Genomic DNA, 139,903 nt, shown 5'->3' with positions numbered 1-139,903 from the left:
CAGAAGTTCACCTTTGTGATTCCTGAAGACCAGCCCAGGCCACGGGAGGACAGTCACTTTGCTTTTATAAACAGCCCACACCCATACCAATTGCAAGCTGTGCCAAGATAAGTGTGCACCGCTTCACTCAGAAACCACCACTAACACCGTCAGAAATGTTGCAGGGCTGTGCCAGGATCTAGTTATCCCAAGTCTGTGCAGATGTCCCCAACTGTGTAAAGAAAGGATGTGGCCCAGTATCCTTAGCTGAGCTTAATTTCAATTTCAGTCCTGAATTCCTGCGTATTGAAACACAAAGAGTACCCAAGGTAAGAGATATCGTGTTGGTTCTAAGAGCAAAAAAAGTTTGGAAAATACTGTAAACTGCTGCTGGACACCTCCCTTCCCCACTGGCCACTCTCTGCCTCTAGTGCTCTGCCTCTGCGTGCCATCCAGGTGCCCAGGAGGACTCTGGCTTGATTCCTGCAAAAACAAGGCCCGCAATGTCAAGTGATTTGGCATGTGCTGTTGGTGGGCAGGATGAGAGCTTCAACACTTACAAAGTCACATTGCCCTGCAGGACTACACATGGCTTCAGACTAGTGCTCCTGATCGTGCAGTAAACATAGACTCCATGCACTACTTCATGTATACTGTGTACTGCAGTAAATTGCATACATACTGCATTACCTTCATTTACAACCCAAAAGAAAGCAAAATGCCTGCCAACTAGGACTCCAGCAGGAGGAAGTACCAAGGAGTACCTAAATTATCAATATGACCTTTCAGCTCCAGAAGCAGGTAGTTTCTAAAAGACAAAAATTCCCACAAATGGATTTCAAGATGATTTCTGGTGCCTCCATTACTATCTCCTATCCAGTTAGCTCGCCAAAACTGCTTTTTCATCATTACTCAAAGTCAGGGAAGGTTTCAAACTCATAGAGTTATATCGCTTGAATGAGCAAGCTGCAGGTGTCACAGGCGGTTTGCTTTTTCTTCCTGCAACATTGCTGACCAGTTGTTTTGCAACATGTTAATCTTGTTCGTGCTGGCAGAAACTTTGGCACGAATGCATAATTGCAACATAAAAGCCTCTGAAACGGTGCACGCATGCTTCCATTTCTCTTTCTCATACTAATTTTGGGACCTACGAATCCCCATTACGTATGTGATTACCTACACTGCTGTTAAGCTTTCAGCTTCAGCGGAACTGCACACTGATGGTTTTCACCTACAAGACAATCTGACAAAATAAATGATCTGGAAGGGCTGTCCTGCCCTGTGGCTGTCTGACCGTCCTGCCCTGTACCCACCTCGCGTACTCACGTGCCATTCCTCTCCTCGTCGCCAGCACCCGCAGTTCCTTCCAGTCCTTTCAGTGCTACCTTTCAGGTCCCTTCAGCACCACTGAACTGAAGGTGGCCGTTTCCATAAAGCAGCCAGCGCGCAGCCATGCTTTGGAGGAGTGTTCAGAGACCTAAACTGAAGGGCCCCAGCAGCCTCGTGTCTGCATATGGGTATATAATGGGCCGTTCGAACGACGCAATCGCCGAACAGCCGAGGTTGCATCTTCCGCACACATCGGGGCACCGAGTCCAACCCCCGGCCGCATCCGGCACGGAAGCCGATCAGATGGTGCCGCTGAGCGCTGCCCAAGTCCGAGTGGGACGAACGGGCCGCGACGCCGCCGCGCTTCTCCGAAGGCCGCAGCCCTGTCTAGGAGAGCCGTCCCGCCCTGCCCCCGCCCCGCGGCCCGCCGGTCCCCGCCGTCTCCTCACGCCCGCCGGGTTCAACCGCCAGGAGGAGCTGACGGCCGCCGCCCGGCGAAGCTGGGCCCCGCCCACTCACTATTCCTCCTCCCGCACTCCCGGCGCCCATTGGTCGCCTCTGCACCAGTCAGGCCGGGCACGCTGGAGAGACAGCGCGGCGGGCCAATAGGAATGCGAGCGCTTTGTCAGGGGCGGTGGGGGCGGGCGTGCCGCGAGCCGCGGTGCGGAACGGGGCGGCCGCGGCAGGATGGCGGTGGCGGGCAGAGGGGCTGCGGCCGTGAAGCCCATCTTCAGCCGGGACCTGGGCGAGGCCAAGCGGCGCGTGAGGGAGCTGTACCGCGCCTGGTACCGCGAGGTGCCCAACGCGGGTGAGGGCCCGGCGCCGGCCGCGCGTGCGCAGGAGGGGCCGCGAGCTCAAGGTCGTAACGGCCGCCTCGCAGCCCTTGGGGGCTGAGCGGCGCTCCGGGAGCGGGGGGCTGCGGCTGTCGGTGGAAAGAGGAAGCCATGCGGACGGTCTCAGGCGCTGTGCTGTTTCCGCAGTGCACCTGTACCAGCTGGACATCACGGTGAAGCAGGGCCGCAACAAGGTGCGGGAGATGTTCATGAAGAACGCCCATGTGACGGACCCGCGGGTGATTGACATGCTGGTTATTAAGGTACAACCGAGTTATTCCTGCCTGGGAGGGGAGGCGGGCTTTGGGTTTTGTTTGGCACTTCCCCTGGCTCAGTAACACACTCACTGTGTCCGAGGGATGCAGCCTGTTGGGTTCAAAATGTTGGTCGTGCACCAAGTGTAAGGCTCTGAAAGAGGCCTCCGTGGCAATAACGGATCTTTGCTGTTGTAATGCATGGAAATCCTTTCAGCCAAGAACTGCTGTGCCCATCTGCTGGATTTCCTGCATTTTGAGACAGCTACCCTATCTTGAAATGGTTAAAAACAAAGTCTGTATAGTCCTGGATGATACAGTGGGTGAAACTTAAAGGCACTCAAAAAGCACATAATTTTCAGGGCTGTAGGGACCTCTGGAGATCGTCAAGTCCATGCCCCTGCTAAAGCAGGTTCCTACAGTAGGTCACACCGGAAAGCACAGAGGCAGATTTTGAATCTCTCTGAGGAATCTCCACAATCTCTCTGGGCAGCTTGTTCTAATGCTCTGTCATTTTCACAGTAAAGAAGTTCTTCCTCATGTCCATATGGAACTTCCATTGCTCCAGTTTGTGCCTGTTGCCCTTGTCCTGCCCATACCACCAAAAACAGCAGGGCATCATCCTCATTAGCAGAACGTTATTTACTCAGTTTTACTCAGTGCGCTTCGCTATGTTCTGTAGTGCTGAATAATGAGAATTGAGCTACACCTGAGAGTCGGTCTGAAGTTCTTCTGTCTCTACACAGGGGAAAATGGATCTCCAAGAAACCATAAATGTATGGAAGCAGCGGACACACGTCATGAGGTATTTTCATGAGACGGAAACCCCACGACCTAAAGACTTTCTGTCCAAATTCTATGAAGGCCACGATCCATGAAACAGATTCTGTGTCTTCCTGTCTTGTATTACAAATAAAGTTCTACATGATACAAAAAAATCTGTACAGACAGATTGTATACCAGCCTACGAGACTATTCAATAAATCTGAATCTGGTATTTATGCAAGCTGCTGTAACATCCATGGAAAGTTGACTCCTGGCTTATAGGAGTGTGTATTTTCAGGGAGTGGAGCTTGTCCTGGAGTATCTGAATAACCACAGCAGCCCAGTTGTGGAGCTCAGCCTGCAGTCCTGTGCGGAGGCAGCAGCTCCTTGGAAGACAGCAGACAAGAGTAGGCCTTCAGAGAGCCATTGTAACTGCCAAATATTGTGCTTGAGACCTGCTCCTATTCATGCTATGCTTTCGTTGACCTTGTGTTTGACACTGTTCTCCGTTTACTTCCTAGCAGAGAATGTCTTGAAATCCAATAGGCCAGAAAAGCCCTCTGTACCCTAAAAAGATCAGCAGCTTCCATTTCCCCACTGTAAAATTTAGTTACACAGGGCTGAAGAGACAGAGCCAGGAACGGGCAGGAAAGACAGCAGGAAAATGCAGCAATGAGGAGTTTGGCAATATAGAAAACAGGCATGACTGACTCCCAAGATCACATGAACTGAGTCTGGAGAGCACAGCTCTGATATTGAGTGACTCAAGATCCTGCCAGCTGTCTTCAGCCACAGCTGTTGGGGTTACTTAGATAACAGGCCCCTCTCTTTCTGTCGCTAAGCTAGAGAGTTAAAAACAAATAAAAAAACTGCCAAATTACAAGTGCTGAGTTTAAAAATGAAATCACTTGTCTTTGAACTTTCAAGGTATTTGAAAAAAACAGCTGGTGTGCAACCTGTCTGATGTGACTGAAGGTACTAGCAACAGAGAAGCCTTTAAGTCTTGTGTGATGATTTAATAGCAGTAGTAAATGCTTAAGAAAATAAGGCGGGGTTGAACTTTACAGACAGTTAAGAAAACGTATTAGGACTGAGAGAGAAGTAGTGAATTATCTTGGCCTTACAAGGTACTTGGAGCCTCAGTTTCACCTTACATACATTAAATGCTATAAAACACATTAGCTTAGTTTGCCTCTCATGTTCTTCACCTTTTATGTTACCAAAGCTATTCAGAACTGTAACTGCACTGACAATGCTGTACTGAATTCAGTAATGCAGTTTATCAGACATACCTGCATAGTGCTTTGTTGCATGTTGTTTCAACAGCGGTGCTTTTGTCAGTATGCACTCTGATCTTTTAACAGGGCTGTGCTTTGGGGCTCCTGCTTTCCTTAGGATTTCTGTTATAAACCGTAAACTAGTGCTGAATTACAGAAAGGACTCCAAAGAGAAAATAAATATGAAGAGAGACTACTCACTGGAACAGACTTGTGGAGGTAGAAAGGGTAAGACAGAAGTTCTAGGTCATAGCCAATAACCTAAAAAAACACACACAAAAAAATCCCTCAAATGTCTTGTTCTTTAATATATTGCTAATACAAGGAATCCCACGCAGTTCTTTATGAGGTTGGAGTGTGTATGTGCAAGGATGCAGAGCTTATGAAGCACTTATTTCAACCCTGATCTATAGATTTTTCTTATACATACAAGTGCAGGACATTCACTGGCAAAGGGGATGTAATGCCCCCCCCGTCCCCTTGAAGAAGGACAAAACATAGTGCAGATGCTGGCACTGTGTCTGTCTGTCAATGGTTTCCTCCCTTCTGTTCTTCCAATTACAGTTCTGCAAACAGAGTAAAAAGACATTACTCTTCAGATATATGCCATAGCAATCTGCAGCCATATTCCTTCCCACAGACTAGGCAAGGTGGCAATTTGCAAAAAACAAGTTTCTAACGAGCGACTGAGATCTCTGCAAACTTGTTTTTAGCTGCACACTGCACACATGACTATAAAACAACACTGTTGGATATAAAGAAATAACACCCAAAGTAAAATCTTACACAAAAGGACAAACCAGATGGAATCACATCAGATGAAGGAAAGTACATACATCCAGCCTACTTGCATACAGAAGAACCAAAAAGCTCACAGCCAGAGGCAGCTGTACATGTCCTCAGCTTCAACCACAGCTGCTGCCTGCACTCCCTACAGGGCTGTGTCCCAGCACCATGGCAAACAGAAGCACCAGTAGTGGCACCCCCGGAGATGGTCGTCCCATTCCCGTACCCTTTAGTCATCGTCGTCGTCATCCTCTGGGACGAAGATGTCGTGTTCTTCCAGCAGGGCTGCGAAGTTCTTACTGATCTGCGTCCCGACATACAGGAACGGGATCACAACGCTGAACACTCTCAGGAGGCCAAAGGGCGTCTACAAGGATCCAACCGAGAAATGATGGATTTTTTTCAGCCAGCGTCACCGTGGATTGACTTTTGCACCTCTATGGGAGCTTCGGGCCAGGCTAAGCCGCGGGAAGGAAGGCCCAGCAGGGGACAGCGGCGTTTCACCCCACAGCGAAGGACCCAGCAGCAATGAGTACCACCACTTCATCGCCCCGAAACCGGCCGGCGCGGAGGGTCCGGGACGCCGCTCCCGGCCCCACCCCGCCCGCAGTCGCGCCGCTCATTGGCCTAACGCCCGCCACTCAATCCCTCTGCCCCCCGCCCACAACGGGAACTCCCGCCCTGATTGGCCACCGCTGGACCTACGACGCCCCCGCCGCTCTCGCCCGCTCGCTCACCTTAACCGGCTTAGGCAAAATGGCTCCGCTGCGGGTGACCGTGGCGTTCCGGGACGGCACCAGAGATGCGGCCGGAGCCTGGCGCAGCCCTCCGCCCCGCGCCCGTCCCGCGCCCGCCACCAGGAGCCGCCCGCCCACCGCTGCCATCGTCCCTCGCTGTCAGGGCCGGGCCGGGTGTCGACGCTCTCGCGAGAGTCGAACGGAGGGTGGGAGGCGGTGCCGCGCATGCGTGGCTGCGGCTTTCCCACTCAGCCCCCCCCCCCCCCCCCCCCCCGTTTTGACGGAACGCCTTATTGCGCCTGTGGGAGTTTTGGTGGTGACGCGGAATTACGAATACCAAACTGTTTATTCAGTTAGATAGCATAAAATACAAACGGTAACTGAAATGTATAATAACACACACAAGTTCTGCATGTAAAAAAAGGCTCGCGCAAACCCGCCCCTTAGAAAGAAGAACACGGTCTGTAGTTAGCATAGAAGCACCTCCACAGAGGGCTGCTTGGGCGAACCGCCTGTAGTGTTTCCTGTGCTCCGCAGGGACCCCGGCACCCATCAGCACGGGGTTTCTCTCAGGTTCCTGGGCTGAGCCAGCCCCTTTATGAACACAGTGACTGTGGTACCACCAGGTGTTTGGCCATCCCAAACCACAGTGCCATCAGTTGGCTGCTGGTGGCCACTGGGAGACCGGGTCAGCCTTACCTCTGGGGCTTGACTTCAGAGCAAAGAGAAAGCATCACAGTGGCTGTTCTATGAAGCATACATGTGCACACAGTGATACGTTGTGGGCCTGAGCTGAAATCCTGTCCCCAAAAAGCTGCAAGGATTCCATCCATGTTTTGTTTGACAGGTTGGGCTCCCTTACTGGCAAAGCTGTCCTGGAATCACAGCCTCGCTCCCGCTTTTGGCCTTCAAATTACTTTAAATTAAACCATCTAGATTCAAGCATTTTTTTCCCATCACTTTTGCAATATTACTTTAGGGAAAACCCTCCAAAATCCCTTCAGGACTGTAAGAAGAGCAGCCTTGCAGCTTTAAAACACTCTGTCTCCCATTGCTAAGGATCCTTCTGGCCACACATTTTCTATTAAAAAAAATAATAATAAAACAATAATAATAACAATAACAATAAGAAAAGGTGGGAAGTTCTTATTAGCCCCCAAAGAGGCGTCCCTGCTCTGCAATGGGGCTGAGAGGTAGCCCTGACCGAGTGCACCCGAAATCCCACAGCACTTTTGAGGAGCACTACCAAAGGTGTCAGGCTGCACACAGATATTTGGCATGATTCTGCCGTTTTCTTCTCAGTGCTGCAGAATAAAACACAGCGTTACTCCAAATGCAGTCAGACAGGAAGGAAAACCCATCTCCTCATTTGCAGGATTTAGGATTTAGCTGGAATATTTGCTAAAGCAAAGCCAGGTGGTGTGGATATTGTCTGGTTTAAACAGGGCAGATTAGGCATTAAATATAAGCTCCTTAGCAGTGTTACTGGTGCAATCCTGGCTCATTAAAACAAACTAAGCTTCTTTAAAAAGTGAAACTGCCTGCATATGAATAGTGCTGTTTCAGGTCCAGTTCTGACTGAACTGGCTTTGTTAATCTATTTTCTCCATCAAGTCTCTCCTCATTCTTGAGTCTCATGTAGGCACTCCCAGTACATTTTATTTTGGGAGGTAAATCTTTGCCATCAAACTGTCTTATGTGAGTCTGAGACATCAGGAAGATTCTTTCTGTATTGCATTAAAAAAGAAGAAAGAGGCAATCTACATCTGACCCAGCCCTGAAAACCCACAATGGGGAGGTGGCACCATTCCTGATGTTGCTGTTGGGAATCACGATGACTCCTGATGGGACACAGACCCACTCCTGGCCCTCCTGCTCCTGTTTTCTCATTACTGTTTTCTCTTAAAAAGCAAACAACAAAATCCTCCCAACCTTTAATTTCTCTGCTATGGAAAAATGCAGACGTAAACTAGAGATTATTGGATTGCACCATTTGTATGTAGAGGTTACATTCCCACTGCCCAATGTCAGACTTGATTTAAGGTCTGATGCTAACACACCATGGCTAGGCAGAAGATTGTCATCCAAAACTACTAGAGGGATTTTCAAAGGCACCAAAAGTTAATGGAAGCCATTTGATTTCTGCCTCTGACAACCTCTAGAGGTTATAGCAGAGTGTAAGGCTGAGCACATTCAGGTCCAGAAAGGTAAATGTCATGTCATGCTATGGCACAGCCTGCTGTTTCCCTAGCATCACTCCTTAACAGAACAGGGCAATAAAAACAAGCTTAATGCTGTTATAGAAGAGGAGAAAAAAAGGCAGTTTTGTGCGTTTTTCTGCTTTGAAAAGCAGCCCTTGCCAAGAAGATAAGGAAAGATATTTATAAACAACCACTACAGAGGATTCTAATCCTTGGGCTGCTGCACTCAGCACTGCATAATGTACCGTTGGCCTTTGGTTAAGGGTTCTGACCTAGCAGGTAAGTGTATGGGATGTGCTCCTGCAGTCAGCCCCATGATTCTGACAGAGAGTAGGAGGGAAGCCCCAGCAGGACAAGATCTGGCTTTGGTAGGAGATTATATGGCTTTTAGAGCAAGGCAAGTACAAACACTGCTGGCACATGGGGCTGGGAAGCCACAGTAACTCACTCCTTTACCTCTGGTGTTCTTAGGGCCAGCCGCTTCTCAGGAGCGTACTGATATCCTTCCTCTACTCCAACTGTGTGGCTCAGCCCAGCTTCCCCACAGTGCCTCAAACACACCATCGTGATCACATCAAAAAAGACCTCACACGAGCGCTGCTCTGCACTGTCTCCTGCATCTGACTAGCTGCCAGAGCCCTATATGGCACTTTCTGTGGTCTGTGCAGAGGCTGATAAATTCACCCCATGAAGGCAGGCAGCCTTTAGCATTCCCCTTTTTCAACAGGGAAAACTTGAGCCAGAGGAATGCACAGGCTTGGCTACAGCTAGTTAGTCAAAGTATCGAGGAGCTTGAGATCCTTGCCACCATTCAGATCAAAGCCCAGCTTTCCTTCTGCCCTCCCCATAAGCCTTGCTTATGGACGCTCCTGGGGAGAGACAGCAGGGATGAGGCATTAGGGCAGCTGAAAGTTAAAAAAATGATGATGTTTGCAAACACAGCTGTGCTGTGGCTCAGTACACTGCCCTGTTCCCCACCCTGCTGGGGAGGCTGCTCATGGAGCTCTGCAGAGCTCTGGCACCCAACCAGAAGCCCCAGGAAGAGCAGCCTGTGCCAGCAGCATGGTCAGATCAAATGGGCACTCGTCATGATGAGCCATGGCTCCTGGGCCAGCCAAAGCCATGGCATCTTTGTCCTCCTAAAGCTCATGTGCAGCTAACCAGGCATAAAGCTGTAGGCACCCTGAGGCCAGCAGCCCATTGGAGGCATTTCACAAGAGTCAATCTTTTCTGCAGCCAAAGAGCAAAAGCAGAAGGGCTTCAGCGCAACATCACAGACAATAATAAATGCTGACCTGTGCAAACTTCCACACTGAGAAACAAAACCAAACTGGATGATGAAACGCCCAGAGCATCCACCATGTAAGGACAGCAGGGCACTGAGCCTGGCCATATCCATGGAAAGAGGATGAGGCCCGTTGGTACGCTGAGTCCTAGGGAGCACAAATGCCCTCCTGCATGGAAGCAGCCGGTGAGGGAAGGGGCAAACAGCGTGCCTCGCTCTGCTCTGGCTCTGTGTCCCATGTCATGGGTGTCCCCTCTTCTGCCTCTCCTGCCACTCCTGCCTCAGTGCCGCGATCTCCTGCCCATACCAGTGGTGCAGCTTGGCAAAGCAGGTCGTCTCTGGTGACACCGGGCTCTCCTGCAAGGTGGGCACCGAGGATCCTGCGGCTGAGCGTCGGCGTGGAGGCAGGGGTGGGGGCTTTGTGTGCCCCCCATCGCGGTCAGGGCTGCTGCCCCACGTGGAGTACCCGTTCTCCAGGGCATGCTGTTTCTCCTGGACAGGCGGCAGGGCGGGGTTGGAGAGGTGACGCCTCCTGCCTGAGGAGGACCTCTGTGGTGACTTGCGGCATGCAGCCAAGCTGGTGCAGGCCTCCTCCAGCTGCTTCTCCAGCTCCCGCACCACCAGCCGCATGTAGTCGAAGCTGGCCCGTGAGAGCGCTTTCACCCAGGCCTCCATGGCGGCTTGCCCATCGGCCACCAGCACGTAGGCCTTGGCACCAGCGTCATCAAAGCGGATGGCAAAGGCAAATTCCTCGGCAGCCTCGCAGAGCTCCACGGTGCAGCCCTCCAGCACCACCAGCCCCACAGGCTCCCGGCTCTCCCGCTCCTCAAAGTAGAAGAGGAGGTTGCCCTTGAGGACAAACCATCGGCGCTGGTAGGAGGTGCCATGGTGACCATGGTGGTGGTGCCGCTCCACACGCTTGCGCAGGAAGCCGGCGTGGTCAGTGGGCGAGTCACAGGTGGCGTAGTGGGCCACGCTCCGCTCATTCAGCTTCATGGCCACAGAGAACGGTTAGCTCAGTGCTGTGTGTTGTCCATCCAACAAGTACAGCAGCTGCGGGGATAATCTCCAGGCCCACCACCACAGCACTGCCTCCTCCAGAGATGCTGCTTTGTTTCCTCCTCTGCCAGTGACCTACTTTGCAGGGTTTTTATGGAGCACATTGAAGAAACAGCAAGCACTCATCTTGCTTTCTCTTCTGTTGTAGGATGTGGGAAGAAGGCATTTTCAGATGCTCTGGGATCTCTGTTTCAGCATCCTCTCCGCATCTAGGCTCAGGACTGTGCAGCCCCACCAGCCATCCCACAGCACTGCTGTCACCCAGCACTGCAGCCAGCACTGCCCTAAGTAATGTGGCTCAGTGGGTCAGACTGTGACCCCGTGACGTCTTCCTTGGGCCAGCTGCTTTCTTGATGAGTGCCTCTGGAGCTCCACTACACAGAGCTCCATACCTGTTACAAGAAAAGGCAGGGGAGAGTCATCAAACACCAGAACAAGAGCAAGGAGCTGCACAAGGACTGTAAGAGCAAAGAGCTGCATGGCTCCCACTGCTAAATATTTGCAAAGCCCAGGACACTTGTATGGGCTCCAATGCCAAGCCCAGTTCCAGCTCAGGACCTCGCACTGCCTGCAGACGCAGCTGAGTGCTGGTTTTCTCCTGCGACACGATCACAATCAGCCTCACTCTACTTGAACTCTACTTGGCTCCTGTGGGTTCGCTTTGGTTTTAGTTGAAAAAAAGAAAGCGCTTTCACCAAGCATGGCCTGCACGGCAGCTGTGGGCGACTCGGCGAGCAAAGCTCAGCTCATCATACGGGCGTGCAGCTGCGGAACGCTCCACGGCAGCAGCCCCTCCTCGCACAACGCCCCCCAACCCTCAGACCATTTCCCGGACCCCTCCCCTCCCTCTGTGCCCGCTGCAGGGCTGAGGACACGGGGACACAGCCCCGGCCCGGCTCACCTCCGGCCCTTCCTCCGCGGCGGCGCTCCCGGCGCCGGGCAGCGGGGCGGGTGCCGGGCGGCCCCGCTGCGCTCGGGGGCCGGGCCGGGTCGAGCGGGAGGCGGAGCGGGCGGTCAGGTGATGCGGTGTCATGTGAGCGGGCCGGGCGGGGGAAGGCTGTCGACGTGCCCCGGCGGAGGCTGCGGCGGGGATGGGGGTCCCGGCGGTTGTGGCGGTCCTGGCTGTGCTGTTGGCGCTGCCCGCCCGCGGGCTGGAGAATGGGCTGGCGCGCACCCCGCCTATGGGCTGGCTGGCCTGGGAGCGGTTCCGCTGCAACGTGAACTGCCGGGAGGAGCCTCGCCAGTGCATCAGGTAATAGGGAGTGCCGTACCGGGGGTTTGGATACCCCACTGCTGCTGGTGGTCCCCAAAGGTGAAGGCTGCAGACGGGCTGTGCGGGGTTGTCCATGTGCTGTTTCCCCAAGGAACGAGCCTGCAGCCATTCTGCACGGCTGAAGTTACTGTGCAGTGACTGCCAGAGCCCTGGCCGGCCCCTAAGGTACCACGGTGGCAGAGTTTCCACCGGTCGTGTCTCCTGTCCTGCAGTGAGATGCTCTTCATGGAGATGGCGGACCGGCTAGCAGAGGATGGCTGGCGGGAGCTGGGCTACAAGTACATCAACATTGATGACTGCTGGGCCGCCAAGCAGCGTGATGCTGAGGGGCGGCTGGTGCCTGACCCCGAGAGGTTCCCCCGGGGCATTAAGGCCTTGGCTGACTATGTGAGTGACCTCCACATCTGTGCCTCTCTGGAACAGAAAGAGCTTGGTCCCTGAAAGGCACCTGGGATCCCCTCGTCCCCATCTCTCCTTACAGGTCCATGCCCGAGGCTTGAAGCTGGGCATTTACGGTGACCTGGGCACACTCACCTGCGGGGGATACCCGGGCACTACACTGGACCATATTGGGCAGGATGCAAGGACCTTTGCTGAGTGGGGCGTGGACATGCTGAAGCTGGATGGGTGCTACTCATCAGGGAAGGAGCAGGCACAGGGTAACAGCTGTGTTGTTGGCTGGTGGTTGTCCACTCACTGCTTGGCTCAGAGTGGCTGCCCATCTACTGGACACTTGGCTTCATTTCCTCCCTCACATCTCTTCTTCTGGTCATCCATCTCCTTCACCAGTTTCCTTCTCTCCCAAAGGCTACCCAGAAATGGCAAGGGCCTTGAACGCCACTGGCCGCCCCATCATCTACTCCTGCAGCTGGCCAGCCTACCAGGGAGGGCTGCCTCCCAAGGTGAGTGCTGTCCCACTTTTTGTTGTCCGGCCTGTGTGCTACATCCCTCTTACTGCTCCACTTCTGGTGGGACATGGCCTCCTGCCAGGCTTCCTTGGCCATTCAGGGTTCCTGACACAGCTGGCTGATGGAAGTGTGGAGAAGGCCATGAGACATGCTCAGCTTGTGTGCCGTTGATCTTGACAGCCTGTTCTGCTAAGACTGGTCCTTTCTGGCTTAAATGCTTGAAATGACACTTCTGGTCCTCCCCAGTGGGTGTTTCTCTTTGTAACACTTTTTGAGAGCTGAGTGCATTGGCACTTTATTCATTTTATCCCTTTGCACTTTCTGAATCAATCCCAAGCTGCTCATGTTCCCTTCTTGCAGCTGATCTTATAGACTCATAGCCTCTGTGGTTGTTTTGACAGATGTTCTGTTATACTGGGATGAGTCCATTTGTACTGGGATATGACTCTGTCTTCCTTAATCACATGATGTTGCCTTTCCCCAGATCCTTCTGGCTTGCAAACACCCTCTTGACGCTGCACCTCCCAGCAAGTTCTACTGCCCCTTCTCCCTGCCTCCACCTAAGGTGTCCAGTGCCCCCACGCACAGCCTCCATCTTGTCTGATTCCGTGCTCCCCTCTAGGTGAACTACACCCTCTTGGGGGAGATCTGCAACCTGTGGCGGAACTACGATGACATCCAGGACTCATGGGACAGTGTTCTTTCCATTGTGGACTGGTTCTTCACAAACCAGGATGTGTTGCAGCTGGCGGCTGGCCCTGGCCACTGGAATGACCCAGACATGGTATGGCAATGCACCCGTCACCCCCTGACTATGCCTGTCCTATAGCCACAGGTGTCATTGTCCTTCATCTGCTCAGCCTGAGCGGAAGGGAGTTTTGAATCGAAGGGCATCATCAGGTGCTTTTGTGTGGGCCAATTCCTTAGTGCCTAGCAGAGATGGATGTCCTGGCTGTAGGGAAGCAGTAATACTTGTGAAGCTTGCCATGCTTGCTCCTACCGTACAGGCTGCAGCATCAGCAGGCAGGACACGCGGACATGCTTTTCACCTTTTTCACAGCCTTTGCCTTCTTTCCCCTGCAGCTCATCATTGGAAACTTCGGTCTCAGCTACGAGCAGTCACGCTCCCAAATGGCCTTGTGGACTATCATGGCAGCTCCGCTCCTCATGTCCACTGACCTGCGCACTATCTCGCCAAGTGCCAAGGAGATCTTGCAGAACCGCCTGATGATCCAGATAAACCAGGACCCCCTGGGAATCCAGGGGCGCAGGATCATCAAGGTTAGGGGAAAGACGTACATGTTTGGGAGAACATAGGCAGAAGAACATGAGGAGTGATGTGGGCATTAGGCTCTGTCTCACCTGTCTGTCCTCACCATAGGAGAAATTCCACATTGAGGTGTTCCTGCGCCCGCTGTCTCAGGCCGCCAGTGCCCTAGTCTTCTTCAGCCGGAGGACAGACATGCCCTTCCGCTACACCACCAGTCTGGCCAAGCTTGGCTTCCCCGAGGGAGCTGTGTATGAGGTGAGCCCTGAGGGCACCCTGTGCCTGCACCCCTCTTTCCAGCTTCCCACTGCTGGCACCACTGCATTTTGGGTGGGTTGTGCCAGGGGAGGTTCAGGTTGGATATGAAAAACAACTTATCCAAAAGAGCGGTGCTGTGCTGGAACAGACTGCCCAGAGAGGCGATGGAGTCACCATTCCTGGAGGCATTCAGGAAATGTGTATGTGGCACTGAGAGACGTGGCTAGTGGGTGGGCACGGTGTGACGGGTTGGTGGTTGGGTCTCAGCAGTCTTTTCCAAACTTAATGATACTAAGACCTGACTATGGAAGGACCTCAAGGTGAAGGTCTGTGCCTGCTGTCTCTTCCAGGTGCAAGATGTGTACAGTGGAAAGATCATTGGTGGTCTGAAGACAGGAGACAACTTCACAGTGATCATCAACCCCTCAGGGGTAGCGATGTGGTACCTGTGTCCCAAAGCGCGGCTCATCCAGCAGCAGGCCCCAGGGGGGGCCTTCCGCCTGCCCCTTCTGTGAGGCCCACGGCCACTGGGAGCCCCAGGACACATCTCACTGCTGCTCAAGTGCCTTATTCTGGTATGGCTGGGGGAAGACATGCAGTTTGCTCCTCTGGCACCACCTGATGATTTCTACTCATTCCATGTGTTCTTGTTACTCCCTCCTGAGGGCATGCAAAGCACTCTGAGGTCCTCCTGTGGAAGAGGAGTGCCCCCAGTGACCATCCTTCAGGACCAGATGTGGTCGCCTTTTTTCCCTTGCTTGGCTTAGGACAAAGGGCTGTCCACAGGGCTGCACCCCTCTTCCCAGGCACCATCCCCAGACCTGGAGCTCCTGGGGCCAGGTTGTCTGCCTGGCAGCAGGATCAGCAGGCAATACCACTACAGCATAGTCTGCACGCTATGAAAAAGAAACCTAAACAAACGTGTGCCAGCACTGTACTGAACTCGCTCTGATTACAGCAGAGCAAAACGTGAGTTGTCCATGCACAATCCCAGTAGCCTCACTATGGTGTTAGCATGAAAAATTGCAGAGCCATAGTGCATCATGCACAAGTGGTGTCTGGAAGATACTGTTTGTATCTTCATTGTAGATGCTTGTTTTTGGTGGCCTTAAGCTGGGAGATGCTTGTGGGTGCTGGCCAAGTTGCATCTCGGTCTTGTGAGGCTGAACCCTCCAGCATTTCTCAGGGAAAGGCTCCTCCTTTGAAAGGCAGCCTGCGCAAATAGAAGGGGCTCAGAAGGATCCACAGAGGAGGGTCTCAGGTGGGCTGTGGCCTCCCTTGAGCACCCCAGGAGGGGTGCAACACTCACCCAAATCACCCCACCAAGGATAGGGCAACCCAGAGAGATCCACACAAGGTTTAACCTCAAAGCAGGAAATCACCATATTTTAAAATTAGTGAGAAATGGAACTTCCCCATTCTATTCAGATGACAAATGAGGGCTAGAAGCCCACTCCCCTTCTTAGAGGACCATGTGGCCAATTCCTGCCCCTTGCAGAGCCTTTGTGGTGCGGCAGCAAGATGCTGAATGCGATGCTTTGCAGTGCTAGAAAGAAATAACGTGTCCATTTCATGTTTGTGTGCAAGCTGGCTTTGTTTTGGTGGTTTTGACAATTTAACTGAAATAAAAGGGAAGCAGGGTGCTGGTTGTTTCAGATTTAATCAATTAATGTGGGATTTTAGGGTCAGTTCCTCAAAACACAAACTACACTGGGAAAAAAAAAAAAAAGTAACGGCTTCCTGTTGGACTGGCTTGCAGTGAGCAGAAGGGGGCTTCCTAGTAGTTAGATTGTGCTCAGTAAAGCACTGGCTTCCCTTGGCACAAGGGGAAACTCAGATGTCACAGTCCACAACCAGCTGCCATTTTCCTATTTATCCTGTACCAGAGAAAACAATAGCAGTGTGGTGCCTGCCCTAGGACACAATTAGTGTACCAGTTCTGGAGATCTGTTCCGGACAAGAACAATGCCACAAATCAGCCTTGCCCCCTCCAAAGATGAGCTGAAGCCAATACTTCTGCCCCACCAGATTATTTGGCTCCAGCGTGGCTGTGCAGGAGGAAAACTGGCTCACAACCTGAGAACAGCCACAGTGGTCCCTATTTGTTGCAGCTTCCTGGGCACCAGGCAGGATCTATGACAGTCAACACAATGCACACACACACCCCGGTGAACAGGCAAGTATCAATGCTTCTGTATTAAAGTGCAATTCAAAAGTTACAAACTTTTTAAAATACAGAGTCATCTGAACACCTCTAACTCAAACATCAGAGGTGTTTCTAAATAAGGAAATTTACCTTCCTCCCCACGCAGGGCTGCTTTAAGAATTCAACAATTTAAGTCACGCAAGCCTGACTTACAAGAAGGTCCTGACACGCACAGGTTAAAAGGAAAAAGAGACCTTCCCCTTCACTGTGAAGGTAGGAAGGCTGTGAAAAGAAGTACAGTTATCCCATATATAAAGGATCACACGGGTCTCCACCAGACTAGAGGGGCTTTTGTCAGAGCAGGCTTTATGGCACTGTGTCCTAAAGAGGAAGGAAGGCTGGGGCTGAGCAGCCACAGCATCTGCAAGAGACCCAAGCTTTAGTAACACCACGCCTGAGTACTGCAGCTCCGAGCAATCAAATTCCACTTCCACAGCACCTACCCTTGCTGCTCAGGTATAGGCATGCATGTCCTGGCTGCTGTGGCCTAAGGAAAAGACAAAAGCCACTTTTTCCTCATCACACTAGCATGGTGGCACAAGCTTCCTCAGCAGAGGGAGCCAGCACTGTGGGATCTCCTGACAAGGCCAGTGTCGAGTTATCTTCATAACATAACACATTTTGCTTGGAGGCAGCAGGTTCCTGCTCAGCTTGACTCCACTATGCAAGAATAACTGTGACACAGGATCATTGCACAGATACAGACTTGCTTCCAGGAAGGTGAAAAGAAAACCCATTCACATGCCTGTAGAGCTCGACTTAGCGCTCTGCAGCACACTCCTGCTGATCTACTCAAGGTCTACAAAGGCAGGCTGATTGTATGGAGGTCACTGCTTGCTTTCAGTTAAATTTCTCAGAGCATTTTTGCCAGCAGCATCAGATGACCAAGCATCTACAGCTGCACCTCACAGCAGAAAACAAGGAGACATCAGGGAATGCAGGCCCTCCACCAGGGAGGGCAGCACCTGAGCACTTCCCTATTTTGTAAGGTTACAGTTAAATAGGAAAGGACACAGAAATACTAGCAGACGATCTGCTGCAACCAAAGCAGGCATGCCTGTGCCCAGAAACTCCCCTGGCTACCCAGGAGTGCAGTAGGATTGACCCCTCTAGAGCTAGTGCTGAGCTGGGGTCCATCACCAGCTCACAGCCCCAAATGCTTCAGCGCTTCTCAGGACGCATTTCCCAAGCGTGTCACCCCATGACTGTTAGTTCAGGACAGGAAAAGAAATGTGCTTCCAGCACGACACAGGATTTCCAGAGTCCCATCGTATGCTGAGCTGTGCCACAGTTTAAGGAAATTTAACACCTTTTCAGTTTATGCAAGGAAACTTCATGGCTTTCTATATTTTCTTCTTTGATGGTGCTTCAGAAGAGAAGTTCAGCACTGCAAGTAGTTTTACTCGAAGATGCCACAGCTTTTGTATTTGACTCATAGATTAGTGATGTGATCTACTGGTTTAAGAAGTCCATCTCTCTCCTCAAGCCAAAGGCAGAGCAAAAGGTTAGTGCTTCAACCCCATGAGATAAAGCAAAGCAGCAGGAAAGTGCTATTGTTCTGCCTTGTATTGCCAGTCACTTAACGCTTAAGGAGGGCAGATGCTCAGCTGCCCAGCACTACACACATTGTACATACACAGAGAAACATAGAGATACGCTAACCCAATGGGTAGTGACAGCCAAATTGTCTTCTGGGAGAGAGAGTGTGGGAGGCTGGCTGCAATTTCCGTCTGTTAGTTGTTTTTCTTATCTTCAGGAGGTGCATAAGGAGGTGGCTGATCCTGGAAAGAGACAGAGTAGTCAACAATCCTGCCTGCTTCATGAAGAGCTCTTCTCAGAGATTCTCAGGCTTGACTTACAAGAAGTTACTGCCAGAGCTGAGTGCTGTTTTTTAAGCTATCATGCACTGCATCATCCCTCTCCAGCATCAGTTAATGCTCCAGCATACATGCTACCTCCCATATTATTTCCATTGAACATCCCCTTGAAAATAGATAACAAAAGCTCTGTTTTAAATCTGTATCTTCACTACCAGGGCTTTGTCTCTGCTGCTGCTTTCACTCTGACCCAGCCCACACCAAATGTAGCTACAGCCTGCTTACCAGCTGCCACTCACTGAACCATGACAGACCTCTCCCAGGCAGCCCAGAAAAAAAGCACAAGTGAGAAAACACAAAGGCTGTTGTCCTTATATGATCCGTTCTTCTTTAACTCTTCCCACTTCCAAACATTACAGAAACAGAAAGCTCTACTCACTGTGTACATGCAACTATTTTATGCACATAAGAATGAGACAAGTACTAAGCTGCCTCTGCTGGATGAATCTTAACGTCCTCCTTTCTTGATCAAAGATTTAACAAACTTTCTTCATGGCACTGTCATCCATGCCTCCTCCCAGGAAAGTGAACATTTTCTGTGCTTTTTCAAAATTAAGGCACTCTAAACTTCACTAGGAAAGCAAACTTTTGCCTCTCTACGCAATGGAAGAGCAGACACACACAGACCAGAGGCACAGTACTTACCATGGGCATGTAGACATTGTGTGGGTTAGCAGGGTTGTAATACGCACTGGAAGCGGCTTCCATGGCCTTACTGTTCCCTAGAAAGGAAAGAGAAGGAGCAAACATAAGGCAGGCCTGTTTCTTACGCAGCCACCCCACCCTCCAGCCCAGCCACAGCTTTTCTGAGGAGTCAAGAAATGTCCCAAGAGACAGAAGCTATCACAGCAAGTTTGTCTTGAATTCACAGAACTTCAGGAAGTCTGAAAGCCAGCTAAAGATGACCACAAGCTGTATAACACAGAGCTGAGTGCCTTGCAAGACCCATTATCTCAAATAACACATCAAGATAACAGCTCCTGCAACAGCAGCAGCTGGGTGCCCCCAGTGTCACCCGCTGCCCCAACCCCTGAGCAGCCTTTTGTATCAAATCTGCTTACCTGGCATACCTGAGTCCACCCAGGGTGTGGAAGCTGGTGGGGCTGAGGGTCCTGCAGGAGATGGTCCAGAGTAGGGGGGAGGAGGAGGTAACACATTGCTGGAATTCATGTTGGGGAGCGGTGGGTAAATACCTGAAAAGCGATGACACCAGACTGATACTTTGGACTACGGTGACAAAAGAGAGGGACAGCAAGTTCCCAGGCCCAGTTCTGGGCAAGAGGGAAGATCAGTGAGGAAAGCTCAGTGAGGATGCAGGCAGCTGCAATTTTACATCTTGCTAACACCTGCCACATCAGCAGGCAACAATTCTGTCAAGAAGCAGTACAGTCTACATACAGCATTCCCACCTCCTGTTCAGCTGCAACTAGAGAGACACACAGTTGTAACCAAGACCATGACAGACTTTGCAAGGATAAGGACCCTTGATGGAGACAAAACTACAATAAACCTCACCACAGCATCAACATTTTTTACAACTAATACTCAACAAACCCCACCACACATCATCACACCACTTCCATACCTGGATTCTGGGCATATGGATACCCCATGGGCTGGGGAGCAGGTCCATATGCATTCATTGGAGGTGGTGCATAAGGATAAGGACCGTTTGGAGGTGGTGGAGGAGGAGCATAGCCCCCCGGTGCAGGTGCATATCCTCCTGGAGCAGGTGCATAGCCACCTGGAGCAGGTGCATAGCCACCTGGAGCAGGTGGGACAGGGGAATACCCTCCAGGTACAGGTGTGTATCCATAGCCAGGGGGCTGGAGAGGAGCTCCACTGGAAGCTAAAGAGCACATATTTATTAAGTCAGACGTGTTTTTGCTGTAACTGACTGCATGGAATAAAAAGAAAATAGTCCCATTCACGTAGACCAATCATCTCAATTCTAGAGATGCTCACTACGCAGTCGCAGCAAAGAACTGTGCTGAAAAAGGACTATAGTTGCTTTGCTGTAAATTCACATGGTGCTAAAGGAAGCCAGTTGCAAACAAGCAATCAAGTAATAACCCAAATACATGGCTCTAACTAGAATAAACTATTGTTTTAAATAAGTACCAATAGTTTTAAAATTTCCTTATCAGAATAGATTTTATATCTCTTTCCTTTCAGAAGTTTTAAACATAAATTTTTTTTAGTTTTTTCTTTCTGCAAAAAAATTCCTCCATCTCACTTCACTATTAGAGAACTATTAGAGTTGAGGGAAAGTACGGGGATCAGTTTTTCCATCCTCATGTTTCAATTCCCCCCCCCTCCAGGAGATATCAGGCTCCATAGAAAAAGTAAGCCACCTCAGAAGCCAAACTCCAGCATGTTCTGATTGCATAAAGCATTAAGTCAAAATAAAGAAAAAGGATTTGAAAGAAAAACGAAAGCCCCTTGTAAAAAACCAACAAACAAAATAAAACACCAACAAACAAAAAAACATTGATGTGGAAGATGTACAGTGTAAATTCTCTCTCCCTCTCCACACACTTCAGGAATGTGAAAAAGAGCACCTCCTCCTAACCAGCTCAGCCAGCCATAGGAGAACTACAGGCTCCGAAGATCTCTTACCACTAGAGGCAGCTTTGAACATCAGCTGTCCAAACTCAATGGCTCCTCCACTGTTGAAAGTCAGTTTAAATGTTCCCTGCCCTTCCCAGCCACCTAGGAGAGAGAATTAAAATTGAAACAGATTATTGACCACCTCAGTAGCAGTCAAGACAGCAAAACAGTTAACGTTCAACTTATTTTTATTCTTTCTCATTTTAGAAATATTTTAAAACCACTGTTTTAAAGATTTCAGCCTGAGAAAGTGGGCTTATGACAATCCAGACAACCCAGTCACAAAGCATTGTTAGGAACAGGAATCAACAGCATAGGCCAGTGCCATCAAAATACACATAAACTAATTCCAAGAAAAACAGAAAAATTTTGAACCAGAAGACTTGGTTTGAATCCCTGCCTTGCCTCCTGCAGTCCCCCATGTCTGATCATGACTGTGACTTTAAGTCTCAACACAGTTACGTCACCAGATAGGAAAGAAAGCTAAATCAGTGACACACAGCAGCATTCTAGATGCATGCAAACGCATCCAAGCTCTAAAGTGCCTGCTGGCCTCCAGAAAACACCAGTGGGTACTATTTAAACCAGCATCAATGTCTAGTGATATGGCCAACTGTCCACTCTTCCATGCCAAATACAGGAGAAAATGAGAACAGGAAGAAACCAAGTAAGCATGGCGTCCACTGCAAGACAGAAGTGACAAGATTAAAAAGCCACCCTGCAAAAAGTGAGCTACTAGCTTTGGGGGACAGAAAGCAACAGTGAGGTTAAAGATGAATAGATACTAGTTACATTAGCATAGACGTGTGAACTGTGCTGCTGTAGCTACACCATCCATCTGTCCTGTGCACAAAGCACATCCAGCAGAAAAGGACTGAGAAGAATTCAGTCTATGAAGCACAGACACGCACCTCCTGCCTCAGCCTGAATCTGTCCTTTGATGTAATTAGCAGAGAAAACAGGCTGCTCAATAGAGCACCCTTTCACCAAATAGAATGGCATCATAAAAGACAGCATGGGATCCTTGCCCTTTGACACGAAGATCATCTGCAAGACAGGAAGGAACACTCTGGAATTAGTTAATCAGGTTATGGAGTTCTAGTTGCAGCAGCATCCAAAAACAAGATAATGTAACCCCTACTACCAGAACATATTGTGTTGTTTCACAGCAGTCATGCAATGGGACGCCAAACAGATCCGAGGGCGTGACTCACTCACATGAACACTACAGGTTCCAAAACAGCATACTGTTTAGGACACGCACAGACATTTCATTTTAAAGGATAATTTATGAGAGTTTTCCAGTGAAGTAATTACCTATTAACATGTTACATTAAATCACAACACGGTGACTGGGACAGACAAAAACTCAGACTGCCCTATTTCCACCAGGCTTTCTCCTACCTAGGATTTACTGTGGTTCCTCCCATAACAAAAATCACTTCTCCTGCCTCCAGCTATGATTGTTGTCCAAAGCCTATGAGACCCCTAGAGAAAAGGGAAGCCCCATTGGCATCAGACTTACCCTGTATGGTGTGAGATACAGCATTCCTTTCTTGGTGCCTTTGAAGGCTTCAGGCTTGCCAGTCACGTCACTGAAGGAGAGCTCCACATCTTTACAATGCTTGAGAATGCTAGGAGGAAATCAGACTAGTTGGAGACAACCTCAGCTCTAATGCACAGACATCCATCACACAAATCCTAAACATTATCCCAACACACTCAATTCTAACACAGGGTCTGGAGTTTTTCTTTTGGATGCACAAGGTTAACTCGCGCAGAGTTCGAAGAATTCGTCCTCTCACCTCTGACAAGCCCTGCTCCTCCTCCACAAAGGGAAACTTTAAACAAGAGGAAGAGAAGCTGCCTCCAGAACCACGAGGCTAAAGGAATTGCTCTCTTTGCACAGGCAACAGCCTGAGTCTGAGCCTGGCAGGGCACAGAACAGGATGAGCTTTCTGATATCCACTCCTGAAGTCAAGGTATGACCTCAGAGCAAACCCCTCTCCATGATCACATCCGGGACTGGCCAGCAGAGGGGAAAACAAAACTGCCTGAATGCCACACCTACTGTATGAGCTGAGGAAATTGCTTCACAGTACTCTCACTGCTGACCCTACTTCACATGATTTAAGGAAATATTTGTGATGAGGAGTGCCGTGCTAAGGAAAAAAAAACAAAACAAGGAGCCATAAATGACAGCAATAAGACTGTTATTGCTATTGCTGGTTATCTACAGGAACATTAGCAGACTCTGCTAGTAAAATCATGTGGGAACAAAGAGATGGGAACTGCAAACACCAGGGGTACGGAGGGACCCGAAAAATTAAATACATTTTAAGGAAAACTGAAATAATCATTCTGGGAAAGAGCATCACTGAACTGAGAGGGCAAACTCCAAACATAGCACTCGGTAAAGGAAGCTGCAGAATAAACAGAACCTTGGATGCCACAAGTTTGCTGCTTGTTTCAGTGGGTAAAAAATCTGAGGTGTTTTTTTTGGTTCAAGGGCACGGAAAAAGGAAAAACAAAACCCAAATTTAACACTGGATCTAAAGTTATTTTACACATTCCGATCAGTACACTGTAGAAATCAGATCACATCAGGAAACTACAAAATCATTGGGAAGTACCAGCAGGGGCAGGATACGTGAAAACCACCAAGAGCACAGTACTTTCACACTGCATGCTATTCAGGGAAGAGAAAACATAATATAACATAACATATATCAGAAAAATTCTGCTACATTAAGAAATCTAGCTTTAATGAGGCGGGGGGGGGAAGCCCTGACAAAAAGTCTGCAGGGACTTTATCATTCAGTTATATGCAGATTTTGTCAATGCCTGGGAGTGACAAATGCAGCAGAAATCTATTTTCAAGTTACAAAGGTGGAATATTCTCCCAAGATAAGCCAAACTATCTCCTCAACACTCAGAACCTTACCAGAGTACTTCCCAAACCACATAACACAGCAGAATTTCAGGTTTGTTTGCTTCAGTGGGAAGAATTTATGCGGTCAATTAATGCTTACTCCTGCCCAAGCACTCACATAAACAAATAGCAAGATTGCCATCCGTGCGTGATTATGCTGCTGAGCTGGTTTGTACCCACTTGGGGCTGTCACAGGACAGCTGAGTGCCAATGGCTCAACACTGCCCTGGAGAACAGTTTGGGCTCTCAGATCTGAGCTCTACGTGGCCTGGCTCCATATTGGATTACCCAAAAATGAGACCATATGTCAGACAGCATGAACCAGAAGCCCCTTGTACGCCGGCAGCCTGAGGCCGTGCCCATCGCCCTCTGGCCCTGTCCCTCACCCCCAGCCGCCCCTCCCCTGACGCAGCTCCATGCCGTTCCCTCGGGCCCCGTCGCTGTCACACAGAGCAGAGCTCAGCGCTGCCCCTCCGCTCCCTGTGAAGAGCTGCAGCCGCCATCAGGCCTCCCCTCAGCTCTGCTCTGAGCCAACCAGGGGAGCACAGCCGCTCTCCACACGCGCTGCCCTCCAGGCCCTTCGCCACTTCTACAGCCCTCTCCGGAGACCTCAAACACCCTTCAAACCGCCCCTTAACCCGAGCAGCACGAGACGCAGGCTGCGACTACCACAGCCGGGCAGCCCTGCCCACCCACCCACGACAAGACGCGGCCCCAACGCCCCCAGAGCAGCCCAGCAACAACCCGAACCCTTTCCCCGCCCGCGGGCCCGGCACAGGGCTTCTCCCGTGGCCGTGAGTCCGCCCCCGCCCGCCGGTACCTCTCAGCATTGGGGACGACGACACCACCTTCCTTCGAGTGGTGCCTATTGAGCGCCATGGCTGCCGCTGCTTCCGCCGCCTGACCCCCTGTGTGTGACGTCACATCCGGCTGACGCTTCCGCCGCGTTACTCTGTGTGACGTCACATCCGGGCGCTGTGGAAGGCGTGCTGTTCTCTGCTCTGTGCCTGGCCTCAGGGAGCTGCTTGTTGTGGGGTTTTTCGCGTGTTTTTATGCTTTTTTTTTTTCTTCTTCTTCTTCTGGAGCGTGGAACCCTTGTCAAGGAGCCCGCGGGCCTCTGTTGGCCTTGAATAGGCCTGACTCGTTAATCAGGGTCTGTGCCTTTCTGCAGGCATCTACCCACCTGCCCTGTGCTGCCCCGCTCAAAGAGCTTGTGTCTGTGTAGGGTTTGCTGTGGCATTGAAGGACACCAAGCTTGCTTTTCTCAGTGGGCCTTTATGCATCTCTTAGAAACAGTTCACTGTAGGAAATTACAGAGCAGAGCATCAAAACCACTTCATTACAACCAGTCCCCCCAGAATCTTACACATACATAGCAAACCGCGTGGCCTTCATCCCACAGCCCAAGGTTCAGGCATGGAATCGCTTCCAGCTTTGCTGCCAGCAGTTCCAGCTCTCTGCCATGCCCTGACTGGGTCTGGCATCATGGCAGATGACACGGGCACATCTCTTGTCTGATGACCATCACGCTCCAGTGATACATTGTGGAGAGCTGAAGTGGCTGGCTGGTGGCATGAGCTGGGAGGCTCTTACCCCATGACAGCTGATGTGTCTGTAGCAGCGTGACCTCTGCAAGGCCTGTATGGTGGCTGCAGATAGCAGTGAGGAGCAAAGTTCTTGTCAAGGCTGAAGAAGCCTGGTGCTGAGGTGGGATAGTGGGTACGAGGCTGTGTGAAGCACAGAATGCTATGAATGTGGTGGGGGAAAAGGATGAGAAAGACTGGGAGGACCTTCGTGTCCTGGCAGTGCTGAGAAGAGCTGATGTGTGTGGATGGATGGGAGTGGGATGGAAGAGACATTAGCTTTGCAAAGACAGCACCACAGAAAGCCACAATACGAACACGAGCTTCTAGATGGTTCCGCAACGCTTGGATCAATCTCATCCTGGCCCTGAACATCTCTGTCCACAAACCTCAGGCTTTGCTTCAGTCATGCCAGCCTTTCTAGCCTCCTCCCAACCCCACATACTTCCCTGTACTTGCAGCACTATCATCCCACACCATAACCTTCTGCATGTGCGCTGCTAATGCAACCAGATGTTCTCCTGGGGTGCAGCCCCTGGCAGCTGGGTACATGCTTCTTCTAGATGAGGACAGACTGCCGTGCTCAGGGCAGTTGTGAGCCCTCTCAGAGTCATCGTCCCTGGAGTTGTTCCAGAATCATGTGGATGTGGCACATGTGGACATGGTTAGTGGGCACGGTGGTAGTCGGTTGATGGTTGGACAAAGTGATCTTAGAGGTCTTTGCCAACTATAATGATTCTATGAATCTATAATTTAGCCTCCAGTAAAACCCTGCATATTTATCCTTATGGGTTTTTACCTTCTCTCCATGCTTCCTCCAAGTGAAGGTGAAACAGCAGCTTTTCAATATGACACAACAAAAGCACATTGATAAGGAAGAGGTGAATGCAGAGAAGGAGGAAAGGACTCAGAGAAAGGGAAGATTTTGAAGGACAGAAAGGGCTGGGAGCAGAGAAAGTGAGATAAGGAGAGAAAGGGAGAAAGCTATAGCGGGTTAAAAGGGAGTGAAGACAAAAGTAAAGGAGAGGACATGGGAGGCAGGAGAGCTGTATGAGGGGCAGGGGATTAGCACAGGCTGGGGCTGCTGGGGCTGCTGGAGTGACAAACATAGATATTTTGGTGAGGAGAAGGTATTTCTTGTGTTCCCATCACCAGTGGACACCAAGGAAGACATCTTGGTGTTCTTTTATTCTTTAATTCTGGAAAATATGGCTCTTTCCCCCAATTACTTTGATGTTTCTCAGATAGATGCTACAGCTCACAACCTGCCTCCTTCTACCACTCACTTTCCCTGAACCACAAAACCTGTCAATCTGTCACTTCTCCCATCTATTCACTTCCAAGGTGCCATTTCACTTTGCAAGCCACAGCAAAAAATTGAGATAAAATGCTGTGCCACCATCCTCCCTGAGCAGTCAGCTACCTTCCCACCCACAAAGAACTCTGCCATCTGCCCCAGAGTCTCTCCGTGCCACATCCCCAAGGAATAAAAACAGGACCCCAGCATGCCCCACACCTCCCACTTCCAAAGCCCTCTTGCCCCCATAAGTTATTCCCCCACCCCCACTTCCCCCAGATAAGACACACAGCTGAGACACAGCAACGAGAGAAAGGAAGATGACAGACAGTCCACTGTGCAAAATACAAACCGAGAATGAGGACAGTTTGGGAAGGGCAGAGAAGATGCCTTTGGTCCCCCTCTGGCACACAGGTAGGCACACGCACACACACGCACCCTCTCACACACACAGAGGATGCTCCACACGCTTCAGAGACAGGCTCGCGGTAGAGCCAGGGGTAGCAGGGGTGGGTTGTCGTATCCAGAGACACCGGGTGATGTCAGGGGTGTCATTCACAGGTTACTTTCATGGTTTTCCTCTGTCTCAGAGGTCATGGGGGGCAGCCCTCCATTGTCATTCAGCCTCTTGGCCCTATAGGTCTCATAGTGGATGTTGTGGGTCACTTCTTTCAGGTCCTGAAGGTGAGTCCTGCGTGGGACAAAGTGAAAGAGGATATGATAACCATCATCAGTGCTATCAGTGTTAGCTTTCTGTCCATCACTGTATTCTCCAGTCAGTTCTCCAGTCAGTCTGGTTAGCAAACTTACCCTCTTCCTATACAGGTGCCATAATGCAACAGAGAGATGGAATATCTGTGTGCGTAGGCAGGATGCAGGAAATGGACTACAGTCTCTCTCTGTGCCCCCTACTCTGTCATTGGGCAGCACCACTGAAAAGATGGTCTAGGATGGGGTAGTGGATTCTTTATCACTGACTTCAATCCAAACCTATGTCAGCAACAACTAGAAGTTGTTGGAACCTAATGCAATTAATAGGATTAAAGAAGGGTGCTATTACCCTGTGTTTCTTGATGTGTCCAGATCATACGTGAAAACCAGCACCTACTTGACATAGTGGTCAAGAGAGGCACTAGAGTCATACCCCTAAACTCAATCCAACCCTGCCCCACATAAGATTTTACTGCCTGAAAAGTGCTTTATCTTCCCTCCCATAAGGGCTATTTCACTCTATGTGGGTCTCAGGAAGATTCCTTTCTCATCAAGAGATGAGAATCATAGAATCATAGAATCACTCAGGCTGGAAAAAAACTCAAAGATCATCAAGTCCAACCATGACCTAACCATAGTACCTAACTAAAAACCCTAAATCATGGGCATGACTGTGGCCTTACCTAATGACAAAATCTCGAAGCAGGGCAAATTCACAGTGAGTGAGGTTTTCCACTGAAAAGAAAGCAAGGAAATGTTACAATTGATTTTTCAGCAACCTGTTTGTGGTTACAGAGCATGGGATGGTCATTGCTATGGGACATGCATGTTTCAGGTGGCATGCTTCAGAAAGAATGGACAGTTGTGTGAACAGCAGACAAGCTCTCTCAGGCATTGAGCAGATATGCTGAGTGGTCACAAGTGGGTTTTCACAGGAAAACCAAGGAGATCAGCTTCACACACCCCATGGTGTTGAGGATGGTTCTGCCAGTTAGCAATAGTGGTAGCACACTGACAGTGGCAGTTTTCTCCAAGCAGAGCAATTTGAGAGTTCTCTTATTGCTCAGTTTCAAACAAACAAACAAACAAAAACCAACCACAAAGACAAAAGGCATGGGAAAATAGCTATGGGAAGTGTTATCAGGACCCTGTTATTATCTCCCAAAAGCAAGACTTTCCTTACCTTCAATGATTCCCCAAGGTGTTTTCCTGCCCAGGACTCTTTTGCCATTCACTTGGTACTCCTTGTCACTGCCCACTACTGCAAAGGGCATGCTTTCCTGCTAGGGAAAGATATGTGGAGGCACCTATCAAACCTGTTCCAGAGAGCAGCACCATCACTGTTCCTTAGCCACCTCTCCTCCTCGCATCTCATCAAATGCAAAGCCTTCTGCAAGGGAGGAGGTTCTCCACAGCAAAACTCCACTCATCGCTGCTATCCATAGCACTTTGGGCTCTTGCTTTACTGGTGTTCGTGCACCCCCTGGGCTTAGTGTGTACCTTACATCAATGCCAAAGGCTCCAGAGAAGGGAGTAAAGCTTTTCTGCACACATCACCAGCATTTCTGAAGGGCAAGGTGACCAGAGAGGAGGTGCTTTGGCATACCAGGTGAGTGTCTATCATCCTGGGGCTCCTCACACGAATACCTTGCAGAGAGTATTTCTCATCAAGTTTGCAGTTCTTCACTAGAAAATCTCACAATCCCCTCAACAGAACATATGAATATTCAAAGCTCAATTACTGAAATGGTTGTACTGAGGAAGGCCAGAAAACCCTGGGAAGTGGAACAGTAGGTGAAACTACTGTGGATCAAGATATCTTTATGCACAGGGAGAAAGTTCCTGCTTCCAGAGAACAGACTGTGAGAGATTCTACTACCCATAAGGCTGTCTGCTGTTCATAGATTTATCCTGCTTTGTAGACTTCCCTGGACCTGGGAAGGGATTGCAATTACCACAGGAGTGGGATATTTTATTATTATTTACTCTTTATTATTAAGTTTATTTCTTACATGTGAGACTACCAAACCCAAAGCAATTAGGCTGAAATACAGAACAAATTGCCTTCCTCTCAAACAGCAACAGTTTGGAGGAGAAGCAAAACCCATCTGGTCTCCCCAGAGCGTGTGATGTGTTGCCAAATGGGAAATGATTAATGAATCTGGGGGAGGTGGGAATTTCTGCTGGGGCTGTGGCAGCTTGGGAGCTTGAAGGAGCAAGTGTCAGGCTGCCAGGCAGTTAGTTACTGCTAGAGTTTCTTGACGACTAATGTGGAAGACAATATTTCCATGAATAGTTTAGCCCTAAAAATAATGAGTGAACTAACTAAATGCAGTAGCATCACAAAGCCAGGAGGTGTTGTCTGTACAGAGGCAGACTGGGTTATTATCCAGGAAAATCTAAGTAAGTTTGAGGCACAAAGAATAGCACTTAGGGAACACCAACAAGTTCTGCTATGACTTTTGAGTTTGTGCACAAGCAATGACTGAAGGAGGGGAAGGACCCCGTGTGCCAGTCAGTCACAAGATGACCACGAGTCACCAGTGTGATGTGATTTTTAGAGAGCACATGTGGTCCAAGGGCTCAGCAGTTCAGATCTCAGAAAAGACAGAGGAGTATTGGGTACCCACACCAGTGCCAGAAAATCAAATCAAACTAGAGTAGGCACATAAAAAAGTGGTGATGTAATATGGGAGAATGGAAGCTCGACCAAAAGAGCTTGTCTCATTTAGCTGACCAGAAAAAGGCCAGTGCAGGATAAGATTGTTCTCTAGCTGATGGGACCAGTAGGTAGGAGAAATGTTTGAGTCAGTGTTGGCACAAGAACACATATAATCCTGGGTACAACCTGTCCATGAACAAACACAGGCTGGAAATTAGATGGTTTCTACCTTTCTGAGGTAGGAATAATGAGATATCCCTTCTCATAGGAATTGGCAGGGCAAAGCACTGAATTACTTTTCAGGTAGAGTTTGGCCTGAGCTCAAGAGAAGGTTGTTCGGGACAGGGAATGAGCTTGTCCCTTTCGTCCTTAGCAGAGGCCAAATGGCATTCAGCAAGAGGAGGTGAAGTAGAGTCCTTTCTTTCTCACTCAGCCTTACTAGCACCCTGTGGACATGACGGACAAATTAAAGTAGGAAGGATGAATGGCATTCTCTTGTGTCCATTACACTTTTCACTCAGGGACCACGAAGCACTTAAAACCTAGTGACACATCTGTTTCACTCATTAAATCTGACCAGCCCTCAACAACCCTTTCCCCTCCCACAATAAAATGTTTCCTACCCTGATTTTGTCGTTTTCTGTTTTATCCTCCAAGTCCTCATCAAATTCTTTCTGGGGGTAAAACTCGATCCCATTCACTTCTAGCTCTTTGCGCACCTGGGCAGAGAGAAATTTTGGAGCACAAAGCAACACAAACCTAAAGGGAAGGCAGGCAGGATGGTTGGGCAGACATATCTGGGACATCTTTCCAGTGGGGAAGGGCTGGAAGGACTGTCCCTTCCAGGTGTGCAAAGCGAGGACACATGGCAACAGTGACAAGTCTTTGATCCCCAGCCCCATCTGCTTGTTTGACTCTGTAATGCCCATGACAGAACATATCATGGAATGTCATAGGGATGCCCACTGTTCTTCCTCCTCTAACAGATGTGATCTCAGAGCCATGGACAGCTGCATCTTCAGGGCAGTGCCAGGACTTACCCACCAATCCAAGCTGGACTTTGAGAGCCTTGGGGACTGAACTGCAGTCCCAGCAGAAAGGATATGGCTCATCTCTCCCATCTCCCAGCCAGGGAAGGGAGGGATCCCATGCAGAAGGAGAAATACTCACTCTTTGTTTGAATTCGGTCTTCTCCTCCAAGGTCATGGTGTCAGCCTTGGCAATAACCGGGATGATGTTCACTACTTTGCTGAGATGTTTCATGAACTCCAGGTCCAAGGGCCGCAGGCTGCAGCCCAAGAAGGAACAACATGGAAGGGGTCACTTTACCCTCCTTGCCCTTCTAGTGACTCTCCCAGCATCAGGGCATCTGTGAGGCCTCCATGTTCCCATCCATCCTGCCCACTCCCAAAGAAAGCACAATGGTGTTTCTCCTGCCTTTGTCAGACCCTTTCAAGCCCTGCAAAGTTAAGCTAATAGTATCCAGCCCAGCTGGTAGGAGTCCTGGTCCTGCGACTGTGACTGAGCGGTACAGGGTGTATATCTGCCACAGTGGCATGAAGGGGATGAGGAAGGACAGGGAACTGCATACGTACGAGTGGCCCGTGGGGGAGATGAAGTAGAGGCAGCAGTGCACTCGTGTGTCTGGAATTCGTTTCTTCCTTGCAATATTCACCTCCTCTTTCAAAAATTTTTCATATTGCTCGTTGATGTATTTCTCAATAGGCTCCCAGCTGTTAAGGTGGGAGAAAGAGGTGAATAGACAGGTACAAATCTCCTCAGATTCCTGCCTGCAGCGTTCCCAGCTCTGACAGCATTAAAGCAGACGTTGGCATTAAGGAAAAACAAAACAAAACAACCAACCAAACAAACAAAACAACAACCCACCACCAGCAGAGATGTTTAAGAGTTTTCCAACTAAGCAAACTGCTACAGAAGTCAGCAGTTAAATCAGTGGAAGAGGGGAGAAAAGACCCGATGGTGCCATGCCAGGGGCTGCTGGGGACCAGTCTCTGTGAGAAATGTTGGAAAAATTTGAGTTGCCTGATTCTGGGCAGAACAGCTCAATTTTCAGCTAAAGGAGCACATGTAGAATTCAGTGGAATTCAGTCTGAGAAGGGGATTACAGTTTTTTGCCTGGTTCCATGGCAGTGAGTTGATCTGGCAGCATGGCTGCATTTTACCTGTATTGGGGGGTGAAGGGTTGAGAACAGAATGAGGGCAGGTGTTTCCTAGTGTTTGAGTGAGGGCAAGGTTTTTAAGGCGTAGAAATAAGCACTCACTATTTAATGTGCACATACCTTTGAGCACACACGTAAACACATGGTGCTCAAAGTTCTGCATCCCAATTACTGACCTCTGAGTGCAACAGGATCCCAGACATTTTCCAATGGTAAGTAGCTGAGCAACACTTCATGTATCGGCATAACTGCAGCCCCTTATGGGACATAAAGGTCTTGATGAGGTAAAACTCACCAGTTCTCATTGTTGATCTGGTCTCCAAATCCCGGCGTGTCGATCACTGTCAGCTTCATTTTGACCCCACCTTCTTCAATAACTGAGAAAGAAATTGCAAATCGTCATAAGCCTCACTGGGAACCTGCTGCATCATGAGTCTCTGTGTCTTACAAGAGAACAAGAGTGTCCTGCCCTCATCCCTGTGCAGTGGTATAGAGCATTAAATGTGTGCAGATAGGAATCACCAATGTCTTGGCAAGGGAAATACTTCTAACACTTTTCCTGCCTCTTGCTTTTGTCTATGACATCAGTGGAATGCACCACTGCATAAGAAAAACATTGGCTGTGTCTGAGGTCACCTGAACCTGGCACTTCTCTTTCAGCTTCCCATGGTGAAAGGGCTGCCTTACAGCAAAGTACTGGGTTCTTCTGCATGACCAGGCAGAAGCATCAGCCTCGCCTGCATCCCAGCAGGCTGGCTCTTACCGTGTCCAATAGCTTTGATCTCCACTGTCTTGGGGATCTTCTCCTCCCGGTTCCAGCCTGAAGATTTGCGGCTTACTTGGGATTTGAAGAGGGTGTTCACCAGCGTAGACTTTCCCAGCCCACTTTGACCTAAGAATTGCAAAGAGGAAGCTTACAACATCTGCCACAGCCCAGCAATGGAAGCAGACAGAAAGAACAGAGCCAGAATGAAGAAGTGTTGTAGGTATCTCCCTGTCTTGTACAGGGTATCATTTCAGATTGGATAATAGGAAATTTTTTTCTTTGAAAGAGTGGTGATGCACTGAAACAGACTGCCCAAGGAGGTGGTGCAGTCACCATTGCTGGAGGTGTTCAAGTGCTGTATGGATGTGGCACTGAGGGACATGGTAAGAGGGCATGGTGTGGATGGGCTGATGGTTGGACTGGGTGATCTTAGTAGTCTTTTCCAACCTTAATGACTCTATGATTTTCCCAGAGTGAGTGAGCATTGTCTAATCCTTCATGCCCTCCCTTCAGGGCTTGCTCTCCCACCTGGCCTCATGGGAGTGCATCCAGCCATGGTTCCCAGTTCCTCCACCAATCCCTTCCTACCTACAACCATAATGTTGAAATCAAAGCCTGTCTTCATGGTCTTCTTGCGCATCTGCTCAATGATGGTGTCAATTCCAATGTAGCCCAGTAAGTTGGCATTAATGCCCACGGGTTTCATCGGCACAACTGGCTTTTGTCGTGACTCTGGAACTAGCTCAGACATGGCTGCTTCGTTTTTGTTCTCCACTGGTCCTGCACAGGGAGAAAGATTGAGAAATCACCAGTCAGGTGTGATTAGAACCTCCCTGCTGCCCTGTGGAAGCTAGATTTAAGTGCCCATTTCAAGGGCTGCTGAGCCGTTGAACAAGACAGCAAGATTTTAGCAGTAAGGCTCTTCATGGAGGAACATCCACTTGAGTTTCCAGCATATTCTTCTGTGTATCACTGTGGATGAGGAGTTGGACAAGCAGGGCTCCTTGAGCATTGAACATGTTGATCGCTATTCCAAACAGCAGCAGCACACCTAGTGAAGTTGGCTAGGCTCCTCCTAATCAGGGGCTAGAGCACCAGTGTGTGTCCCCTGCTTGATTTGCCTCCCAGTTCTCACCAGGATCCACAACCTCCACACTTGCCTGCTGCCTGCAGATCAGTGCGGTTTGTCATGCCTACCAGTAAACTGTGTTTTGTCCTCCCTCCCCTCCCTGCTTCTTCCATGAAAAACAAACCAGCAGAGAAAAAGGCTCTGAGGGCTTCCTAGCCTCCCTGACTTTTTTTTCAGGTGATGGCACACACATTTTGGGACAGGCCTTGGCCATTCATCTCCATCTCTTGCCTCATTAGTGAGCAGCTCCCACTCACCTCAGAAGGAAGCTGGAGGCTGGGAGAAGACAAGGCACAAAGGAAAGCTGTTATTGGTGGGGAAGGGAGGCATGAGGGATGGATCTGGACAGAAAAATGAAAGGGGGATGGGAATCAAGTACCTTTCATATACAAGCAGCTGCAAACTGGAGCTTCTCCCACTCTAATTACTATGCTTTATCTCATTAGATGGTTATTTTTCCAGGACAAAGACAGCATGCTCTTTTGCTTGGTAAGCACTCCTCTTATTCTGGATGCTACTTCCATACAACTATTTCACACTAAATTATCCCTTTCCATCATTTCCGCAGTTTGTTTTTGCTCCTCTCAGCAGATCCCACTGGCTGCAGAAGAGCAAGCGAGTGGCCAGGCAGGTGACTGCCATTTTGGGGTCACTGACAGCACCAGGGAGAGAGAGCTCAGCTATAACAGGCCAGGAGCTGGGCAAAGTGGGGAGATTTTGATCATGGATAGGTGGTCCTGAAAGTCTCAGCCTTGAACAAGCTCTGCTGGAGGATGCCCCTGCCTCTACTCCCCACGGAACAGCACCAGGGGGGGACCAGAGCACATGAGAGAGTGCTGGCCAAGCCAGGCTGGCAATTGGGAACACCCCACGCTGCTGGCGGAGGCGATCTGCCTATCTGAGCACTTCTCACAACCCTCTCCTCCAGCCATCACAGCTCACCTGTACTCTCCTGCTGACAGAGCCTCCCCTCAGGCTCTCCGTGTCTTTTTCCAGCTTTCTCAAAGCTGCTGCCAGCCAGAAAACCCTGCTGCATGGAGAGACGAGTCAGCCAGCTCTTCGCTACCCTACCCTTCACTCTCCTGCCTGTCCTGTGCCATCTGTACTATCTTCACATGACTGGGCCATGCCCCAAATCTTGCAGTGCCCACACACAGCTTTGCTCAGTATCTTTTCAATGCTGGAATAACTATGGAGGGGACTAAAGGCAGAAGGGAAAAAGAGCCATCGCTTGTTGTTCCTGGCCACAATTTGCCAAAGTCTGCCAGAACAGCCTGCATTGGGGTCCCACCTATCGCAGAGTTTGGGAGAAGGCAGAGAGGGTTGAGATGGAAGGAGGGAGCTGGCAGCCACCATCAGGGCTCACTATAAGGCTGATAACCCATACCTCAATCTCACTGCACTGAAGGACACTTTGCCCACAGCTGTTGCTGACTGCTGTGGACAATGCAATACCCTGCCATCCCTAGGCAGCCTTCACTGCTCAAGTGGCTGGAGCACATATTTCCGAGTCAGGTTCCAACAGCACCTATAAAAAGCCCTGGGATCAGGAAAAAAAAGCTCCAGTAGTCTTCTTAAATAATTCCTGGACTGTTTATCAGTGATGTGGGTCTAGGAGTTCTGATTTCAGGGTCAGAAGGCCTCAAGGTAGAGAATACCCCTTTTGTCTCAGTCACTTGCCTTTCCCTCCATGTAGGGTGCTTCCCATACAGTCTCTAAATGGGAACCCGCATTTTACAATGGGATACCTGAGGGCTTTGTGCAATGATTTTTCATCTCTTGGCTCCTATGGAGGAATCCAAGGAGACAACTGAAGGCCAGCCAGCAGGAGGTCAGGGCATGCGGGACTGGATCCAGAGCTGTGGGGCACCTCGAGCCACAAAACATGCCTGCCTTGTTCCTTGGGGACAGCTCTGCTTTAGGGGCTGTAATGCTAATGCTGTTGCTAAGCCTCATTACAGCTCTGACTGAATGGTCAAGGGTAGCATTATGCATCCCAGGCACATCCCATAGTCCTGCTGACCTTTCCCTCCAATGTATCCATTGACAGAGAGCTATGGTCAGTGCAGCTGTGATGAAAAGAGGGTTAGCCAAGGTTAACCACTCACATCCGCTGTTTGCATTACCACCCATTTCCTTGCTGCTTTGTTCTGTGTGCTAAGCAGAGCTGATTTAAGAGGGTGGCTGCGGTGATGGGCTCCCTGGCTGCAGGCAGAGCTGCGCACCTGGAGTCAGGGCTTGCAGGGAGAAGAGCAGCTGTGGGTGCCCAGGGAGGCTCCAGTCAGCTCTGCCAACCCACCCCAAAACCTCTCTCTGAAGGCCACAGCCAGCAAGAGGCACCACTACTGCACAACATCCGCGACAGAAATGGCCCTGCAGACCAGCTGTGGGCTCAGACACTGGGACCTCCATCCACAACGCCCTGTGGCAGAGCAGCCCCGATAACCTACATACAGCCTTATCCCCTCCCCCTGCCTTCCCGTCCTTTGTCTGAGTGGCATGAGGGAGGGGGGGGCTGCAAGGAGGTGGCCACCACCACAACCTAGCTTTCAGCTCGGGAAAGCTGCTTCACTCCCACGCATCCACGGCCTCGCTGCAGCTCTCCTGCCCTGACTGGAGGCACTGACCCTGATGTGTCACACTCCTTTGCCACCCATATGGCTCCAGACCTGTGTCCTTGCTCCCCAGACTGAACATCACAGGGTATTTCAAGCTGGGCAGGGGAACTTATCCCAGCGTTTTGGGCTGACGCAGCCTTGCTGGCAGCAGCCTTCCTCCATGTGCCCTCACTGCTCTGCAGAGGGCTTTGGCTGCAGCCAAATCTAGGGCAGCATGTGCCGAAGCCTCTTCAGAGATGCAGGAGCTGGCACAAGCTGGCATATCCTCAGCTGTACCCTAAGGTAAGGGAATGCTGAGCATCCCAGGACCAGGGCATCCATCCCACCAGAGACGCCTATCCCCAGCCCACCCACCAGCTCCCACACAGGTGCCCGGGGAGCAGCACAGAACACCCCACCACCCCGGCAACGACAAGGGACAAGGCAGAGACAGAGCAGCTCGTGGGTTTTCCCGGCCCTGGACCAGCTGGGATTATCTCTGTCTTTCAGAGCAGCCCCTGGCGACAGCTACTCTGCATCAGCACCACAACCGCCAAGCCCACTCCTGCTCCTTCGGTGCTACCATTGAAAGATGAGAAGGAAAAATACGAAGCTGATTCCCCCCACTGCCCTCTGGAGATACTGATCCCCAGCAGCACGGGGGCACAAGAAGCCTGAGTGTCTCTCCGGTATCGCCCAGCCCCGCCAGCCCGCAGCATCCTACCTTTGAACATGAAGCTTCCTTTGTCTGCGAACACTCTCCCCAGGGGGTGGCTCTGCCCCCACTGTCCTAAGCTTGACGCTGGCGCAGCACGGTGGGCTACAACACTCCGCTTTTACCTCTCTCTTTCTTTCCTGTCCTCTTCTACCCCCTCTCCTTCCCTCCTTCTCCAGTGGCTATTTCAGCTGAGCGGAGATGCTGGTGCTGCTCCTGCTGCCACTGTCATGTGACCTGAATATTAAACATCGCTGCAAAATCCCCCCCCCGCCCGCGCTCCCTCCCGAGCTCCATTCCTGCTCCCCACAGGGTGGGCACGGCGGTGGGGATGAAGGAGCACCACAGATGGGCTCCACGCACCATGAGGGGGCCTTCGTGCAGCCAACCACCCCCGGCCCCCCCCACATCACCTTCTCCCTCCTGAGCATCCCTGAGTTTAGCTGCCTGTTTGCAGAGGGAGTATTTAACCCTTTGTGGCTGAGAAACCATCCCCCCCTTCCTGGATATTTCTTTATTTTAGGGGATGGCAGGGCCTCACAGAGAGGGGAAATTGGGAATTGTGAACAGCTCATTAAGACCCATTTGCCCTTCAGCTCTGCTTGCAGAGGCGTGAGAAACCTCTCCTCCCTTGGCACTGCAATTGCTGGCTGCCTGCCCCCAGTGCAGAGACACAGCCATCCCCTGTGCATGTGCGTGTGTGCGTGTACATGCATGCACACACATGCACAAGGTGCTGCTGGTTGTGTCTGGGAGCCATGTCGGTCATTCGGCTGCTTCAGAGCAAGATGCCCTTTCCCTCTATTTTTCCTCCTCCAAGGTCCCCACCATGTGCTGTGGCTACCCCAAGCTGTGCCTGGGCACCAACATTTTGGCAGGGTGATGCCAGCGCCCAGCTCTGAGGGTCAGTGGCATTCCTCACAAGCATGCGCAGTACAGCTGACATGGGACAGACGCACAGATAGACAGACAAGGTTCCCCTCCAGACACCCCCCACACCTGGCTCTCCACTATCCCTCAGCTCTGTCATGATGAGGGGGAAACCCCCAAAGCCCTCACATTGCCCCACACAGGTTCCCTGATGCCCCCCAGCGCACACCTACCACTGCATGGGTCCCCGCTGCCTGACATCTTCTCCACCGGTGTGACCTCAGCCCCTCCATTTCCTGACACGAGCCGTGGGCACGGGGCCACGGGGGTGATGGGGGCTGGTGCTCGTGGCCGATGCCAGGGAGCCCCCCCAGCCCCCTGCCGCAGAGTGACCCAGAGGCAGCTCCGCTGGGTGGGAGCACCGGGAGAGCCAGCCCGCCGCAGCATGGGGCCTGGGATGCGGCTGGGGCCAGCCAGCCTGGAGGCAGGAGGGCAGAGGGCCGAGGCAGCGTCCTCATCCATGTTGGGCTGTAGGTGGAGGCGCGAAGGCGTAGCTCAGCTGGGCCCAGCAGGGTGAGGCAGCTGGGGTCCCAACCCCAACCCGCCACAGGGCTGAGGGCAGCTGAGTCCTCTCCGCCGCCGTCCCGGGCGGTCTGATCGCCTGCCTCCAGTCACCACAATGGGCCGCTTGTGGCCTGCCCAGGGTGCCCCCACACACGCTGTCCGGCTGCTCCCACCCCCGCCATTCCCAGAGACACTGCAGTCAGGCCGTGCTGTGGGGCAGACCCACACACAACCCCGTGTCCTCCTTGGCAGTGCCTCTGTGCTTGTGGGCCACTGGTGGCAGGTTGGCTCTCAAGCAAAGTGAGCACAATTTACCAAAGATAGCAAAGCACTTTGAATTTTTGAAATGTTTTCCCTTTGCATCTCTTTTTTTTTTAATTTTCAAATGGCAAATTCCTTTTTAACAATGTCTGCCCCCAGCAAGGAAGCAAATGGTATGCAAACGCTCCACCGCCTTCACATGGCCTTGGCCAAAGACATGGATGGGTTTGGTGGTATTCCTGTAGCAGGAAATGAGGGATGGGGCTGAGGCTGAGAGGCACCATCACCCCGTGGAAAGGGGCTTGGGCAGTGCACTCACTGCAACTACCTGAAAGCCTCTCTATAACAGCCTGAAAGGATGCTGTGGTGAGGTGGGGGTTGGCCTCTGCTTCCAGGTAGCAGTGACAGAATGAGAGGTGATGGTCTCAAGTTGTTCCAGGAGAGGTTCAGGTTGGATATGTGTTGGGAATGGACACTTAATAATCTTAGAAATCTTTTCCAACCTTAATGATTCTATAATTTCTATACATTGCACAGCAACAGGGAATGAAATGTTTGAGAAGAGCAACTTAATGCTGCCCAGTGTTTTCCAGCACTAAGTGTCTTCTCCAGTGCTTTATGCAGCTTAATTCAGTATCTGAGACTTCCCCTCTGCCTCAGATTCTCTGCACAGCTCTCACCGAGCAGACAGTCTCAGCTTTCAGCCAGCATTTGCCTTTGGCTTAATTGTTCCCAGACACCCCTCCTGCATGCCCAGAGCAGAAACCCTGCCAATGCAGAGCTGCTGGGCTCTCAAGGAGCCAAACTGAGTGCTCCTGGCTAGAGGCAGCTCCAGGGGGAACAGCAGGGAAACAACACAGTGGGCACACAGTTTGCACACACCTTTATTCTGCTGTGGACTCTATTGACAATAGTACTTAGTGAGCTGTGGAGAGATCATGGCATGGAGCAGGGCAGCAGGCTGGGGCAGGAATGTGGTTGATAAAACTGAGGATGGCACTTGGTACCATGCAGTGCAGTTCTTTTCCCAGCCCCAAGAAACCAAGGCACAACAAACATGGAATGCACCTATGTGAGGCTGCACCTGTGTTTTGAGCCTTTGCTCAGCACAGCGAGCACAAATTTTGGCACATGAGTAAACCCTCTGGCTCCATTTCCCTGCTGAGAGAGGCTACCCAGCCAGGGGACTCACATCAAGACTCCCAGTGCTTGTCTGAATTGAATGGGTCTCAGCTTCTCTGGCTTGGAATGGAGACTAACAGCTCCTGCCGGGGTACCCAGTGTTGGTGGGGAAGGTAATAGTGGTACTACTCCAGTCTGGGAGAATGAGACATGCCTGAAAGACTAATATTTACAGGATGCCCTGACCCATTCCTTCTTGAATCAAAACCCTCAGAACTAAAAATTGCCTCATACCCCCAGAGAATTACAAAGCTTATATTGTTCACTCACTCCAGACCAATGCTTGAGACCTGTGTTGATTCAAGACAGAGGGGAAGTGCGTTGTCCCTTCTCAGAGACATGTGGGTGAAGGGATGGCTGAGCTTGTGCTGAAAGTGACAGCCAAGCGACAGCGGCACAGAGCTGGAGACTATCCGCACTGAAGAAGGCAGCTTACAGAGATGTGTCCTGTCTCATGCAGTGGCAGAGAGCAGAAGGGTTGACAACTGGGAGAGGTCTACATGACTGAATTAAGCTCTGGAGAGCTGCAGAGCAGCACTGCATGACACAGGACTTGGATGAACCTCTTCAGAAACAATGTTCAACGCAAAGGCAGAGCTCCTGAAAACATCAGTCTGTGAGCACCAGGCTCTGAAAACCCCAAACAGAAAAGCAGAGCATCTTCAGTAGAGTTGGTCTCAGGATCTTGCTGAACCCTTATTTGGCAGAGCTTCACCTATCCTGTTACCCCTGCAGAGACCTCCTGGGGTGGTGCCAAGAAGCCAGGCAGCTCCAGCTCCGGTGACAAACATGGGACCCTCTGTGTGAATGGCTCCAAGAAGTGACATCATCCCTGGGGAGGAGCAAAAACTCTTGGCTGGAAGATGGCCTACGAGCTCATGGAAAGCTCTGAGCCTGCCATGCTGTACAAACCTGAGGAGCGTAGGGTCAGAGGGTGAGTGGCAAGCAGAAGACCCAAATCAGCAGAGCATGAGTCCCCTCCCACCACCTCTGGCCTTCCATCCACCTGGTGGGCACATCAGACCTCGGGCACCCCAAAGGCCAGGTTGTCCCGAATCATCAGCGTCTTCCGAAGGTCTCGTTCCATGATCGGCCTCTGCGTTCGCCACTTGTGGGCTTCCTGGAGGCCAGGCTCAAAGTAGTAAATACAGGCTCCAAAGCCCACCAGGATGAGGATGGAGATCATCAGGTACACAGGCACAAACCAGTCCAAGAAGTGCGGCATGGCTGCTGGAGAAAAGGGAAGACAGCTTGTGGAGCACCCAGAAAGCAGCTCCGCCACAAGCAGGGTCCCACCACACCTCCTGCCTCCCACTTCATGCTCCATGTGACGCTGCAACAGATTGCCCGGAAAAGCTGTGAATGAAGGGGCTTGGAACAAGATGGGCTTCGAGGTCCCTTCCAACCCAAACCTTTGTATGGTTCTATGATTCTCTGATTCCATCATGTGCCTGGGCCTCATTTTGGTTCCCTTGGGACCTTATGTCTGTGGACTTTTTTTTTTTTTTTTTAATACCACAGCTTTCAATTGATTGGCAGCAAAAGTCCCCATCCCTGCTCCCAGGCTCCCAGCAGGAAGCACGTGAATGTGACTTCTATTTCTGCCCTCTGATGAACATTTTTGTGGCACAGGGTTAGATCTGAAATGTGCTGTGATTCTTGCTAACATAAGCAAGAAATTGCCAGCATCAGAGGGAAAAAAAAAAAACTATTCCCTCCCACCTATTGGCATAGATTCTGGATATGTATCTGCTCTGCTATGATGGGAGAGGAGAGCTTAGCAGGTTTTGGTTCCTCATACCATATTCTTTTGCTTTCAGAGTGTTTTGCTTTGCCCCCCATTTTGCTGCCATCTCTGAGCATTTATCCCAGTTTTCTTCCACGATCATCTGCTTTCAAGTGCTGAAAAGAGGGACTTTCATTTGAGAAGATGTCACCTTTCTGGAGCAGCTCTGCAGATTTTAAATGTGCTTTAACCATCGTAAGACTGGTGCATCTTAGCATCCCTGTGGGGCGCCTGCAGCCTCTCAAAGACAGAGCGCCACAGCTGCCATAGCCCTGGGGGGCTTATCTGCAAGCAGTGGCATGGAAAGGGATCTGCAGGAGATGGGACACGCAGCGGTGCCGAAGCGAGTCCCACGCAGCAGAGATGTGCCTTCCTGCACGCAGGCGATGGGGGCACAAATGGGCAGCAGTGGGCTCTTTGCACTCCTTCCCCCCCCGCCCCCCAGCCTAGTGGTGGGCACCCCGTTCCCATGCATCGCCCCCATCCCCCGCCCCCTTACCTCCTCCCTCGGCCGCGGGCGGCGGGATGGGGCCGCTCCCCCCGGGATGAACGGGGCCGCTTTCCGCGCTGCCTCTGCCGGGGCCGGTGCGAAGCGGAGCGCGGGGCGGCAGCGGGAGGCGGGGACAGCAGCAGCCTCCTCCCGCGGGGAGCTCGGGGCTCACCCAGAGCCCCCCTCTTCCCTCTCCCCCCCCCCCCAAACCCGGAGGAGGGACAATTGCATCCATCACCGAGCCGGGAGCAGCCCCGCTGCAGCCGATACTGGGATAACGGCAGAAGCGGTTCTGAGACTGCATGAATCCATTCCCAGTCTGGCAGTAGCTTTGATGCAGATGGGAACGACCCAGCTGCTTGCTTTCTCTCTCCTTTTTTTTTTTTTTTTTTTTTTTCCAGCCCTGCTTCCCTCTGCAGTGGGGTTTGGAGGACTAATAAGCACCACAGCACCATCCGAGCCCTGAAGCGGAGCCTGTACACACCCAGATCCGTATATCCCAGGAGGGGTGAGGTTTGACTTTGCAGAAGATTGCATTTCAGGTGCAAAGGGGTGTGAGCCCTCTCCTCAAGAAACCCGTGGCCCACGTGTTCCTGTTGGCACCGATGACAGGTGACACACTGCCGCTCACCCATCCCACACTGTCCTGCACCACTATCAGTCAAGGCTGTGCATGGCTTCCTTCCCATCCCTCTGCCCGCTGCAGCCCCGTGCAGCCAGTGGCAGTCATGCCTCAGGTGCCGTGGCAACAGCTCGCTGCTTGTGATTGTTTCTCGGGTGCTGTCACATCAGAGGTTTCTCCGCAAGCAAGCACTGACATGCCACGTGCAGCTCAGCCACATGGAAACACTGCAGCTGCAGCTCAGCTCTCACTATGAGTACAGCTGCTACAAGCCACTTGGCATATCCCAGGCATACCTACATACAGACTGTCCCGCTCTGCGCCCACAGAGTTGCTCCAGGCAGGAATCCCTGTGTGTGGGCCTGCTGGAGCAGCCCAGCAGCACAGGAGTGGCTATGCTGCCTGGAACTACACACTCTGGGAGAACTGATCAGGTTATAGAACAACTGAATCTTCAAGGCTGGAAAAAAATCTCTAAGATCATCTAGTCCTATTGTCAGCCCACCCCCATCAAGTCCTCTAACCATATCCCTCAGTGCCACATCCACATGGTTCTTGAGCAACTCCACTGATGGTGATCTCACCACCTCCTTGGGCAGCCTGCTCCCAGCCCTGGCTTCCTCCATGTCCTTGTGCAGTCATATCCTTATCCACAAGAGATTTGATATCAGACTTTTCTGGCAAAAACCCTGAATGGAGAAAAAGGAAATGGTCAGGAAACCTCAGGTAAATATTCCCTGTTATTATGTGCCAATGGAAACCCCCCCCCCCTCCCCCCCGGTTCCTCAGTGGAGAACAAAACCCCAGCAAGAGGCACAGAATCCCCAGCTCTGGCTGCCACTGGGGCTTTAGGTCAAAAAACCCATTGGGAAGCTTTGCTGAGTTGTTAAAAAAGACACAGAAATGTACACTTTAAAATAAAGAGCATTACACTTTAAAATAAAGAGCATAACAGAAAAAGCTGACTTATACTGAGTCTAAAGACAGCCGGGGGGGAGCCTTTGCCAAAGGAAGTCGAAATTGCCAGCAACATATGTGCAAATGTCATTAGTTTCCCTAATAACATGCACTTGCAGCAAATTACATCACTTGCACCTGCTGGGAGAGAGCAAGGGCACCCTGATGAGTGTACTCATGTCCCACAAAGCCCTGCTGGCAGCGTGGGGCTGCTGGGAGCTGCCTGGATGCCCACAGGTACCGTGCAGTTGTGCCATAACCTGGCAGCAGCTCAGCACCATGCGGCTGTACACTATCTCCCAGATGGGATAGAATCATAGAATGGCCTGGGTTGAAAAGGACCACAGTGATCATCGAGTTTCAACCCCCTGCTATGTGCAGGGTCTCCAACCAGCAGACCACGCTGCCCAGAGCCACATCCAGCCTGGCCTTGAATGCCTCCAGGGATGGGGCATCCACAACCTCCTTGGGCAGCCTGTTCCAGTGCATCACCACCCTCTGCATGAAAAACTTCCCCTTAATATCTAACCTAAACCTCCCTGTCTCAGTTTAAAACCATTCCCCTTGTCCTGTCACAATCCACCCTCATAAACAGCCGTTCCCCCTCCTGTTTATAAGCTCCCTTCAAGTACTAGAAGGTCACAATGAGGTCTCCCTGGAGCCTTCTCTTTTCCAAGCTAAACAAGTCCAGTTCCCTCAACTTTTCCTCATAGGAGAGGTGCTCCTGCCCTCTGATCATCTTAGTATCCATCCTCTGGACCCGCTCCAGGAGCTCCATGTCCTTCCTGTACTGGGGGCCCCAGGCCTGGACGCAGTACTGCAGATGGGGCCTCACAAGAGCCAAGTAGAGGGGGACAACCACCTCCCTGTTCCTCCTGGCCACCCCTTCTTTAATGCAGCCCACAACACAGTTGGCCTACCGGGCTGCAAGCGCACACTGCTGGCTCATATCCAGCTTCTCATCTACCAGGACATCCAAGTCCTTCTCTGCAGGACTGCTCTTGAGGAGATCTTCCCCCAGTTTGTATAAATACCTGGGATTGCCCTGACCCAAGTGCAGCACCCTGCACTTGCCCTTATTGAACCTCGTTCAGTTTTCATGGGCCCACTTCTCCATGAGGGAGAGAACTGGAAGCAGAATAGAACTCGCAGGTTGAGATAAAGACTATTTATTAACACAGAAGAGGAACATAGAAATAGATAGGCAATGATAACTACATACATATATATATATATATGTATATGTATGTAGTCACAATGCAACCACTTGCAGACTGCTGACCAGCAGCAACACAACTGTCCTCTGACTGCCAGCATAGTGAGGTCTCACCACCCACCAGCTGACACCCAGCAACCCCCGAGGAGTCCTTCCCCTGGCCAGCTCCCCGTGGCTTTACAATGCCACAAAGGCAGTGGCTCTTCCCGGCCTGGCAAATGCCTCCATCACTCGGCAACAACCAAACCACCGCGCTGTGAACGCTGTTCTGGCCGAAAGCAGAGCTCTGCCCTGACCGCAGCCTCCCTTCCCCCCGCCGACCGCTGCGGCAGCCAGAAATATCCGCCATCACTTCTGCTTCACCTGCCACGGCGCTGGCGACGAGCTGAGCCGTCTGCCTTTGTCAGGATCAAAGCAGGAGTGATGCCAGCCTCCATCGCAGCCCCCTGCAGGGCTCATCGGAGGAGAAAACGCGACCGCGTATCCGTGTCAGTCTCTGCGCACGGGGAGCTCCGCAGAGCGGGGCGCGGAGCGACGAGCAGCGCAGGGAGGGGAGCCGGCACCGAGGCTTCCGCACGCCCCGTCCTCACTGTTGAGCTCCTCCTTGCGATGACAGTTCCGTGGCCGCCGCGGTTTTGCACGCTGTGCGTGTGCAGCACCGATCGAGGCACGGGGACGGCCAAGAAAGAGCAGGACGGAGGCCAGGGCAAGGACAGCTCCGGGGACGAGGAACCAGCCTTTCCCAAAGCCGGCCACCACGCAGCCCCGGCTTCGCCCCACCGTACGCCCGCAGCCCCAGCGGCACCATCGCCGCTGACGTCACCGGCGCGCTCCCCGCCGAGCGCACGCCCGTGCCGCCCCGCCCCGCCCACAGCATGACGTCACGCGACGCGGCCATTTTCAAATCGCCGCGCAGTCGACGGCGGGGATGGCGCTGCTGCGGCCCTTCGATAAACTGCCGGAGCTCAACAGCGCCACCATACTGGTAAGTCTGCGGTGCCTCGGGAGTCCCCGGTCCTCTAGCTCTTTTGCGGTCCGGTTGGGATCCGCTCGGCCCGGCCCAGCTGGCCCAGCGCTCAGCCCCCGGCCGGCATATCCTCGGCCGCAACGGCGGCGGTGGCCTCGCCCCTCCTCCCCCTTCGTTGAGCCGTTGTATGCAGATATGATCCCGGGATGGGCTGCCGTATGCAAATGAGGGGGTCCATCCCTTTGCCGGAATAGGCCGCCGTATGCAAATGAGTTAACCCCGTGTGACCGCTGCCTGTCGCCCCGCAGCTGGTGGGCGCGGAGGGCGGCCCGCAGCAGCAGCTCGCCGAGGCCATGCTGTGCGAGAAGAAGGACTTCAACATCAGCATGTGAGTGAGCGGGGGGAAGGGTGGCGCTGGTCCGCTTTTTGTGGTTCTGCCCCACTGATGTACGGCCAGCTTTCTGAGAAAGAGGTTTGGTTGTCACTGGAAGCGGGGGTGGAAGTAATTGGCACTTGCACATCCCATTTCCTACAGGTGTTGCAGGGTTTTGTGTCCCCTCGCACTGACACCTCTTAGCACGTGTCTGGAGGCTCCTGACGTTTCTTGTTCCCCAGATATCGCCATCAGTGTGTGGTGATGTTTGTATTACAGCATGCCTTTTAGTCATGCTTGGCTCATATCTTGTGCTGTTTTGGAATGCTTCTGTTCAGTGTTTTCTTCCTTGTTTATAGGAAACAAAACACCTTCGTTCAGAGACTGGCAGACAAAGCTACAAACTGTGCGTGGATAAAAGAAAACTGGGACAAATACTGCAGTCTCTAAGACTAATTGCTGCAAGTGGCTCTCCCCAAGGAGGACAAAAGCAGTTTCTTTTTTGGCTTCTAGAGATGAAGCGTGTTGAGAAAGAGATGGAAATCTTGGGAGTTTTGTTCTTCCAGTCTATCTTTTTTATAATCTTCCAAAAAATGTGGTGCTGTTAGTATTCTTCCCCGATCCCTTCCAACCTTGTCCACTCTTTGATACTCTGTACACTACAGATGCCTTTGGAAGGGATACAAGCCCTGTGTTTCCTCCCACACCTGCATCAGCAGTGGCACTGTGGTGTAAGAGAACACCTGAACTATCCTTGTAACTTCTGAGGCAGTGAAAGGAAGAGTAGTGGTATCACGGGAGCACTGAGCTCTCCCCCACTTGCACTTCCCCTATAAAGCTATACAAGCGATACGTATCTGATTTCTCACTTGAGAAAGCAGTGAGTGTAGCAAAATATATTTGTGGAGCATCAGAGCTCGCTTAATTGGAAAGGTCTGTTAAGAGTTAAATGCTATGACTGCCGTACACATCTATAAGGACAGTTTTTTTTCTAGGAGTCTTTTTATGTTAAGCCTCCCATTATTAAACATCTGGGATTAGTAAGTATGTGGCTGCCAGCAGCTCAGAATAGGCTTAAGAGAGAGATGAGAATCCAAAAAAAATCTCCATATCTCCTTGGTGCCTAATTATTTCACAGTTAGCTGGCTTCCTGGTTATGTGCTATGTGGTGAGCTGCAGTGGCTGTGTGGTTATGATTAAGTGGATGTTGCCTTGCCAAACTATTTGTTAAACTGGAAAATTTATTTTCTTTCAGCCACCTTGCGTCATCCCTCCCCTTACCTCCAGAGAGGGATCACCTTCGGCCCAGGATAGATCTGATTGCATTTGTTATTGACATCAAGAGCAAATACAGGTAAAAGAAAGGCATAAATACAAGGGAGCAAACTGATATTCTTTCTTGAATTCATGCATAAATCTACACTTTTATTATGTTGGAATCACTGGATTTTTAAACCCTAGACTTGCTGTGGTAGAGCATCTCTACCTAATAATCAGCCAGCTGCTCTGCCTGTTTTCCCATTTCACTGGCACTGCTGACCATGTGGCATCAGCTCTACGTAAGTCTCCAGTCAGAAAGGAAAGGTCTGCAGGGGCTGATGTCTTTTCTCTCATCTCTGTAGAAATCATATTTGTGTCCCCAGGCCATAAGCAAAGATTTGCTAGATCACGAAAGTCAGCATCTTTTTACTTAACTTTTGATGATCCTGGGCTCTCATTTACCAAAATGACAGGCCCAGCTGCATGCTTACAGCACAGATGGTGCTGTAGAAATGTGTGGGTTTGCTTTTCTGAAAGAGCCTAAGGAGTGCTGAAGTCTCATTGGATGTTAATGAGTTTGGACGCTTAGCGTTCGCAAACCTTTTAGGACACCATTCAAACTAAGCCTAACTGTTGAGTCTTGAGTTGAAAGGATATTTTATGGGTTATTAAACAGCTGTGGGTAGTCCAGAGGTCCCTGATGCCATGCTCTTAGCATAATTCTGCTGGCTCACAAATCAGCAGATGTTAACATCATGGGTTTTCCAACTGTGCTTCTGAAAGTTATTCCTTTTGTCCTCATGCTGTGCTGGTTTTACCTCCCTGTCCAACTGGATTGTCTGTGCTTTTCTGACAGCTTGAAGAATGTTCAAGCTTCACTAGCTTATGTGGATGTCAGATTCTTCCTGGGAAAAGTGTGCTTCCTTGTCACAGGGGGTATGTATGGCATCTGCCCCGTCCCTCCCCTCTGAGCAGAACAGCTCACTGTTGCGTTCCTTAAAGCAAAGGAGTGGCTTAATTTTAAACTGAACAAAAGCAGCCAGTAGATTTATCAAAGCTTTGTTTGAATATATCTGAGCTCATTTGCTTTTTTTTTTTTTTTTTCCCTCAGGTAAAACATGATTCTCTTCTCTCACTTGCCCTTTCCTTTTTGATTTTGTCATTCAGACCTCCTCTCTCTCATTCCTGAATAGGAACTGTGATGTTAATTTAAAATTATTTTTCTGTGCCATTCCAGAGTGCTGTTGTATCTGTTCCAGCAGATCAGTCTTAACGATAGTCTCAATTAGCAGTGAGGAGCATATGATGCTGTGATAATAAAATGAATTTAAGTGGATGAGCTACTAAACTATTAAGTATGGTTTTTAGTACGAGACTGTGATCCCTGTTGTGTGCTGTCTGGCCCCATTGTGTCTCATGTAATTCTCTTTGTCTCGCTCTCTATCTCTCCCTCCCCTGAGTGAAGAGGGTACTTTCCTGCATCTCTTCTCTATAGATCTGAGGAACCGAGAGGGCCAGCACATCTTGCTGGGTGTTGTAAAAGAGGTGCTGTGTCCCTAGAATTTAGGATTCAGAAGGCCTAATTTAGGGGTGAGAAAGAGCCTTAGTGTAGTCTTGTGCTATTGTTCTCCTGATGGAGGGAGGCCCTTGGAGACATGAATACTCTGTCAGGCCTTCTGATTAACGAGTGGAAGATTCTGTCCTGCTGATAGAGTACTGTCTGATCCCTTATCCCAAATGTTAACATTGCAGTACTCAGTAATGTGGCAACTCTATTCCTGCTGTCAGTATTATGGAAGGCTTCTGTGGTAATTCCACTGTGCATCTTGTACCATTCAGTTTGTTCTGCTTGCTGTTGCTTTACCTTGTATGATGCTGTCAAAATTAGCTGTGAGTCGTTTTGTACGTGCAGAATTTCTTGGTACTTTTCTTCACTGGATGTTGATAATGGGGCTTGTAATGCAGAAAACTTCTGTAGTTGGCAGGGTGAGCAACTGCAGCGTAGAGATGAATGCCATCTGGAAACTGGGAGAAGACTACTGCAGTCCTGTGATATTCTGTGAGCTGGAGGTGAGGTGCCTATTTGGTGTTGGAAGGTATTTTGGGAATTCTGCTGCCCTCTGATCTTCAATAACATCATTACATTAGCAATAAATATACATACGTATGCTGTTGCCACGTGTAAGTGGTGTCAGAGACCAGACTTTCTGCAGGAATAAATACAAGAGTCTGACTGTCCTTGAAATGAGTCTTACAGATTTCCTGCACCTTCTGGTGCTACTTCAAAGCCTCAGAAAACCAAGCCTAAGTTATGAAAAGCTTCTCTGATGTGCAAAGCCTTGGTACACTTGTTCCTCAAAGTGTTTTCTTTTTCTGGGAACCCTGGAAATGTTTGCTGTTTGTCCTTGCCCACACAGTGCTCCTGTTAGCCAGGCTTTGTAGCTTCACGTGCTGTTTTGTAGTATGAGTTGCCACTCTTTCCAGTTATCCTCTTGGTCTGAAAAGCTGACAGGAGTTGGCATGCAGCAGTTGCACCCTTTTCCATTTAATAATCATTCCATCATCAGGGATTGCTTCCTTATCAGCAGATAATATTTGTGCCTTTGGCTGTCCTTCTGTTTGCTGCTGCCTCTCTCAGCAAATCAGTATCAGTGAGTTTGAGCACTTGAAACTTTCTTAGGGTTTTCAGCTGGCATAACTCTGCCCTTCCTCTAGCATTCGGGGAGTAAATGAATCTCATGGGTGTTTTCTGTAACTAGCAGCTCTGAATCATACTTAGAGCTGGTTCCAGTTCTTTCTTTTATCACAGTTAATCACTGCTTTTTTTTTTTTTTCCTATTAAGTAACTTCTCTGTTCTGCTTCCAGCTGGAAGGGATACGAGTTGCCACTGCTCAGCGACTTCTCCGGATGCTACAGATCTGTGCTGGTCGTGTACCAGGAGTTTCTGCCATGTACTTCAGCTTGCTGATGAGGAACTCTGCTGGTGATTAGCCTCTTGATGTGAGAATTTATCCAGATTCATCATTTTTCTTTACTTCAAGGCATTTGAGCTGCTGCAGTTGGAATTGCATTGGGAAGCTTTCTTGCCGGATTTCTTACAACCACTCATCTAGAGCTGTTTGTAGTTGCTGGTCTATTTTAAAAAAAAAAATAATAATAAAAAAATGATTCCTATTGAGTGAATAAAGTATAGGTGAGGAGAGGATAGTTTTGAATTAGGGTTTCCTACCTGTTGTTACATTTGAATGCCACTGTGTGATGGGTTTTGGATTTCAGCCACTTTGCTAGTGGCCAGGAATGACATATTCTCCTGATATTCTCTCAGTAAAACAGGCAACTAATCCCAGATGCGGCTTATCATGGTTGGGTGTCTTAATTTCTGTAGGCAGCAGGTGAGGCAGCAGGCTTCTGCTTCCTCTCAACAGCAATGTAGCACCTTGGATTAATGCAGAACCTCACTGCGGATTTTGTTTCCTCACCAAGAGAGTAACAAGGGAGAAAGGCAGTCCTTCAGCTTCAAGATGTGCTGCAATTGGCAGTTAATGATCCAGCTGTGTGAGCATCTGCCCACTGAAGGGCTCAGCATTTCCATGCCTGGCACATAACTAGGGAGGAAGGGACTGAAGAAGATAATCTAGCACTTTAGCTTTCTTTTAAATCTTTAGAGAAAAAGGCTTTATCTCTTAAGCACAAAATAATTTGATTTGAACAGCTATGAACTGTGCTGCTGCAAGTCAGCTCCTGCAAACCAAGGAGAGATTTTTCTGAAGATGTCAAACTTTCTGCAAGTTAAGAAATGAGGAGATGTGGCAGTATTTGGGATACAGCCCTTACAGGCAGGCTGCAGTAGGAGAAATATGCAGTTACTACTGAAAATCAGCCCCTGTTCCCAAATTAAAACCACAGAATTGTTTGTTTGTTTGTTTGTTTTTCTCTTTCATGCTCCTAGAGAATCAAATCTGAGAATAATGGAAGTTGCCAGCTTCCAGCAAGCCTCTGCAAACTGGGCAGTTTTGGTTCAGAGAGCTGCAGGACTGCATTCTTCCCTCCAGCATCTGTAGGGCTGAGGCTCTGCACTCTGCAGCTGACCAGAGATGAAAGCCAACAGGACTATAGCAGCATACTGAAAACACATGGTGACTCTTGCAAGTTGAGCATATGATGTGTGCAATTATTTAACTAATAGCTTCCTATCAGCAGTAATTCATGCCTTATTCTTACTGCCAGTCAGTAGTGTGTTTTGGAGTTTTAAATTAATAAAATATATAATATTAATTGGTATGATTTCTTTGTTTAGGTCTGTGGGATGGGCTTTAAAACCTATGAATGCTTTTCCCAATTAGACCAGGCAGTGGAACTGGTTCTTGCTGGCATTTCTAACGTCCTGTGAGTTGTGACTTGGTAGGCTGCAGTCACTGCTTCGGCCACATGGTGGTGGCAAAACCTTTCAAAATATGATGCTTCTGTAAGCTGAATTGAACCACCTTACAGAATAGGGTGTTTCTTGAAATACTGGGCTGTTTCTTATCCAGAATTGCATGCCAGGTAGAAATTAAGTTCTGACAGGATCTGTTAAGCTCTTCTGCAGTTTAACTTAATCCCTAATAGTCTGCTTTAATGTTCCTAGGCGCAGAGCTGTAGCTGCATGTGCTGTTTTGCTTAGCTTGTTTCTGACATCTGTCTGTGAGCAGGAGAAAGCAGCATTGCAGGCTTAATCAACTGTGAGTGTTGGCAGTCCTTGCAAAGACAGCTCAGCAAGATGCAAAGCCTGTATCCTTGCTCAGAGGACACACAAATCCCAGCTCCAGTTGTATTGTTGCTGGCAGGGGAGAGATAGGATGTTTGTCAGCTGGAACAAAGGAGCTAAACCGCTCAGCTGTGTTATGGTGTCCAAAAGGGCTGGACTATGGCTAAAACCCAGAGGAGAAAGATGTGCGAAGTCTCATGGCCATGTAAGAAGGATGGGGAGCTTAATGGGCTTGCCCTACTTTCAGCTTTGCGATCCTGCCAATGCCTGCGAGGAGTTTACCACCAGAGACTGAAACACCAGTTTCTCTGTTGGTTATGGTGGCTGAGCTTCACTCTGACTTTGGGTTCCTCTGAATAAATGAGACCGTGTTTCAGAATAGACTGGTTTCAATTCGCTCTCAGTGTACAGGTGCAGTAAGGGGAGGGGAGGAGAGGAAGGCCTGTGGCACCAAATGAGAAAAGAGTGATTCTTGTGTGTTCTTTGCAACTGCTGTAAGGTCAGGAGACTTTCATCTCCTTGGCTGCTCTCCGGCTCCCCCAGAAAACTCCCGGGCTTGGGTAAAATCTGTTTTTTAACTGGTGAAAATGAAAATTTCTTTGGTTCACCCCTGTAGCAACCCCAATGTATTGCTGTCCAACACCTTCAAGCATAGTGGATCAGATACGGTATTTCCTTCTACCACTTCCTAAGCAGAGAGGTACTGTTGGTACTGCCCACAGGTGTCTGAGTCCTAGCTGCTACAAAATAAAATCTAGTTCCTTAAGAGCAACGTCTCACTTCACCTAGGGGCAAATATTTTTCTTACTCTTAGGAAAAAGTCTTTAATAGAGCTGGCAGGGGAAGTGGAGCGTATCTAAGAATATGACACTGTGTCTCAGGTCCATCATGTTTTACAACTGAAAGTCGTTGGGACACATCTAAAGCTACAGCTACAACTGTGTAAATACCTCTAGGAACTGTCAGCTATTAGTTCAGGCAGGGCATAACAATGCTGAGCAGACAAGGCAGCTGAGGATACCCCCCCCATCTAGATGGAGTAGCCAGTGCTAATATCTGATAATGGCCTTGTGAAAGTAGTACTTGGATTCAGAACAGAGATTTGGAGTGCCTGGAATTGAGCTAAGGCTACTCACTTAGGTTCTGTTGTCATCTTCAAACATCACAAAAGAGTTTGTCAGCCTAGATGAAACCTAAACTAATAGAAATATTCTGGATTTTTTTTTTTATCTTTCTGTGCCTCAATTCCCTATTTCTTTGGAGGTCTACAATGAAAAATCTCCCTCTCTCTAGCAAAAGTACCTGTGAGCTTTGCTACTTTGGCTACTTTACTTTGTGGATGTATTTTTGTCAGTTGTGTGCCAGCGAAATTAGTGTAAAAGCAGTTTGATTAGCATAGAAAAGCTTACACCAGTTGCACTAAAGTAAGCTTTGGTCATGCAGCACTGAGTGAGGCAGTAATGAGGACTTGTCTGCTGCTGCAGTGTGACCCACGGGAGGAAGATTTTGTGTCCTCACCCGGCTGGCTGAGCTGCACATGGAGGTAAGAGATTTTAGCACAAATGGGCACAGTTAGCATTAGCTGCTTGGATTATAGCTCTCTGTAGGCCCAGGTTTTCCAAGAGAAGCTTTTTTTTCTGCTGGGTTTGCAACCGCATTAGTTAAATCAGACCAATTTTTAGGCATAATAAGACACATGGTATGTTCAGTCTGTGCTACCAGGGGAAAGAAGCTGTGTACTGTTACGGGCCTGGAGTAAATGATCTCTATCCTGTAACAGCAATCAGAGATAAACCCAGCACAGGCAATTTGCCTGCCCTCCAAACCTTGAAACTGATGGTAGAGATTTAGATTCAAGGCCAGCTCTTGTATTAGCTTTGGAGATCTTTGGTTAAACCCAAATGTTTCTACTTCATGAGATCTGCAGTTGGCAGAGGCTTGGCCGGGATAGGGGGGCAGGGAAAGACTGCTGTGCTGCCCTGAATTGCAGAGCCGTGGCAGAGTTATCTGGTCTGCTGCATGCCTTAGAAAGAGCATGAAAGCAGAGGAGGTGTTTCCTTCTGTGGGGTTTCTGACCTTCCTTGACTATAGAAGCTCTGTAGGGCTCTGATCAGGTCAGACCCAAGCTGCTCTTCCTTCTGCTGGCCCAAGTCACCTGGCAGCTCCCCCTGCTCACCGAGCCTTCTCTGCCTCCCACCCTGCACTGATGTGCCATGTCGCTGCTGGCTGTTGATCAGCTGCCACTTTCTGCTCACTGACCAGCTGTCCTTCACTGGTGGGGGAAAAAGGATTTATATGCAAGAGAGAGCAAGAGCTGGCACAGCCCAGAGCTGGAGCCAGAATCCCTGGGCTCCCTTGGTCTCTGTAACTGATCTCTTGCATGACTCTGGGCACGTGTGTTAAAATTCACTGTGCCTTGCTGGCACTGCACATGAAACAGGAGCTGCCTCCTCTGCAGTGGGAGTGAGTTGACATTGGCATGGCATTTTAGTGTCCTTGGGGCTGCAAATCTGGGCTGGCGTTGTCCTGATGAGCAGAGCTTGATGTTTGCCATCATTCTGATGTAAAGGAGTGCTGCTCGGTGTCCGTTCCTGTGGCAAGGGGGCTAAAACCAAGCTCCTGCCTTTCTCGTGGAGTACTGAGTTCACCCTTCTCCTGGGGCAATGCAATATGGTTGAGTTCTGTTGTGAACCAGCCCAAACCCACCTTCTGAAGCACTGAAATTCCCTGTGCTGCGGAGTTGTCCTTGAGCTGGCTGGTGGGAGAAATCAAAGTCTCTGGCTCTCTCTCCCTCACCGTTAAATATTAATACGGCACGGAGATGCGAGGCAGGATGGATCCCCTCGGGCTGGCTTGGATGTGACAAGCTGGAGCACAGGAGCAGTGGCATGTGGGAGGCTTGGGGGGTGACATGCCTCGCTCAGAGCCCCCTTGAACAAGCAGCTCCTGGCCCACGGGCTCCAGGAGGGGCTGCCACGTGCTGTGGTGCTGAGGTCCCCTTTGGGCTAACGGTGTCACGAGGGGCTGTATGGCACGTCTGACTTTGCAGGCAGCTACTGAAGCCGTGGCCATCCTCCTCGCTGTGTCCTTGGCAAGAGGAAGTCAGCGGTGTGTGAAAGAGCCTGTGCTTTACATACGCGTCCCCGCTGGGCCAGGTGCAGCTGCGGGCTGGGTGCAAGAGCCCCAGGGGCTCTGCACGTCACAGGAAGGAGCGCTGAGGTGGGTTGAAGATGAAAACAAAGACAGAAGCCACCTCCCCCTGGAAAGCTGGTCCCTGTGCGTGGGCTGCTGTGTCCTCTGTCCCCCTGCATCCTGTGCTGCAGTGAGCTGTGCCCCGAGCAGCTGAGGTGTTCTCAAGGGCGGGTGTTCTGTGTGCAGGAACCATGCAGGGACATTGCTGTGAGCCCAAGCAATACCTAAAACAGCCCAGATAAACGTGCCACGTTGGCTTCCATGCTCATGGTGTGACCCACAAGCGCTTATGGAGGCTGAGGGGCCCGTGAGATGCCGTTGTTATTGGCAATGGTCAGCTCAGAGCTCTCCTCGCCTCCGTGCTGGCTGCTTGCCTCCATTTGACAGCAGTGTTGGCATCACCCCAGCATGAACACACATGGCTTTTTTCCCCTACTCTGCTCCCTCTTTAGCTCAGCGGAGCTGACAGATGTGGAGCCTGAGCTGTGTTCAGCTGGGTGATGTCTGTAGCTACCTGTGGCTCTCTGTACAGCCATGGGCCAGCACTGCTTGATTAAACCTCATCCCCCCTGTGACTCGGGGGCCCTGTGCTGATCAAAGGTGGTGGAGCTGGGGAAACCCTGAGGTGCTGAGGTAAAGGGCAGGGGAGGGAGTCTTGGGCACTGTGGACACAGAGATGCTGCAGCTTTGCCTGTCCCTCCTCCCTCCCAGGCTTCAGAAGCCTCAGCAAACTGTATGCACAGCCGTGCAGGCAGAGAATCCTAAAATCACAGAATCATTTGAGTTAGAAGGGACCTTTAAAGGCCATCCGGTCCAACTCCCCTGCAGTGAATAGGGACACCTACAACTCAATCAGGATGCTCAGAGCCCCTCCAGCCTGACTTTTTTTCTCCAGGGGCAGGGATCCACTGCTTTTCTGGGCATCCTGCCCCAGTGCCTCACCACCCTGATTATAACAACCTTTTTTCCTTACATCCAGTCTAAATCTCCCCTCTTTTAGCTTGAAACCATCTCCTCTTGCCCTATCCTGACAGATCATGTTAAATAGTCTGTCCCCTTCTTTCTCATACCCCCCCCCCTTTGGATACCAAAAGGAGCGACGCATAGCAAAGCCTGGTGCCTGGCCTCACAGCACCCCAGCATCCATCCTGCTGCTGCGTGCGAGCTGCTCCTGGGGAAACGCCGAGGAGCTGCTTGTGTGCAGATGTTGCATAATGCTGACCTACTTTGTATACAAGTTGGTGGGCTGGGTGGCGTTTGCCCCAGTCCTGGTAACCCCCTCTGGGATGGGGGCTGTGGCATTATGTCCCCTGCTCTGTGCCGTGGGTGTAAGCAGATGGGTGACATCCCCCAGCCCACACACCTATGGTGCATGTGGGCTCTCACATACATCAGGCTGCTGCCAGCATGCTGAGCTCTGGTGTGGCTTTGCTCAGCCACTGCATGGGACTAATACGTAGTGATGGTGTCCTATAAATTATATAGGCGGTGCGTTCACCATCTGCTCTGCATTGAAAAACAATCGTGATTGAGACCTTCTCCCTCCCCAGAGCTCGAATTGACTGTGGCCTGGGTGTGTGGATCTCCTGTAAGCGGTTCTGATTTAATCAGGTAAGGAGGAAAGTTTGTAACCAGGTTGTGATGTTCCTGCACCTGATGTAAGGGCTGAAGCACCATCCAGCAACGTATCGCCAAGAGGATGTGAGTAAAAAGTGAATCTGATTTCATGCTAATGAGGCTCTAAATTGAGTGAATATTGATTGCGGTGGTCATATCAAAAAATCGAAATAGCAGTGCAAAGAGCAAAGGAAACCCCAGAGTGATTCATATGAGAAGGGGAAATAAAGAGAGCCACTGGGGAAGAAGGAGTGTGAGGGGGACTAAATTGGTCTGCCTACCCAAAAGCAGAGGGGATTTGAATCAGATTATCCTCATTAGATGTCTCTTTAAAGCATCATCAAGCAAAATGAATGGTCCGAGGGAAAGCTCGCAGGCATGGTGTCTGTGATTATCACCAGGGATTTGCAGTCCTAGTTAGCTAGCTCAGAGACAAGATGGTTAAGGGACTTAAAAACTGCACTGCCCTCATCCTCTGCATTTTTCAGTGGGGTGGTGGGGAACGCTGCATGGATGCACAGCTCCTCAGTGCTGCAACCTGTGGCGGTCCATCCATTTGCGTTCTATGGGTACTTGGAGGGAATGCTGCCAGCAGAGCCTGGGGCCAGCTGCACGGTGGTGCCAAGCTCACTGCTGCAGGGCCTTTCAGGCTTAGCAGCCACTCACTCCTCCACCTCATCCCAGCTTGGGGCCACACTCATGCCCAGCCATGTGCAGCTCGCTCCTCTTGCTGCAGCCTACATCAGTGCTGCAGGGCTGCAACCAGCTTGAGGTTGGCATCCGACCATTCCTGCAACCAGCATTGACTCGAGCAGCCCAGAGTGCGACCAAAAGCCAAAAATCAAAATACTTGGTAAGGGGTGGGAGGTCATCCTCTCACCCACCCCATGTGCAGGTGGCTGTGGCCAATGGGACAAATGTGAGCTGCACGTGTTAGAGGTTTGTCCTGAGGTCAGTGGGTCTGCCAGATAAACACCTCTGTAACCAACACGCTGTTGGGTTTCCGGTGCACGCGAGCACAAGGTGTACTTTTGGTGGATATTTTCTGACACAGCCAGCCCCGAGAGCATGTGTGAGTCACTGCACCCGCCGTGGGGCTGCAGGAACCGCTCACGCAGGGATGGGGATGAGGGCCGGCCCTGCTTCTGGGCTGGGGCACAGAGTGCGGAAATACAGCCCTCTCCAGCTCCAGGATTGAGCCGTAACTTTTAAATAGCTCTTTTGATATTTTTGCTGGTTTATTTGTTTTATAAAACCACTTGGTTAGCTAGGCTTCCCAGCTCCCGGGGCACTCATTTCTCCGCAAAGATAAGAAAAGCACATTTCCTTATCCAGTGAGTCATTTTTTCTGCTCTTTAATTATGCATTTATGCTATTATTGAGCACCCCTAGATGCGAGCAGCCCATCACCACTAACCAGCCACCAGGTCCTCACTGTCCCCGCTCCTGAAGCTGCCACGAGGGCCAGAGAGGCAGAGGCTGGAGCCCTGGGTGCGCAGCTCACACGTGAGTGCTGCCGGGGAAGTCAGCGGTGATTTTCTCCATGAGTAAACCCTGCAATGTGCAAGTTGAAACATCATTTTCCTGGCCTGAGCATGAGCAGACGTGCATGGAAGGGAATGGGAACGAGCAGTGGGTGACGGGAGAGGGACGGAAGATGAGGGATAGGGAGATTTAGATTGGGCATATAATGAAAATGTTTTTTACTGTATAAGGAGAGTGAGACACTGGCACAGGTTGCCCAGAGAGGTGGTGATCCCCATCCCTGGAGACATCCTAGGTCAGGTTGCAGGGGCTCTGAGCACCCTGATTGAGCTGTAGGGACACCTACATTGCAAGGGAGTTGGATCAGATGGCCTTTAAGAGTCCCTTCCAACTCAAACGATTCCGTAAAGAAACAGCTGGCAGCAGGCACAAAGCTGTTGCTCAGTGGAGAAGCAGCACCTATGGGTACCTGAGGCAATGCAGAGGGCACTGAGCTCACCACTGGGCCCTGAAACAAGAGAGAAGGGCAGGGTGTGCTCGGGGAGTTTGCTTTTGAGTCAGGCATAAGTGGAAGAACTGAGTCACTGGGCCAGGGCTGCGCTGCTCTGGGGGAGGACGGTGCCATGCGGGCACCGGCCATGGACAACAAGAGGCCACTGGGCTCTGAGGTGGAAGGGGAAGTGAAATTACCTTGGGTGTGGAGCTGGTGGGCAGCAATCAGTTTTGGCCACAACTTTCACTCGACTGGCCGACATGCCCAGGGAGGAAGAGGCTGTGCTGGGAGGAGCTGGTGGGGTTGCAGGTCTCCTTCTGCAGGGTGAGCCAGCATCATGTCCGGGTCCTTCCCTTCCTGTGGGATGAAGGAGGAAGGGGCATAATGCTTGTTCAGTTTAGACACTGAGAGAAAAATCTTCACTGAGAGGGCAGTGAGACAGTGGTACAGGCTGCCCAGTGAGCTGCGGATGCCCCATCCCTGGAGGTTCAAGGACAGGTTGGATAGGGCCTTGGGCAGCCAGAGCTGGTGGGAGGCAACCCTGCCCATGGCACGGGGTAGGCACTAGGTGGGCTTTCAGGTCTCTTCTGACCTAAAATATTCTGTGATGGAGAAGGGCTGCCTGCAAAGAAGAAATCCACCCCTTACGTACTTCAGGTCTCAACCACCAGGATTTGACGTATGGGTGTCAGTGGCAGGGAATCTCTTGCTCATAATGAGGGACACCTGAGGCCCTTCATGGTGCATTTTGTCCTCTCTGAGGGTTTTGGGACCAGACTTGTTCCCAGTTACTGTGAGCAGAGAGAGCTCTAAACCCCTGAAGAATTGGCACCAAGGGGCTTTGACACTCCTTGCCAAGGGCCTAAGCTGATGATACGAAGGGTGTAGCAAGCAGGTTCAGCCTTTTTGTGTTGGTCTTGGAGTGAGGCAGAGCACCTGGCCCAGGGATTTCTGTCTCACAGCTCATGTGGACACATGGCCCACCAGGGGGCTTCTGCAAGGGGCCGCCAGCAAGTCCCTGATGCTGTAGACTGGGGTAGATCTTAGACGCTCAGGGGCTGGGGGTGACATCAGATGGGGAGGTGACACCAGTGGGCCAGGGCAGGACAGATTTTAGCATCACATTTTGGAACAGAGGGGCTGTCAGTGGGTGCGTTGTTGGCCTCCTCCTCCTGGGCGAAGATCCGCCCCAGGGGAAGTGAAGCACCGGGAGCCCCAGGGGAGCTGAGGCAGCTCGACAGACTGCATCTCCCTCTGCCACCCGCCCTGGGGCTCTGCGATTTCACACTCGGGCAGCTGCTCTACGCCAAGCCATGCAGGAGCACTCGGCCATGGCCTCCCCAGGAAAAGCAGACGGCGGTGCCTCCTGCCTTTCCTCCCATTGCTTTGACCTGCTAACCAAATCCTGCGTGATATGCTCCGAGCTGTTCGGGGACAACTCAAGTAAGTGTGGCCAGGGTTGGGTGGTGAAGGGGGCGGGAGGATGCTGTGGGGTGGGCTTGGAGGAGACCTTCTGTGGGTCGCGGTGGAAGTGGCAATGGAGATGGGATGGAGCTCCATGACTGCAGCCGCAGTGCTGGAATACCTTGGTAATGCCATTTTGCCCCTTCTGACCCTGCCGGCATTTCACCACAGCAGAGCCCGCCCCTGGAGTGCCCAGCTCAGACACACTGCCCACCGTCCCCTCCATGCACCTGTCCAGCAGGCTTCTGATCTTTGGGGTCCCTGCACTGGTGGGACTTCTTCTGGCCCTGGCTGCCCTCTGGGGCTTCCTTGCCTGCAAGCTGGGGAAACGGAGGAGGAAGAGGAGGAAGACGGAGCAGGAGGTTGAAGACGGAGCAGGAGGTAGGAGACTTTGTGCTCACTCTATTGGCTCCTTGGGGTGGCTCATATTTCCTACATCTTCCTTGGGTGCCCCAGAGGCCACCCCTCTCCCCAGGGCAACATGAAAAGAACTCAATACGCAGTGGGAGCCATGTGAATTGGGGTACCGTGCTGAGAACCCCATAAGGTGTTCCCAGCATCCTCTGACACTTGCATGCCACTGCCACTTCAAGGAGTTGACAGTGTCAGAGACAGCCCTTACCAGCAGAACACAATGCACCAAGCATCTTATGGGGTCACCCCTGAAGACACCGTTGTTGGGGTAAGGGATAGAGCTGTGCCTCTCTCCACAGGGCACTTCCAGGAGGTGAAGTCACAGTGCCCCACCAGGGATCCCCATGAACAGTACTGAAAACAAAAGAGTGAGAAATCCCACGACAGCAAGCGTGGGGAGGCACGTGGCCATTGCTACTTGTAAACAAGTCTATTTTTAAATGGGAAGCAATCATGCCCGGTTCTTACTGTTAGCACGGGCTCGCAGGAGACTCGAGGCACAAGTGCATGGCTGCACTTCCCCAATTGCATTTTTTGGGGAAAAAAATGTGCTACAAAGCAGTGTGGTGGGGAGATCCCTGTTCCAGCCCCTGACCCCACTTCTCACCCTCTCTCAGAAAGCCTGGGTGATGCCGGCCCCCTGCCCAGCTCCGGCTGCTTGGATGTCAGTACTCCAGAGGGGAACACCAACCCAGCACAAGGCCCCTGCCCACACCGCAATGGAGGTCTGAGGATGCCCAGGAGGGATGGAGCGAAACGGCGGCCGTGCTGCCAGGGTGATGCTAAGGGTGATGTGGTGCTGCTGGCCACTACCTGGCCCCACCATAAGGAGCATGGCCACAGCTTCCCTCTGCCGGCCACCGAACTGGGAGCCACTGCCTTGGTCACCACCAAAACCACCCAGGAATGCATGGGTGAGGAGAGACTGTGACAGCCAGAGCCCTTCCCTAGGGGACAAAATCTTGCACGGACATAAGCTGCACCAGAACTGGGTTTCGCATTTTATGTTTCCCCATTTGTATGGAGTCCCAGCCATGCCTGCAGTCACTAGAGGAAGCCCAAGGATTCATGCTGTGTTACCAAAAGCTGCTGAGCTATGGAACTGGGGAGTCCAGATGGGTCTGCTGCTGGATGGGACACTTCTAGGGACACGGGGCTGGAAGATCAGCAAGAGGGGAAGCAGGGAGTTCCTTTAGGACCGAACCCCATCAACATTAGCTCAATGATTGCTACTGACCAATGGCTTGGGGCCTTATGGAGAAAAGCTCATCCAGCATCTTCTCTATGCACAGTTTTGCTTCTCCTGTCCCCTTTATGCTGTGACATCTATATCCCTGCTCCCTTTAGGCATTGTTATTTGGTGGCAGGCACCCATGGGCAGTCAGGGGAACTCCCTCTGCATCTTGAATGCCCAGGGAATGGGAAACAATTCATCTTTTCGATCAGGGAGCAAGGGAAAGAATCGTGGAAATCTGTCTTTGCTCTGAGCAATGGTAACTGAAGTCAGCGAGAACCAGAGGCAGGCAATGGAGACTGCTGGTTGGGAGGAGCACTGGCTGCAGGAGCTTGTCATGATGGCCCCAGACAACCATCACTTCAGCTCACAGTGGCTGCAAAAATACTGCATGTCACTTGTGGTGACAGGACTCACAATGATGGATGTACCCGTGCTGCACACAACCAGGCAGGGAGTGATGCGAGCGTGGGAGGGATGACTTAATTTATGTGTGTGTCTTCGGGGGGTTGCTATGCGTGAGAATTGACCAGCAGCGCCAGTCCAAGGCAGCTCAATGGCCACGCTCACACATAAGCCAATGGCTCACCTGTGCAAGAAGCTTTGGGAATGAAGCCAATAGAGCACATTGTGCTCTCTCCTGAGATCCCAGCTTTGCTCCTCATCCACCATTTATTCTGGCTTCCTATGTCACCACCACCAGTGTCAGTGCCACACCCAGCAAGAGCATTCTCCTCCCTGTCACAGCTTTCAGAAAATGGAGGATGCTGCCGTGCTCACCCAATGGCCATGGAGGTCCAAGGATTGAGCAGTGACATTGTATCTGGTGGCATTGCCTCTGCAGGATCACGCGGTCTTGTTAGAGGGTGATGCCTCCCTCCTCTCCTTGCCATAGATGCCGTGTTGGTTTTGCTGCCTTCATCCCGACGGGGAACCATTTGGGCACATGAGCCTACGTTCTTCACCATACCTCCTCTTTCAGACCTAAACCCACTTCCTGGGATGAGCTTTGCTCCAGATAATGCCTAACACATCTCAAGACGTCATGTGTTCCTATTGCTGGGGCTGCAGTCTCTGCACATCTTATTAGGTGGAAGTCCATCAAGTCCAGCCCTGGACACACTCTGAACAGCTCTAGGGAAGATGACTCCATCATCTCCCTGGTTGTAATAGAAGGACCACTGGGAGGCAGGACAGCCTACTTCATGGACAACAGGGCTAGGAGGCAGAGGGAGCAGTGCTGCTGCATCTCCCCTTCCATTTCCTATAGCTGTGACATATGGGTGTGGTTCAGACTCCACACCAGAAAATAAACTCCTATAATCTTGTTGAAAAAAAAACACCTCTTTCTGCTCAGGTGAGGGTTCTGGCTCTTATTTCTTCAGGTGTTTCTCCTTTGCAGGATGCCATGGTGGGGTATTAGAATGGGCTGCCCAGGGGAGAGGTGGGGTCACCACCACCATCGCTGAGGGTGTTCCAGAACCGTGTGGCTGTGGCACTGAGAGACATGGTTAGTGGGCATGGAGGAGATGGGCTGATGATAACACTAGGTGATCTTAGAGGCCTTTTCCAGTCTTGATTCTTTGATTCTATGGCCACCAGTGGGGCACAAAGTGGGGAAACCCCAGGCAGGTTGTGAGGGGGACTTGTCTGCTGCTCGTTCACCCTTGGGTGCAGCTGCACCAACTCAGGCCCACTCTCACATCGCTCTCCCTCATCCTCCCCTCACTCTTGTGAGTCAGGATCCCCAGAGAACACTTGTGGAGCCACCTCGGGCTGCCTGCCAGCAAAGGGCACTGCAATCCTGCAACACATTTCTCTGCAGATCCATGTGGGACACCACACTGTCCCCTCCCAACTCAAGAGCTCCACACCTCTGTTGGAGAAGGATTGCCCCTCCACCCACTGAGCTGGAAAAGGCCCCCATCTTATTTGCTGTTCCCCAAAGTGGCTGAAGAGGGAATGCTGCCCAGCTCCGTGCACTGTCTATCTTGGGACACGGCCTTCCCAGTGCTGCTCATCAGCATCTGTAGTCCATAGTCTCTACTACTGCGTAATGACAGTCATTAGGGAGAGCGAAGCTGCCTCAGGAATGGAAGCGCTGACGGAGTTTGGGAGCCAGATGGTGTTCGCACTTAAGGAAAGACTGAAAAAAAAATACCAACACAGAAACACACACCAAAAGCCACTCCACTCCAATCAGCCTCCATTTCCTTCTTCTAGTGTCAGTATCGTTCTGGTCCCACACATCTTCTGAAAGGGTGCACTGGGAGATGCTGAAAGCGATACCTGTGTTGGTTTCGGGAGCTCCCCTTGGGGTGCCACCTGCCCCAGTGACACCTGGGGGGACTGCGGGCATCTCACCTGAAGCAGCACCCCCAGGGGGAAATCCCCCCTCTGGGCCCAAGAAAAGCCACCTTGGGTTGGGTGAGAGCAATGTGCACAGAGCTGGGCTCCTTGGGGCAGGAGGAGGGGCTACCATGGGGCCCCATGGCACAGGGATGGGAAGTGGGGGTTGGAAAAGGGATGCTGCAGCCCCAGTGGGTCTGTGGGAGTGAATGGGGAAATGGAGATGGGGATGGGGATGGGTTGGGATGGGGATAGAGATGGGGATGGGGATAGAGATGGGGATGGGATGGGAACGGGAATGGGAATTTAGATGGAATAGGAATGCAATGGAAACAGGAATGGGAATTAGAGAGGAGATGGGAGTGGGATGGGGATGGAAATGGAAATAAGTATGGGGATGGATATAGGAATGGACAGGTAATGGGAATTGGATGGGAATGGGAAATTGAAAGAAAATAGGAATGGAAAATTCAGTAAAAATGGAGAGGAAATGGGAATCAAAAGGGAAGTGGAAAGGAAGTGGAATGGAAATGGAAGTTGAAATGGAAGTGGGATGGAAGTGGCGTGGAGTGGAAGTGGAGCTGGTTCCAGCAGCCCCCTCTGAAGGCACCAGCTCCGGTGCCAGCAGCACATCACTCAGCCCCTCCTCTTCTGAGGCTGCTCCTCTGTCTCCCACCCTCCTCACTCCATTTCCCCTTTCTCCTCCATCTCCATGGGGCCCGCAGGGCAAGGAGGGGGGCACCGACCATGTCCTTCCAGCAGCGCTGCGGCGTCGGCCGGCTGCTGGCAGTAGCTATTCTGGGCCCAGATCGATGGCAGCGGCGGCACTGGGAGGGGGAGAGCGGGGCTGGGGGACTCCGGGGAAAAACCCTGGGTCTGTGGCTGAGCCTGATGCTCTCAGCCCTATTCACAAGCAGGGGCCACCGGCGGTCGGGGATGAGTGAATGGGATTTTTTCAGGAGTTTTCCCCATCCCTTCCTGCTCCCCAAAGGGTTTCAGTGCAGTCACTGCCACCATCAGTGCCGACAGATGTGATGCTGAAGGCCACAGCAATGGCATATCCTGGCCGCAGGCGATGTGGGCACAGAAGGGCAGGAGTGGCATGTGGGGTGGGCAAGGAGAGGTATGACCCAGGGCATCTCCCCAGGAGCGCTCCTTGTTTGCTCTCCAACTCCTCAATTATTTATCTCTGCTGAAACAAACTCAGCCAAGCAAACTTCATGCCCCGTAGTGACACCGCCAGTTATTAAAAATAAAATAATAAAAATTCCCCAATGAGTCACTTAAGATGTACATAATCAGCTCCAACTACAGCCATAGTGGTGTTCATGAGTCGCTGCTGAGTGCGGGGAGGGCAGGGCCGGGGCTGCATCCCCCTGCTGCATTTTCCAGAATGAATACATGGGGAAGAGTAAACCCTGAGTGTCCCCACCGACAGGTGGGGGTGATTGTAACACACACTGGAGGGGGGCCAGATATCAGCCCCAGCCTTGATAGGGGCAGATCCCTGCAGGGGTGAGGGTCCTTCACTGGAGATCCCTGTGGGATTGCCACAGATGGGGGGAACCATGAGCATGGGGATATGCGGGGGGATGTGGGGGGATGTGGTAAGATGCAGGGGATATAGGGGGGTGTAGGAGAACATAGGAAATGTGGGGCAATGCAGGGAGGTGTGGGGGGATACAGGGAATGCTGGAGATGTAAGGATGCAAGGGGATGTGAGGAGATATGGAGACGCAAAGGGATGCAGGGTATACAGCAAGGATGTGGTGAGGTTGTGGGGGTGCAGGGATGTAGGGGATATAGAGAGGATGCAGTGGGCTGCAGGGGGATGTGATGACATGTGGGGGGATACAGAGGCTGCAGGGATGCAAGGAATATAGAGAGGATGTGATGAGATGCTGGGGATGCCAGGATGCAGGGAGATTTTTGGGGATGCAGGGGGATGCAGTGGGCTGCAGGGGCTGTGTGCAGGTGGGAGGGCTGCAGGAAGCCCACCTGTGGGCTCGGCTCTCGCCTCTCTAACATGTGGCCCCATGCAGCCATTCTCCGCATACTGCTAGCATGACTGGCTGTGCTTCTTCTCAAGTGCTGGGAAAGCAAAGGGCATAATTTTAGGAGAAGCGTGTGAAATCTGTTCTGGCAGATCATCCAGAGAGCTTTCCAGCGAAAAGAAAGCATTAACATTTGCTAAAGGTCCCTGCAACAAAGCGAGCGGTTCCCATCAGGCAAACCCCACAGTGACCGGGGGTTTGGGTGCTGTTGACCCGGAGCACTCAAGGTGAAGAGGTGCAAAACTCCCTGGGGTGTGAATGAGGACAGCTGGCTGCGGACCAGCAGTGCTCTGGGGATGCTCTGGGAGTGCCCTGGGGTTTGGATGGTGCTTCGACACAATAGGGCTGTGCAGGGGAGGGGAGCAGGAGGGCTCCCGGGTGCGATGGTTACAACCAGGAGGGGGCACTGACGTGGTGCTGTGTCCCCACCGCGCTTCCTCCGTGCCCCAGCCTCCTTTTCCCCCATCCCGCTCCCCCAAGATGGATTTAGGGAGAAGGAGGGGCGAAACCCGCAGCTCGTGATTCATCCCTACTATATTCGCGCTTATTATTAGAACGATGAAAACACAGTCGGAGCTGGAATCGCAGATGTAGGAAGGAGGGCTGCCACTCTGGGCAGTGCAGCCGCTAGCTCTGGTGCTGCAGGATTCCACCCAGCGAGCAGCAGGGCCGTGCAGGTGGATGCGTGGGGTCCTGCGGGGACAGCTGCACCGGGGACCCGCTCTGCAGGACGTGGGGCTCAAACCCCACACATGCAGTCTCAGTGCTGCGGGAAGCCCAGAGTGATGTGGGATGCAGCACACGTAGCGTCAGTCCTTTGGGATCGTGAAACAGTGGGTGACCCCCACCGGTCCCCAGAGAGGTGACGGCACCCCTATTTCCGTCTCTGGCCTCGCAGGGAACATGTGGGAGGTATTTTTATCCCACTGCCAGCTCCCTTAGTCACCGATGCTTGCTTTAAATGGGTCAAGAGGGAATAAAGCTGCTGCAGCCCCGGCCTGTCTGGGAGCACACACACCCGCAGCAACCCCGCAGAGCCAGGAAAGCTCTGCCCCGCTTGGGCAGCATCGGCCCCAATTAACATCTCATTAAAGCCCAGCGGTGGGAGAGGGGTGACACATTTTGGGGGAGCAGGATTGCCACACACTGGGCCAGAAGGATGTGGTGGGATGGGTCTGAGTGTGCAGGGAGAGCCCCTGGGTTTGCATTTGTTGCCAGCATGGGTGCAACGAGGCACAACAGCATTTGACATCAGTGACCCCAAAATTGCAGTGATACTCCAGGGATGTGGGAAGACGTCACTGTGAACTGGTGACATCGTGACACGGTGACAGCCTGGTGGGGATGTTCATCCCATTGGGAGGGCAGGAAGCGGGCAAGGAGCAGGGCCACAGCATCGTGCCCTGAGGAGAAGCAGCGGGAAATGTCTCCTCATGTGGAAGATGGTGGAAGGGCTGCTCAGGTGTTGCTAATTCTCTAAACCTCGTGGAGCAAAGCAGTGCTTCAGGGCAGAGCTGGCTTGCAGGTCCACATGGGGTTACCAAGGGCCAGAAAGCAGCTGGCCAAGAGTTGGAGGTGGAAAAGGTAGGAAAAGATCTCTAAGATTACCTAGTCCAACTGTCAGCCCATCCCCACCGTGCCGACTAACCATGTCCACATCCACACCTCAAGGGATGGTGACTCCACCACCTCCCTGGGCAGCCTGTGCCACTGCAGCACTGCTCTTTCTGAAAACTTTTTCCTAGTATCCAACCTGAAATTCCCCTGGTGCAACTCGAGGCTCTCATCCTACTGCTTTTAACTGGGAGCAGAGGCCAACCCCCACCTCGCCACAGTCTCCTTTCAGGTCATTCTAGAGGGTGATGAAGTCTCCCCTGAACTCTTTCCCAGACTGAACATCCCCAGTTCCCTCAGCCGCTCCCCATCAGACTCGTGCTCCAGACCCCTCACAGCTCTGCTGCCCTTCTCTGGACAAACTCCAGGGCCTCCATGTCTTCTGGTAGTGAGGGGCTTAGAACTGAACACAGCACTCAAGGTGCAGCCTCACCAGAGCTGAGTAAAGAGGGACGGTCACCTCCCTGCTCCTGCTGGCTGCGCTATTGCTGATACAAGCCAGGATGCCATTGGCTTTCCTGGCCACCTGGGCACACTGCTGGCTGATAGTCAGCCAAGTATCGAACAACACCCCCTGATTCTTTTCCTCCATACAGCTTTCCAGACACTCTGCCCCAAGCCTCTAGCAACCTGGGGTTGTTGTGACCAAAGTGCAGGACCCAGCACTCGGTCTTGCTGAACTTCATCCCATGGACCTTAACCCAGCAATACAACCTGTCCAGGTGGCTGTGTAGGGCCCAGGTAGGAATTTTCTACCAAATCAGACAGGGCTGCATGCAGGCATCTCCCCACACTGCCCTGGCATGGCCGCTGTGCCCGCGGAGCTCTGCCGGTCTGCCACGGAGCCGGCACACCGCACGCTGTTCCTGGCCATATGGCTCCAACCTGAGCCCAGTGAGCTCGGGTGGATGGGATCACTCTGCTGCTCTCCTGCATCCCCAGTGCTGGAACGTCGTTCTGTGTATGGATGCTGGGGTAGCTCCTGGGGTGGGGTCAACACCAGAGGGACATATGGGGTCTGTGCCCCCCCTCACCCCCCCTGACGCAGCCAGGTTTAAATGCTGACTCCCTGCGCAGCACACACTGTATGCATTTATTTTCCTTTTTTTTTTTTTTCTCAAAAAGCTCTCGCTTTGAACAAATTCCCTCCCGACCCCTTAAGAAACTGATTGGATTTGAACCCGACGCCGTTGGGAAGCGGGGAGTTTGTACATCTCGACTTCAGAATGTTTGCAATTATCATTTTAATGGCAAACGCACATATGCTCCCGCAGTGTATATAGGGCATTGCGCGGTGCGGTTCCCCGCAGCCCATTCCCAGCCACAGTGCTGAGCGCAGGCGGGGGAATAACACCCATCTGCGTGTGCAGGGCTGGGAACGGGGCTGCCATCCCGAGCGTTTTCCCAAGGCCAAGAGGTGACATCGAGAACACCGTGCCATGGCTCTGCGTATTGACGCCCCTTGGATGAGATGGAGCCCCAACCACCGTCATTTGGGGCCGCAGCCCCCACGGGGATGCTGGCAGGTGCCGGCACAGCAGCTCCACCCTTCCCCAGAGGTGGTGCTCTCCCCGCTGCCCCTCTCCCCTCGTCCCCCCGGGGGGCTCCGGAGCTGCGCGGCGCGGGAGGGGCGCGGGGCGGTCCCCACCCGACGGGGCGGGCCGGCTCGGTGCCGCCCGGCGGGGCGGGCGGGCGAGCGGCGGAGCGCTGCTGCAGGAGCTTCTCCGGTTTCCCCGCCGAGCCGTGCCTTGCTGCCTTCTTCCTCCCTCCCTCCCTTCCCGGTGCCGAGGGCTTTTCGCTTCTTCGCCCTTATTTTTTCTTCTCCCTTTCTTCCCTCCCTCTCTCGGTGCCGGCAGTGCGGCGGGGATGAGGCGACCGAGGGTTCTCGCCGCTCCGGACCGCTGCCCGCATCCCCACCCCGGCCGGGGGCTCTGCCCCAGCCCTGAGCCCCGAACCCCGAACCCCTGAACCCCCGAACTCCCGAACCCCCGAACCCCCGAACCTCTGCATCCCGCACCTCAGAACCCCATTGGCCGTTTCTGGGGGAACAGAGACGGAAGTGCACTTTTTTCCCCCACTTCTTAATTTTTCCCCCTTTTTTTTCCTCCCTTTTTGCATCCCCTCCTCGGGGCTTCCCCCCAGCCATGGGGCTGCTCCGGGAGGGCTCTCGCTGGGCAGGCAAGCAGCTGTAACCCTCGCCACGGTGCACGGAGGAACGGGGTGGGGGGGTCCTCCAGTGGAGCAGCGCTCGGTCTTCTGGGGGTGGCCATGGCCCCCCGGAGCCGCGGGCGGATGGAGCGGAGCTACGTGGTGGGCATCTGCTGCCTGGTGCTGCTAGAGCGGAGCTGGGGCGCCGAGCCCGGCACTGGGGACGGCGGTAACAGCAGCCGGGCACCGGCGGTGGAGGACACAGCCCCCGCGCCCACTGAGCCCACCCCAGGAGGGGACCGTTGCCGCGGGTATTACGACGTGATGGGGCAGTGGGACCCGCCATTCAACTGCAACGCCGGCATCTACCAGTACTGCTGTGGGACCTGCGGGTACCGCTTCTGCTGCCAGTTCAAGGCCAGGCGGCTGGATCAGAGCGGCTGCTCCAACTACGACACCCCCAACTGGGTGAACACGGGGCAGCCGCCCACCCGTGTGGATGAGAGCCCCGAGGGCCCCACCCGTGACAAGACCAACATGATCGTCTACATCATCTGCGGCGTGGTGGCCATCATGGTGCTGGTGGGCATCTTCACCAAGCTGGGCCTGGAGAAGGCACAAGGCCCCCAGACTGAGATGACGGTCTCCAGGTAAAGGGGTCTCGTTCGGTCCTCCCACTTCCCCCAGCCCCATGCACAGGGTGAGCCCCACTGTCACTTCGTCCCCAAGGGGATGAGAGAGTCCCCAGACCCTAGCATGCAGAGGGGTGGTGGTGGCAGCTATGTGTCACTCGTCTTCTCCATCCCTCATTCCCTCTGTCCCTCATCCTCCCCATCTCTCCACCCCTCTGACCCTTATTTCCTCTGTCACTCATCCCCTCTGTCTGTCATCCGATCCGTCCTTCATCCCTTCCATCCCTCATCCCTTCTTTCTCTCATCCCTTCTGTCCCTCATTCCCTCTATCTCTTGTCCCCTCTACCCTTCATCCCCTCTGTCCTTCATCCCCTCCTTCCCTTGTCTCCTGCATCTCACATCCCCTCCATCCTTCACTCCCTCCACTCCTTGTCCACTCGCTCCATCTCTCATCTACTCCATCCCTTATCCCCTCCATCCCTTGTCCCCTTCATCCCTGACTCAGTGCTGTCCCTCTGTCCCCAGCAGCTGATGATGTGGGCAGAGTGCTTGTTGTTGGAAGTGGCTTTTTGCCTGCGTGTGTGCCTTGTACCCTGGTGGGATGTCACTCCCAGGGAGGGGACCCAAGCTGCATACCATGGGGTTGCCAGCCCCTCACTTCTCATGTGAGCTCCTGCTCCAGGCAAACGGTTCTTGTCCTGTGTCTGCCCCCAAATCATGGTTTTGGGCAGCTGCTGGGGAGGGATGGGCACAGGGACAGGGAGGACAGGGACAGGCAGGGCTAGTGGCTGCAGTCCCCTTGATCCCTCCTTGCATTATGTTCCTCCACTCAGGTTGACGTTTCTCTTCCTCTTTTTCCTCTTTTTTTCCCCCTTTTCACTTTTCTCCCCCGATGATCACATTCAGTGAGTTTAACACTTCTCAGCAGCTGACAGCAGCTACAGCCCCCCCAGGTACAGCCCTGCCCCTGCGGCTCTGACTCAGATCTGCCCTCTTCGTCCTCCCCCAGCACACATGTGTGCACACACATAAACACATCTTCCTGGGCTTTTATTCTGGGAATTTAGCATGGCAAGGAAATTATTTCACTGAGATGATGCTCTGGTTGTATCCACCACCTGAGAGACCTGCATGGGGATCTGCTTGGGGACACCTAGTCCTGGCTCTATTCCCATCCCTTCTCGCTTCACCACGGTGCTGTGGAATTTGCTGTTTCCCCAGTTCTGTGCACCCCCTTCCAAGGATGCACTCCAGTTCCTGCCAGCATGCTCCAGCATGGGGAACATGCGGCTCAATGCCCAGCAGATCCTTTTTTCCCCGAGGCTACTGATTTTTTTGGACACCACCATATGGAGCGGGAGGAGGCGAGCTTCCCTTGGGTGCCTCTCAGGGACAAATCCAGGAGCCTGCCTCTGTCCTGGCACGCACTGGGGTCTTGTGCATCTGTGGCTGAAGGTCCCAACCAGGTGCCACCATCTCCTCTGTCCCAATGTGAGATATCTCATTTGGGCACTGTATCTCCACCCGCCTCTTGCCGCGCATGGGCACTGCGATCTCGCGTCCCGCCTGATGCCGCAGGTTGCAGCTTCTCATTTGCTCCTCAGGAGCTGCAGCGTGGCCTCGGGCCAGCTCCCTGTTGCACGGCCTCGCTGGTTCCTGTTCCCATCCACCCATCCTTCCACCCATCCATCCATCCTTCCGCTCATCCACCTGTCCATCCATTTTGTCACTGTTCTTCCACTCTTGCTGCTGCTCACACTCGGTGTGGTCCACCTCAAACACAGCTTCTTCTCCAGGCTCTCACAGCTGGGTCCAGAAAGAGGTTCAGGCACCTAAAACACTGCGGTTCCCCCATGTCCCTATGCCTCTGCAGGTCCGTATGGCGGCTCCGCCAGGCTCACTCCTTCCTACTCGGCTAGCACTTGGCACCGTCCCCATGCTCACTCGGCGTGCCCAAGGCTCTGTGAGTCAGGAACACCTGCCCATGTTTTTCTTGAGGCTGCCGATGTTGGGGTCCTTTCAGGGCAGGGGGATCTGCTCGTGTCTACCACATGAGGACATCCTCATAGAGACCTACAGGAGGCCCATGGAAAGGGGCCTGGGGGCTCTGTAGAAAAGGAACAGACTGGGTCTCTCTGTGCTTTCTGGGGCCCCAACCCTGCTGGATATTCCTGGTGTGGCCCCAGCCTCTATCTCCAGGGATACCTGAACAAGGCCCAGTGGTGAGGTCCCATGCTGTCACCTCTATTTTTTGCACCAGTGGCTCAGGGACCAAGTGTGGCATTCCAACTCATTCAAGGGAGATGTCACCATGTTCTCATCTTCCTCCCTCCCCCAGAACTTTCCTCTCTGCTCACTCCTGGAGCTCACAGTGGGACAGTTTTGGGGGTGCAGGTTGTGTCCATTGGCCAGATCTTCCAGGTGGGGTTGTGCACTGCATCCAGGTTGCCTAGGGCCCACCCAGCACCCATGGCCACAGTGATGGATGGAGATCTCACTGGGCTCACTGGTACTATATTGCAGATAGGAATTTGATGTGCCCCACAGTCCTCATCTCGAGCTGCACTCTGAGGCCATCCCAGACCTTTAGGTGAACTAAGTCGATGCAACTTGAGCCTCCCCAGACCCTCAGAATAGGGTCAGTGTCCTCCAAAACCACGATGGGGAGCCCTTCAGGGCCACCTCTTGTGCTTGAGACTCACGGATGGGAACGGAGCTGCTCTCACTGTTATTGTCCGGGCAGTTGGGGCCAGGGGCAGGTTTGTGGAAAAGAGCACTGATGGATTTATCTGGAGAGGAAAAGTCGCAGCTAAAGGACTGCTCGAGCTTGGTAAATAGACCCGAGGAAAAAAAAGAAAAAAAAAGAAATAGGTCAAATCGCATCGGACCTCCTGGTGAAACGAGCCTGGGTGAGTGCTGGGCCCTAGGGACATGCAAGGGAGGCAGCAGCTGACAGCGCAGCAGCTCCCGCAGTGACAGCCACAGCCCCGCGAGCCGCCGGCCCTGCACGCTGCCTGGCATCAGCCCCAGGCTGCTGGGCCATGCCGGTACAGCCCCACAGACTGGGAGTTCTGATGGGGAGAGGGCTAGGCTGCAGGAGGCTGATGGATCTTTAGGAGGAGATGATTTATGGGGTAGAGGCACCTCTACAAGTGCAAAGCCCAGCGCTGATGGAGGCTCAGGTGATGGGCTGAGGTGGGCAGGGAGCTCTGGGTCTGTCTGCTCCCTGCAGTGTGCCCAGGTGGCTGTTGAAGATCTGCAGCAGACAGCTCTCCAGGTGCAGCCTCACTAGTGCTGAGGAGAGTGGAAGGACAACCTCCCTCCACCTGATGGCATCTTTCAGCTCAGTGCAGCCTTTCACTGCGATGAAGGCATGATCCCGGTGTGTGCCCTGCTGTGGGATGGCCACTGTGTCACAGCGGTGCTGCAGCATCCCCAGGCCTGAACAGTAAATGGCAGGGTGCTGTGTCTTACGTAACGGTGCTCAATGTTTAATGCTATCGCTTACTGGGAGGACGCAGTGAATGGCAACACCAGAGGCCACTGGCGCAGCCTCCTTGCTACAGAGGGGTGACCCTCTTCCTTCATCATTTCCCTAGGCCCTGCTCCCAAATGGCTCCGGTGAGGGGGCTGCCCCTTCTCCCCAGAGCTTGCAGCGTGGGGCAATAGGGACACTTGGACTGGGATGGGGGATGTAGGCATCGCCTGATGGCCCTGTGCTCCTGTGCCCCTCCCCAGGACGCTCACCGACCTGCTGAAGCAGCCGGGCCACGGCCCCTCCGAACACATCGATGGCCTGATGGGCAGCATGCAGGTGCAGCTGGGCGAGGGGCTGCCCCGGGGACCCCCAAGGAACAGCACAGGTAAGGCATAGGCTCCCCAGTCCCTTCTCAGAGCCTCTCTGAGTTGCCAGCTTGCTGCTGGGCATGCTGCTGCCCATGGGGGGAAAAGGGAGAGGCATCTAAGAGGGCTCTGCACTCCCCTGAGCCCTCACCTCTGCCCACAGACAAGTTGCCCCTGAACAACGCATTGGACACCACTGGTGTCACCTCACTGGGGCGGCCTCACGGCCACAGCAAGCGCCCGCTGCTGGGCAGCAGCCTGAGCCCACCAGCCCCCAACTACACTGCGTACAGCACACTCACAGCTGGAGGTGAGTGGGGAGTGGGAGGGCGCGGGGTCATGGCAGGGAGGGGGCAATGCACAGCATCCTCCCATGGACCCCCAGCACTGCCCAACCAATTAGTGTCCAGGTTCTCCCCCGCGGACCCATTGCTAGCCAATCAGTGCCCATTATCCACCCCATGGGCACTGTCAGTTAGTACCCAGGATTGACCCTCCATAGACCAACTGCCTGGCCAATCAGTGCCCAGCATCTCCCTCATGGACCTGCTGCCCAGATGATCGGTGTCCAGGATCCCTCTCCATGCATGCACTGTGTTCCCCAGCCAATCACCATGCAGACTCCTGCCCAGACCTGCAGCACTACCCAACCAGTCAGCAGGATCCCCCATGGACATTCCACACTGCTCAGCCGATCAATGCCCAAGATCTCTCTCTACACTCCTCACCAATCAGCAGCTAGGATCCACCCCCTTCCCAGCCAATCAGCACCCAGAAGACCCCCAGTGCCCCCCTCCCCACCCCCCAACTCCATCTCTCAGTCAATTTCCCCCTGCCAAGGGATGGGGTGACCCATGGGGGTGACACCAGTGTCCCTGTCCCTACAGAGAGCATTCCTGAGGACTTCTACATGCATTTTGGGGAGCCAGAGGTGCCCCCCCCCAGCACTCTGCCCTTCCCAACCACCGAGGGGCCCGAGGGCTGCCCCCCATCAGGGGTCACCAAGGCCAAGGGTCTCCCCAAAGCGCCAGGGGGCTCTGCCTTCCCAGGGGGCTGGGAGGGAGGCCTCCCCCGGGGCCTACGCCGGCCTGGGCCCACGGCACCGCTGTATGGCCAGGCTCACCGGCACCTGGCCACCAACAGCAAGACTGAAGTCACCGTCTGACACCAGGACCAGCAAGGTGCCATCACCAGGGGACAGGCAACGAGTTGTAGCTGTTCTCAGGCTCACTCCATGGATGGGCAATGGACTTAAGCAGCAGATTGGCTGCACAGCCTCGTGTCCCCCCTTCCCCACCACCCACCTTCCCCCTTGTTAATAAACACATGGAAGTGTACAGCCTCGTGTAGCTGCACTATGGGGACGGAGAAGAGGAGCAGGGCATGGCGGTGACACCACCTTTATTGGGTGAGGGAAGTAGGCTGCCAACAACAGCTCCCTTCTACCCAAAACCAACAAAAAGTTACAGTATATATACACACATATAAAAACTGTAGGGATAGATGGGCACAGAGGGTGGGAAGAGTAGAAAAAGGGGGCAAAGAGCCCCCAGAGAAGGAAAAGCACTGGGTGGCCTCAGCCCCTCATGTAAGCGACAAGAAGAAGGCTGAGGGCCTCCAGATCCTCCTCCCCATTCACTGAAGTACAAAACTGACCCCTGGGGCAATGGAAAATCACTGGGAGATCGCAACAGGTCAGAGCTGCTGTATTTTAGTAAAGGAAGCAGATAGGAAGTGGACAAGGATGCAACTCCTGGCAGGAGCACAGATAAGCCAGGAGCCCTGTGCTGGACTCTGTGGGGACAGAGTGTCCCTGTGAAGGGGGAGGGAGGGCACCATGGGGTGTTATGGAGGTGACAGCACTTCTCCCATGTTGGGACCCCAAAGCCACATCCTGTACAAAAGGACAAGGGCTGTGAACTGCTTACCAGGCCCCGGGGGTACAGGGGCTGGGGGACAGGCTCAGTTCTGGGACTGGGAACTGAATAAAATAAACCATTTCTAACAGTTTCACCTGCACCGACATGAAGGCACCACAGCCAGCAGCCTCTGCTCCCACCACCTGTGGGGACTGGCCACAGCCTCACCTTGCTGAAATGAGGAGGAAGATGGAGAAGAGGAGGGCTGCTGTGTCAGTCCCTGTTTGGTAAAGCCACAAACACTCCTATTAAAAAACAGCGGTATAAAAACGGTACAGAAACCCACCACTGGCCCCAGCTGATGATCCCAGTAGGGTCAGTCCAGAGGGCATCAGCACCAGGCCCCTATGGGCAACCCCAGCACAGCCACAGGGTGTCCCTACTATAGTGCCCCCAAAAAGTGCAGGGGCAATAAAGCCACACCTAGGGCAAGATAAAAAACAAACAAACCCTCCCACTCCCACCCCAGCATGATCCCACATGACCCTAACCTACAGCACTGATTTTTTTTTTTTCTTTTTTTTTTTTTCTTTTTCTTTTTTTTTCCTTTTTCCCTCCCTCTCCTTTTTCCTTGCATTTTTCCCCCCCCTTCCTTCTTCAACATGGAGGAAGTCCGGGCTGGAGGCTGGCGAGGTGTTAGGAGGCGGCGATGGCTGTGCCCCCACTCAGCTTGACAATCATCTGTTGGCAGTCGTTGCATGAGCGCTTGTCCCCAACCTTCTCCAGCGTGCGTGCAGCCTCAGCCAGCAGGACGGCACGCTGGCTGGGCGAGGACAGGAAAGACAGTGGGAGGTGGCGGCAGGCCAGCAGGATGGCAGTGGCTCTCTCCCTCTGCCCTGGCAGTGTGTCCAGCTCCCCTGCAACCAGCAGAGAAAAGAGCTACGGGAGCTGCTCACCCCAGGGAACTCCTTTTGCAGAGTCCCAGCTATGGGGGTGATTACAGAATCATTAACACTGGAGAAGACCAATAATATCATCTACTCCAACCACCCAACTACCACCAATACTGCCCACTAAACCATGTCCTCAGTGCCACATCTACCCTTTGCTTGAATACAGCCAGGGATGGTGACTCCATCACCTCCCTGGACAGCCTGTGCCACTGCAGCACTGCTCTTTTGGAGAAAAAAATTGTTCCTAATGTCCAGCCTGAACCTCTCCTAGTGTAACTTCAGGCCATTCCCTCTTGTCCTATTGCTGTTACCTGTGGGTAGAGGCTGACCCCCACCTCACCACAACCTCCCTTCAGCTTGTTTTAAAGAGAGACAAGGTCTCCCCTGAGCTCCTCTTTTCCAGACTGAACAACTCCAGTTCCCTCAGCTGCTCCCCATCAGACTCGTGCTCCAGACCCCTCTCAGCTCTGCTGCCCTACTCTGGACAAACTCCAGGGCCTCCATGTGCTTCTTTTAGTGAGGGGCCCGGAACTGAACACAGCACCAGTGCCAAGTACAGAGGGACAGTCACCTCTCTGCTCCTACTGGCTGCACTGTTGCTGATACAAGCCAAGATGCCACTGGCCTTCTTGGCCACCTAGGTACACTGCCGGCTTGTGTTTAGCTGAGCATTAACCAATACCCCCAAATCCTTTTCCTCCATGTAGCTTTCCATCTACTCTGCCCCAAGCCCGTAGAGTTGCATGGGGTGACCGAAGTGCAGGACCCAGCACTTGGTCTTGTTGAACTTTATCCCACTGGCTCAGCTCAGAGATCCAGCCTGTCCAGGTTCCTCTGTAGGGCCTTCCTATCCTCAGGCAGATTGACACTTCCTCCCAAGTTAATGCTGTCTACAAATTTACTGAGGGTGCACTCGATCTCCTCATCCAAATAATCAATAAAGATATTAAATAGGATGGGCCCCAGTACCAACTCCTGGCTGGCTCTACACAGCACCAAATAGCCACAGCCAAATGCAGCTCCCCATGCTGACCTTGCTTGCTGCTCTGGGTTGTGCGGCGCCTGAGACTGTGTTCCAGCAGCTGGTGGGTACGGGTAGGGCTGGCCCCTGCCATCAGGCGTACGGTAGCTTCGTGAAGAAAGACCTGGAGGGACAGCAGGGTGGGTGGTTAGGGGTAGGTTGGAGGCAGCCCTCAGCTGTGTCAGCAGCACAGTGTTGACACCCTGACAACAAGCAGAGCCCACATCCACCTGCCTGCAGTTTGCAGGTCAGGGCAAGAGGGAGGAAAGACAGAAAAAGTTGGGAGAAAAAAAAAAAAAAAAGCACAAATTGCTTTTGACATGTAACTGAGTAACCTGGAAAGGGAGACGGCCGAACCGCCAGAAAGAGGGCAGAAAATAGAAGAGCAGACACAAGTGGTGCTCCGCTCTTTCCTTCCCCACTCCTCTGCCAGGAGCAAGGGCCAAAGCTCACCTTGCGGTACGCAGGCCTGAAACTGTGGGCCAGCTTGCGCAGGCTGCCGAGGTCACGCTGGAAGCCAGTGAGCTCAGAGGGTGAGGCGTGGTAGGTCTCACCCAGCGCCTGGCTGCTGCTCGCCTGCTTCTGCCACAGGCTGGTGCGGAGGGACAGCAGCAGGTCACAGGCCAGCAGCTGGATCACCTGCGGGAGCCACAGAGCAGACACCGCTCAGCACCAGGCGAGGAGCACAGCAGAGCTGCACAGCTCGCCAAATCCCTTTTCCCCATCTGTTGCTGCCCCCTAGCAACGCTTGCTGTTCCAGCTGCCCTTCAGAGAGTACCTGCTCTGTCGAATGGAAAGCGCCTCTGTACTGCACTGCAGGAACATTGCACAGTTACTGCCAGCACATGCAATGCAACTACAATGCACTACAGCTGCCACCCAGGAGCGACAGGGACATGAGCTGTCCCCATACGCTGTGCAGGGAAGCTCCATCTTGAGGTGATCCTGGAGAGAAGAGAAACAAGCAACACACGTCCTCAGGAATAGCACAGCACCGTCCCACTTATGCAGAGGGGGTTCTGATGCCGCCTGAAATGGAGTGGCCCTGACATAATGAGGTCCCTTCTCACCGGTGGCAGCAGCTGCCCCTGGCTGGACAGAGATGGAGGTTTTCCGTAGGCCAAAGTGGACAAAAAACAAAACACAGCAGAGAAGAAGTGGCAGGTACTGGAAGGAAATGACAGCACCTGCAGCACTGCTCCTCTGTACAGCAGGGACAGAAAAAAATGCCAATGCCCTTCAGAAGCAAAGGGTGAAAGCATCCCCCATATTCCTATCAGACTCGGGACGAACGGAAAGAACAGACACGACCAGGCCACGATGGATCACACGCCGCCTGCAGTACGCAGCCCTTACATTGCTGAGGGGAGTGCTGGAGGCACCACTGCTCATGTTGAGGCTGTTCCACAGGTGGCTGCTGGCCCTCTCACAGTGACCCAGCGAGCTCTGCTGCCCGTCCGCCTTTGATGACAGTGAGGCCTGCATAGCTTTGCACAGGTGGAAGGTGGCTTTCACCAGGGCGTTCCTGGAAGAGAAAGAGCCCTGCTTTCAAGTACTACGTTGGTGTCACCTGCTCCACTCCGTGAGGAGGAATTTCTTCCTTATTTCTCACCTAAACCTACCCTCTTTGTGTTTGAAGCCATTACCCCATGTCCTATCACTACATGAACCTATAAAAAAAAATGTCCCTTCGTCTTTCTTAGAAGCCCGCCCTCAGCACATAGGAAGCCCATGGCTGTGCAGCACAGGCTGCAGCCTAAAGAAGGAAAAGTGGGAGTTTAGGAGCAGCACTACGCACTCAGACATCTCCAGGGACTTTGGCAGGCGCTCCACTTCGCTGAAACGTGACCTCACAGCTGTGTCATCCCCTCTGAGCCAACCAATGGCCATAGCGACTGCTGCCGACCACCACCTGCACACCACATCTGGGCCTACAAGAATGGACTCAAGGGTTAGAACCACAGAACCCACAAAGGCTGGAAAAGACCTCTAAGATCACCCAGTCCAAGCGTCAGCCCATCCCCAGTATGCCCACTGCTGATGTCCTCTGTGCCACATCCACATGGTTCTGGAACACCTCCAGGGATGGTGACTCTACTACCCTCTGTGCCAGTGCAGCACTGCTCTTTCTGAGAAGAATTTTTTCCTAATATCCAACCCGAACTTTCCCCGTCACAACTCGAGGCCATTCCCTCTCATTCTACTGCTGTCACTGGGAGAAGAGGCCAACCTCACCTTGCTACATCCAGAACTTACTCTATCTGCTTGTCTAGAAACACCATGACACCCATCCCGACAAGGCTCTGCACTCACCACCCCAATCCATCAGCTTCTCCGTTATTCAGCATTCTACCCAGAACACCCCAAAGTCAACCGATGGCCAAAGGACACACAGCCTGCTGCCCAGAGCTGTCTTTTAAGTTTCATGGCAATACTGACTCAAATGCAAGACTTCCCTTCCAACTGAAAGGCATCCCCTAGGAAAAGGGATATTCAGTTTCCCCACTGTGTTTGCTCTATGCATTTTGAGGAGCATCAGCAGCATCCCAGTGAATGGCCAGACGCCATCTACATCCAACACCAAGCGAGATGAATTCCCCACTGCTCGTTTACAGACTGCGCTCCTCCCCTCAGTGTGCATCAGGGAGTGCTGCTCCATGGCCAAACATCCCTCCACCACCACAGACTGCATTTCAGCCAGGCCTGGAGCTTGAAAGCTGGGGAGACACGTGGCAGCAGCACTTCCTGCAGCTAGTGGAGTTTCAGCTTAGTCAGACTTACCCAGGGCCGATTTCAGCATAGAACTGCTGGCAAAGGGTGGTGCTCCACTTCCCATCGAATCCAGGAAAGAGTTGAGCAATTTCAGGTATTCCATCGCACTGGAGAACTCGCTGAAACAAAAAGCAAGGCAGAGCTTCACTGTGCCATCAAGAAGGAGGCACCAAGGCCTGGAGGCATTTCTGATCAGTCATAACACGTCTTTAAACAAGGCTGACCCATTACGGAAGAGGGTGGAGGCAGAACCTTCAGGCTCTACCAGTATCACAACACTGTCAGACCTGAAGAGACCTCCAGAGAGTGGGAGTGTATGGACCAGTTTGAGGAGTAGCACCAACATCTGCCTGCGTGCACCTTCCAGGACCTGCACTGCAGCTACAGAGATGTTGGGACTTAAGTGGACCTTTGTCAGGGCTTTTGCTCCTTTACTAAGGGACAGGGGAGCAGGCTGTGCCCAAGTCCTTCACAGAAGGTGGCACCACTCTCCAGGGAGGGACCATTCCGCATACATCACGAAGCAGATTAACCCGTGTAATACACTTTTCAAGCGAAAGATGATCCATGTTAGCACTTAGTCAGCACCCCATGTTCTACAGACACCGAGCAGAAGCCGCCAGCATCCCCTCCAGTGCTTTAAATCTGCTGATGGACATATGTTATGAGTTGATTACAGGCTCCTTTTCAATCACTGCCTCCAGAAGAAGCTGAAGAATGTTTTTGCAAGTGACTATTTGCATATATGCAAATATATATGAATGCAAGTGAAAGTGTGGCAATGATCTAATTTCCTCGGACATGCTACAGAGCAGGATTTAGAGCTCCTTCCCCTAGAGGGGGAAAAAACAGCTCCCTGCATTAGGAAAGCCGGTCTTTCCAGGCAGGAGACACCACTAAGGAACTTTCCCACTCAGGCATTTACCTGCACTATTTTGGGATGCACGGTGCAACATGTGGATTTCCACTGCCAGTACATGCGATGCTTCGTTTGGTTACAAGAATGCATAACACAGGAAGGCAGCTGGGTCACTCTGCAACATGCCAAGGCCTTCTGACCCTGCACACACTTTGGTCAACTGCAGTGATAGTGGCACGCTAATTTTAGTGTCCCTGAACACTGCATTGTCAGCAGAGAATGTGCCAACCGGTTTAGGAATCGATGGGTACCATGCCAGCTGGCACCAGAAATGCCCACTACATCTGACAACAGCCAGAACTGCACCTGAGGCTTCAGAGGTTGTCATAAGAAGAGGCGAAGCTCACCCTTCTGACAGGCTGTGGTGGTCAGCTCCACGGGGCCATTCCAAGTCCTGGTTAAAGACTAACCCGTATATTTGCCTCGGACCACACAGTGACCATCAGCTCTGCTTCAGAATTTACAGCTACCCTCAGCACTGGAACTTACCAGGGTTCGTCCTCCTCTTGTCCCACCACCTCTTTTCTAGCCTGAGGCTTCACAAGGGAATCCACTGCTCTCTCCAGCAGGTTCTCACAAAAAGCCTGATGAACTTGTGCTATGGGATCCGCTACAGAAAAAGGAAAAGAACAAATCCAACACATTTTTCTTACCTTCAGCAACAGTCCCCTCCTGATACTGACAAGAAAATCTGAATTTTAAGAGAGAAAGAGCAGTAGAGGGAAACTCCTGAGGAATTACTGCAAAATCTTCTGAAGATTGAGTTTTCAGAGCCTTTTTAATCACCGTTCTTATTAATTATCAGCTGTATACAGCTACAGCCCAAGGCTAAACATCCCTGTGATACTTTAGCCACCCAGTAGAAGAGCAAGGATGCTGCTCTGGGGAGGCTATACTCCACCACCCCCCAGGCCACCCCACACAGGAACAGACGACATATGCAGGGCAGAGCCAGCTCCTGCAGTCCTGGAGGCACATTCCAACTGCTCAGTGAGACTACATTCAAGGTGAGGATGCAGGAGAACACCCTCCTGTTCCAAGACACCAGCTTTGGTGCCAGAAAGCACAGAAGTGGAAGTTGCCCGGACAACGTGCAGGCAGCCCCATGCCCAGAGCACAAGCAGCTCTCACCGGGGTTCCTTTGGGTGCAGTACAGGCTCTCTTTGGCAGCAGACTTCACCGTCCAGCTTCGCTCCACAAAGAACTTCTGTCCCAGAGGGTGGCAAAGCCAACGCAGCGAGTCAGGGATGGCGCTGCGCTCCGAGCTGCACAGGCTCTGCGCCTGGCTTAGGAAGTAGCTCTGGGGAAAGGAGAGGCACCCAGGGAAAGGTCAGACCACCACACAACATAACTACAGACCCCAGAACTGACAAAGCTTGCAGCCTTTCCCAGAGCCCTGCCTGGAGCTGCAGTGGCAGAAAACACTGTGACTCACCGCCAGGAAGCCCAGCTTGCCCCCACAGCGGGTCTTCAAGCCAACTGCGGCCGTCAGGTGGATTTCAGCCATTGTGCTGGGCGGGATCTTTTCTTCAGCACACTCAGCCAGATTGACAGCACACAGGGCCATGTGCAAACCGGAGTAAGCGGAGCTGGAGGGGAGTTTACCTGCACCAACAGGAGAGGAGAAGGGTTAACCTGAGACACGGCAGCACCTGTTACTCTGCAGTAACATGACTTGCTGGGGAACTGTCCTAGGCAGACAACCCCAGCTAAGATGGTGTAACCACAATTCACACAACAAAATTAAGCAGAAGGAAGTTGAGCTTGGATTTCTGATGTACTTGTAGCCTATTAAAATTGCAAATTAGTTTGCCAGGAAGGCAGCAAAAACAACCGTTCACAAGGAACATTCAAGCACTTCCTCAGTACACGTGCACATGCTGAGGTTTTCAAAGCATATCAACACCAACTGGCCATCTGCGCTTCATACAGCTTCACAAATTTGATTTTTCTCCAACAATTAGCCCTGGCCTCTGCTTTCACATTGCATTCCAAAGTGACAGAAAAGAAACAAGAAACAGCAGTGAAAAATGACTGGATTCTATCAAAGGCTGCTTGGGACAGCCTCTAAGCCACCTCTGCAGACTCATGGACATGGAAGGGGACACTGCAGTTTCTTCAGCCATTCTTATCATGGAATCATAGAATGGTTGGGTTGGAAGGGACCTCAGAGCCCACCCAGTCCCACCAGCTCAGGCTGCCCAGGGCCCCATCCAGTCTGGCCTTGAACCTCCAGGGATGGAGCACCCACAGCTCTCTAAGCAGCCTGGGCCAGCACCTCACTGCTCTCTATGTAAATTATTTCTCTCTAACATCTAACCTAAATCACCCCTCTTTTAGTTTAAAATCATTCCCCCTTGTCATATTACAACCTATATAAAAAGTCAGTCTCCTGCTTATGAACTCAAGCACTGAAAGGCTGCAATGAGGTCTCCTTGCAGCCTTCTCTTCTCCAGGCTGAACAAGCCCAGCTCCCTCAGCTAGTCTCTGTAGGAGAGGTGCTCCAGCCCTCTGAGCATCTTTATGACCTCCTCTGGACACGTTCCAGCAGTTCTGTGTCTTTCCTAAGCTGAGGTCCCAAGTCTGGGTGGGGCCTCACAAAGGCAGAGCTGGGGACAATCCCCTCCCTTGCCCTGCAGGCCACCCCTCTTTTGATGCAGCCCAGGATACTGCTGGTCTTCTGGGCTGCAAGCACACACTGCTGGCTCACATCAAGCCTTTCATTCACCAGAAATCCCCTAAGACCCTCTCCACAGGGCTGCTCCCAGCGAGTTCTTCTCCCAGTGTGTACTCATGTCTGGAGCTGCACGGATCCAAGTGCAGCACCTTGTACTTGGCCTTGCTGAACCTCATTAGGATATTGTGGGCCCACTTTTCAAGCTCTACCGCCTCTGCCCTACCTGTGATGTGGAGCTGATGGAGCTTGTGGTAGGCCAGAGCTGCATCCCGAGCGCTGGTCTTGGCCTCGTCCTCAGAGCCCGCAGTGGCCTCTCTGGCCCGCCACTGGTGAGAGGTCCTCTTCAGCAGCCACCGCACCAGTGCCAGCTTCTGCAGGCTGTAGCGGATGACGTTCCAGGAGAGGCTGCAGGCCAGGTCCAGGCGGGAGGCCGGCAGCGCTCGGCCCAAGACCGACAGGCAGGTCTGCAGGTTTGATGCTGCCGCAGCAAAATCCCCCTGCAAACATCGTGGCAAAAGGTTACACAACAAAAAGCACAACCAGAGAGATGCTCTGGGACCTCCTCGCCAATGTGAGCAATGTGAGACAAAGCAATGAGTAACCTGTGTAAGAGCTTCAGCTGAGGAAAGTCAACAATTTAGGATACTCAGACCGAATTTGGCCCAGCACATCACATTTGACATAGGGGCCTGGTCCTGCAATGGCTGCAACAGCTGGGAGACACACTGGCACCAGCTGAAAGCAGCTCCTGCCTTCTCAGACAAGGCAGAAGCTTTGGGGTGCCCATGTCAGAACTGAAATCCTGCTTCAACAATGGAAAAGAGCTGGAGGACAGGGGATGCAGCAAACACCCATTCCAGTTAGACTTGTTTAGCTTGGAGAGGAGAAAACTCCAGGGAGACCTCATAGCAGCCTTCCAGTACTTGAGATTATAAACATGAGGGAGATCTACTTTTCACATGGCATAAGAGTGACAGAACAGGTGGAGATGGCCTTAAACTAAAAGAGGGGATATTCAGGTTAGGGAGAAATTATTTATTCAGAGGGTGGTGAGGTGCTGGCACAGCTGCCCAGGGAGCTGTGGGTGCCCCATCCCTGGAGGTTCAAGGCCAGGTTGGATGGGGCCCTGGACAGCCTGAGCTGGCGGCTGGCAGCCCTGCCCACGGCACGGGGTGGGACTGAGTGGGCTTTGAGGTCCCTTCCAGCCCAACCATTCTGTGATTCTAAAGATCCCACCACCCAGGCACCATGAAACCTATAATAGCAGCCAGCTGGTAGCTTCCGCTGAGCTACCATCAGGACAAGCTCATGCTACAAAAAGACACCCTTGAGCACTGTTTGCCTGCAGGAGAGGCCAGGACCGGGACACAAACCAACACCGTGTTTCCAAGGATTGCTGCAAGATGCAACAGCGAGGCACAAGGACAGAGCTCACTAATTCAGGCTGAGGGAGGACAGCAATCTGCTCAAGACAAGCCAGCACCACCAACTTCTCTGCAAATCAGACCGGATACAATCCAGAAATACCACACACTTGCCAAGGCACCATCTTGTTAGGCCACTTTTCCTACACCTCCTCCTACGAGACGCATGTGATGCAAAGCAAGGAGGCAGCCCTACCCGTGCCAGATCCAGGTCTGCCTGCTTGCGGTGCCTCCAGAATGCGACCGATGACCTCGAGTGCAGCCGGGTCACTGGCTCTCCGTGCACGAGGAGCTTCACGAACACGCTGAGGACGATCACACCGTTCACGAGCCACAGGATCAGTGTGGGCATCATCCAGCCAAACCATCCACCCGCGTCTGCAAAAGACACCCCGAAAGAAAAGGGAGAAGTTGATCCTGACACTGAAAACGCTGCAATACAATGAGCCCAGACCGACAAGGATGTACGGCTCTGTTTGCCACTTGTAATATCACATTTTGCAAAGGCTGCATTTTACTGGGAAACAGCTCTTCATCAACACCAAGCCACAACATTCCCAACCTAACTGAAATAGTTGCTTTCACAAGGCTGATTTACAAAACCTGAGTCAGCGCTTCTAAAATAATCTTAATGCAAGACGTTCTAGGAAAGCTATTGGATACACCCATTGGTATTCAATACCTCAGGGTCATTTTCCAGTCTTAATTAGGTGTACAAAGCAACAGTGAGAAAATACGTTGACCAGCTGGTTAAGTGACAACACACCTACAGAATCCCCTGAGCTCATCTTTAGTTGAGCCGTCCTCTAAATTACTGACAGTACGGATCCCAGCTCACATCACCCCAACTCTTTACCTGACTCAATGGTCAGCATGCTCCTGCCAGAGCCATGGCGTGTGAGGCTGTCAGATTCCGGGTTCCCTCTGGCATCCAGAAGGGATGTCAAAGGGTTGAAGGAAAGGCACAGGAATGTCAGGGCACACAGGAGGATTCGGGAGCGGTCCACCATGCCAAGAGCCACAGGAGGAGAGTCAGGTTCATCCTTAACCTTCAAAGGATTTGGAGTGGAGAGAAGAAAAAACACAAAGACTGCTTAACATTCCATAAAACAGAAAATGCTAATGTCGAAGTAGAGAAGGAAGAGACAGAATAAGTTTTAAAATTTAAGATTAAGATCAGTAAGAACTCCAGTGGAGCTTTCCCTCGATTAATAAGGTCAGGCTGAAGTACTCGAGTGCCTTCACCTTCCTCCTGCTCCCAGTCATGTCAGTTACCACTGACTAAACCCTGCTTTATGCCAGGACTAACTTCTTCTCTGAGGGCCTCCAAGAGGATTCATTTCTTCCAAACCCATCAGCTAAAGGAAGTCAACAGATTGCTGTAACTGCAGTTACTTACAGTCTTGCTACCCACAGCTGAGATCGCCATCCTTTTCCACGTTCTTCTGCTTTATTCATAGGACATATCTATCTCTTGAAAGCCATGGGCAATTTGGGTCATGAACATTCACCATGAGAATCATAGAATTGTTTGAGGTGGAAGGGACCCTTAAAGGCCATCTGGTCCAACTCCTCTGCAATGACCAGGGACACCCAGAGCTCAATCAAAGTGCTCAGAGCCCCTCCAGCCTGATCTTGGATGTCTCCAGGGACTGGGCATGCACCACCTCTGTAGGCAATGAGTCCATAGAGAACCTACTGGTGCTGAAGTCTAAGCACAGTTCCAGCAGCTAAGGCATGGCTCAAATAATACAGCTCAGGAAGTAGCCTTAATCATTCAAAATAAGTAAATAAAGCACTCCTATGCAGCTTCCTCATCCTTACAATATATGCCTGATCCCTACAGCTCTGCTTGCCTGACGTCTGCTAGCTCCATTCTTGAAAACTGTGACAACATAAACTCCGACAAATCAAGTCAGAAATACCTTTGCATCATCAAGGAGTGGACTTCCTGGCTCTGAATCAATGGAATAGGGGGAGAAGCCAGCCTGTGATCCCGAATCAGAGGCGGGAGGAGACATCAGAAGAACATTCTGGTTGAAGTCATCTATCTTCAGGTCCGCGTCGTTGTCAACCAGACTGCTTAGGTCAATGCCTTTCAACAGTTCTGCAAGAACCAGAACACATCATGCACACATCTCGCAATCCTACACCCTGCTCAGAACACAGGCCACCCCCATGCAGCATGCACCTATCTACCTCTGCCAGTGACAAAGAACTGAAAGAGGCAGCCTACATTCATGCAGACCACCTCCTTCCTGCACACTCACAACTTACTGTTTTTCTGGTTAGCCAGCTTCAGAACCATGTTCTCCTGTCTCAGCTTATGGTTGGCCTGCTGCAAGTATTTGATGTAATCAATGGCTTTTCTCAGAACTCCAGACTTGTGCATCTGCAAGGAATTAAGACACACAGAAAGCAGTTTGTACTATGTGCTTCCAGGGTCGCTCTTACTCATAGGGGTACCACAACCCTACGTATCACAGAAGGGACACAAACAGAAGGGAGTAGAGGGCCACCTGGCATTAGCAAAAGGAAATGAATAGTAGGACATGTTCTGGGCCAAAGTATCCCACTTTGGAAGACACATAAGGACTGGACAACAGAGCTTGAGTCCTTGTATCTGAGATTTCTCAACGTTTTCACAAAAGCAGTACAATGAAAACTGATTAACATCCCAATCACAAGAGTTCACGTCTTGACTTCAGTCAGAAATAGTCTTTTGAAAGTATCATAGTATCATAGTTTTGAAATGAAATGAATGTCTCTTTTCCAGGATGATGGAGCAAGCTGCTGTCAGTTAACCAGGGTTCACCATTCAATTGATACAAGTAGTTCTCTCCACTGCTCAGTCCCTCCTCCATCCCCGTGAAAATACATGCTTCCAGCACAGGCTGCCAGCATGACGTACAGCAAACAGCACTGGTCAAACATGGTCCAAGGTGGCTTCAATACATCTCAATATTTACTGGAATCAAATTGGAAAGCTCTGTGCAAGAAGACACTGTTTTAAATTTTATCTTATTGCAATATGCATGCGCATACTCCTAACAGCAGTCTGTACCCATCTGCCCCGTTTAATAAAGCAACGAGCACCTGAGGACACAAGTATTCCTGACACCACACTTGCTCTTATTGCACATTTTTTTTTTACCTTGGCATCTGTCCCCATGATGAGGTCCTTCAGCTCAATGATCTTGTCATTTATAGAGGATCGGTAACGTTTTTCAATGATGTTGTGAGTTGTTCTCCTTTCTCCCTCTTTTGGTGGGTCTGGTTGCTTGACACCTCCAGGAACTTGTTTGATAGGCACCTTTTCTTGTCCCATCATCACTGGCATTGTGGTCAGAATGGTTCCATTGCTCCCAACAAGGGTCTACAAAGACCACACGCAGCAAAGTATCACCAGCAATCAGCCAACATAGACAAGATTATGATGCCAAGAGCAAACAAAGTAAACAAAAGCAGAATCAAGAAAAGTCCACAAAGCTCAAAAAAGGAAGAGGTACACCGTTTTCCCATGTTCCTTAGCTGGCACAAGTATGGGAACGGTAGCATAGGAAAAAACATCCACACTGCCTCCCACAGTAAAAGGAGCTCTTTTCTCCGAGAGTATCATCACCCCAACACCCTTTCACCAATACCATGCTCTGATCATCCACAATTCAAACAGAGACATGGACCAAACCTCCTTCCTGCTATTAGAGTCCCCACATCTCCAAATGCATGAAGAAAGTCACTGGATCAACAACAGGCAATGCTACTTCTGAACCTACAACATTAGAGGGGTTCTGACTGTGGAAAGACAAACTCTAGCTTGAAGTTAATTTGAATTGGACTGCATAGGGGAAAAAAATAGATCCCTAACTACATTAAGCTACAAAATGCCTTCAGATGAGGTATTAAGGCAGAGTGATACACACTGATGTGAAGAGCTTGGACTTCTGTCACTCTCTACAACAACGTGAAAGGAGGTTGTAGCAAGGTGGGTTGGCATCTTTTCCCAGGTAACAATAATAGGATGGGATGTAATGGAGGTGATGCAGTCACTGTCCCTGGAGGTGTTCCAGAATCGTTTGGATGTGGCACTGAGGGATGGTGGGGATGGGCTGACAGTTGGATGAGGTGATTCTACAGGTCTTTTCCAACCTTAATGATTCTATGGTTTATATATAAACAGACCATCTCCTCCCAGCCAAAGCAGCATGTACTACAGGAGAAAAATATAGTGAATCCCACCAGAATGGTTGCACAGAGGGGATTCTAGGACAGTCAGACCAAAGGAAATTATTTAGACTGCTCCAACCAGAAATGTAAGATTGGGAAGGGTACAGCTGGTCTCTGAAGCACACTCGGAATCAGAGAAGTTGCTATGGAAGAGTTATGTACACTAAAAGTCAGACTGATGCAGGCAACAGTAATTTAGCCCCAAGCAAACTAAGAATCGACTTCAATTCTGAAATAGTTTTCTAATTAGCATTACAGAAATTAATGTAGGTTCACTTAAAGCTGGAAGCTGACAAATAAGTAAATTTAAGTCTTCCATCTCTCCTCAGTTAATTTCCAGCATATTTCAGTGCATTCAGAATGCTCTGCGGGTTGTGTATTTGCCAGTCACAATCACATGAACCTCATCTCCATGACCAAGTGAGACCTAACAGCAAGTAAACTGAAAATTTTGGTCTGGCTGCTACTAAGGGCATAGAAACCCCAGTATGCTACGCAGACAGAAGTTAAGTCCAGGCTTGCAAGCTTATCTCCAGCAATAAATATTTGAACAGAAGGACCTTTGCAGAATGCACAAGGCTGTGATAAAAGCCTCTTTGGGGCACAAAGCATCTCCAAGCTGATAAGTCATGGCCCTGAAGCACTGCTGCCATCTTGAATGATGACCCTAACCCCTTGCAGCACGTGCCCTTTGAGGAGTAGTTTAATTAGTTTTTACATTCAACATTTTGCCATTGGATTCTACAGAGGGAGAAAGGAAAAGAAAGATCCACAGCCATCCTGAGTCAGTTGGCTTTAAGCGTCTTTCACGGAGGTTAAAAACCACATGGAATTCTTCGGTCACACTCCTCTCCTAGTAATGCTAGAAAAAGGTAAACAGGAACGTGCCCTTGCTCTGTGTTTACTGGCCATGGGAGGCTGCCAAAAATGCACAGTCTGTGCTCTCAGCCTTGGCAGAAGGGGCACATTACTCACATTGGACATGTTTAGAGTACCATTTGGAACCCCTCCCATCCACACCATTGGAGAACTCCGAACACCAAACCTTCTTGTATTAGGAAATAACGTCATTGAGGGGAGGAAGAAGAGTATTAACAGTGGTACCTGCAGAGCTGTGGTCTGGATAGGAGTGGTGAGTGCAGTGAGCGCTGGGTTCTGCACCGCAGCCATAACAGGATTGCCATCCGCCTTCAGCGTGGTCAGCACGAGGGAATCTGTCTTGATGATCTGAGGCTGGACCAGAACCTGCACGGGGAACAGCCAGAGGTGAGGGGATGAGTGGGCATGCACTGCTCTGTTCCTTTCAGCGGTCAGAGGCAGTGACAACCCACTGGTGCTGACATCAGAGAACAGTAGTAAGCCAGTGCCGAAAAACACCAAGGAGCTGATGAAAGGATTCCTCTGCCCTTGCCTGTAGCAAGCTTCCTGTGTCAGCTGGGGGAGCCCTCAGGGTACAACACATGTGTGGGGGTAACAGCGACTGGGTGAGAGGGAATAGCCTCAAGTTGTGCCAGGGGAGGTTTGAGGTGGATGCTAGCAAAAACTTCTCCAAAAGAGCAGTGCAGCAGTGGCACAGGCTGCCCAGGGAGGTGGTGCAGTCACCATTCCTGGAGGTGTTCCAGAACCGTGTGGATGTGGCACTGAGGGACGTCGTCACTGGTGGGGATGGGCTGGCGGTTGGATACTAGTGATCTTTTCCACCCTTAATGATTCTATGCCACAGCACCTCCCAGTGCCAGCAGCGGTTCCTTCCTCTGATTTAACTGGGAGGGTGTCAGAACAGTTATTTTGCTGTGACACATCTGGCTGTTGCTCTTTCAAGTACTTCACTGACTCTCAAATACAGAGAACCCAAACAGAATCACAGAATCATAGAATCACAGAATCATTCAGGTTGGAAAAGACCTTAAAGATCATCGAGTCCAACCACAACCTAACCATACTACCCTAACTCTAACAACCCTCCACTAAATCATGTCCCTGAGCACCACATCTGAATGGTTTTTAAACACATCCAAGGATGGTGACTCAACCACCTCCCTGGGGAGCCTATTCCAGTGCTTCACAACCCTTTCTGTAAAGAAGCTTTTCCTGATATCTAACCTAAACTTACCCTGGCACAACTTGAGGCCATTTCCCCTCATCCTGTCACCTGTCACCAGTGAGAAGAGACCAACCCCACTCTCGCTGTAAGCACCTTCCAGATATTGGAAGAGAGCAATAAGGTCTCCTCCCCTCAGCCTCCTTTTCCCCAGACTAAACAGCCCCGGATCCTTCAGTCTCTCCTCACAGGACATATTCTCCAAGTCCTCCACAAGCCCTGTTGCCCTTCTTTGGACCTGCTCCAGCACCTCAATGTCCTTTCTGTACCGAGGTGCCCAAAACTGAACACAGTACTCAAGGTGAGGTTTCACCAGTGCCGAGTACAGGGGCAGGATTACTTCCTTAGTCCTGCTCACCACATCAATTCCTGATGCAATTATTCCTGATACAGTTGAACCAGAACAATTTTTTCACAGGGAGTGTTCCCTAGTGAAGAAGCACTTATCTAACACTTATCAATACCTACTAAAGGTGAGAGCCAGGTGGATGGGCCAGGCTCTTTCACTTCCACTTACCGGCACCTGCTGGACCTGTGGTGCTGCCACCGTCTGAACTGTGGCGGGTGCCAGTGCCTGGATGGTGCCACCAGCAGCCTGTGTCAGTACACGTGGGGCTGGCACCGCCTGCACCTGCTGCTGGATGGTGACTGGCTGCACCTGGGGGGACGTCACCAGGCTCTGAACCTGGGGCTGAAGAACTGCAAACAAGGAGAGACGTCAGGGACTGCACCATGATGAGGCCTTCTAAGCTTTCTGCTATGGATAACAACCAACCCCAACGCTACCTTGGAAGCTCGTGGCCGTGTTCTGGTATAGGACGGGCTGCTGGATGATCCTGGTCTGGGGCGCAGAGCTGAAGGTGGGGGTGATCATCACCGTCTGCTGCTGGAGCTGGGGCTGGAGCTGGGGCCGGGGCTGGAGCAGCGGGGCTGGGCGCTGTGGGGCTGGTGGCACCTTCACCGGGATGCTCTGCAGCTGCGGGGAGGCGGCGGGCGGAGGGAAGGGCTGCTGGGCCTGGCCATAGGACCGCGTAGCATCCAGGGCACCACCGCCTGTGCCACTGCCACCACCGCCGCCGCCACCACCCTGGAAGGTGCCACACAGAGGGTCCGAAAACAGGTCTGGGAAGTCCCCTGCCTGGTTGCTGACGAACTGCAGCATCTCTGCAAGAAGGAAAGGGAACATTTGGGGCTGGTTGGTTCCATGGGACACAGGGTCAGGACTCAGAGGCCAGCAGTGGGCACAGGAGGAAGCGGCAGCTTCAGAAGTCCCAGAGGTAGCCAGTAACTCCGTGTTGAAACACTCCCAGAGTTCGGGATCCAATATTTTCAGCCCATTGCCATTTGTCCAATCCCCATCCCAGCTTCACGCTCGGAGGAGGAGGATGAGCAGCCCCATGACTTCAGTAAGAGCCGTCCTCCCACCTAGGGCTGCCTCACACCACCCATCCTCTGCCCACAGAGCCCCACCGGGACACGCGGATGGTGACTCACCCTGACTTCGGGTAATTTCAGGTATACAGGGAAATAGGGGAAACACACTCAAGAAAACAGAACTTGCAGAACTTGAGCTGAGAAATGCATGGGTATGCCTAAGGAGATCCCATAGCCAAAGCTTCCTCCTGACTGCCCCCCGATGACCATCTGAGCTCCCCGATCCCATCCCAACATCCGACACGCAGGACCCCACATTGCACAGATACCGCAGGGGCTGTACACAGGTATGGAAGCAGCACTGGGGTTTATGGTGAAGGAGTGGCAGTAGGGCTCTCCCCACACCACCCCATGCCGCACCCAGGACACACAACACGGCACTTTCCCACTCGATGACACTGCCATTTTGCGAGCAGGTGGCCCCACGCAGGTAAGGGACGGGCATAACGCGTTGGATGTGCTCCAACGCACTCCATGCTTGGATACAGGGCCCTCCCCGGGGCCACTCGTTAGGATCGGCACTAATTACTGCTTCGCCCCCCGCCGCCCTCTGACGTCACGCTGCTCCCCGTGACGTCACGCGCATGACTCAAACCCGCCAACACGCGCTGCGGGGGCTTCCCCGCACCCCCACGTAGCCCACGCGTGGCACAGCACCGAGCCCCGCGCTCCCGCCCGGCCCCGCGCTCACCGTCGATGTCGCCCAGCGTCAGCTCGTCGCCCAGCTCAGTCAAGGTCTCCATGCCCTCGGCGCCCAGCTCGCCGCTCTCCATGTCGCACGGCCCCGTTCCGCTCCCCGCCCGCTCTAAGCGGAGGAAGCAGCCCGGCGCCGCCGGCCCCGCGCCATCTTGCACCGCCCCGGCCCCGCCCCCACCTGCCTGGCCCCGCCCCCCCGCGCGCTGTCATTGGGACCAGGTCGGCGGCAGCCAATAGGAGCGCGCAGCGCCGCGTGGCGTGATGGCGCGTCGGCGATCAGCAGCTGCGATTAGCATGCGAGACCACGCCCCCTGCCTCACGCGCTACATATTCATGAGGGGGCATGGCCTAGCCCACGAGCGTGAGCCCCGCGCCGCGCCCACGGCCCTGCCCACCGCCTTCTCCATGGCAGCGAGCAAGAAGCCTCGTCGTAAAAAAAATAACAACCGTTCCGATTTATTCCAGAAAAACAACGCACGCCCCGTCCCCAGCACACGGCTTTGCACCCATCTGACCAGTGGTGCCCCGGCTCCCGTTGCTCAGGGATAGCCCCACTTTGGGGCCGTGGGACCACTGGGCCGCATCGACTGAAAAACAAAAATCCACCCTGAAACTCACAGAAGCGGCTGGCAGGGCATCCCCAGCCCAGCCATGGGTGGGAGCGGCTGCATCGATGCAGGTCCCGGCCCACCCGGGCCTACAGCTCAGACTGCGAGCGAGAGATGCGCGGGCCCTTGCGGATCTCCTTGCGCTTCTCCTCCTTCCGGCGCCGCTTCTCCTCCTCGCGCAGCGCCTTCTGGAAGGTGTCAGCGCTGGGGAAGAACTGGGGTGGGCAAGAGATGGAAGCACGAAGGAAATGACAAATTCAGTGTTGTGAGGGAGAGTGGAGCCAGAGCTTGGCGTCTCCTGTGGAGCACAAACCCACCGGAACCCAACAAAAACTCTCCAAAGCCCAACAAAAAAACAATCATAATACAACAAAAACCCTCCAAAGCCCAACCAGAAGACAGCAAAAACTTTTCAAAGCCCAGCAAAAACCCAGTAATAACCCAACCAGAACCCAACAAAAACCCTCCAAAGCCCATCAAAAAAAAACAGTAAAAACCCAACAATAAAAACTCTTCAAAACCCAACCAAAACCAAAACCCAGTGGAGTCACAGAAGAGGGGGATTATGTGGCTCGGCCAACCTACCTCAGAGTGGTCAGCTTTGAAGGGATTGCGGTAATTGGGGGACTTCTCACTGATGCCCAGCTCCTGAGCCATCTGTGGAGTAAAGCAAAGCCCCTGTGGGAGACTGTAATCACCACCTCCTCCCACCCCTCAGAAACCTCAGTCCCCACCAGCCCCTACTCCTCTGCCTGCCCCCTGCCCTCTGCAGACCCCCAAAAGTGACCTCAGGGCCGTACCAGCCCCAGGAGCTGGGAGTGGGGCCCCTGCTCAAAGACGCCCGTCAGGTTGCAAAAGCCGATGCCCCAGCGGATCAGGTTGTTCCAGTTGGAGTTGCGGTCAAAGTAGTGGTGCACAATCTTGGGGAAGCGCAGCACAACGTCCCCAAAGAAGGCTGTGTTCTCCACCACATGGGAGTACGCTGAGGAAGAGAGGAACAGCCCCATCAGCAGGACACCCCACAGACCCCAAAATGCCAGCTTTAGGGCATCACCAGACATGGGATACCAAGAATGGACATGGGACAACCCCCAAGGGCAGGAGTGGGAGAGAGGATGCAGGCTTCAAGATCCTAGCCAGGGGGGTTAAGTGATATGGAGCACTCACCATCCTTCAGCTTCTCATCCTGAGGGAAAGGCCCATCCGGTGGCACATCTGCAGCTATGAGTACAGCCCGGGAGTCTTCCAGCACCTGCAAAAGCTCTCAGTCACTGCCCTCTCATCCCATGAAGTGCCTCGCTGTGTCCCTCTGTTCCCCTTTCTGCTCGTCTGTGAGCCCTACTTCTGCTGCCTGCCCTCCCCAGCATCACTGTGCAGGTGCCCCAAACCCATCCCTGCCCCACAGCACTGAGCCCACTCCACACTCACTTTGAAGAGTCCCTTGAGCATGATGTCAATGATTTTATACTGTTGGTTAATGTCATTGAGCTCTATGAGGTTCTTCAGGGCATTCATCTGGTCCTTGCGCTTCACCTCGAACAGTTTCTTATCTGGAGTGATGTCAAGGGCACTGCGGGGCTCTGGGCATGCTCACAGCCTGCTCCCAAAAAGACTTAGCCCAGTTCTGGGAGTGGGATATCGAGGTCAAGAGATTGGATTCCAGATACCCCAACTGGGCGCTTGCTAACACCCAGCACGCAGGAGCAGAAAGAAACAGCACTGCATGAGGAGAACATCAGACACCACCTGAAAAACTTGCCCCAGAGCAGCCCCGACATCTCATTAACAACTCCCTCCTATAAAAGGGAGACGAGGAAAGTGCTCAACAGTGCTGGTTGATGCTGGGGCAACATTTGAGCAGGGGTTGCTATTTCGTATTGCCCAAGAACTAGCAGGTGGCAATATGGGGCCCTGGAGGTATGCAGTGTCAGCTCTGCTCCAGGCAGGATCAAAGCAACATCGGGTTGCTCAAGGTCATGCCCAGCAGCCATATGACACTTTGTTCCCATGTCGTTAGCAATAAGCATAGCCTTAGGGCCCTTCTCTCCTCTCTCCTCCATCCCCCTTGAGCCATCTCCTCACATGCAAGTGTTCCACAGTCTCCTCAGGTGTGAGCGTGACAGAGGCATGGCACTACGGGAAAGGATACAGATCTCCAATCCAGAGCCCATCCTCTGCTTCTCCAGGTCTGCCAGGCTGCCTTCAGGCAGCACCACTGCCAAAAGGATGAGGCAGATCCAGAGGAAATCCATTTTGGAGGCCACAGCCTGGAACAAAACCGACAAAACCAGTGACAATGCAGAGATGTTCCCCACAGGAGTCCTGCCAGCCCACCAGACCCAAAACAGCCATTGCTGTGTCAGAGACAAGGTTCCTGTGTCCTCGCTGCACACCCACTGCCATCCCCTGCTCACACACAGCACCAAGGCACCATGCCGGGATCACCAAGTTGAGTAATTAACCTGACTGACCAAGTCCTACCAATAAACCACATCCATTAGTGCCATATCCACACATTTCCTGAATACCCCCAGGGATGGGAACTCCATCACTACTGAGCAGCCCCCTCCAGTGCTTCCTGTGCCAAAAGCAACGTGCTGTGCTCCTGCACCACCAGAGCCCCATCAGCTCACACACCATATGCACACTCCAGCCCAGACTACATCACAGAATTGGGAAAGATTTGCCTGAATCTTCCCTAATTTAAGCAACCTGAACACTGCCTGTGACTCTAGCATGAGGTCATGACCCAAACAATGACCCTCCTTCTCTAAGCTAAGCTAAGCACAGGGATGCAAAACCCTCTATGCAGATGTTCCTCCACACTCCCCAAGAGCCCTTCCTCGTGCCTTCAAGCTCACTTTGGGTGAAGAGAAACGCTGCAGAGCTGCTCCCCTCTTTGCAAAAGCAAGCACCAGGCTGCCAGGGCCTGTCCTGTGCAGCAGATGGGAAGGAGTTCCCCTGTGATCCCCAGCAGCCCCAACCAGCTGCTTGCTGCACACAGAGCCCACCCGTCTGCCTCGCTGTCTCCCATTCTCTTAATTTAGATACGCTTCTCGAAAGCACGACAGACGCTGCACTACAGACAGTTAGCGGTTCCCATTAACGTGTTTTTTAATTACTTTATAGATTCTCCCGAGGGAGCTGCATCCGAACCGAGCATCTCAGAGACCGGCACGGCACAGCCCCGCTTCCCTTCCTCAGTGCAGAAGCACAGAACGGGGAAACGACGGGCCGCTGCACCACCGGCAGTCCATCCCCGCACCGCCAAGCATACGTGGCTCAATCTCATGTCACAGCCCGAACCGAAAGCTTCAGAAGTTAAGCGGGGTACCAGACTGCTCCCGCGGCATTCCTCCGCGAGGCTCAGCAGGGAACGCTCGCGCGGAACAGTGATGGCACGGCCACATCTGCTCGCCTCCGAGTCCCTCACCCGCCGAACTCAGACTCCTATTGCGGGGACATCACCGGCACAGCTTTGCGATCTCCGCCAGCGACAGAGCCGCCTGCGGAGGGCTCGGCAGCACCCGGTGGCTCTGCACGGCTGCGGGCTCAGGGAGATGGAGTTCCTCTTCCAAGCAGCGCTCGATCGGGGCTGAGCGCTCCGGGCTGCCCCTCTCTCGCGCGCACGGAGGGTGCCACGGTCCTCCGGGAAGCGGCCAACGCGTGGCCGTGCGGGGCAGCTTACGGCAGCAGCCCGCGGCTCCCCTCCGACGCCCGGCACCGGCCCGGCCCCGCGGAGCAGCCGCCGCACGCCCGCCCCGCATTGACCCGCCCGGCCCGCGCCGCCCCGACCCCCTACCTGCGGGCCGGGAGCGGGGCCGGGAGCGGCGCTCAGAAGCGCCGCGCTGCCATGCCGCCACCGCCTCCCGCCCCGCCCCGCCGTGTCACTTCCTGAGCTCCCGCCCCGCCCCACCGGCCGCCGTACCTCGGGCTGCGTCCGGAGCGGTGCGACCGGCGTTGTGAAGGAGGTGATCCTGTCCCTTTGTTCTGCACTGCGAGACCTCACCCGGAGTGCTGCGGCCACATGGGGAGTCCTCAGCGCAGGACACACGTGGACCTGCTGGAGCGTGTCCAGAGGAGGGCCACAGAAATGACCCGAGGGATGGAACGCCTCCCTGTGAACGCAGACGGAGAGCTGGGGCTCCGGGGAGACCTTAGAGCAGCCTTTCAGTATCTAAAGGGGGCTATAAGAAAGAAGGGGACAGACTCTTTAGCAGAGTCTGCTAGGATAAGACAAGAGGAAATGGTTTCAAATGATAGGAAGGGAGGTTTAGAAGGGATGTAAGAAGTTGTTTACAATCAGGCTGGCGAAGCACTGGCACAGGTTGCCCAGAGAGATGGTGGATGGGGCCCCGTCCCTGGGGACATTCAAGGTCAGGCTGGAGGGGCTCTGAGCACCCTGATCGAGTTGTAGGTGTCCCTGTTCATTGCAGAGGAGTTGGACCAGGTGGCCTTTGAAGGTTCCTTCCAACTCAATTCTCTGATTCTCCTCTTCCCAGTGAGACACAGCTCATTCCTCAGCCCCCTGCTGGCCCCTGGGAAGGGCAGAACAAGGATGGCCCCATCCCCCAGCAAGGAAGACGAGAGCACCTCACCCACCACGTGCCATCCAGCAGTGCTGCAGTTTACAATCTGCAGAGTGTCAGCTAAGTGGCATCCCAAACAGAACACAAAAAGAGGAACTGCTTAAGAAACTCTGCTTTATGAATGATATTCAACAAAAATTTCCAACAAACTAACTTCTTTTGTCCACTTCCTCTCTACAACTTGCAGGGTATAAATGGCAGGATGCTGTCTCCATTCTGTTCTCTCACTCTGTTGCGTGTACCCCATCTTCTCATTTCAGTCTTCACTGTGGCAGGGCTATCGCCACACTGCCCACACATCTGTCATCGATGGCATGAGTGGAAACCAAAGGGAAGGCACAGCTGAAACTCCAGCATGACACTGGAATTCCCACATTTGACACAGTGCTGACAGGAGGTAGAATCATAGAATATCCTGAGTTGGAAGAGACCCGTAAGTATCATCGTACTAAACTACCTCTCTCCCAAACCATGGAATCTCACCAACCCGTGGGGAATGTTCATGTGGGTGAACCTGAAGAAAGCTTTTTCTCAATAAAACAGAGGTGTCCAAACTACTCAAGCAACGTAACAAGACTCTCGTCCACCCTCCCCCACCCCTACACAGACCAGCAAAGAGGAACTTGATGTGGCTTACACGGTCTTGACCGTGAGAACTTCCACCCCCAGCTTCCAACTGCAGAGAGGCAGTGTCACACAAGGACTAGGCACGAGGACAAGCCACTGCTCACAGATAATGCACACCTCACCTGCCACAGATGCTGCCCATGGCGGAGGACAGTGTCACCCCGCAGATACGAGGGAGGAAGTCCCCCACCCAACAGGAAATCATTGCTGGGGACCGTTCCATATCTGCTACCTATTTGATGCAACACGGCACGATGAAGACCGGAAGGCAGTTTCAGAAATAAACAATACTGAATTTAGCACGGGCATCAGGTTCCCTCTTTCCCCAAAAGAAATCTGGGAGTTGCCCCTCCCATCCATGAAGAAGGATTTGGTTCTCAGCAGGGGACTCCAGTGCTCATGTGAAGCAAAAAGAGATTCAGTAACTCCACTCAGCAGTTTCTGAACACTTGCTGTACTTTAAAAGTGTTTGAGTTACCTTTGGGTTGCCAAGACTTCACATGCTTAGCAGTGCTAGTTAGCTCACAGACAGAGGTTAAGCGGCTGCTCAGCCCCCAGGGAAATCAGTATGGGAATCGCTTCTGCTTTGAAGTCAGCAGGTGCCCCAGCCTGCCTCCCTTTCATTACACCATCTCTGCCTTACAGATTAATGCAATCCCAGCACAGACAGCCATCTTTCATCCCAAATGTCTCTTCATTTCCCGGACGTCTTCTCAAATTTGAGAATGTTGAGGTATTTCATCTCAAAGTTAGCCAACTTTTTGCACTGTTTGCCTTTGGCTGAAAATGGTCAGGAGCAGCAGATTAAGTATCCCTTCTACTTCTGTTACAGCTCCCCCCCTCACTTTTCTTATCAAAGGCATTTGCCCAGCAAAAGGATACACAATGTCCTGATGTTTTGCACAGGTGCTCATCTGTTCTGGAAGGTGCTCCAGCAAAGTCTGAATGGTCTGTGCCTGCACTGGCTCCACCTGACAATGGCTGCTCTGAATCTGAGCAGTTAGGACAAGAAATGTTTTCCAGATGAACAGCAAACTGTTGTTCTTTCACACATTCCTCCTGCATCTCCAGCCAGAGCAATGAGCCCTCCAAACTTTGATCAAGGGGCCCATGACAATACGGACAACACAGTTTAGGCAGCTGCTGGCATCAGTCATGTTCTCATTTCACCACTCAAGGTCAAGCTAGCAGCTGCAGGATTCTTCATCATCTCACTATAGCCTCAGAGGAAGCTTATGACTTCCCATCAAAGACTAGGGGCAACTCCTTAGGGTACTCCCTTCTCATTTTCCTAGGCAGTCACTGCTTTCTTACCTGGCAGAGGAACAGCTGAAGAGCCTGAGATGTGGCCTCTGGCAGCTCTAGTAAGTTGGCTTCTGCCACTTCCTGGAGAATCTGGCCAATTTCTTTTTGAGAAATGATATTGCTGCTCTGATATTTCAGAAACTTGAACAAAGGAAATGAGAGGCATTAATCAGTGAGTGACCTACAGACTCCAGTAGCGATTCATCACCTGAAAAGAACTCTTCTGTGTTAAAGGACGCTGCAGCACGCTAATCACAGGCCTGATTTTATACCATTTCTAACAGAACCAGTGCAAGTGCAAATTGGTGGTGCTCTGGCTTTAAACTTGTTTTGGTTTAGTTCAGGCAAGAATCAAAATGAGCCAAGTATCCATTCAAAGTGCACCAAGAATAACAAAGATTGACAGACACATCATCTATTTGGAGAAAGAAAGTTCGCATAAATAACCCCTTCCTCTCATGTGCTGCTATGAGGGCTTTATCATCGGTGTTTCTGCTGGGTAGGAGCACATTTCCTTTCCTGCTCATAGGCCCCAGGTACACTGGGGTCATACACTGCAGTAGTTCCCTGACCTTAGAAGTTAGGTCTGTAAGGCTAAAGACAGGGAGAGAAGCAGTGATGCCACGCAAAGCCCTGCTCTCCAAAGAGCCATAGCACACTCCCAACTGCAGCTGCACATTCTCTGTAGTCTTCCCCTCTCCTCTGCAGGGGTCCTAGGTGATGCTAAATCAGTGCTACAAACACCAGAAGAACAGGATGTGCTCACTAAGAGCAGTCACTTTCTGCACAGCGTGGAAAGGAAATTAACTTCAAAGTACAATTATTATAGGACACAAATACAGTGACGGACAAAACCACAGCAGTATCCAAGATTGTGTAAGTGCAGGAACTAATTTCCAGTAACCAACTCAGATGCACTGTACCAACATAGAAGAAAAAAACAGAACAGTCTACCCTGCCCTCACTCACCAAAGTCATGAGCCTCAGAATTTCTGGCTGCAGAATGGACTTCTGGCTCCCATTGAGCAGTGTCAAGAGCAGGAATCGGTGCCAGGGCTGTGAAGCAACATGTAGTGCTGGGAGAGAAGGAGAAGCCACTGAAAGATACCTTTAAAATCTGTCAAGTGACAGGCTGAATCTGGAAAAGGAGTCTTCAACTCTGACCTTGTATTTTCACTTCTAGACCCCAAGCTGTGGAACACTAAGGGGGTTTTTTTGCTCTGTACTTACTTGCTTTAAAATCTGTCACTCTTTGGGCAAGAGTTTAGTCGTGAGGACTAAAGCTTAACAGCTTTTTAAAACACAAAATACATTTTGTCCACCTCTGTGCTTGTACAGGAAGATAAACCCTCTCCTGGGGTTCATGTCATAAAATAGTAAGAGGATATCTTTAGCCCAAGGTTTCAAAAATAATACCCTCTGGTTTCAATATGAGGACAAGGTTCCTGAATGCGGGTTTTATTTAGCTGCAGAATACTCCTTGGGTAACGAAGGAAGACCTATAACATAAGCTGCAAAAAACTGAGCCTGGATCTGCATCAGAAAGCATACTACAGGGACCAGCCAAGCTGATGGCAGCAATGGAAACAATCAGTAGAGAAAACGTTTCTAATTAGAAGTGTATATGATAAACAGAGGTTAGACTCAAGGTTGCCATCTGTGACAATACAAAATCTCTCACTGCGCTCTAAAGTTAAGTTGTCTTACCTTGTACTGGTTGAAAGCATGTGATGGACAATTACAACAGGTCAGCTGATATAATTGCTATACCTTGACAGTTCACCAATTGGTTTGAGCCCTTTGCTTTAGAAAGATTCCTTTTCCACTGGCAGTCACATAATCTCCCTGTTGCTACTACAACAATCTTGTCCATGGTAAAGCAACACCAAAAAAAAAAAAAAAAATCAAGTAAAGTGCTGGGGGAGGATAAGAAGATTCTTGTTGTCACTGTTGTGAACTGCACCACAGTAAGAATTTAGGCAGCCAAGTGAAGGGTTCAGCTGAAACATTTTGTTATCTTAATCCCAAATCAGTGTAATGCCCTCAATAACAAGCCTCTTAGTAGACTCCCTTCAGCTACTGGCTGTCATTCATCTGCACTATTATATTTTCATTCAACAGCCTTCTCTCTCCCAACAATGTCTTTTTTGTCTCGTGCTCATTCACTCCATTCCCCTCTTTCTCTGTGTTTACATGACTGATTTGAACAGATCAGAGTACAGAGAACTAACTTTCTGTTTAATGAACACAGCCAGCATCTCTACTTTGTGACAGGAGGCTGACAATGAGCAGAAGGGCCTTCTCTTCCCCCAGCCGTACCACGCTGTCACATGTTATACTGCTGATATGGTATACATTTGGTCTGACGTGGACTCCTGAAACCAAGGTCTGTATTTGCCCCTGGAAATATAGAATTTCCAGCTTCCATTCTCTGAGGCTGTTTACTACTCTCTTCTCCCTTCACATCCCTTAGGGACAAACTGTTGCCAACATCTCTGTGTGGAAGACGCATCATATTCAGATCCTCCCTCCTCTATATTTATGGTCTAAATGTTTGCTAAATTGGCTTGGAAGTGAAAGACTAACTACTCTTATACTGCCTCATTTCCTAAATCTTTCATTCTTATCATATTAAGGCATGGGGTGGTAGTGACTATTTTCTTCTGTAGAACATCTTGGTATTCACAGTCCAAGTGAAGGCTGACTCCTACAGGGGAACCAGGCACTGTGATTTCATCCCACAAAGCACATGATTAACTTTGATCACACAAATAATTTTTCTTGTTGGGCATAAATGCATTAGGCATATGCTCCAAGGCATTACAGGATGGAGATCAAAGAGCCCAAAATCACTGCAAGAGGGAAACCCAGTAGAAGGAAGGACAAGAAGACTTTACCAACATCCTGGTTCCTCACATACAGGTATTCCAGTAATGTTTCCAGGCAGGCAACCACAGCTTGAGAAAGCAGCAAGTCTTTCTGAAGTCCCAAGAGGGGAGAAAAAACAAGAAAAAACAAGCAGTCAACAGCTACTGCAAGAGGAAAATTCATAAAGTGGCAGGCTCTGAAGAGCATGCAGCACAGGAAAATAACAGCCTTCACCTCCTTCACAGGATGTAACGTACTGCAAATTATATGTCATGTCAAGGAGCCAGACAAAGGCACGAGTACTTATTCTGAGATGAAAAAATTAAGTAACTGTCTCCAGAAAATAAAGATAGGAGTCCAATGTTGCTTAAGAGAGTTAAATGTAAACCGATGTACCATCCCCTGGAGCCCAACATCACTTGAGTGACTAAATGTAAGTTGATGTACTTTTCCCCCAAAGTACCTTGCCAGGGCTGTAGAGGAGGGGCTGAGATTTGATATATTTTTCCCACCTCTGTCCCTATGGGTGTGGAGACCCCACAGAGCAGGAGATGGGTAACAGAGATTGTCATCAGCACACAAAATTTAAGCTCTCCAGTTCAGCAGCAGGGAGTTCTACATAGCTTCATTTACGTTCTTTCACACTACACCATGCCTTGCATACTGCAGCAAGAGCATTTTCCCTCCTCCTCATCACATTTCTATAAGGGTGGAAAATGCAGGCAGAAGGAAAGAAAAGGCAGACCCCTTTCATTCTGCAATAGGGTGATTTCTCCTCGGGTTAGTTTATGTGTTGTTCCAAAACTGGTGTTTTATATACCTGCAAGTAGATATGGACCAGAAGGTTCTGCAGACTGACAACAAGGGAGAAGACCTGCTGCGTGGTGAGGGGGTGCAAGGCAGCATCTTCCAGCGACGATGGCTGTGACTGTGTAGTACCTTGGGCTGTGTTTTGGACAACAGTCACCAGCAGGGAGGAGAAGTTCTGTCGCAGAATGGCTCTCAGGAACTGCACGATGCTCACTAGACAGGAAGCCACAATGATGCGTCAGTGCTTTCCCCCCCCCCTGCCCTGTATGTTGGTGCCTGTGCAATAGCACGGGAGAGGTGAGGAGAGAAAATTTGGACTTGTGGGCCCAGTGGAATTGCCCAGCACCTGCTCACAACAGCAGGCAGGAATGGCAGCAAGTTCCCTTGTTCACCTCCACCACACGTGACACTGTGCCAGTTCACACTCAGTTCCAGATGTCACTGTCAGCCAGGACAGAGTTGTCCAAATGGACAGCAGAATTCCACACTCCATTTGCCCCTTCTAACAGTCTGTTATCAAGTCTCAAAGCTTCCAGATTACCAACACCTGTACCTTCCCATCCCACAATCACCAGATCTCCCTTCTTGCCTGCAACACTGTATAAGCAGCTGCTCCCAGTTAAGTCCCCGTAACAGAGACAAAATACCTAACAGCAGGACTGGCTTCTTATTCCTGAAGATGATTGCATTCAGGACTTGTCTTAGGTCTACAGAAAGTGTCTGGTGAACCTGCAAGAGAATGAAATGAAGAAAAATAGCAACAGCCATCACCAAACTTGGCTGTACTTCAGCCACTGAGCCAAGCAACCAAAAGCCAGCAGTGACAACACGGCTCTGTGGTCCTGCCTGCTCAGTATGGGAAGCCTGCAGAGTGCCTAAGGCTAAGAACCTCCTTACAGATGAGACATGAAGACATATATAAAGGAGGCAGAGGAGTTGGGAACTTGGGAACAAGGAGATATAGGAAAGGTGGGCTTGAGAGGGAAGTCTGCAATATCCTGTTACCCCCACAAAGCAGCCATCCAAGCAGTGATGGTAGGACCGATCACAGAGGCCCAGAGGGGTTCAAACTTGCTCCGTTCAGCAAGCAGAGAAGTGGTGTGGGAGCATGGGCATCAGGATCACAGAACTGATTCTTTCCAGCTGCCTTTGTGAAAAGAGGAACGTTCAGTACAAGAGCTAGGAGTACCTGCTGTAGCAGAGTGGCTCTTGCTACTTGTCCAAGCACTGGCAATCCAAAGCCTTTAGTAGCCTACCACCTGTGACCCATGTTTACCCACAGGCTTCTGCTAAAGTCACGAGCAGTAACACAGCTAAGACACAAACTTGCTACGGCCAGGCAAGTCCCCATTATTAATGCACACCTGAGGTGAATGTGGGCAACTCACATTTTTGAAGCCATGAATTTCAGGCTCAGAAATACAGCCTGGTCATGTTCGCAATCACAAGGTCTCTCTACAGAGGCACCCAAGTAGCTCTGTTGTAAGCTTCAGCAAAGCTGAGCAGCAGGAAGCAGCAAAGTGACTCTTTCTATCCTCTTTTCTTCCTCTCAGCGGATTAGAAACACTGAAGCTCAGAAGTTCTGAAGATTAGAAACACTCAAACATCCTTGAACCACTTCAATTTGCCATCTGTATATGTAATTTCTTTGCATGTTTCTGGTTCAAGGAGGATTCTGGATTGCAGATCATAGCATATCGAGCCAGTAAGGTATTGATGAAATCAAACAAGTTTATAAGCCACTAAATGATTGCACTTCAAGGATCAATATGAGCTGAGAGTCAATCCCAGAAGGTGAAACTCAATACTAGCCACCTGAACAAAGTCACTTTGGGGCTGGCATAACTGACCATTCAGACACAACCCTGACCTGAGAACTGAGAATGTAAATTGCACTCAGCAGTTAATAAAACAGAGACAGGAAGATCTTCCCATACACTCACGCAGCTGATGGTCCCTACAAGTCCAGGGTGACACTTAACCAGAGGCAGCACAGCCATCAAGTAACAGGTACAGACTTGACCTAGTTTGGTCTTTTCCAAAGTCTTCCCTCAACATTAAAAAAACAATTTTTGCCTACTTGTGCTTATGCAAACATGCCCTTAATGTGACTTCATCATCCATGAGCAGATGCACCAAAGAATATACCCTACTAGGCATAACCACAGAAGTGGAGTTCAGAACTCATGACATGCTATTTAACTCCATCTCAAGAGAGGGAAGACAGGCCTGGGTAGATACTTCAGAAGGAAGTGTTGTTGCCTTGTGTGCACATCAAAAAGCTCTCCATTCCCTCTAACTTGTAGTTCCAACAGCAGCTGACAGCTCCAGCCTAGCTCTCTTGTTGGACTGCAAAGCGTCAAATACAATGACAGCTGCCTAAATTCATATGAGTTTGCTAACATTAAGTACTTATGTGACAGTAAGAGGTTTGGACTGTGATTATTGATCATTTTACTACCAAAAAAAAAACCCCAAAAAAAACTAACCATGGGAGCTGTTCCTCCACCCCTAGTTTTCCCTTGACAAAGATTTTTTGCTCTATCCTGAAGAAGAAAGTGATTTGGACCTGGAAGGCTGGGTATGGTGTTTTCTTCTCCACTCCCCCCAAATCCCAGCATTTGTGCTCATCTCTAATTGCAATGATTTGTGTCTCACTCTTCAGTAACATGCTAGCTTCCAGCCCAGCTGGAGAAATGCAGTAAAGAATAACTTGTAGGCAATAACAAAAAAGCAACAAGGACAAGCAGATTCCAGGCCAAAACAAACCACTTTCCCCTGCTAAGAAAGAATTATTTTTTAAAATTTTCACAAATCCGTGGATCTGAACACTAGAATGGCTCCAACCTCAGTGTTGTAACGATGCTGATAAATTAAGAGGGAAGCAGCCAGCAGCCATCCTGAGCTTAGCAAGGCATCCTCAGATGACAGGTAAGTAGGTTCAGAGGGAAAAGACCACATCCAGGTGCACTCCAAAACCTTCTGGAGGAGCTCGAGCAAGGACACATTGGAGAGCAGCACTGCCACTGCTGTACAGGAGAAACAGAATGAATCATAATCATAGAATTAAAGAATGACTTTGGTTGTAAAGGGACTTCAAGGATCATTCAATTCCAACCTCCCTGCCACAGGCAGGGCTGCCAGCCACTAGATCACATACTAAATCAGCCCGCCCAGGGCCCCATCCAAGCTGGCTTTGGACACCTGCAGGGATGGGGCATCCACAATCTATCCACCTCTGTGGGATATCTGTTCAAGCACCTCACCACATTCTCAGTGAAAAACTTCCCCCTGACGTCTAATCTAAATCTTCCCTCCTGCACAGGAAATTGAGACAATTTGCAGAAGTGAAGGCCATCCAGCTGGTTTAAGATATTGCTGAACAAGAGAAGTGGCCAGTGCTCTACTTCTACACTGACTCCTGGATGGTGGTATGTACCCAGTGGGAGTGGTTACAGCAGTGGAAGCAGAGAAACTGGCTACACAGAGGCATCTGGGCTGCTGCACTATGAATCAAGGAGGCTGATGGGATGTCACAGGTTAAATCAGCTTGACAAGCAGAAAAGAATTGCAGAGCACACCCCTGCTGCTGTGAAGCAGCCCTAGCTGCCATGGCTGGTCAAGCTAAGGCTGTTCAGCTATAACAGTATTCATCTCCCACAGCATGAGCGACCTCTCAGGCTGCTACTAAAATGACCAGCCTTCAGCCAACACAGCGAGGAGGTTGGTTATTGCTGCCTCTATTATTGTTTAATTTTTTGAACCATGGCAATTACCAGGACAATTCAACAAGGCACCAAAGCCCCACTGCTGTGTGTTATGAAGAAAAAAAATACAGCAGTTCTGCCTCTCAGCAGCCAATTCCTGAATCATCAGAAGGCAACAAAAAACAAAGCCAAACCCTCCATCTAAAAAGAAAAAATCATCCCAAACACAAAGTGTTGTTTGTTAACCGTAACTCTGCATCAGAAAGGGGAAAAATCCACCTTTCCTGCTGAGACAGTTAGAACACAATGTCTGATGGCCAAGCCACAGCCCTGCAGAGATTAGCTTACCGATCAATACAATCTTGCCTCACCTCTCTGTTGACTACAAGGTGTTGTCTGATGAAGGCTACAGTACAGAAAATTCAAGGATGGCTGCAGGAGGTCTATGTCTTTTGGCCTGCATTTCCCACAGAGGTTACTGACTGGAAACAAAAGAACATGCGTTAACGCAGACACCAACATAATGCAGCACCTCAGCACAAGCAAGAAGTCAGTCAGTTGGGAGTGAATTCAGACAAGAGCAACACAACCTGAAGCAAAATTAAACAGAGCATGGTACAGACAAAGCAACAAGCCCTAGAGAGTCTGCTTTAGACCAGACAGTGTACTGGAGGATGATAATAGGTGTGGGGGTGTGGGGGGGTGGGGGGGGGGAGGGGGAACAAAAACAAAGCAAAACAAACAAACAACAAAAACAACAGAGAAGGGAATATTAAAGGGCATACACCACAGTGGGCAGTAATGAATCCAAGAACTACAGACTATTAGAGAAGTTACCCATTTCCATTGAGCGAATTTGATCCTAATACTGGATAGACCATCAAAAGCCACATGCCCGTTTCACATGGTGACCAATAACCAGACCAGAGGATGGTAGGAAGAGCTCTGCTTCTTCACCTGACTCACCGCTCACAGAAGTAATGAATGCACCGTGCCTGCTGGAAGCACCAAATATTTAGTAACAGTGTTTAGCAAGAATTTGTGAGGGAAATGCAGGAAGGCAGAGCTCAGCAGCACTATCATAGGAGATCTTTTGGAAAGCTTAAATTCTAAGTAAGCAGTTTTCAAAAGCAAACAAGCAAAAAAAAAAACAGATTGACATGCTTCCCTACACCCCTTCCATCTACAGTCTGGTTTTATGTAGGCCTCATCAGAGAAGAGCACTCTTCCTTCAAGAACATAGGCTGAGGAGTAAAACAGGGAATGAAGGGGTGGCTGGGGCAGAGAGAGAGTTGTGTAGGAAAACAAAACAGAACAGAAAGAAAAAGCAGAAGGAGCTTGTGACTTCTGAGAGCAGCTAAGCCATGCTCTGAAATTACAGAGGCTAAGAAGAGCAGGTATAAAAAAGACATGATTCTTTCACAGTCCCAGTTCCCTTAGCTAATGAATGTCTGAGAAACACTGCTTCCTTACAAGGACAACACAGGCAGCCTTGAGACATGGAACATTGCTAATTCAAAGTGATAACCCTTCAAAGTCTTCTGTAGAAATCAATTTGACAGAGCAGAAAGAGGTGAGAGAATGGATCAGCTGAACACTCTTCTAGTATCCTTCATTGATGGCCTGCACGAATCTCCAGTTGCCAGGCAAGAGAGAAGTAGTCATCTACTAACAATCAGCAGACAAGAGCAGGTCAGGATACGTGGAATAAACAAACACACTCCTCTCTTCTACGTCTCAGGGGTGGAGCAGGCAAGTCCTGCCAATGGCTGGGACCAATATAATTTGGATTCACAGCCCAGGGGAAGTCTGGCTACACTAGGCTGTTGGTCCCCGCTGGCTGGTTCACAGGACACCCCTGGGGCCAGGATCTCAGTGCTGTGCTAGCAAGTGTCCTGGTTTCAGGCAAACAGCGGAGCCATGACAGCTTGCCTGAATTAGGCACAGGGTTCTTCCATACCAAGTAACATCATGTGAAAACCTGTAAAGCTGTAGGGAGTTGTAGGGCAGTCACTGCACAGGGGCTGTTTGTATTTCACTCGGGTGGGTGGTGAGACTTTGTGCTGGTAGCGTGGTGTCAGCTGGCAGGTGGCAAGTAATTGCATTGAGGGTATACATATATTGTTATCATTGCATATTTGTTTCCACTTTCCTCTTCTGTTTCAGTAAATAGTTTTTATCTCAACCCATTTTTGTTTCCAGTTCTATTTTGTTTCCAGTATCTCCCTCATCCCACTTGGAGGGGGTGTGAGCTGTGTGGTTTTCAGATGCCAGCTGGGCTAAACCACAACACCAAGCATGGATGGAGAAGGACGACACACAGAGCACATCAGCACATCACATATCACATCAACAACAGTCACAGGCTCTGAAATCAAGTCATGGCCACAAGAATATTTCAACCACCTTCTGAGGTTTTCAAACAAAAAATGTATTGCAAAAGACATCTGCCTCTGCAAGAGGCAGAAAAAATGTATTTTGCTGCCTAAACTGGTAACAAGAGCTCTTTGCAACACTTTGGCTATGAAAGTATCTTAAAACAACAGTAAGTGTAATGCAAGGCACCTCTCAAAAGACCAAGAGCCAGCCCCTAATCATCTTATGTATTAACTACTGAAACAGATCAAAGTCCCTGGGAGAAGACGGATACACACAAGCTCACCTTGGTGAAGCAGCTTGAAGTCTGTGCTGTCCAGCTCCCTCATGCCCTTGCTCCGCAGCTGCACCAGGAATAGGAGGCTCAGCAAAATGGGCAGATTCCTGTTAGCTATGAAGGATACTGACAGTTCAGTTTGTCAGTGAACTTTAACATTCTACCTCTAAGTGTGCCAAGAATTGTTAACTTTGTTGCTCAGGATGGAGAGTGAGTTAAGGAGCAAATATTCCCCTTCTCCACACTGAAACACACCTACATTCTCCCAACCTCATTCTCATCTCTATAGTTCCTTTGGACCAGGCCCCCTTTCTAGAACTGTGGGTTGGTCTGAATTACATGCTGGATCCTGCCAGTACCACTCTAAGAATAACTGGAAAAGAGGTGGAAAGAAGGAGGCTAGGGTCATTATTTATATCCTTAATGAACCACGTAAGAGGCATGGTCATTACACATCCAAATACATATATTTAATAAGCTAGAATCACCAGCCCATTCCAGACAACCCTCTTCCCATCTACTTGACCATCACTAGCAGCCTGTACCTCAACAGCAGGCCAGAAGCTCAGAATACTTGGCTGTGCAACACTTGCTCTGGATTTTGTGAGGCTGGAAAATTGCCAGCGGGCAGAACAGAGACATGAGATGTTAGAGGCCTACGTGGCTCCCTTTTTCATTTCAGGCTCACAGGCAGCTTTCACAGCACCTTTAGTGATAGCATAACAGTCCCTACTCCACTGCCAGGGCTGGTAAGGAAAACAGAGATTTCCTCCAATCATAACCCTGCTAAAAGTTTGAAAGAATTAACAGAATTATAAAGTCTGATAATATCACAGATCCTGTTTGGGGATCAATATCATGAATGATTCAAATGATGTCTGTGCCCAGCCTCTGTGCCTTGGAAACCATCTGAATTCAGGCACACCCAGCTGTCTTGCACAAAGGAGGCAGAAAGGATTCTGTCTTTCAGAAAAACTTACCAGCACAGCTTTCCACATGAATACCTAGGGCAACATAAACTTGCCTCAGTTTAACAATCATACCTCAATAAAAGAACAAACTTAAATCTGAAAAAGACACTTCAAAACAAGAATATCTGGATAAGAAAATTAAATAACTAAAGTTCTGTTTGTATGTTTCCTCATGTAGATAAGTACCAAAGCTACGTCAGCAGCTCAAAAACACTTCATCTCAGACTGTATGATGCCAGCCACCTCCCTGGTTAGTTGACAACACAAGACCCAAGTCAAAGAGGGGAGTCACCTTGTAAGGAGGCCGAGCTACTCTCTACAAGTAGCTGCTGCAGAATCTGTAGGAACTGATTCCGGAGGAGATCACAGACAAATACATCCTCATTTTTTTCCAGAAAGGTCCTTAGAGCCATCAACACCTTCTGAGACACCTCCACAGAACTTGAGCAGACCAGGTCCTGGGAGGAAAGAAACACACACATTATATTTCTGCCCTGATTAGGGAAAAATCACCTCTATTTAATACCATTATGCTAATCTGGTGTCTTGGGAAACATTCTAATAAAGCACTGTTCAGATTGACTATGTCCTGATTAAATGGAGTACTGGATAAAAGAGGAGGACTCTCTTCTGATAGGCAGCACTGACTAATATCCTGTTTAAAGAATCTACTTGGCTATGGAACGCCCCAGTCCAGCACAAAAGGGTAGAGGAAACATTTTTTAAGGTCAAGGCTTTAGAAAAATGATTTCACAAAGCCAAGACCCTGTTTCCAAGAACACAGAGCCTCTGGCACTTCTGTTCTCCTTGTTGTTTTGAAAAATCAGGCCGCATATTAAGATGCTTGCCTAAAATCAAGCTTGTGAGTCAGTTCGTAATTAGTCATTTTCAGAAGACTGAGGTTGGCAGCCTACTATCTACAACAGCAACACAACAGCTAAACTGCATGAAATGTACATAAACCAGACAAGCAATCACTCAGTCACTGAAAATGGAAGAGTAATGTATACAGCATTCAGCCCACAAGCCTTCCTGAATAAATAGCTGTCTGGAGTCTCTGAGCTAAATCCCACAGCCAGTAGCCTTAATTTGGGCATTTGTTTGTTGCTAAGGTGTTTAATATTAAATTTACCTGCAGAGCATGTATAGATGTAGTTCCATAAAGACAAGGCAGAAAATGCCCCATAGTGCTGACATAATGAGATAGTCAACATAAATTACATCAGCACTGCCATTCCTCTCCCAGTAGTCCTGGCTACTGCATTGCAAATGGTACAGCAGAATGAGGTAAGCAGAAACAAAAACTGGTCTGAGCAATGTTACCAACCCTAGAGCCTGCCCTAAGCCTTTTCCTGCTATCTTTGGGAACCTGTACTCAAGAAAAGCAGCTAAGGTAAGAACAGGCTGCTTCTGCCAGACAAAAAAAAAGCCTTTCGTTTGCCTAATTCCTGCCCACATCTGAGACATTCAGGAATAAAGGCCTGAGAGTCATCTGCACAACATGCTTCACTTACATATATACATACCTACTCCATATAACGTTCAACAATGCAATCTAATATCAGTATCCTGTAACTACTCTCTGAGAGATCAGCTCAGATCTGGAGCATGGAGAAGACAAGTGGGCCAGTGTGTGACCACACCACATTCATCCCCAGGTGAACACACACAGCACAAAATAGTGCTAACCGAGGGCCACAGCCTTCCTGGCACTGGTAAATGCTTCACTGTGTTAACATTTTCCTCCCAATTCAGGATCTCAAGGTCTCAGATGAAGCCACCAACCATCTGTTCTATACAATCCAGACTTTTAATAAAAGCAGAAAGCAAATAAATCATCCTTGGAAGGGCATTCCTTTCTGTTTCACCCCACCATGCAGAGGCTTTTCCATTTCACTAGTGGATTCTCAAGCTGAGGTTATTCACCTCATAAGTTTTGTTTATTTCTGACAGTATATTTATTTCAGGACATTGCACTCTTTTATTAGGCCATCTAAATTCAGATTGATTATGCTCTTCCCTAGCTTAGAGGTAGACTGTCAAAGCCTGTGATTTATTACAACTCACTTTAAAGACTGGGACAGAGTTAAATTAATGTGTTTCTGCACAAGTACATGGCAGGACAGGAAAGGGGAAAGTAGGAATGCTGCATGATTCGGAGAAGGAGCCATCATTTCCCTTTTGTGTAGTGATAGACCTGCTATGTATATTTTCAGTTTGTGGAGTGATGGGTTCCAGAGCTACTGCCAAAGGTAATAGGATAGACAAGTCTCTAGGGACACTTTTTGTTAATTGGCACTGATTTGTCAAGTCATTGATCACTTTTACTATGGCTCTGGCAATACTATAAAAGCTTGGATTCTGTTACCTACTCTGTAATATCTCCTTAACTGTTAAAGAACTGCCTGATGGAAAAGCCCTTCTGTCAGTCATTTCCATAATCTGGATATTACAATTTACTTTTTAGTATCTAAGGTTAGAACAGACACATGCCAGCTTGTAACACCACAAGGGTGCCCACTCAGAATCAAACCTGGCTTCAAACATGGATTGTCAGCAAACGCCTGTTTGCTGACATTGGTTTCTATTCTCGATGATACATCAAACATATGTAGAATCTAAAAAATTCCTACTGTAACAGGCTGGAGAAGAAACATCACAGCTGTTAGCTTTTGGCATAAATGTAAATCTTGTGTTCTTGTGTGGAAGTAACAAGGATTTACTTATGTAACTGGGTAGGCAGTCATGGGACAAGTGGCCACCAATGCAGGGGTGACAGGGCAGGTGGGAGAGGTGCAAGTGAGCAAAGACCTCTGAGTTTTGTATTTTAACTTTTAAGAGCAATGCAGTGTGCTACTTGCAGTCTTGAAAACCTCTGAGCAGTGCAAAAATCTCTGACAAGGCTCTCCCGTTAAAAACCCAAGCAAACAGAAATCCATGCCCTCAAGATCTGCTGCTTTTGAACATTCTTTGTTCCTCATATCCTTCTCATCTATTAGTAGAATACCATTGCTTCTAAATTAGCAAAGCAAGTTCTTAAAAGGCTGCCCCAAAAGAATCTAGACTATCCAGCTGTGTGTCTGGATGGAGAAAGGGAAAAGCCCATGATTTCTTTGCACGGTAGACATCAGCAGCAGCTTTCAGATCCCTTCCTAGCCAATTCTCAAAATTCCCTTTCTATCACAGTGAATGGATGACAGAGAAAGAGGTAGCACATTCTCACAATCCCATTTGCTGTTATCAGGCTTGATGCAAGGTGGAAGCCTGTTATAAACTCATGGGCCTTTCTAGCAGAATCTTTGGCCTCGGAACAGCAGCATTAAGTGCTTTAATAACCAAAAAGCCCTAATTGGTCCCCCTAAGTTACAGCCAGGATAACAGTCGGTCCTTGTGAGTCACATACCAGTAAAATAAGTAAAATGCTGGAATTGCTCTTCAGAATGGGAAGTAAAGGGTTAGCATTGTTCAGCTGATCAGACGTGCCAAAAGCAGCTTCTTCAGTCTCCACATGATTGCAGCCTTCCCAAGAAAACCAGAGCTGCAGGACCTGGTGCCCAAATCTGCCCATAAGTTCAGGGTAGTGCAGGAAGAATTTCAGCAGCAGAGGACAATGAATGTAGACCAAGCTCAGATCTGGGAGATTATCCAGGATCCTCTTTACAGTACACAATGACCTCTGGTAAATGTGTGGGAGAGAAAGGGGGAGGTGGGGAGACAACAAAATAACTGCCAGATAGTGAATATCCAAAAGCCAAAGCAGTGAGATTTTACTGTGAAAAACAATCACATTGCCTTTTAACCAGACAATCAAATACATCAGTTAAACATCATTCTGTGAAGCCCATTTGCATCACAAAGGCTAAGAAACTTGTAGGCATTATGCAGTGCTCAAAGCTGTGCAGCAGCAAAGGTCCATATGGGAACATTAGAAAGCCTGCTGCAGAGGCTGTGGATGTGTTCAGGAGACTGGAGCTATGAAATTCATAATATTCTGTATGTGAGTTCACAGCCTATCCAACACATTTACGCTTCCCACGCAGACACAAGTTTATTCAATCAAATCTATATCCCCTAGTGGCTTTTCACAGCTAACTTTCCAGAGTGTATATGCATCATACACTCCTCTCTCATTCATCACTGACTGCATCAAATGACTTTCTACAAGAGGGTTGACGAGAGCTGAGAAAAACCTTTAACAAAAAGGGTTCAAGTGTTAAGAAAGAAATCTTTTACCGAGTCCAGGGCTTTGCCTTTGTCCTGACAGACAGCAAGAAGGTAAAGCACAGCTCTGAGTACGTATGGAGGGGGCCAGTCTCGATGGTCCTGTGCTAGCAGGAGAAAATTTCTTATGGCTAAAAACAATTCAGTTTCTGGGACAAACCTGCATTCAAGGAGATTGGAGCAGAAACAAATCAGACATGCCTTACCCACTGATACATATGTGTGATGGCCACATAATCACTTACCTTGTATGCTCTTGGCTCACCTGTCTCCAAGGGTGTAGGCAAAGTATAAGAGGAGTATGAAGCAGTGTTGGTGGTTGCAAAGAGACTGATCCAAGGAGAGAGGTTCAGGGTTTTCAGCCAGGAGGAGAAGGCTTTCTGCAACTGTGTAGTTTAATTGAGGCAGACTCTTCTGCAGGAGCTCAGATATCTCTTGCTCTAGAAATAAAACTAATATGAGCAGACAGGGGAAGACGAACAGGGAGGACTGAAGCACCTATCTGCCTATAACTCAAGCATGTTAAATTAGTGAAGCTCCTGATATAAGAAATACCAAAGCCAACTTAGTACCTCACAGTCTGCAAACAGTACATGAAACAGCAAGTGTATCTCCATGACTTGGTGTGAATACAGGCATAAGATCTGATATATTAGAGCTAGCCCCAGGGATGAAATGAAACTTCTGTTTGAGGTTCTCAACCCTTTCTGATGCTGACAGTACAGTGACCAACCACTGCCAGTAGAAAAGTAGATTTTGTGATACGAAAACTTTCATCACTTATCTGGGATTTACCTACAATGCAAAGCTGCAGTATAGACAGGAAAAATAGAGTATGTCAGAGCGAAAAAAGGACTTGAATTCCCAGATAAGGGTGACTCTGTAGCAACAAATATTATTGTAATTAATCCATGCACAGTTGTGCTAATAAACGTCACCATGTAAACAAAACCATAGGCACACATCTATTCAAGTAAAGTCAAACTCTTCTAAAACCATTCTCTGGCTTTTATCTCAATTGATTCATTCTTAAAAAGCTAGAAAGAAATCTCTAAATAGAACTGATACATGTACCTGTGTCCCATTCCTTCCTTCTTTCTTTTCTTTCTCTTTTTTTTTTTTTTTTTTAAATTTGCCTAAATAGAGGCTGGCCACTAAACCCCAAACTTGCCTTCTTGAGAAGAAGTTCTCTCCTTCTCTGTGGCAGAGTAAAGGCTCAGGCATAAGTTGCAGAGGAAGCTGGAGCAGGCCTGATTCAAGGCAGGATTACTGTAAAGAAGAGCAGAAAATACGGTAAGAAGGCTAGAAACACCCTCTTTACACTTTCAGTGTCACAAACTGTCTGCCAGGACTTTGGTTTACTCACTCATCATATTCAAGCACCTGCTCTGTCACTACTGGACTCCAGAAGCCAACCCAGACTTCCAGGAAAATCAAGAGTTCCCAGAGAACAGTCAGCTCTCAGACATGGCAGGTGCAAGTAATGATGACAACAGTAATTTTAGATGCCTTGGGATGACATGAATACAGTGGGATACTCTCACAAATCTCAAATCCTATATTCACAGGAAGTCTTGAAAGTGCAGGGCCCTGAACTGTGCAAAGAAGGCTGTATGAGGGTGGCTCCCAATAATTGATTCCACTCCACATAACTGATTCCAGTTTACCACTGCAAACCTTTTTGACACAATGGTGTTTACAGGGATGAACAAGGAAGAATACCAAGACTAAAGGGGTGAGAACAGTTCTATTTCTACGTATTTCTTTTTGTCCAGTTATTCCAACAGCACGTAATCAAACAACTTTGCAGTGTAGCACAGCATCCTTGTATTGTACATTACTGCATTTAGAAACCTAGATCACCCCACACACGCACAAGTATCCTCAAACTGGTAACCTGGATGAGGGTGCTGTGTATTTTGTTTACTCTTTTAATTAGATGCAGTCACAGGAAAGAGGAGGTAAAACATCTCTGTAGACCAAAAGGAAGTTTCCCTCAGTCCTCCTCAACCTAGAAATCACAACCTCTGCTACAGAACATTCTTTGCAATGCCTCCTGCTGAAGTCTTCCTTCTCCCTTCCCTTTCTTACATAATATGATGGCACAGGGAACAAAAGTAGTGGTAATACATGTATTGGAAGCCAGGGTTCAGATGGAACTCATACTACTGTTACTTCATTACAAAACACCCACCAACTTCACTATTTAAAAGTCAGGCTGCTTTATCTCTGTATGCACAGCTTACAGTGGAGCTCAGGATTCTCACAAAGCTGTGAAAATTTACTCTTGCCCTTCCTAACTCCTTCTCCCTTCTCACACATCCAGCTTTTCCACAGACAGTTAAGTGTTTATATTTTGCTCTTGAGTCTTTCAGCCTCCCTTGTTTAATTCAGGTGCATTAAATAAGGCATGATCTGCTTTTCTGTCTTTTTGACTTGCTCACAATACACATACAACGATACCTTTGTATAGAGCAAAATCTGGCTTTCAGTTCCAGTGTCAGTCGGATGAAGCAGGAGGATGCTATAGAGAAAGCAAGACACAAACGTCAAAGGAGCACAGAATATGTACCATAAGGCAAAACAGAAGACTGGCCCCCTAATCATCTCCACACAAATCTAGAGAACAGAGCAGGCCATCTCAGTAAGAATACATTTTAGGCTTCCCCAATAGGTTCTCCCACAGTAAACTATTTCAAGTTTGGTTTGGAAAGGACTCTGAGTTTTGTTTGTCTTCTCAGAAAGAGAAAGGAAGATCTATATGTTCAGAAGAGAGGAAATCTGCATCACCTCTCTGATGCACAGACAGCAAGAAATACACAGAGTGAATAAGAATTCCACACAATGAATGCCCACCAACAATTCCAGCATAATCTCTATCCACAGGAACAGCCAGTTCTGAATGTTCCAGGGGAAAAGATGAAGCTGATATAATTTAATTATCAAAAATAAAATCTATCCAATCACTATTGCTAGCCCAAATAACTCTCTCATCCTACTGATCATGACTGTGCACTCCATTCTTACTCATACAATCATGTCACATAATCCTCCACAAACACTCTGGTTAAGCTCCCTGCCTCTGCAACATGCTGCTGCAGGAAGTTCCATCAGTTAACAGCACAGAGAGCATGATTCCATCCCCATACCCAGCTTTTTGGAGAACTTATCTCGCATGTTTGGCACCACTGCAAAGAGGGTATTAAGTGCCGAGATGAAAACCTCCATCACTGAGGAGCTGACAGATGTTTCCAGGTAGTTCTGCAGAAGGAAAAAAGGAACAGATGAGCGATACACAATACACGCTGAAAGCTGCAGCTTGCCTCCTGTCTCCTGCCCCCCCCAGAAAGTTAAGATTAGTAAGTCCAAACAAATGGAGGAACAATTCTTCCACCAAAATGCCTGGCAGCAACTAACATTACTGCCCCCACAACTCTGGACATAACTGCTCTTGCAGATCTGAGGGCTAACTCTGGCACAGCATGCAACACAAGACATACACCGAAATGCAGCTGACTTCAGTAGCGCTTAATACCTGTGCTTCAAAGTTTTATTGGGCAGTGGCAAACACAAGCATTTAAGTCCAGCACTAAAATGTTCAGAGCAGAACAACTCAGCTCACCTTTGCTGAAGGTCACTGAGCAATTTTACCACAGTCCATTAATTTTCACCCAAATTCAATGAGCAAGAAACAGCACTATGAATTTCTCCACCCTCTGAGACTATATACTCCCATTTGCATGAACTGTATAATAAATACCAAAGTCAGCTCTGGAGAGGTGGCAAATGCCTCTGCTATTCTAGGTTTACTCTACAAGCTCTCTTCCCAAAAAGACCTATGCCACCTACTGTTGGTGCTTGAGAGCACCTTCCAGGTACCCAAGGAACAGAACAATTCCAAAAGAAGTTCTACCATGACCATGGGGATGCAGAGACTGTCACAGATCCTCAACAGGAACTCAGAAAAGTTGTTCAGCGTCTCCTTGCTCTCTGAGCAGGGAGCAGTGAAAGCATTCTCCTGGGCCATGGGGTCACTCTGTAATTCCACTGCTAACCTACAAACACATAGCAGGTACCAGAGGAGAGAGAAACACTCATACATCACCAACAGTTTTGTCTTATTTCCAAGGAGTTCTTCAGTGACCGAAGACATGAGAGAACCTCATAGGTCTGAATCACATTTCTTAGGGGACACAAACAGGTGTGACAAAATTTTCACTGTCACTAAACATTTCTCCTATTGTTTAACTGACAAGTGCCATGCATTGAACCCACCTGTGAATTTCAGTGGTGGGGTTTGACAAAGGAACTCCGTCACAAGGATAGATGGATAGACATGCACATAATACCCATCCTTATTCCTTCTTTGTCCTCACCTGCAAGCATTTCTGAAACTTTCCAGAGTGTTGAATAATAGCTGTCCATATTTCCAAGAAACTCTGCTCTGGGACATCGATAACAGGAGATCACCCTGCTAAAGGACAGAAGTCTTCAAAATGTTGTCTTCACTGTTGTCAGAAAAAAGAAAAACTGATTTCCTCTTTGATACCAGCAGTAGGAGGAACAACATACTTCAATCACTCCTTTTGCATAGATGTTTTTTTTATTATTGCGCTCTCCCTAGGGAAGGCAGAGTTAAAAGATTTACACAGCTCTTTCTATGGAAAACAGAATCATAAATCCACCAGTTCTATCCCTTGGGCAGTACAGCCTGTATTGCCATGGTTCGGTCTAATCTGAGTTTTAAGCCACTCAGCTTCAAACCCTTCTGGGAAAACTTGGGTGTTGTCTTTTTTTTTAATTTTGTTCCTTCCATTTACTCTTCACACAACACTGAACAGTTCCACTCCCTGCTCAGAAATCACTACTTAGGCTCAGATTTGTAAAAAATTATGCACATACTGGCCTTTGTTCTAACACAGTGCGTCCTACTGAGTTCAGCCAGAAGCCAAGTTCCAGGTTAGAATTTGTCATCTGCCCAAACTGTGAACAAACTACTTGGAACTCAAAATCTGCCTCTAAACCTTAACAAGCTGTGGTGGTCTTCTCTAAATACTACCAGAGGAGAACACAGCAATGCATTGGAGCCTGACAGTTCAGAACTCCTTATAGTTCCCATCTGATACTGTAACACTTAATCACAGCTACAATCATTTCCCTTTTACACTCACTAAACACAGACTGGATGTCGTTACTGTCTTGCCTAATTTTCTTTCTGTAAAGCTTTTTATCCTGGATGGGACACAGAGCTCTGTGTGCACAAACAGACTGACCAACATCTACCAATGGGGCAGAAAGCTCTCCTGTTTTCTCCAGGCAGAGAAGACAGGCATTAGATAAGAAACAATGTGGACCTAAGGACAATTCAACAAGCATTTGGAGTTCTGGTACCCCCACAAGATGTTCTTGCCACTTCAGACATGCAATCTAAACTTAAGTGGCCCTAAGCACAGAGCAAGAAGATTCGGCCCTTGTCATGTCACTGGCCATCAGTTACGAGAGCTCTCCTGACAGATGCACAGGTCCCAGCAGCACATCACATTAACTGCATATTCCAGGAACAGTAAAGAATTTGCAGTTCAAGTAGCAGCTACCAATTCCCTCGCTGAGGAATCACTGTGCATACAACGTGACTGTCTTGGTCTGAAGGCACGGTAAGAGATGTTCATTGCCAAAAAATAGATTGACTAACACAGCCTACAAGGCGGGGGCCTAAAGAAGGGGAGGTTCAAATTACCTTGCAGCACTGAACATATAAAGAGAGCAGTATACTAAAATGGTGCCCCACATATTTTCACTGATTTAGAAAAAGCACTCACTAGCACCCATCTTCATAGATAAAGATTGTTACCATCTCAAGCCATGAGGATCAAAAGAAACACCAGAGACTACAACAGTCACAGGTAAGGAGATGGAAAAAACATGCAACTTCCACATGCTGTGCTAGGAGGATCGTCCCTGTCCTGCTTGGTACTACCAAGGTGCACAGTATCTCTTGACTTACTTCATGCTTGTTGCTACTGTTTGGTGGGGAAAGGTCGACACATCGCTTCAGCACTGCCTCCAGTAGTTTCTGCAGATTTTCATATGGGACTGGAGGGGAGCTCAGATGATCCTTCCTGAACAAGCAGAAAGAAAGACAGTGAACATGTTCTCAGCTGGGGACATTCTGCATGGGAAGGCAACACCAGCAGAATTAACTCCTCTTTGGAAAGCAATATGCCACTGCCATCTCTCTCCAGTACAGCACACAAAAGTCAGGAGGTCTGAATAGTGCCTTCTCAGACATGAATCCAAACACACTCTCACTGCATTCAGCATCACAGATTCCCACTACAATCAAGCACAGTATAACTGTGCACGGTCTAATACTTGCTCTTCTCTGTCTGGAAGGGGCACAGTGTGCCAAAGTCATAGCAGCTGCAGAACAAGCCTGATGGATATGCTAGGTCCTTGCTGCAGCAGCTTGCTGCCTACCACAGCTTCATCACCCTGGCAGCCCTGGCAGGTAGGTGGGAAGCCAGCTCTGCTGTACCCATGCCTATCTCAGCCAGAATTCCCACTGCAGAGCACACTCACCCACACAGACACAGGGGAGCTGCAGAGACCAACATTTCTTCAGATCTATCTGAAGAAAAGCCTGTAAATACTTTCCTGCCTACCTCAGAAAAGCTGCCACAGCTTTCACAGCCTCCACTACCACCTCCAGCACTGGGCAGTCCACTGTCTTCATCAAAACATCAATGGCATCTATACATATACCTTGGTTCGTGAATAATTTAATCTCCACCGGTTGCCTGCAAAGAGGAAACAGAGTAAGCAAGGAGAATATTGTCAGGTTAAGTAACTGTATTGTCCTCTCCTTATTTGACCAAACAGAGTGAAGAGCCATGTGGCTCCAGCTATGATTTTTAGTATTCAGAGCCAGCTGCTCACAAGGATGCAGTCTCAAACTTGAGTAGGTGGAGGGTTTGCTACAAAGAGTGAACTTCAGCAGGTCTGGAGTCCTACCATGATGAAAAGAACCTACAGTCTGGATGACTTTGTACTGTGCCTGCACATACTGACATGAAAAACACATGAAAAAAGAGGCTCTGCAAAACACAGTCCCTGTATAGGACTTTATGCTGAGGCCATCTGCTCTGGCATTTGTAGGTTCATCTAGCAATTCATATTTCTGAGTAAACAAGCAAACACTACCATACTAGAAGAAGGACAATGCCAAGAGAATAGCTTCTCTAACAGTCCTGCAGTGATTCTACTGCTGGATGCTGCTGGGACAGGAACTTTCAAGAACTTGAGACGTAAACAGGAAAAAACAGAAACAACCATAATTCAATTGTTTTGACATTTTTTCTTGATAGTGACCATTTTGGTCATCTGATCACTTTGTGACCCAATGACTTTGAGCACTCAGCATGAGAGCACGGAGGGATGACAAGCCATTAATCCCATTACTGGGCAGAGATGTACAAATGACTCATCTGACTCCTGAAAAGTCAGGTACGCTCGTGAAAGAGAGGAGAAGGTAAGCAGCTACATGTGGAAAAGAGGCATGAATGGTCTGCCAGAAAGTATCTCCAAAAGCAAAGCAAGAAAAGAAGCAGAGCATGATAGCAGCCAGGCTTGGGAGCCAGAGTATTCCCCGTTACTCCATTTTCATAGACATGACAAGACTAAGGCAAGCCAGGAGCACGTGCTCCCATGCACAAATGGGAGAGAAGAATCAACTGCAGTAGAAATTAAATTAGTAGCTCAGCTGCAGGCAAAAAGTGAACAGAGGCAGAGCCACTCTTCAGCCACTCAGTGGGAGCAAATCCAACTTGGCAGTCACTTCACATTCTGCTGCAAGAAAGGGCAGAGAGGTGGGCAAGGCAGGGATAAGGCCAGGGAACGCAGGCACCAGGACCAGCCTCTGGCCCAAGCCATATGTGCTGAACTTCAAGTTGTTTCTACTTATACTCTATTTTTATTAATCCCTTCTATTTCCTTCCTTTAATCACTGACCCTTTGAAGTAAAACACATCAGGAAAAAAAGTCTTCACTGACTCATGCAGGGAAGAAGGGATGGAGGAGTACTGCTGACTCACCCAAGAGGCACAAACCCACTTGCAATATGGTGTACTGTGATGTCTGCAGGGCCAGGGAAACAAATGCATTAAATACAGAACTCCTGCACCTTCCTGCAGCCCCATGTCCTTGGATCCCAAACTCTGCGCGCCACTCTGGTTGTGCTGGGAGAGAAAAGCACTCCACAGAGAGCTACCCACCATTCCTGACACTTTTGGCAGTGCCAACAGAGGCAGTACATCTTGTCTGGATAACATCAGAGCGTGGTGGTCAATTACAGAGTAAGAGAACCCAGCTGCAAGGAAAACCAAGAGATGTTCCAGCATGAGACCATTTTCTCCATATGATACAGTTTAAAATAAAATGGCATTTTAAATGTAAGCCTCTGAGAAACAGGACGTGTGTGCTAGAAAATGAGAGTAATTGCATAGAACATTCTCTTTGTTTTACAAGTGTAAATGCTGTAATTAGTGTTTCCCACATTTTGGTTTCTCTTTCTGACAGATCCCACACTGGCCTCATCACACTGTTCTTTCTCCTTTTTACCCTAGCACTTGCTACAAAAATTGACTGACATTTCCAAAATTCAGCTCTAGGGCTCTCTTGGGGGACCTAAGTGGCAAAAACAAGATTCTGTCACTAGCACAACACGACATGAACAAGATCATACAGGCAGGAACAGGAAGCAGAGAAGAAAAACAAGCCAGAGTATGTTATTCCTTAGCAGAAAACAAGGGGAGAAACTGACAGAACGCATTAATAGTTCGGCCTGGAATTTGTTTTTGCTGTTTGAATTTAGCTCAGATGAAGACAGAGGACTAGAAGCCATGGAATGTACATGCTCTGTTTTGTCACTTAGCAGGAGCCAGCTGGCTCACATATACCTGGACTTTCCTAGGCTTTACCTCCTTTTATGCCTACAGATGAAAGGAGAATTCACTCCCCAGACTGCCAAGGAAGCAGGGAGAAGCAGATGTATTGGTGGAAATGCGCACAAAGAAGGCAAGCTGGGAGATGTGGAAACAGCTATCAGGCCCTTCTTCACAGGACTAAACACAAGGGCTCAAGAAGTGCAGATATTTGGCCTAGAAAAAAGAACTCAAAAACACAACAGTTTCCATTTTAAGGCATCAATTCTGCATCTGTGAGCCTGACAGGGGCAATCCCTTACCGTTTCACTATTTCAGTGAAGAGCAGGAGCCCTTGCTTGTGTAACTCCATATTGTTCAACTGCAGGACATCCTGGAGACTTCTCACCAGAGATTCTATGCCTGCAATATTCAAGAGAAGTTACAGAGGAGGATTTTAACCCCCTCCCCCAACCCCCCAAATTCCAGGATGGGAGAAAAACAAATATTTGAAAGGAAGGAAGATTTGAACAATCATTCTTCTGAGCCACTGTCTGAAACAACTGCCCAAGCCATCATTTTCGCTCAGCTCCCTGATAACAGGCATCAGCTCCCACTGCTGAAGGGAAGTCCAGAAAACAGAAGTAATTTGGCCTTTCTTCCTAAAACCACCTTTGACACCTCCACAGAGATACCTAGCAGTAACTCCTGATAACTGGCTATTACTAGCAGTCAGGTTATAGTAACAGTCACGACAACTGGTTATTACAGTGGATGCATGCTCATCAGAAACTCATTAGGACAGCGACACTGTAAACTCAAGCCGCGGTAGACATCACAAACGCATCCGATAGGTACTCATTTTCAGTCCTTTATCCATCATGACTAGACACTGTGATGGTGTGTAAAGCACTGAAATTCAGCTAGAGGCACAACAAATGCCAGCAATATTACTGGCGGTCACTGTCAGAAAGGCCGATGACTCACCATACACTGTGTGACACTTGGAGAAGAAAAGGCGCTCTTCGGTGAGGAGAAGCAGAGAGCAATACACTGACCAGATGAGAATTTCACTGTTGCACATGAGGCACTCAAAAAGGAATTCTGTGGAAACACACATACAAATAAGGTCGCCCCGGTAAGAGGCTTCACAGTGTGGCAAAGCTGCTCCTAGAACAGAGCAGAGGAAGGAGGAAGAAAGCAGGAATCATACTGACAGCCAGAGGGAGAATGGATGTATTATGAAATGGAAGGAATGGAGGATGGAGTGAATACTCAGAGGCATGCTAGCCTTCAAACCACGGTGACTGGAGAGCAGAGTCCCCCAGGCAGGCTTCTTCCCAGCACAAACTTAACAGGCAGGAGCTGAATTGTGGCTCTAGCCTCTGGCGTAAATGAAGTCACAAAGCAAGCTTTAGCACAGACGCGGTGATCTTTTTTTTCCTAAGAACTTTCACATCTCACAAAGAATTTGCAAAATCAAAGCACTTCTGTCTTCTGGGAATAGAGTGAACAACAAACCATCTCCTAAAGCTATATTCCAAAGCCAGATCTACCAGATCAAATTCTATGAAAATTCACAATATTTAGTAAGATAAGATGGAAACCCAGCCAGGTTAGACTTTGCACCTATGCTTCAAGAGGTTCCTCGACCAAATTCTTGCTGAGGAAATCCCATTTTGCCAGTTGACAACTACTTCTATACTTTCAATTGAAAACTCATTTTTCACTACTGTTTCTAAAATCACATTAGACATTTCTACTGATACTAAAAGGTCATTGCATAGATGATGTCATCCGGGGATTGCATGGAGCCAGACTGATTGTTAGAACAAAAAGCCAGGGAGATGGACAATACAATGTTATTGCAGTTCTTCACCTGGGACATCAGCATGGATAAAGGCAGGAGCATATCTGCTGGGAGAGTGAACCAGCACTGCAGCCATACAGTGAGAGCTTGCTGCCTGTAACATCTCATCTCTGGTCAACAGAAGCTGTCGTGAAACAAAAGCAAAAAGGAGAGAGGAAGTCAACTATGCAGGTATGAGGAGTAACAGTCTCCTCTAAATTTAAAAAGTTCAAACATAAATGAAGGTCTCTCTTTTAACACACATTTCATTGGTTAAACTTGGCAAAGCAAGATAAAATACTGGATTAAACGCACTCAAAAATACAGTGTGAGAACCACAATAAATAATATTATGAATAGGAATAGCTCCACCTCAATATTTAGTCATGTTAGCACTGCCAGAGCTGTATCAGAACTTAAGCATCAGTGAGTAAAACCAGCTGAGGCCACAAGGAAAAGTCTAGGATACAGGAATGAACAATAAGGAGATCTATGGTAGTGCCCAGATTTTCTACTGCAGTCTCTATTGCTGGTCAGTGTTGGGGCGACAGCACCCAAGTGCCTCAAATAAAAATTCAATACAGGCTATCAAACTCCTACATCTACTAACAGCTCACCTCAGAACAAGGGACAATGTGTTAAAAAGTCATAGGTTGCATGCTGTAAGACTACTTCATCAATCACCTTTTTGAGAATGAGTGGAAGTGGATTTTCCCCTTCTAACAAATCAGAGTTTTCAGATTCTTCTTCTGGTTTTGAATTATTCATAAGAATGGACACAAAACGGTCAGATTTCAGCAGCTCCTTCAGCAAACCTGCAAAAAGGGGAGCAAAAGTGAGCACCACAAGATGGACATGGGATTAATTCAGAAGTACTTACAGCCAAAGACTTGTCAGTTTCCTTCTCTTTCCAGCCCTCTGAGCAAAGACCCTAACTTCAAGTAGAGCAAGCTTCTTCTGACTTACATAAACAGAAAGTGCCATGAGCTATGCATCTGGCAACCCCTTGTCACTGGTTCTTTTTGCCAGGTCTGATTGCTCCCCATTCCTGAGAGATCTGTATGTGCAGTAGTAAATGACCCCTTGAGCCTTCTACTTGTCTTCTGTGCTCCAGTACTTTCCCCTTAAATTGTTTCTTTAGAGAGCTCTTAATTTGCATTTTTCACCATGCTAAAGCCAAGGACCAAACAGTTAACTAGATATTTTCCCTGGAATACTTCCTAGAGCCGTGGCATTTATCTTCCCTGCTTTCATAGGCTCTTGCTGAAATGGCTGCATTTTGTTAAAGGACATCCACACATAGAAAAACAAACAAACAAAACCCTTCAGTATAAAAGTATAGAAGCACTGCTACAGATACTGGTGCAAATCATCTGCACACATCGGCACAAATTCACAAGGGATAAGGCAATAGATCAATTTTCAAAGAAATCATCATCCTTTCCTAGCAGCTGAGTAGATCTGAGGAGCAAGCCAATTCCTGCTTGCATCCTACAAGGAAAAGGAAATCCTTGGATTGTTTGCAACCAAACAGCGCCAGGAAGGCTGAAATTGTGCTCTCTACCAACAGCTGGTAAGTGCAATATGAAGAATAAATGCACAAAACTGACCCTTCCACATGTTATTCTGTTCTGGTTCTATACAAAACCCACCTGTCTGTGCAGTGTGCTTGCATTCAGGCAGTTTGAGTCTGATAGCACCATATTCAGACAAGTCAAATCACAGGGCAAACCCTGAGGAAACTCTGAAGATTAATCAGTGCTGGGCAACCATAGGCTTTAGGGAAAACGGAGGCTGGGGGAGCACAACAGCAGGTTTGGTTACTTCACTGCTGTCTAGTAACAGAAAGGATCAATTGCTTCAAACAAGCATAAAAACAGCTCCTCTAAAGCCCGACCTATATCAGGGTATCTTAAACCATCCAAGAATTTCTGCTTTGCTCTAAACCTTCCCTTGCACTTTGCAGTTTCTCTCAGTAGTGCCTTACCCAAGCAATTAACCTGCAGCTCCTTTGTCTGTGCATGGCCAAAAGTATTCAAGAAGAGGCCACACAGCCTTTCTTCAAAGTGTGCTGAGAGCTTTTCTGTGCCAACAGGAGAGGAGTACAGCTTGCCATACAAGTAACAGACAGCAGCCTTTACACCTTCATTTGGGTACATCAAGCCCACCAGCAGATGATCCACTAAATTACCTAGTGTGAGGAACAGAAATGGCAAACATTCATACCAATGAGCTGACTTGTAAGCTGACTTTTTTAAAGCATCAGCCTATTTCCCTCAAAAACCTGTGCTGTGATTTAAATCCAGTAGGCAGCCAAGCACCACACAGCCACTCACTATCTCGTCTCTCAGTCAAAACCAGTACAACTTGCACAAGCCCACTGCACAGGCTGGTGTACATAGATTAACAAATACCAATGGATGTTGTGCTACCTCACCAGTGTTTCTCCCTCTGATCCAGTCAAACATTCATGAACACTGGGAATGCTTCTAAGAGTCTCTGAGCAGAGGTACAGTAAAAAACGGCCCAAGGAGAAAACTGTTCACCATATGCATTTCCACCACCACCACCTCTACAAAGAGCTAAGTATGCTCACCAGACCCCAGAAGCTGAACCGAGGAGAGGAAAACAAAACACGTATCGCTCACAAGGCATGCCTACAAACACAATTCTCAGAGGCTGTTTTTGTCAGGATGGCTAAGAGCACAACACCAAGCCTACTACTGAGGTACTGACCAGCAACCCAGGAGGTCTGCGTGCCACTTCATCTTCAGGGACAAGATTCTTGTGCAACCTTTGTAAACGCACACAGGAGGGGAAAGACAGTGCGTGCATGCTTATGTGTGTTAGAGCTGTGACTACAACCCTTCAGTGGAGCGTGAAGGCTACTCACTGTGCTCCACCACCAGTATGTCAGCAAAGCCTGGGACAGCATCTGCTAGCTTGCCCAAGAGAGTGAATGTGGGCAGGCTGCCTCTCCTGGTAGTTGCTTTGCACAGCTGTAGAGGAGACAGAGGAAGGAAATGTTTCACACAGTACACAGTTAGAAAGACACAAAAACCAATATGCTCTCTCCAAAACAGGATCTTCACCTAAACCAGGTCCTTTTCATCATTTAGGATAAATCAGAGGAAAACTCTGAACATACCTAAAATCCCCAAAATACAACAGTGTTTCTTTAATTTATCCAAGAAATCTCTTTCTTATTGCCCCTTTCCCCTCCAGCTCCTGTAAGAGCAGACGAACCAGCTGAATTTCTCCCTGCTTTTGCTATTTCTCAATTTTTGCACCCCACAGGACCACCACAAACTTAGGAATGAAGACAGCAGAGTGCTGTGAAAGCTCCTCATTTCACTGACGCAGGAAAGGAGGAAAAGAAGAATCTGAGGAAGGCACACAGTTCCCTTAAAGCATTATGAAGCCATATAGCTACAGCGTGCCATGAGAGCAATAGGAAAACTCCAGAGAAGACACCAATGCCAAAATCACAGCAGGGGAACTGGCATTAGGACGTCCCACTACAGTAGAAGCTGCATCCCAAAGCAGTAGCCGCAGTCTCGCAGGGCCTCTCGTTTTCATCTCTTCAACTTCTGAAGAACTGAAGGGAAGGGCAGAGAATTCATCTTCACTGACCTCTTTTTGGCTTTCATCCAGAATGCAGCGCAAGTACTGCTCTGACTTCAGCTCCACTATAAGCTGCACAAGAACTAGGCAGAAGAAATGGGATCAGTAATTCACATTGAAGAGCACTCACAATCCATCCTCCACAGGGCTTTAGCAGGCCAGTGAGCAAAGAGCTTAGCCATTAAATGAACGTGGGGCTGCTGAGAGTGCAGGGTAACAGCAAAGCCCCAGTGCTATTAGTTCTGATAGCCCAGCTGAGGCTCTCTGCAGCAACATTACAGCAGCAATCCTGTTCTAGCAGCACCACAACCCATGCATAGAAATGATAAAGGGTCTATCAGGACATCGAGTAAATATAAGGAAGGAAACAAAACCCAAGTTTGAAACCATGAAAAAATCTGATACTTGAATAGAGCAGGCATCCTACAGTATGAAAACTGGCCTTTAAAAACAGCCTTGCAGAGAAGGTAACATTACAGTCTACCAGACATACACAGGTATCTCCTACATCTTTCCATAAATTGAGGCCCTACTTATCTTTGTGACTCTCAACTGAGGCACAGTACAGAATATCACTCCATACGATTTCATAAAGCTAGTTTGGCTATATCTTCTTGTCATGGCATGACTCATTTCAAACAGGGCACACGGTACTCTAATACATTCTTTTTACTCTTATTCTAAGAAAGCATTAAAAAAACAAACAAATAAACAAACAAAAAAAACCACAGAGACTTCTAGATGTACCACTTCTTGGTATATCCAGGGCAATACTGTGAGTTTATCTAGGAGATCTACTTTAGATGAAGGGCCAACTTTCTGAGCAGAGGCGTATCTTGAGGCAGATGATATATAGGTGCTTTAATGGCCCTTTCCTGCCTGGGACTCTCAGAATTCCTAAGAACTGTTCTATTTCTAAGAACATTCAATAATTAGGTATCATCAAGTTAAAATTCCTCTGTTTGAAATTATCCATCTCTCAGCAGAACCACATCCTGACAGAAAGATCTCTCACCTTTGCAACACTTTTCAAGCACGTGTCTGAAAACTGATACCTCCCTGAAAGGAGCTGGTTACATCTCCTTTCATCTCTCATGGCTGGACAGGAGGAAATCGCTGCTCTGTGAATATCACAAGACTCAGCAGAGACGCCCAAGGTTAATAGGACTGCAGACATCTCAGCCCTGCAGGCGTTTCCAGATTACAAATGAAGGACTGCTAAGAGAGAGGAATCTAGAAGCTGTACAGCTACGTCCCAAATACTTGTTTGTCCTGAGGAGAAAGCACTAGGTTCCAAAGCTCAGTGAAGCCAATGTGAAGATTTCCATTTGGTCAGGTTCAAAGATGGGGCTTTATTTACAAGTGCTACCCTTCTGATGGCACACACAGAACCCGAGGGAGAAATGCTAACGTTTAAATGCACACATACTTCACATGGACGCACCACAAAATACTGGAATGGTCTGCTTATCACTTTTGCAACTGATAGAAAATAGAAGCTCTCCTCAATTCAAGCTGTGCTGAAGCTGAGCTATCAGACAAGATGGATGCCTCTCACAGACTGCCACTGACTGGCACACAGCACCTGCACCTCACCTTCTGCAAACTGGTCCTGTGCATCGCTGTCTTCTACTGCATGACACATCCCTGAAAGATAAAGCACAATCAATTGCAGAACTCATTTTTGCCTGTGATCATTGGTGCTGCAAAGCCTTCTTGTAAAAATAGCTGCACATTATTTCAGGACCAGTTTCCCCCTGCTTCACAAGAGGCCAATCTGACTGTCAGAAGAGGGTGAATTCTGCAAAAGGCGCCCTCATAACCAGGAAAAAGGGGCACGAGGTGTACTGCTCTCTCAGAATTTTTTATGTGCTTTGTAGTTGAAGTCAGTGGCTCCACCTATGTAGGTAAACATGAAACTGCAAACACCACTGCATGGTCCATCATCATACGTCTGAATTACAACACTACAGAATGACAGGAATCAAAGCCCAGCTATGAGATGTCCTTCTTATTTTACCCTTATTCTTACTCACCAAGTTTTCTCCCTCTACAGTACTGAAAATGCCAATCAATTACAGCAAAGCTGTCCCCTAAAAATTTAACTGTGTACCTTTCCAGAGAGGCACACAGACTGATTATTTAGAAACAGAGCACTGAAATGCAAGTACACCTCTGTCTTCTGGGGTATTTGGTTTAGGATCCTACAGTGTAGGAGTGAACTGGCCGTAAGCACTACTCCCTCCACATCTGTATAGGATTGTGTGCAGACAGTGCTCAATAAAAATTTGCGTGACCGAGAGAATGAAACCTGCACAACATTCTAATAAAGCTGTTTCCAATGCGCAAAGCACAGTTTGTGCTGGGAAACCAGCTGGGAAACGCAGCTTGAATTATTCAGTGTTGTGGCAAGGGAAGGGGCTTGTAAGTCACCTCGCACAAAGCACATATCTGTGATGTGCAAATGAGACTGTGGACTTCAAGGAACACAGTATAATTGCTCTTTGAAAGCATTTGCATTCATACCCTCCACCTTTCTCTTCCTGTCTGACCGTTCCCTCATTTACACTATCATTTCTCCTCTGACAGGATTTTAGATATTTCAAAGACCTTGCCCACAGCACTGCTGTGCAAACAGAAACAGTGAGAGATGTTCGAGATCTAAGGGACTGAAGCCACTTTCTGGCATCTCTCTGAACGCTGTGTTCTGCTGGGAGGCTGACCCACCAGGAAGAAATAGGTGTTGTAATCCTACAGCTGGAGGGATTTCAACAAATATAAAATGACAGTGGGGGAAAGAAATACTGTACCATTTGATATTAACTTCTGTAACACCCTTTTTAAGTTCACGCTTCCATTTCTGTGTGGATCTTCATGTAGTGCCACAAGATGAGAAAGCACTGAAGCATGAGACCAGAACAGAGGGTGTTCTGGGAAGAGTCATAAGCCAGAGCACTCAGTTCCCTGTAAAGACTTTAAAGATCTGTCAAGATGCTTAGGAAAGCTGTGGGAGCTTTATTAGCATGCCAGGTCTGCTCCCCGGGGAAGAGGGAAATTAATTGCCCTATTCTATTTGCAACGACAGACCCTTTTCCATGGGGAATAGCAACATGTAAAGGAGAACATTGGCGGAAGTATGGAATTGGTTATTTCAGTGGTCTACTGCCATTTTTGGGGGGAGTTGAATGTGGAGAAGCCTGCATCAGAGAAATCCCAGATACGTTTACAGACTGGGAGAATAACTCATTGAGAGCAGCTCTGCGGAGAAGAACCTGGGAATCCTGATAGATGAAAAGCTGGACATGAACCAGCAGCGTGCTCCTAAGGCCAGCAGTATCCTGGGCTGCACCAAAAGAAGGGTGGCCAGCAGGATGAATGAGGTGATTGTCCCCCTCTGCTCTGCCTTTGTAAGGCCCCACTTGGAGTATCACATCTACACCTGGTACCTCAGCATAAGAAAGATGTGGGGCTGTTGGAGTGGGGCCAGAGGAGGTCATAAAGATGCACAGAGGGCTGGAGCACCTTTCCTATGAAGACAGGCTGAGGGAGATGGCTTGTTCAGTATGGAGAAGAGAAGGCTGCAGGGAGACCTCATTGCGGCCTTCCAGTACTTCAAAGAAGCTTACAAGCAGACGGGGCACTGATTTTTCACATGGGTAGATAGCTATAAGACAAGGTGGAACAGTTTTCAATTAAAAGAGGAGAAATTTAGACTAAACGTCAGGTAAAATTGTCACTCAGAAGGCCGAGATGGGCTGGCACCGCTGCCCACAGAGCTGTGGGTGCCCCATCCGTGGAGATTCAACGATAGGTTGGATGGGGCCCTGGGCAGCCTGAGCCGGGCTGGGATTTGAGGTCCCTTCCAACCCAAGCCTACGCAAAGGGCACTCCTTGGTGCTGCGTTAGGCCGCGTGGGAGCTCTTACCGAAGAGCGTTCCTATCAGACAGAGGCAGCCCCTCTCGTCTGGAGCCAGCAGCTGGACGACCGGCAGCGCCTGCCAAGCCAGGGCATCGCGCAAACGGGACAGCGCGTGCTTCTTCCGCACCAGCTGCGGGTGGAAGACAACCGTTAGCGCCAGGCCCGCCCCAACGCTTATGGCGGCAGAAAAAGCGTCACCCCGCGTGCTCCGAGTCCCTGCCTCAAGGCGGGAGCGGGCTGCTGGGGGTATCGAGGCTTAGACGGGAGGGGAAGCCCCACCGAGGCTCCGCCATCGCCCAAGGTCTCCACGGCGCACGCGAGGCAAAGCGGCGGCCGGAACGGCAGGGTCCACCGCGCGCCGTGCCGGTCACGCAGCCGCTCACAGCCCGCCGACATCGCCCCTCGGCCGCTAGGGCGCGCGGTGGGCAGGGTCCTCGGCGAAGCCCGGCCCGCCTCTTCCCTCCGCCGTGCCCTCAGTTCCGGCGGCGTGCGGCCCGCTGCGCGCTGGAGGCTTGGGCCCGAGTGTTCTTGCGCTGCGCTGAGAGCTGCACTGTGCCGCCGCCGCCGCCGCCGCCGCCGCCGCCATGGTGAGCGCGGCCGGGGGAGATGCGGGATGTCCGGGGAAGGGTCCGCTTCCATGCCCAGGCAGGAGGCGGGCGGGCGGGGAGCACGTGGGGGCCGCGCTGCGTGGGGCTGCGCCGAGGGGCATCCAGGGGCGGGTTGTGGGCTGATATACGTGGTATAAGTATGCGTAGGTGCCTGAAAGAGGTTGTGGCGACGGGCGGATAGCCTCCTCTTCTGGGTAGTAGCTGTAGGATGAGAGGTGATTGCCTCAAGTTGCGCCAGGGGACATTCGATTTGGGTATCAGGAAGCGTTTTTCAGAAGGAGCGGTGCTGCGGTGGCACAGGCTGCCCAGGGAGGTGGTGGGGTCACCGACCAGGGAGGTGTTCCAGAACCGTGTGGATGTGGCACTGAGGGACGTGGTCATTGGGCATGGTGGGGGTGGGCTGAAGGTTGGACTGGGTGATCCTGGAGCTCTTTTTCAACCATATGTGGTGCACTACACGTGGTGGACTTGCTGCATCTCTAATGTCCCTCGGAACAAACTTCTTTGCCCCTGATGTACTGCTCTCCCATCTTTTCCTTTCTCCTGTTTCTAGAGTGAGGCAGAGGTGAACCCCAAAGCTTATCCACTGGCTGACGCACAGCTCACCAAGACGCTGCTGGACCTCGTGCAACAGTCCTGCAACTACAAGCAGTTACGCAAAGGAGCCAATGAAGGTGGGACAAGCAAGGCGTGCTGGGAATGCTGTGGGAAGCTGTGGCTGGAGATTATAGTTTTTTCTCCAGCTGTGAGCCGTGAATATTATTTTTCATAGCTCTGGCTGTCACGAGTGCCCCTCTCTTTCCTCCTCCTAGCTGCTTGGAGTGTGTTCCTGGTGCATGTGCTGTGATCATTTGTGATGCGGCACTGGGATGACCAGGTGTCTTGCCAGCTTAAAATCATAAGATGACTGGGGTTTGAGGGGAGCTCTGTAGCGCAGTCAGAGAATGGCACCTTTCACAGCTGGATCAAGGCTACTCAGGGCTTTATCTGGTTAAGCTTTATTTGAGGAAAAAAATAAATTCTTAAGCGTGGAAACTCCACAGTGTCTCCTGTGGCTTAAACTGCTTTCGTGCCAGAATTTTTTTCCCCTCGTGTCCCCAGAATTTCCTCAAGGCAACAGTCACAGTCTGCGACTTGTCCTTTATACTGTGTGCTCATGGGGATAGCCTGGCTCTGTCCTTTCTGCAGTCTCCTTGGAGTGGCACAAGGCAGCAGTTACTCTCCTCCATACCCACCTTGGCTGGTTCTTCTCCAGTCTGCACAGATCCAGCATCCCTTGGTCTCATCTGCGGAGTGCTCCAGCTGCTAGCCCTGTGCTGGCCTCACTCCTTTGTGAATCTCTCAAGGTGTGGAGCTGGGTGCAGTAGCCTAGATGTGACCCTATGAATAATCCCTCCTTGGGACCTGCTGTTGGCACTCAAGGGTCAGCCTTCTTCCTCTCATGGGTGCGCTACTGACTGCAAATTGTTCATTCTGGACTCAGAGCTGTGCTATTACATGGCCCTGTAGCTAACAGTTTTCTTTGGCCTGCCTTCTTGTTCATGCTGACTTCAGCATCTCTTAATGTTGTTCACGCGATGTGCTTCACGGAACCTAGACTTAGCTTTAGTTTCTTTCTACAGCCACCAAAACACTGAACCGAGGAATAGCAGAGTTCATTGTGATGGCTGCTGATGCTGAACCCTTGGAGATCATCCTGCACCTCCCTCTTCTCTGCGAGGACAAGAACGTTCCTTATGTGTTCGTGCGCTCCAAGCAGGCCTTGGGCCGGGCGTGTGGGGTTTCCCGGCCTGTCATCGCCTGCTCCATCACTATCAAGGAGGGATCGCAGCTAAAGCCTCAGATCCAGTCTGTACAGCAAGCTATAGAGAGACTGTTGGTCTGAGCACCCATGAGTTTGAGTGTGTGTGGAATGGGTAATGGTGAAGTCAGGGGGGATTAATGTCTAGCTTTAGTTGATGACGTTATAGTTTTGATATCAGTGTTCCATTTAAAAAATCACATTTTTGTTTAATAGTGGCGTAATTCTTAAAGTATCTCTGCCTCTTCTCCCCTCCCTTTTTCTATTATTCCACTCCAACACCCATTCTTGTATTACTTCTTGAAAAGTGATAGTACAACTGTATTTACTGCTTGACGTTTAAAAGAAAAAAAATCCCTGCCTATCTCCACGTCTGCCTGCTCAGGGCTTTTGTAACCTACCCACTAGCTTCCTAATTCTTCAGCCTCTAACAGGTGTATCTCTCTGTTTCAGAATGGTTTACTCTATGGGGGAATAAGGTATGTTGGTTCCGCAGCACATCACGTGTATTTGGGCTGCGGGAGTTGTTGCTTTGAAGTGAAGCAGCAAAGACCAAGCATAGGACTGTGGCTACTGTGTAGCAGCTGGTAGAGCCAGGATCAGTACACATAGCACAACCCTCCCTGCAGATCAGGCAGGAGACTTCTCTAATTGGTTATGGGGAGCTGAAATCGTACGGCAGTGCGCAAGGGGAAATCTCTAATTTCACTTATTTTTAAATGCTGATTTTTTTTTTAAAGAAAATAAAATTACTGACAAATCTAAACACAGGAACGTCCAGAATTGTCATTCCCTCGGGAAAGCACTTGTTAACTGAAGTGTTCCTACTTGTGAAGCTGAACTGCTCAGAGATTGCCTTAAGGCCATCGTTGTGTAGTAGATGAATATTCCCTCAGTTTTCTTTGCATGGATTGCAACAGTGATCTGCAAAGTTTGGGCTTCTTATGACATTTAAATATAAAACTCACTCTTGGATAGAGAGCAGCTCGCTGTGTCTGATAAGTACCGTACATCTGGCCAACGACTGTAAAAATGATCTCACGCTTTTAGAGAAGCTGCTGCACTATAGTAATGTCCCTGAAGATCAGCCCTTTAAGTCATGGCCAGGACAACAGTGGACAAAGTGATTTCTCAGATAAAACAACCCGTGGCTCCAGAAGGCGATACATAATTTCATGATCTTGAAAAGCATGAATGCTCCACCAGCATTCTGGATCTGGGGTGGTTTTATGGAGCTAGCCGTAGTTCAGTGCATGTTGTGTTACAAATTCCATTTCTGTTTTGAGCAGAAATGTAAACCTCTGCGTTGGAGTGGATCATACCAAATTTGTCTTTTGCAGGATGCCTGGACTTAACAGCTGGAAGCTTATCCCCAGCATTTTGTCTCCTTGTGTGGCTGCCCGGCTCAGCTGTGCCTCCCACCTTTCTGA

The 139,903-nt window shown here is 50.3% G+C and overlaps 15 protein-coding genes across 15 annotated transcripts in view; 7 read left to right on the top strand and 8 right to left on the bottom strand.

Annotated features, from left to right (window-relative positions):
• The window catches only part of CYP2D6 (cytochrome P450 family 2 subfamily D member 6), a gene marked incomplete at both ends in the record, with an annotated part of 7,016 nt that extends 6,905 nt beyond the window's left edge, over nt 1-111 (top strand). Inside the window, one exon of the mRNA XM_079549450.1 lies at nt 1-111. This exon is cut by the window's left edge and continues 68 nt beyond it. Coding sequence (XP_079405576.1) covers nt 1-111 — 111 coding nt within the window.
• Nucleotides 112-1,977: 1,866 nt separating this feature from the next.
• On the top strand, nt 1,978-3,352 carry NDUFA6 (NADH:ubiquinone oxidoreductase subunit A6). The gene is made up of 3 exons (XM_079549456.1): nt 1,978-2,116; nt 2,289-2,404; nt 3,142-3,352. Exons 1-3 carry the CDS (start codon nt 1,996-1,998, stop codon nt 3,271-3,273), a joined length of 369 nt encoding a protein of 122 aa, XP_079405582.1. The 5' UTR covers nt 1,978-1,995; the 3' UTR covers nt 3,274-3,352.
• Nucleotides 3,353-4,776: 1,424 nt separating this feature from the next.
• Nucleotides 4,777-6,107, bottom strand: SMDT1 (single-pass membrane protein with aspartate rich tail 1; the record flags this gene model as incomplete). The annotated part of the gene is made up of 3 exons (XM_079541123.1): nt 4,777-5,003; nt 5,450-5,590; nt 5,961-6,107. 2 exons carry the CDS (start codon nt 6,105-6,107, stop codon nt 5,453-5,455), a joined length of 285 nt encoding a protein of 94 aa, XP_079397249.1. The 3' UTR covers nt 4,777-5,003; nt 5,450-5,452.
• A 3,579-nt stretch (nt 6,108-9,686) lies between these two features.
• PHETA2 (PH domain containing endocytic trafficking adaptor 2) lies at nt 9,687-10,442 on the bottom strand (the record flags this gene model as incomplete). The annotated part of the gene is made up of 1 exon (XM_079544853.1): nt 9,687-10,442. One exon carries the CDS (start codon nt 10,440-10,442, stop codon nt 9,687-9,689), a length of 756 nt encoding a protein of 251 aa, XP_079400979.1.
• Nucleotides 10,443-11,596: 1,154 nt separating this feature from the next.
• Nucleotides 11,597-14,726, top strand: NAGA (alpha-N-acetylgalactosaminidase; the record flags this gene model as incomplete). Its single annotated transcript, XM_079549189.1, has 8 exons — nt 11,597-11,757; nt 11,991-12,165; nt 12,260-12,437; nt 12,586-12,680; nt 13,309-13,470; nt 13,770-13,967; nt 14,068-14,211; nt 14,562-14,726. The coding sequence occupies 8 exons, from the start codon at nt 11,597-11,599 to the stop codon at nt 14,724-14,726; spliced, it is 1,278 nt and encodes a 425-aa protein (XP_079405315.1).
• Nucleotides 14,727-18,150: 3,424 nt separating this feature from the next.
• Nucleotides 18,151-24,715, bottom strand: WBP2NL (WBP2 N-terminal like; the record flags this gene model as incomplete). Its single annotated transcript, XM_079549851.1, has 8 exons — nt 18,151-18,198; nt 18,940-19,016; nt 19,356-19,487; nt 19,880-20,143; nt 20,914-21,006; nt 21,816-21,951; nt 22,430-22,538; nt 24,657-24,715. The coding sequence occupies 8 exons, from the start codon at nt 24,713-24,715 to the stop codon at nt 18,151-18,153; spliced, it is 918 nt and encodes a 305-aa protein (XP_079405977.1).
• A 2,556-nt stretch (nt 24,716-27,271) lies between these two features.
• On the bottom strand, nt 27,272-38,868 carry SEPTIN3 (septin 3; the record flags this gene model as incomplete). The annotated part of the gene is made up of 10 exons (XM_079548762.1): nt 27,272-27,407; nt 28,111-28,162; nt 28,611-28,710; nt 30,713-30,808; nt 31,260-31,377; nt 31,685-31,822; nt 32,565-32,646; nt 33,033-33,161; nt 33,624-33,815; nt 38,580-38,868. 10 exons carry the CDS (start codon nt 38,866-38,868, stop codon nt 27,272-27,274), a joined length of 1,332 nt encoding a protein of 443 aa, XP_079404888.1.
• A 2,503-nt stretch (nt 38,869-41,371) lies between these two features.
• Nucleotides 41,372-41,578, bottom strand: SMIM45 (small integral membrane protein 45; the record flags this gene model as incomplete). The annotated part of the gene is made up of 1 exon (XM_079543506.1): nt 41,372-41,578. One exon carries the CDS (start codon nt 41,576-41,578, stop codon nt 41,372-41,374), a length of 207 nt encoding a protein of 68 aa, XP_079399632.1.
• Nucleotides 41,579-46,352: 4,774 nt separating this feature from the next.
• Nucleotides 46,353-51,016, top strand: CENPM (centromere protein M; the record flags this gene model as incomplete). Its single annotated transcript, XM_079546431.1, has 6 exons — nt 46,353-46,409; nt 46,700-46,779; nt 48,020-48,118; nt 48,881-48,960; nt 50,003-50,094; nt 50,891-51,016. The coding sequence occupies 6 exons, from the start codon at nt 46,353-46,355 to the stop codon at nt 51,014-51,016; spliced, it is 534 nt and encodes a 177-aa protein (XP_079402557.1).
• Nucleotides 51,017-60,872: 9,856 nt separating this feature from the next.
• TNFRSF13C (TNF receptor superfamily member 13C) lies at nt 60,873-62,368 on the top strand (the record flags this gene model as incomplete). The annotated part of the gene is made up of 3 exons (XM_079534167.1): nt 60,873-61,002; nt 61,195-61,404; nt 62,055-62,368. The coding sequence occupies 3 exons, from the start codon at nt 60,873-60,875 to the stop codon at nt 62,366-62,368; spliced, it is 654 nt and encodes a 217-aa protein (XP_079390293.1).
• An 8,588-nt stretch (nt 62,369-70,956) lies between these two features.
• SHISA8 (shisa family member 8) lies at nt 70,957-76,477 on the top strand (the record flags this gene model as incomplete). The annotated part of the gene is made up of 4 exons (XM_079537440.1): nt 70,957-71,486; nt 75,208-75,332; nt 75,476-75,622; nt 76,200-76,477. 4 exons carry the CDS (start codon nt 70,957-70,959, stop codon nt 76,475-76,477), a joined length of 1,080 nt encoding a protein of 359 aa, XP_079393566.1.
• Nucleotides 76,478-77,867: 1,390 nt separating this feature from the next.
• Nucleotides 77,868-95,472, bottom strand: SREBF2 (sterol regulatory element binding transcription factor 2; the record flags this gene model as incomplete). Its single annotated transcript, XM_079539939.1, has 19 exons — nt 77,868-78,088; nt 79,158-79,269; nt 79,599-79,784; nt 80,502-80,670; nt 80,944-81,076; nt 81,927-82,036; nt 83,326-83,446; nt 83,968-84,136; nt 84,272-84,441; nt 85,737-86,010; nt 87,134-87,315; nt 87,794-87,986; nt 88,863-89,044; nt 89,215-89,329; nt 90,092-90,313; nt 92,269-92,409; nt 93,783-93,964; nt 94,052-94,429; nt 95,391-95,472. 19 exons carry the CDS (start codon nt 95,470-95,472, stop codon nt 77,868-77,870), a joined length of 3,342 nt encoding a protein of 1,113 aa, XP_079396065.1.
• A 620-nt stretch (nt 95,473-96,092) lies between these two features.
• On the bottom strand, nt 96,093-99,770 carry CCDC134 (coiled-coil domain containing 134; the record flags this gene model as incomplete). The annotated part of the gene is given in 8 exon segments (XM_079536599.1): nt 96,093-96,218; nt 96,589-96,660; nt 96,804-96,985; nt 97,171-97,255; nt 97,432-97,553; nt 98,153-98,270; nt 99,458-99,541; nt 99,543-99,770. Coding segments are annotated over 8 exon segments (1,017 nt in total).
• A 1,085-nt stretch (nt 99,771-100,855) lies between these two features.
• Nucleotides 100,856-136,460, bottom strand: MEI1 (meiotic double-stranded break formation protein 1; the record flags this gene model as incomplete). The annotated part of the gene is given in 33 exon segments (XM_079536588.1): nt 100,856-100,892; nt 102,102-102,211; nt 102,534-102,665; nt 103,494-103,600; nt 105,422-105,503; nt 106,213-106,415; nt 106,850-106,931; nt 109,050-109,231; nt 110,281-110,391; nt 112,572-112,676; nt 113,826-113,991; nt 116,937-117,209; nt 117,767-117,914; nt 118,020-118,194; nt 118,926-119,023; nt 120,218-120,278; nt 120,904-121,015; nt 121,668-121,809; nt 122,131-122,225; nt 123,759-123,873; nt 124,417-124,551; nt 125,845-125,912; nt 125,916-125,988; nt 126,996-127,095; nt 127,660-127,776; nt 128,552-128,666; nt 129,206-129,336; nt 130,509-130,712; nt 131,415-131,520; nt 132,155-132,228; nt 133,742-133,792; nt 136,071-136,194; nt 136,344-136,460. Coding segments are annotated over 33 exon segments (3,951 nt in total).
• Nucleotides 136,461-136,670: 210 nt separating this feature from the next.
• On the top strand, nt 136,671-138,557 carry SNU13 (small nuclear ribonucleoprotein 13; the record flags this gene model as incomplete). The annotated part of the gene is made up of 3 exons (XM_079532862.1): nt 136,671-136,709; nt 137,226-137,346; nt 138,295-138,557. The coding sequence occupies 3 exons, from the start codon at nt 136,671-136,673 to the stop codon at nt 138,555-138,557; spliced, it is 423 nt and encodes a 140-aa protein (XP_079388988.1).
• Nucleotides 138,558-139,903: the final 1,346 nt, after the last annotated feature.

This window comes from Tetrao urogallus, assembly GCF_951394365.1.
Source record: "Tetrao urogallus genome assembly, chromosome: 1".
In the NCBI taxonomy this organism is placed as follows: Eukaryota; Metazoa; Chordata; class Aves; order Galliformes; family Phasianidae; genus Tetrao; species Tetrao urogallus.
Note: the sequence above shows the minus strand (reverse complement) of the source record. Positions and strands in the feature narration are given on the sequence as shown.

Coding starts and splice junctions, on each gene's coding strand:
- NDUFA6 (XM_079549456.1), top strand. CDS start 1,996: ATGGCGGTGGCGGGCAGAGGGGCTGCGGCCGTGAAGCCCATCTTCAGC. Junction 2,117..2,288: donor CCGCGAGGTGCCCAACGCGG/GTGAGGGCCCGG, acceptor CTGTTTCCGCAG/TGCACCTGTACCAGCTGGAC. Junction 2,405..3,141: donor TTGACATGCTGGTTATTAAG/GTACAACCGAGT, acceptor GTCTCTACACAG/GGGAAAATGGATCTCCAAGA.